Source organism: Balaenoptera musculus, chromosome 6, assembly GCF_009873245.2.
Source record: "Balaenoptera musculus isolate JJ_BM4_2016_0621 chromosome 6, mBalMus1.pri.v3, whole genome shotgun sequence".
NCBI lineage: Eukaryota > Metazoa > Chordata > Mammalia > Artiodactyla > Balaenopteridae > Balaenoptera > Balaenoptera musculus.
In genome coordinates, this window is record NC_045790.1 from 66,182,609 (window position 1) to 66,326,787 (window position 144,179).

A 144,179-nucleotide genomic window follows, 5' to 3' on the forward strand; every position below is an offset into this window, starting at 1 on the left:
CCCATAGACACACACATGCACACACACAGGCGCACACACAAATTTTTATAATTTCTGCTGCACTGTTTGAAAGTTTAAGTTGCAGGCATTATAACACTTCCTACCTCTGTGAATCTCCTAATTCTCCTCTTATACAACCACAATACTATTATCACAGCCAAGAAATTTAACATTGATACAAGAATTTTATTTAGTATATAGTCCTTTATTCAAATTTTCTTCAGTTATCCCAATTATGTCTTTCATAGCTTGTTGCTACTGTTTTTTTTTTAAATTCAGAATGCAACCAAGGAGCATGCAGTACATTTGATTTTTATGTCTTTCTGGTCTCCTGCTTTTTCTAAATTAGTTTGTAACGTGATATTTTGAACAGTCCAAGCCATTTGTCTCATAGGATGTTCCCTGTTGGCCTGGCCTGTTTCCCCTGGTTAGATTTTGGTTAAACAGGTAGTGTGGGTCCTTCCCATTGCCTCTCATTAGGAGACAGCGAATGTCAGCTGTCCCGTCCTTGCTGATGCTAGGTTGGTGTACTTGGTTGTCAGTGGTTTCTGAAATTTTATTCAGTCCCTCCCCCCCACGTTTTTTTTTTTTTTTTTTTTTGCTTTTGCAGAAACAGAACCAAGAGACGCGGGATCTGAGAAATCCAGCGGGGTGGTGCGGTTAAACACCGTGAGGCAAATTATTGAACAGGTGAGGAAATTCACCAGAAGGCCATGCTGTCAGAAAGAATTGGGTCATGGATTGCTGCAGTCTTTTCAAGAATAGAATCTATATATATATATATATTTTTTTTTTTTTTTGGCTGCATTGGGTCTTTGTTGCTGCACGCGGGCTTTTCTCTGGTTGCGGCGAGCGGGGGCTACTCTTCGTTGCGGTGCGTGGGCTTCTCATTGCGGTGGCTTCTCTTGTTGCGGAGCACGGGCTCTAGGCATGCGGGCTCAGTAGGTGTGGCCCACGGGCTCTAGAGCGCAGGCTCAGCAGCTGTGGCTCGCAGGCTTAGTTGCTCTGCGGCATGTGGGATCTTCCCGGACCAGGGATGGAACCCGTGTCCCCTGCACTGGCAGGCGGATTCTTAACCACTGCGCCACCAGGGAAGCCCAGAATCTATATTTTTAATAATTATTAACTGTTAATGATAAGAGCTGAATATAAACATAAGCTGTTTCAGTGCGTGGAAACCAGCTGACATTCTGTGGCACTGATATGTTGGTTCTCTCTGAGTTCTAAGCATTATACCAAATAACCTGTTAATTCATTTTCTCAAAAGTTCTCATAGGTTGGTAATATTAAAGTGGAGGGAAGCATTTTCTGCTTTTTGATTTAAATTGGTACATTTTATCTGATGCAGCCTTTACTTATCAATACAAACTCTTTGATGCTACGTGGCTTTACATATCCATTCACATACCCACTTATGTAACTTTTTCCCATTTCTAACAGGAAAAGCATGCGCTCCTGGATGTGACTCCTAAAGCCGTGGACCTGTTGAATTATACTCAGTGGTTCCCGATTGTGATTTTTTTCAACCCAGACTCTAGACAAGGTGTCAAAACCATGAGACAGAGGTTGAATCCATCATCCAACAAAAGTTCTCGGAAGCTATTCGACCAAGCCAACAAGCTTAAAAAAACTTGTGCACATCTTTTCACAGGTAAGTGAAATGCAGAATGTAGTCTCTTTGCTCAAAAGTGAGAAATAGAGAATTGTAGAATGGAAGGAATAGGAAAATAATCAGAATGGAGAATAGTAATCTGAAATTCTATTCATGACTCCTTGAAAAGTCGCTAATCCTGTAAAGTGAGTATACTAGACTCATGGCGTTTGTACATTTAGCTTTGTAATTTTGACTGTTTGAAAATGATCATAAAGATCCATAATACACAATACCTGGTCATTTTGATGAGGCTCAAATTTTGGGGTGGGACTACAAAGCTAGAGATTAAGCCTGGTGTAGCACCAAGTACCCATATCTGTTATGGATTGTGTCATTGTTCTCTGCTTACCATCCATGCATGCGCTGACTTACAAGGTGATCAGAACGTGGTTTCATTATTTTTAAATGTCCTTGAAATAGAAACTTGAACATTCTGGATATTAGATGATATTAAGGATTTATTACTCCTATTTTTAAGGTGAAAATGATATTGTGATTATGGGTTTTTTTAAGAGTTCTTATTTTTTAGGCATATATGCTAAATAAAATATTTATGGATGACCTAATATCATGTCTGGGATTTGTTTAAATAATCTTAAGTGGGACTATAGGCCAGACTGGCCAAGAGTTGATAGTTGTTGGGTGATGTGTACATGGGAGTTTGTTAAACTGTTCTCTCCACTTTTGTGTATGTCTACAATTTTCCAGAATTTTAAAAAATATTTATTTATTTATTTGGTTGCACTGGGTCTTAGTTGCGGCTCATGGGCTCCTTAGTTGCAGCTCCAAGCCTCCTTAGTTGCGGCACATGGGCTCTTTGGTTACAGCAGGTGGGCTCCTTAGTTGTGGCATGCATGTGGGATCTAGTTCCCTGACCAGGGATCAAAACTGGGCCCCCTGCATTGGCAGTGTGGAGTCTTATCCACTGCGCCACGAGGGAAGTCCCATAGAATATTTTTTAAAGTTCCTGAAATGAAGACCTACTGCCTACTGCTACTGTTATTCATGAAAGTAAAATGATTTAAGAATGTGACCTAGTTTAGTAACTGAATATATGCACTATCTATGAAAATGACTAGTTCTGTGAATGTGGTATAATTAAGGGTCTAACAGGGTGGCATGAAGTTTTTGGTCATGCAGTTTTGTGGGAGCAACGTGAGGAGACTGTGTGGATGTAATTAATATCCTTAGGATAATGATAGCTCTTTTGAGTTCAGTGCCAGTCCTCACCAACCTGTGTCATTTTTAGCTTATCTGACACTGGGAAGGGAAGGGGAGGGGGTGAATGAATGATGAATGTCCACATTAGACCCTATTTTACTCTTACTGGCTTTTCTTGTTAAAGAGTGAGATGCACTACTTACCACTATGGTGAAGTGCTCTAACTGAGAGGTAGGTAATCTAGCCAAATGCAAAGAAGGGAATGGTGTGTCATAAACTGGGTTTTTGTGAATGTAGCGTCTTAAGAGCTTGTGCTTTTGGTATGTTCATATATAATCTTTCCTCTGTTGTCTTTACTACTACTACTATAATTATTATTATCATCATCACTATTTTTATTATAGCAATGGCTAACAGTGATACAGACTTTCATGTGCACTGTCTTATTAGGCCATAGGAAAGGCCAGGTGATTTCCACAAGGTCACGCATCAGTGTATGGCTAAGCCCAGACTAACACTGTGGTGTCTCTGACTGTGGGTCCAATATTCTATATACTTTACAGCACAGACGTATTATCCTAATGCTGAAAGGGGTCATATAGTGCTGTTCCTCCATTTAACAGATAATTTGCCCATTGAACTGAGGTCCGTATGATTGCGATTAAGCTAATCAGGAAGTTGAAGTTTTCGGGATAACTAAAGTTGGAGGCTGTGACACTGTGAGTGTCCAATTTCATGTAGAACTTTGAGGTGATCCACCCTCAGCATAGGTTGGCAGGCTTCAGTATGGAATTATTTGGTCATCAAGATGGATGGAGCAGGGTGCCAGGTAACTTATCAAAAGGCCCCAGTTGTCTATGAGATGGCCTTTCGCAGCAATCTTCCAGACTTCTAAGTTTAACTCTTGAGAGCTGTGTGAATGGCCCCACTGAGCACTTTCTATGCCTCGTGTCTTACTCAGCCTGGCCAGGCTGTGATTTGATTGTGTGCACCATGGCCAAAATCCAAGGTTTTTTTATTATTTTAAATTTATGTCATTTTAATGAATTAATAATTGGGAGAAATAGAGCTACTATGATGAACAGTAATTGAAAATCAAGGCTTATGTTACAGGTGGTCTCACCAGGCTCAATATCCTTCTTTTTTCCTTGTTGCACAGTAACAAGAAAATCTTGTTTCCCGCAGGTGATTATTTAATTATGACGGTATGAAAATGGCTCTCCTTGAAGTTACTGTATAGTAAACGTGATTGAGTAGAAGAACTGAAGATTTGTAAACTGTTAGTGTGTTGGTAAATTGTTAGTATTTCAGATATAGGACAAATCAGGGCTTAGTATGATAATAATAGTGGTTACAGGAAAAGCTAACATTGCTAGTGCTTGTTGATTTACCTTTTTTGTACTGATATACTTATTGTTATGTCTTGGTCATTTTTGAAAGGTATAATTTGTTTTATAAATTATTTGGTCTTTTGTTTTTTTACATATGTCCATTACTATTTTTACAATATAATAAATGCCTTTTACCTAAAAAATAAAAACTAAAAAAATTAAAATAAAATGGCTCTTCTTGCAAACTCAAGCTACTTCTTAGTTAAGTGGAGATGACCAGGGAAACTTCATTCTAAGATTTGCCCAAAAGCAAATTAACTTGTCAATGTAAATTAAAATATTAGGCTGCCCAACCCTCCCCCCTCATTTAAAAAATTTTCTTGTAGAATACATTTGCATGCACATGTTGCAAAAATTATTTTTTAAAACCTGAAGTTTAAGTTACATGCTTTCTTGGTATTTCTGAAGCACTCAGTTCATGGTTTAAATACCACGGAAATGGAATTGTGGATTTAGAGACCCACACAGGGCCACCCTTTGTATGAAATTGTGGGATTTTTAAAGTACCAAAGGATAGCACTTTTATCAGTTTTCTCAGATTTCATTAATGTGAAATTTGTATAATTCAGTCCTGAGACTTTGGAAATGCTAAACAAATGCTATTTATTAGTGATACTATTTTACGCTTTTTAAAAATCTTTAAACGTTACATATTGTAAAAGAAATTTTCTATGCCATAATATAGTGTTTGAGAAAGCCTAGGGAGAGGAGTGAATCATGTACTAGTCAAAAGTACCCAAACCACAGGAGGCAGTTCTTGGTTTCCCAAGGACATGTAGGGACTCTGAGGGCCACAGGAAGCAGACGGAAGTTGCCACACTCCCTGGCCGGGCACTTCAGCTGATGCTTGTCTATTTAGAGAGGGTCCCTGCCACATGAACAGCTTTACTGAAATTTAATTTATATACCCTATAATTCACCCACTTAAACTGTACAATTTAGTAGTTTTTGGTATATTCAGAGATGTATAGCCCTCAGCTCCATCAATTTTAGAACTTTTCCATCACCCAGAAGAGAAACTTCATACCCATTGCAGTCACTCCCGATTTCTCCCCACCCCTCCAGCCTCACGTGTCACCTTTTGCTGTTGCTCTCCGTGCTCCCCAACCTCCTTGTGTGGAGAAGGAGAAGGAGCACCGAGTGCGCTCATGCGGGGGCTGGGAAGGGACGCCTGTAGAATCCCAGGACTCCCAGCCGAGATGGAGGCTGAGTGAAGCTCCTTTCAGTATTTCACTTTCTGGCATTCTATCCAAGGGAACATGGGTCTAGTCCAGCGGTTGGGAATAACAGGGATTAACCAGTATTGCTTGTAGTCAAAGAATCTGAAAAAGTTAAGGAACACAAGCCAACAGTGAACCAAAGGAACTTGATTCCAAGTGAAGGGAAGCATCATAGCTGTGCACCCACCTGTTAAAGAGAGGTCACGTGCATGAGTTGGATGTTACCAACTTAGCTGGAAATTACCTTTTTATGGGGCTTAGGAAATTAGTTACTGTGAAGGTCTTCTTTTTTTTCATATACTTGACTCAATGTGGGTTCAATAAGAGGTTTCTGACTTTTTTCATTTTATCAGGGGGCATGAACATATTTTCTGCATTTCACAAATGCCCCTTTTAACTTTAGGTTTTCCTCATGATAAATACAAACTGTACTCATCTCAGACAGCTCCAACATAAAGCTTTAAAAGGCAGCTGAATGTTCTGTATACACTTAGTGCAAATCACTCATTTTGTCTATAGCGTGCCCGATCTCACTTCTGTTACCAAGAGGACAATAATCTTTTTAAAATACCATGATAAGGATACAAAAGTCCAAGGAATCAAGGTTAATTTTCCTTGAGTTGTCCAAGGTATCAGTTTATTCTAATGCTGTAAATAATTAATAACCAAGGAAACTGTAAGCTCATTCAGGATTTTCCAAGGTCAGTGTTAGGACTCTTTAAATGAAAGAACGCTATACGTTACTAGGAAGAAAACCTGAAGCATAATTGCTTACGAAATTTGCTTACTGGTTCTTTTTGGCTCTTTACAAAGAATTATGCAGACTTCAGGATAGGTGGGACAGGCTGCCGAACAACTTTTATCAACAAGTTCCAATTTTCTTTTGGGTGCCACATAATGCAATACCCCTTAGTAACAGGCCATGGTGGTATAGTTTTTAAAAATCCTAATTTACCTTCAGTTTGTTCATTTTAGGCCCAATTTTGATCATCTGGTTTATCCCCATTAGGTCCATAAATATATATTGCTGAAGAACGAATCACATGTGTTTTACTTGGTTGGTATTTTATACCGGTGCTCTAAATTCATATTTGTCATGCCATGGCTAAGACCATAGACTCTAAAAGCAAACTTCTGAGTTTGCATCCAGGCTTTTCCACTGGCTTGGTGCGAGGCCTTGGGCTAGTTACTTTCACTACTGTGCTTCAGTTTCTCACCTGTAAAACAGGGATGATAGCAATACCCACCTTGTGAGGTTTGTTTAAGCATGAAATGAGCTAATCCGTGTAAGGTATTTGAAAAGCTGCTTGGTCAGTCATAGTAAGTGCCATTACATAAGATATACTTTGTTCTGAATAGAAAATGTATGTTCCGTAAATACATACCTGTACAGTTTGGCTAATCTATGTCTATATTCTAAAATGTTTAATCCTATCAAAATGATATTCATTTAAATGTTATCTTTAGTTTTTTATTGGAGATAACATGTACCTTGGTATATGTTTTTCTCACTTATAATGTTCCTGTCTATGTATTGATCTTTAAAATACAGCACATTTATATTTGGTTCAGATGTGTTATCTTTGCCCCTGAAAACACACTGTTTAAAAACATATTTGGGAGTTTCCTGGTAGTCTAGTGGTTAGTATTTGGCGCTTTCACTGCCGTGGCCTGGCTTCAGTCCCTGGTTGGGGAACTGAGATCCCGCAAGCTGTATGGTGTGGCCAAAATAAAAACAACAAATTTTTTAAAGGTAGCTTTTCTGAAAAATAGACATTCTTTAAAGAAATTAATCCATTTTTAGCTTTATAACATCCACCTGTAATGTAAACTCCAACAGCCAGATGGTAATAGGTTTTTTTTTAATATAAATTTGTTTATTTTATTTATTTTTATTTTTGGCTGTGTTGTATCTTCGTTGCTGTGCACGGGCTTTCTCTAGTTGCGGCGTGCGAGGCCTACTCTTCATTGCGGTACGCGGGCTTCTCATTGCGGTGGCTTCTCTTGTTGTGGAGCACGGGCTCTAGGCGCGTGGGCTTCAGTAGTTGTGGCACACGGGCTTAGTTGCTCCGTGGCATGTGGGATCTTCCTGGACCAGGGCTCGAACCCATGTCCCCCTGCATTGGCAGGAGGATTCTTAACCACTGTGCCACCAGGGAAGCCCCAAGATGGCAATAGTTTTAATTGCATTCGACTAAAGGGATTTAGTGTTCAAATATTTGTAAACACTTTCTCTTTCATCTGCCAAAGTTTTAACTTAAATATGAAAGTTAGGATAAATTATGTCCAATGGGATTTCTAATAAAAATTTCTCTGTAAATTGAGGCACACCTTTTGGTTTGCATTTCTATAGCTACAATCAACCTAAATTCAGCCAACAATAGCTGGTTTGGCAGCCTGAAGGACACGATTCAGCATCAGCAAGGAGAAGCAGTTTGGGTCTCCGAAGGAAAGGTATGTGGCACAGATACTCTGCTATGAGGTGAGAGTCTGCGTTCTGAGTTTTTTCTCCAGAGGGTAGTGAATGTAGTAAAACCATGCCCATTTCAAGTGATCCCAACACATGCATCAGTAGTTCGAAAATTTATAAATTATCTGAAAAAGTAATAAAATGAAGGGACTTTTACAAGAAAAGCAGAATGGGATATATGCAGCCCTACATTCACTTCCCTTTTGCTTTTAACGTAGTAACTAGTGTTTTGTTCCAAGCACACTAATCAGAGCTTACAAGACCTTGTGTTGAGCTCCACAGCTTATTACAAAGGACTTGGGAAACCCAGAGTAGAGAGGTGAGGCTGAGCTATGTGGCGAACATGGTTAAAAATTAATAGAAAGAAGAAAAGCAAATGGAGTTTGAATCATTGGCTTAGAAAGAAGTTTGGCAGAGAATGTGTCCTAGGGATTTGAGTAGGTGATGAGAGAGCATTGGGTACTTGTATAGGCGCCTAACCTTGGCTTGCGTCTCATCTGTGGAGGCAGTTTACACACAGCCCTACTTCAGGGAGGAAGCAAAGAAACTATAGAATTCCCTGTGGTTCTAGGAGCCTTTGGTGCTGGTATTCTGTGGTCCAGATGAATTGAGGTAGTTTGTGAGACGTTAGAGGTACGATTTTTGTTGCGGAAGTGCCTCCATTACCAATTAGATGGTTGAGCCTACTCTTGCCCTTTAGGAACTGCGTGTTTAGTCAGAGTATCTAGTAGCGTCTACTGAGTGCTTATACCCACTATGGCTTTGTGCTAGCCTCTGTGGTGAGAACAAGTTGAACAGGACATAGCTTCTGCCCTCAAGGATTTGAGAATCTCATGGATGAGCGGAGAGGTGTGCAGCTCAAGGCAGCGTGCACTATTGCTAGGAGACAAATACAACAGAGACAGCTGGAGGAGGGCCAAATTCTGGAAGAAAAGTGCAACAATCTGAGGAAGGCCTGGCTCAGTAGTGGTATATAGGATGGATGGTGGCAAGGAGAGATAGGGCGGAGGGTTTCTAATCTGAGTCTCTGCACAAAAATTAACATAGTAATTTAAAGCCAAGTGATTTCAGGAATATGAAGGTGGCTTCCCTTTCTAGAACAAGTCAAGGTTTCAGTCACTTGGCTGTGCCCTTGGGAATTTTCTTGAGTCCTCACTCCCAGGAGCCATGTCAGATCCCACTGACCCTCCAAAACAAATTCCTCTAGATGGAAGGGATGGATGATGACCCCGAAGACCGCATGTCCTACTTAACCGCCATGGGCGCGGACTATCTGAGTTGCGACAGCCGCCTCATCAGTGACTTTGAAGACACCGACGGCGAAGGAGGTGCCTACACTGACAATGAGCTGGATGAGCCGGCTGAGGAGCCGCTGGTGTCTGCCATCACCCGCTCCTCGGAGCCGGTGCAGCACGAGGAGGTGAGGCGAGGAGGCCGTGGGCTGCCCGGCCCTGGGCAGGAAAAGGAGGTTCTGGCGTTTCACTTGAATTCCTCTGGCCAGCTGTTTATTCAGGGTGCTGTGGCAGGTATTCCTAAGGGTTGGAGCGGATGATGTCTAGGGAGCCTCTCGTTCCAAGCCAATGCCTGTATGGTTGCGGACGTGGTCCATGGGGGAGTGGGACAGGAGCTAAGCGCTGGGAGAGCTTGAGTGATCAGCACTCATCACACAGATGCTGTCGGGCATGACATCATGATATCGGGCCAGCTGTCCAAATTACAAGTGGGACATTATTCTTAAATACAGTATTGGTGTATTTACTTGTAACCTTTGATTAGGTCTCTCTCTGTACTCTTAGGTATCCGTGCTTTTTCTTCTCCACCCTACCTTTAACCTTTCTAATCTTGCAAAAACTCCTGTTTCCCCATCAGTTTCCTTCTCTCTTGTATTTCAATTTTTTGATTGAGTTCACTGATTAATTATATGTCTGATCTCATGTACTATGCATCCACTGACCAGCGAATAGACAGCTTCTGTGATCCTAGGAATCACATTGCCAGCACTAAGGACCAGAGCGATTATTAGTTACACCTCAGAGAACATTGGGATAATTACCTTTGTAGACAAGACTCTCCATATATTTGGATAATTAATACTGTGGACTTCTCTTTAGCAGTTTAGCTCATTTCAATGAATGATTTTATTCTTTACGAAGTATAAGTACCAAAAATACAAGTTGAAAGGAGGAACAACTCACCATGACAAATTAGTATATACTGCTGGACAAGTTGTAAAGAATAAATTAACTCATGAATGTCTGCAGATACAGCTGAGCTAATGCTTTAAAATGTTAACAGCTGTTAGTGACAAAAGAGATTTTAGACTTTAGGAAGACCTTTTGTTTTCATACTTTAAAGGGAGAGATGCAGCTAAGTTTTGGAAAAATGTATCTTAAGCACTTGCTAATGGGAGAATATGCCTAGTATCTGCCTTTTCAGTAAAGAAGCACTGGGTCAGTAGCTCAACTTACGCAAGTTATGCACCTTAACGTCTGAATTCCCACAAGTTCGAAGAACTCCAGCAAAGCAGACCAGTGCTCTCTTCTTTCTGCTGGGATGTTCTTGTTATGAATGAATGTTTATGTCTTGTAGAGCATAAGGAAACCTAGCCCAGAGCCACGAGCTCAGATGAGGAGGGCTGCTAGCAGAGATCAACTTAGGGACAATAGCCCGCCCCCGGCATTCAAGCCAGAGCCGCCCAAGGTATGTGGCTGGGAAGCCCAGCATGGGAAGGAGAAGGAAGCACATGCCCCTGGAGCTCCTCGCATAGCCAGGGAGGAGCACGCACAATAATATGGCATTGGATTCTGGTTTTGACTCACCAGGTTCTCTATTAGAGCCTATCTTTTGGCCTTTTGGGTGAAACCAAAAATTAGGAAAAGGTGAAAAAGTAGAATGGAAAGGCAGTTTTAGAAGAGCGTATAATTTTAGGACTATTAGTGTTTGTTTCGTTTTGTTTTGTTTTATTTGTTTATTTATGTAGAAAGAATAAAAGTTTGATAAATACTGCATGCCCAGAATCACCTGTCTTAGAATCTGTTTTTCTTCTTCTGTCCTATTAAATTTTTCTGCCCACAATCTGATTTAGATGCACCTGAAAAATCCTTCCTGGTGACTTGCTAAAGAAAACAATCACCACCATTGTTGACAATGCGTCTCATTATGAGGACCATTTAATTTCTTTTTTAAATAAACCATTGTCCAGAACAGAATCAATGTGAGGACACATGGGCGTATGTCATACGATGCTTTACCCCTCTCTGAATCAAAGCTATGACTATAGGCTTTTCCTTATAACCCAATAAAATTTCTCTCTCTAACTCAATACTTTAGATAAGAAGAAAGTAATAATTGATTGAGCTTTCAGAAGTAATTGGTGACCTCCTAAAATAGATCAGTGAAAATTGACAAGCAGGCCTAGGATGGAAGTATGAAGAAAAAGTGGCCATCAGCGTGATATGCTCCCTCCCCGCTCCCCACCCCAGTCTCCTGCACCTCTGGCTGGACCTCCGGGCCAGGGCACGCACCCTCGGTGTGGTGTGAGCTCAGGAGCCACTATTCCATCCTGAAGCCTGACTTGTTCTGAGGTCTTCTCCAAAATTCTGATCTCCTCTAGTACAAAGTGAGGTCTGATCCACCTCTAGCACTTGCGGGCCTCCTAGCACATCCCCAGCACGCTCTTGCTTTCCTGAGCACTTAATTTTCTTCTGTAGGTAGTGAGGTAGGGCTCCGGATGCCAGATCAGTGGCCGTGTGCCTTGCCGTATTTGATTCCTTGTCGGAATGGAATTTGTTGACCACCTTTGGAAACTGATCAGGAAATGGAGTGTATTAAATCACTAATAGAGATTTGAAAATAAACCGAAAGCTCACGGTTAAAACTATGTCATTGCTCTCTGCAGGTCAAAACCCAAAACAAAGAAGAATCCATTGACTTCTCTAGATCCTATGAATACAAGTCAAACCCCTCAGCTGTTGCCGGTGATGAAATTCCCGGGACATCTACCAAAGGATGTCCACCTCCTATTGCAGCAAAACCCACCTTTGGACGGCCTATACTGAAGCCCTTCACTCCCATCCCTCCCCCAGAGAGTGAGGAGGTGGGAGAGGGCAGTGAGGAGCAGGACAGCGCCCCCAAGTCTGTCCTGGGCAAAGTAAAAATATTTGAGAAGATGGATCACAAGGCGAGATTACAGAGAATGCAAGAGCTCCAAGAAGCGCAGAATGCAAGGGTAATTCTTTTTCAACCACTAGGTCATCTTAGCATGTCATCAGTAAGAATTTTAAAGAAGTTTCATTGCAGTATAATGATTTGCAGTCCTTTTGCCCCTGCCACAAACATGAAAGGATGTTCACATGCGTGATACAAAGGCACATCCTGTATGTGTGTCATTTCCAGATGGCCAGCTATCAGTGCATCCCTTGTTCTTCCAGTCAAGAAAACCTAACATTGTAGGCGAATAGGATTCTGCCCTTCATACTTCAGAACTTTATATCAGGTTCTAGAATGGGGAAGTGTGACAAGAGAATCAGTGGCCTCTTTGAAATGGTTTTTTGTTAAAACAGTTGATAACTAAGTTTAATTTGCTCCCAGATTTGCCATAGAAACTGTGCACACCTTGGGTGCTAAAATTGAAAGGCCCGTAGATTGTCCTTTTTGATACTCTGAATTTTTGTGCCATGTGCACAAAAGCCTTTCAGAAGCCAGAGAAAAATTTAAGCATATTCTACCCAGTGGTTATGGGAGTTTTTTTCATTTATGTTTGTCACAACAGTGGCAGTGCTTCTGAGCCTTTTTCTGGTTTTCTTTTTTGTTTTTTTGGTGGCGGGGGCGGGAGAAGGAAGGATTTATTACTCACTGTAAGTAAGGAGAACACTGGGAATCTTTTCTCACAGTAGCGTCTCCCGAGCTGCAAAACTGGGGAGGTTTTAAACTAAGGGTACGTGCATATTCATCAGGGGGCTTGAGCAGAGAATTCAGCATAGAATTGGGGCAGAGCTTGACAGAGTCCAAGCTTTAGCTGATTGAAGTCAGGAGGGTCAACATCATCATTCCATCCTCCACCTGGCTGGGGGCCTTAGTTCCTGATGTCAAGACTTACTGAAGCTCATTTTTTTTTTTTTTTAACATCTTTATTGGAGTATAATTGCTTTACAATGGTGTGTTAGTTTCTGCTGTACAGCAAAGTGAATCAGCTATACATACACATATATCCCCGTATCTCCTCCCTCTTGAGTCTCCCTCCCACCCTCCCTATCCCACCCCTCGAGGTGGTCACAAAGCACCAAGCGGGAAGCTCAGGTTCTTTATGTCTCATCTCAGAAAGAATTCAGTGAGAGATAAAGTGATAGATAAGAAGTGGATTTGTTTAGAGATACACATTCCATAGACAGGACACTGTTCATCTCAACAGGCAAGAGTGGCCCTGGGAGAAAACACTCCACAGAGAGAGTGTGGGCCATCTCAGAAGGCAAGAGGCCTCTTTTTTCTTTTCTTTCTTCCTTTTTTTTTTGGTGGTAAAATATACATAAAACTTACCATTTTAACCATTTGTAAGTGTTCAGGGCATTCAGTATATTCACATTGCTGTGAACCACCTCCACCATCCATCTCCAGAACTTTGTCATCCTCCCCAGCTGAAGCTCTGTGTATGTCAATATTAATGACCCCCATCACCTCCTGCCCCAGTCCCTTAACCACCATTCTACTGTCTGTCTCCATGAATTTGACAGCTTAGGAGCCTCATATAAGTGGAATCATACAGTATTTGTCTTTATGTGACTGGCTTATTTCACTTAGCATAGTGTCCTGAAGGTTCAACCATATTGTAGCATGCAGCAGAATTTCATTAGTTTTAAACATTTTTCCTGTTTGACATATACCACTAGGCATCACATACAACCCTGGAAACTAGAGATTTGCTTCTATTTTTCCTCTTCTCCTTGAAATGGGATTGGAAAATGGAACCAGCAGGAAATGAGCAAGCTGACTGTCTAGTCATTCATCCCTCCCCTCTTTTTTTTTCTTAATCACCACAGATTGAAATTGCTCAGAAGCATCCTGATATCTATGCAGTTCCAATCAAAACACACAAGCCGGAGCCCGGCCCGCCCCAGTACACAAGGTAAGAGCTGCTCGGAAGGTATAGGTCTAAAAATGGGGCTTGTCTAGGACTTGGATGCCTAAGAAAGAATTTTTTTCACCTACATTTCGAAGTAACAAGAAGGTTTTTCTTTTTTTTCCTGGTCAACTGCTTATTCAGTCAAATTTAATTGTAAAGATCATAGAGTCAAAATTTTATGGTAGTGTTGATTGTGTGCTAAAACTGACACAGTGTAATCATTGACATTCCAAGTCAGTCCCATTAGACCCATTGGAGCACAGATGTGTTAAATTATGTTAGGATAGCACATGAGCAAAATTCCTGCGGCTTAGATGCCAATTGTTTCATTGCTAATATTTTCTAGCTCTTAGCCAAGCTCCTTAATTCCTTTGCGTCGCCTAGCAAAGTCAGGCCACTTGTGCTGAGCTGTGGTCTGAACGGAAGATGACATCAATCGACCGGTGTTGGTAAGATGCTTTATGTTTAAAGTGCTACATGAGCACTAGTAATTATCACAGTGTCTTCCTGTTGAGGTTTTACGCTGGATCATTTCCTGCTTCTGAGAATAGGAAACAAAAGAAAAAAATCACGTCTTCTTGCAGCCATTCTGACTGGAAACTAGAGTCTAGTTTTAACGCAACAGAAAACTAGAGGCAGATTTCTTCTTTACCAGTTGAACTGTGGCACAGCCTACCAGGTGGCCCCTGGCAACAGAGGGGATTTGGTATAATTGACTGAAACTGGCAAAGAACTTGCTCTGCTTGTGAGCTTTTAGCCAGTAAGCTTAGGAAGGCACCCACATCGGGCTGGAGAGCTCTTAGGTCAGGGAGCATGTGGCTGGCTTCCCCACTCGCTGCTCAAGTGGGCATTGGCCTTGACCTGTTATTCCCGTCCTCACTCCTACCACTCTGGGAACCTGGAGCCGGGCCAGGAGTGCCCTGGTTTGACAGCAGAGTGCGACTCAGGTGAGCCAGCCATCCTGGGCAGTTGACCACTGCATGCATCACGGGCGGGGAGGCCTGAGCTTTCGGCTTCATGTAACCCTCTCACTTTGTTAGTTCCAGGCCCCCCGAGCCGCAGAAAGGTCCTGCCAGACTTTATCAGGATCCCAGAGGAAGTTATGGCAGTGACGCCGAGGAGGAAGAATACCGGCAGCAGCTGTCGGAACACTCAAAACGCAGTTATTACAGCCAGCATTCCCAATACCGGGACACGGAATTATAGATGCCCGAGGATTGACCCTGGTGCGCCCCGCTGCCGCCCCCTCAGAGCAGCATTCCCACCAACCGTGGGAGGATGGTTCTTTGCAGTTTTGATGCACTGTGGAGATGTAGGGGCACTTCCTGGGGAGCCCAGGGGACTGAGTCTGGGGAGCTTATGGCTTTTGGCTCAGAATTCAGAGAAACACTACCGTCTGATACTGTTACCTGCTTCAGTGGACCAAAATCTGTATTAATTCTGTTTGCGTATTTTTAACATATATATTAAGAAATGATAACTATTTTTCCTCATTAATAGCTGCCTTCCAGGACCGTTTCAATGAGAGACAGAATGTGAAAAAAATAAATAAAAATACTGTCTGACTCAAACTGAATTCAAAGAAGCATTTTATTACAACTATGTAAGTGCCTTTGATGAGAAGTGTCTTAAATTTTCTTCTTTTGAAGCTTTATGCAAAGCCATAATGGACTAAAACATTTTGACTAAATTTTTATACCAGTTTAAGAGCTATGGTTTTCTCCGCACTGTGTCATCTTTTCAAGACATTTGTCTTTGTAATATTTTCCATAAATTCTGACTGTATATATAATAGCTATACTTGGTAGTTTGGCTACCAGTGCTAAATAGCTTGAAGACCAAGAAGTATTTTGTCTGTCTGTTTAAAACCACGTGTTCCACGAAAGCAGATACTTGAGAAAAACACATTCCCAAAAGTGTGTGTATTGACTGCAGTCAGTTTTATAATTTAATAAAAAGGAGAACATTGTAATCAAGGTGCTTTGTGGTGGATTTCTACACTACTTCCTACTTTGAAGTGCAGCTTTTATTTCAATTACTGATCATAAAAGTGAGGACATTGCTCATCACTGAACATTGGAAAATAGAGACATATGAAAAAGAAAATAAAAATTACTTATAACCCCATCCCTCAGATAATTTTGGTGCATTTCCTCCGATTATATATTTGTGGATGTCCATGTGTGTAATAGCTGGGTGTACACTGTGCAGTTCTCTTTCCTACTTTTTCTGTTTGAGCATTTCAGGTAGGTAAAACTCACGCAACATCATTGCTAATAACTGCAGAATAATAATATATGCTGTGACCGCTGCTGCATAAGTAGATAGTTCTGCTAGTGTTGGCCGTTTGGATTATTTCCTATTTTTTGCTTCTTTTTACATGAGATGCACCTTTTTATATATAATCCATTTTTGTATATCAGTGATCAGCATTCCAGTCCTCTTCTGTAGGTAGGTACTCAGAAATGGAATTACTGAGTAAAAGCAGAGGAACATTTTTAAGACTCTTGATGTTTACTGCCAAATTGCTTCCTAGAAAAGTTACATCAGTTTATACTCCTGCATTCACTCTTAAAGGCTAAAATATGTTTAGAATTTTAAAAAAACAGCCTAGGAATTTAGGTTTGTGTGAATCAAAAGTACCCTGAATTTAGGAAAGGAGAAGAGTCTTGGTTCCATTAAGGGCTTTTTGTAATATGAATTCACACAGAGATGATAAGCGTGTGTTTAGCAGAGTTGGTAATTCAGCTTACTCATAACTGAGTTACATTATACATTTATCCTTGTTTGGATCTGTCAATTTGGTGCTGTAACTTATAAACCGTTCAGTGCAGTACCTTGAATTGAGCAGGCTTCAAGGCACAGACTCAGATCTGCATATTTCATAAATAAAAGCCACCTTTTGCGGATGGAAAAAAAAAAACAGGTTAAATATATGATGGTTTAGTTTGCTTGTGTTCTTTAAATGCAGGAATGAGCCCTTTTGCAAACTCAAGGAAGGGAGGAGAGGAGGATTTTGATCAGGAGCTGGGCTGTCATCTGGCTCCAGCACTGTTTTGTGATGCGTGAGGTGGTGCAGGCAGGAAGGAAGGACCTCTGTTCCCTAGAATGTCCCAGTGGTGCCCAGTGGACCACCAGTGTCTGCCCCACACCTTTTTAGTTCATTTTCAGCTTTGTCCTAGGGAGGATTTAAGGCTGCCTACAATGTATGTGGAGTATAAGGAAGAAAAAATGGTGCTAGGCAAATGAGGAAAGGGAAGAATATCAGAATAGGAAGGACAAACATGAGTGAGCATGGTGTTCACTCTACATGGAGGAAGGGGGGGAGTTGTCCCAGAATCCTCTCATCTCCCGCATTCTTCTTATTCTGTGGTGTCTCATTTTGCCTCATGCAATCATGACCACTTACTTGCAAGGAGGATTTTGGAGGTCCATTTCTTACTGTGTTTTTCTTTGTAGGGCAGTAGCATAATTCTGAGGACCATTCAGTAAATGTTCTGGAGAAAGCACCTAAAACTGCAGTGTAGAAACATCGCTCTGACTTCTGATCTAATGCAGAGAGCAATTCCCTCTCAAATAGCAGCACGACATGCATGAAGCCCCAAGGAAAATGCGGTATCCATCTTTCTGCAGAATCCATTGTACTCAGAGTGGGTGGTGGGTGTTTAAAACACAGGGTAGATCATGCAGCAGAGTGCAAACCTCACACGAATTTGTAGGATAAAACGGGGGACTTATGTAAAGTGTCATACCCTCAGCAGGTCTCTTTGGGGCACCTTCTACCCTCCAACCTGAGACTCCCCAAGGCTGCATGGTAGTCCTGCTTCATGAGCGGCGTGTTCAGCCTCTGCTGGTTAGAGAAGTGCAGCGTAACCTATCCATCCCTGACTTTACTGCTTCTGTCAACCGTGCTTTTTTCTGGTGAAGGAAACAGCAGTAGTTGCGGGGTGGAGGCTGGGGGAGATGGCAATTTGGGTAGCAGACCCCAAGATCAGGTTTTGAGTTCAAGTAGTTGGTTTGGGAAATACAAGGAAACTACAATGGGAGACCAGAACTTAATCCCCCCCAGGAAATGCTGGTGAATGGTATGAAACACGTGCCTCAGAGTTTTCCCACCCAAATTGGGGGCAGGGGCTGGGCTGTTTGTTCACCAGCTGGCTTCAGACTTTGACTGAGGGCTGCTCAGTGCAAGTATGCTTGCTTTTTTTGTTGGTTTTTTTTTTAACATCTTTATTGGAGTATAATTGCTTTACAATGGTGTGTTAGTTTCTGCTTTATAACAGTGAATCAGCTGTATATATACATATATCCCCATATCTCCTCCCTCTTGCGTCTCCCTCCCACCCTCCCTATCCCACCCCTCTAGGTGGTCACAAAGCACCAAGCTGATCTCCCTGTGCTATGCGGCTGCTTCCCACTAGCTATCAATTTTACGTTTGGTAGTGTATATATGTCCATGCCACTCTCTCTTTGTCACAGCTTACCCTTCCCCCTCCCCGTGTCCTCAAGTCCATTCTCTAGTAGGTCTGTGTCTTTATTCCCGTCTTGCCCCTAGGTTCTTCATGACCTTTTTTTTTTTTAGATTCCATATATATGTGTTAGCATACGGTATTTGTTTTTCTCTTTCTGACTTACTACACTCTGTATGACAGACTCTAGGTCCATCCACCTCACTACAAATAACTCAATTTCGTTTCTTTTTATGGCTGAGTAATATTCCATTGTGTATATGTGCCACATCTTCTTTATCCATTCATCTGTCGATGGACACTTAGATTGCTTCCATGTCCTGGCTATTGTAAATATCAGGGTGTCCTGACCCTCCTCCCTCTCCTTACCCCTCCCCCCGCTTCAGGCAAAGGAATGCGGAGAAATGCAGAGGCAGGCGGTTGACAGGCTGGAGTATGCAGCGGTACAAATCCTGAGGAGCCCTGACTGCTTGTAACGTGATGATGGTTGGGCTATGAATCTACTGAGCCCTCCAAAGCGAGGGAGTTTTTCTGTCTAGTGTCTTAGAATGGGCTTGGAGAACATGAGAACAAGGGAACTATCCACTAGGGAGAGTGGAGGGGGAAAGCCTACGTACCTGTATTAGTCAGGGTTCTCCAGAGAAACACAACCAGCAGGATGTGTGTGTACAAATAGAGATTTATTTTAAGGAATTGGCTTATACCACTAGGGAGGCTTGGTAAATCCTAGATCGGCAGACTAGAGGCCCAGGGAAGACTTGTAGTCTGAGTGCAAAGGCGATGGCCTACTGGCAGAATTCCTTCAGGGAAGATCAGTTGTTCTATATTCAGGCCTTTAACTGACTGGATGAGGCCTGCCCACATTATGAAGGACAGGCTGCTTTACTCAAAATCCACTGATTTGAATGTTAATCTCATCCCCCAAACACACTCACAGAAACATCCGGAATAACCTTTGACCAAATAATCTGGCCACCATAGCTCAGCCAAGTAGACACAAAATTAATCATCTCCGTATCCTTACAGGCTACCCCTGCAGCTGTACTTCTTGCCCAGTGTTAAAGCATGAGTGAATGAATGAACAAATGAACGAATGACTGAATGGACCAAAAGAAGGAAAATTACATATATTTACACATCTTTATAGATTTTATATGATATTTATATAATCACATATGCATATATTATATATGTGCGTGTATTTTGTTTTAAATAAGAGTTAATATTTTAATGAGTAGAAAAGCCCTAAAAATTAAGAGATAACAGGGAATTCCCTGGCGGTCCAGTAGTTAGGACTCAGCACTTTCACTGCCATGGCCTGGGAGCAATCCCTGGCTGGGGAACTAAGATCCTGCAAGTTGTGCGGCACGGCCAAAAAAAAAAAAAAAAAAAAAATTATGAGAAACAAAATGAATAAAAAGGATTCAAATAATAGAGTTGAGAAGTCCCAATAAAAAAATAGTTGACATTTAAAAATAATATGTAGTGGGCTTCCCTGGTGGCGCAGTGGTTAAGAATCTGCTTGCCAATGCAGGGGACACGGGTTTTAGCCCTGGTCCGGGAAGATCCCACATGCCGCAGAGCAACTAAGCCCGAGCTCCACAGCTACTGAGCCTGTGCTCCAGAGCCCACGAGCCACAACTACTGAGCCCACATGCCACAACTACTGAGCCCACACACCTAGAGCCCGTGCTCAACAAGAGAAGCCACTGCAATGAGAAGCCTGCGCACCACAACGAAGAGTAGCCCCCGCTCACCGCAACTAGAGAAAGCCTGTGTGCAGCAACGAAGACCTAACTCAGCCAAAAATAAGTAAATAAATAAATTTATTTTAAAAATTAAATAATAAGTAGTGAAATGAGATTTAAAATAAAAGGCTCAATGGCAATTAAAATATATGTGTGTAAATAGGGAGATAAATAACAACCCATCGCCATCCTACCTTGTATTTTACTTTTTTAATTTTTAAATTTTTTTATTGTTTTTTTGGCCATGTCATGTGGCATGTGGGATCTTAGTTCCCCAACCAGGGGTGGAACCCACGCCCCCTGCAGTGGAAGTGCAGAGTCTTAACCACTGGACCGCCAGGGAATGCCCCGTGCCTTTTATTTAAATCATGCCTATATGTACATAGGTATAAAATTGGCACAATCTACATTCCCCAAACTAGTGGTTGCAATGGCAATATAGTATTTTGCTGTTTATTTTGTGCAATAAAAAGTGAGATGTGGTTTCATTGCTTCTACATTGTCCTCAGATGCTATTCCTCCTCAGAGAGGGCCAGAGTCCAGGTTCCTCTGTCCTTCTGAGCTTATGTCTCTCCAGGAAGGATGGTTGGGGAAAAGATATTGACTGATATAAATCATTCTGGGAGAGATGCGTTGAGTTAATGAGAGTAGATCTGTCTCTGAGGACGAGAGAAGAGAGGAGTAGAAAAAATGAGGTGGGGCTGGAGCTGGACTAGAAACTTCCCCAACCCCCTTTCTCCTCCTTCCCAAATCCCCCACTGAATGCTCTCTTTGCTTTCCACAACCCGATCCCCTCCCTTCGCCCCCGCCATTCTAAAATAACTCCATTACGGACTACTGTAAGTATAGATGGACCAAAGAATCTGTGAGAAACAAATGGTGAATACACATAAACCTCATTAGAAGCCCAGGAAGAGGGAATTATAGCAAGATACTTTGGAAGGGTTTGAAAGAGCAGAGGGATGGATTCTGAATCTTTCCAAATGAATGCACCTTTGAGCCAAAATATAAATGACTCAAACTTAAGGCATTTTAAAATATCAAAATGACATTTTATACCAATAAATAAACTGGCATTTTGTTACTCAAAAATAGTATGATGGCCAGGATATAAAGTCAATAATCCAGTCCCTTCCCCAAATCAAATGTTAGTTCCCCCAAGAGCTGGTTCCCTCATTATCCCTATCCTGCTGAGGCAGCCCGTAGAGGTTATGAACTCAGATTCTGGAATCAAAATGGTTTTATGTTTAAACCCCGATTTTGTCAGGTATTAGCTTAGAACCTTGGGCAAGTTACTCAACTATCTTAAGGCTCCGTTTTTGCATTTATAAAATAGGGATAGAAAATTATAACACTGTGTCGTGGGTTTTATGTGGCACTTTAATCAAATGATCTGCATAAAATGTTTGCAATAGTAGCTGGCACAAAATAAATGCTCAATAAAAGTAGCTAGTAATATAATTCTCAGTGGTTTTCCCATATCAGTTTAGAAATCTGAGTGGTGTCTGACTTTCTTACTCTTCATCCAAATGATGACCTACTTTATTCTACGTAAGAACTATTTTTAATTTGTCTCTCTGTCCCTTTTCCCACAGCCACTACCCTAGTTCAGCTGGTTGTAAATTCTCTAATCCTCCACTAGCTAACAGGCACAATCATCTTTCTAACATAGATCTGAGAATGTCTCCCTGCTGCTTAAAAAAACAGTGATGACTTCTCCTTGCCTAGAACGAAGTTTACTTCTTTCATTTTTTTATTGAGATATAGTTGACATACAACTTTGCACAAGTTTATGGTGTATAACCTGTTGATTCGATACACTTACATATTGCAATATAATTACCACCTGGGTGTTAGCTAACACCTCTATCATATTATATAATTATCATTTCTTTTTTGAGGTGAGAACAATTAAGATCTAGTCTCTTAGCAACAAAGTTTAATCGTTAATCTTGGCATTCAGGTTTTCCTACTATTTGTCTCTGTCGAGTCTGTTCTTCACCCTTCTCTGTATCTATGTTCTTTGCCTTGGGACTTTACAATTCCTTCCTCTAAAGACTTAGAATGTATTTCCCCACCCCTTGGCTTTGGATTGACCATATGACTTGCTGTCCTGCACCTCTGCCATCCTATGCCAGGGAACTCTTCAGGCTACCTGCTGTGTCCCAGGCAGGGTGAGAGGGGTGTGGAGCAGAAACATTCTAACTGAGCGCAGCTTAGATCAGCAGATATATGAGAAATATTACACCAGTTTTGTGTTTAGCCACTGAGTTTGGGGTAGTTTGCTTTGTAACAATAGACCCCCAAATCCTTTTTCAGGTAACTTTCTCCTGCAAAGTCATGTATGTTCCAACTTCATAGGGGGACTTCTCCTCACTGCATTTCTTGAATTCTCTGCTGTTTCTTCTGCTGGGAATACCTTTCCCTTTTCTTCACTGTTTTTCAAAATCCTAGGCATTTTTCCAGGATTTTTCCAATCAGCTAATATATCACATTCTCTGGCAGGCCTTCTCTGATGCCCCCAATCCAATTTAACACTGACTCCTTCAATAAGTTTCCATAGCCCTTCATCTATATTCTCTGATATTCTAGTTATCAATCAATGTACAGAACTGCTCACCACTCACTTCTAAACTCCCTTAAAAGGAGTGTGTGTGTGTGTGTGTGTGTGTTATTCGTCTATGTATACTCTTCAGTGTCTTGCATATATTCCAGAAATGTTTGTTGGAAAATGGAATGAATGAATGAAGGGAGAAATAAATTAAATGCAGTGTCTGTGTTTTCTCACAAAAGCATGTCAGTGACATAAGATTTTCTAACATTGTGCCCAGTTTAAACTTCAACACTGATAGCTCTGATATAAACTGGAGAACTTTAGTAAAACAAGTTGAGAAAAACTATTAAGAACTTAGTTTGGCTAGCAAAAGACAGGCTAATATCGAAGTATAGTTTTCAAAAGGATAAAATTATGATTCTCATGCAAATATAAAATGAATCCTTGTCAAAGATTTTTTTCAGCCCATTACTTAATGAGGGAACCAATAAGATATTAAGACTGGTTTAAAGAACATCTGAGGAACTAGTTATAGATAAGCAATTAATTAAGCAATATTAGAATAAGAATTCAGAGTTAAATAAAAACTGGTTAATCCTACAGTATAGGAAATGATAACCTTTGTCTTTGTCTTTTCCACCAGGCAGAAATTATTTGCATCTCTACCAGACAAAAATCTACACATTAGCGTGTAATTTGACTCTGTCTGAGAACTTTGATCAATAGCTTTAGCCCTCATCAGTCACTATGTGAATTATTATGCTTCATAGTCACACAAAAAATATTTTGTAGATCCTTAGAAAGATTAGTTCTCTAAATTTGGATTATAGCAGGAATTTCGGTAAGCTAAGTTAATGAAAAATATTTATTGAGTGTCTCTGTGTGCAGATAAACACAGGCACTATGTACTGAATATGAACTATTCTCTGCCTTTCAGAGGTTTACATTGCAAATTACTTTATTTGCCTGAGAAATGCCTAAATTGATAATCTGATCTGTTCTTTGCAACAACGCTGCATAGTAAGAATGGCAGGTGTGGCTATGCCAGTTCTATAAGTAATCTATAACTTGTATAACTTGTTCAGAATCCTTCAGCTGATAAAACACATGTATAGTTTAGGTTCAAAACAAAGTTTTCTGCTTGTGAATCCAGTCTTCCAGTCTTTCTTTCTAGAGTCCCCTTCTATAGGATCTCTCAAAATAGTTTGTTGATCATGTTGTATTGTCTTCTATTTGCAATTAAAATAAAAAAAGCACTTTGAAGCCGATTCTGCAAATTGCCAGAACCTATGGAACTAATCTAGTTCATAAACATGTTTTGTTTGGCCTGCACAGGGGGATGAAATTTTTTTTTTTTAATTTAAAAATCAGCAGATTTTACGTACAAGTCCAGATTGGGGGCTTTCCTTTTAAAAATAGTAGATGTGGCAGTTCTGGGCGCACATCTTTGCATGGCAACCATAGGCTGGGGCTGGGTATTTGCTGCCCCATATAGAACCCACCCAGGCTCATTTACTAATATGACCTTCATGACAGGTGAGGGCATTGAGTCTGCAACCCTCCCTTACCTCTTCCCTGCATCCCTTCCCCACCCTGGATGCTGAGTGTGCAGCGTCCACGCAACTGCAAGGGATGCCAGTGTTCTTTTTTTTTTTTTTTTTTAATAGCTACTTTATTTATTTATTTATTTATTTTTGGCTGTGTTGGGTCTTTGGTTCGTGCGAGGGCTTTCTCTAGTTGCGGCAAGCGGGGGCCACTCTTCATCACGGTGCGCGGGCCTTTCACTATCGCGGCCCCTCCCGTTGCAGGGCACAGGCTCCAGACGCGCAGGCTCAGTAGTTGTGGCTCACGGGCCCAACTGCTCCGTGGCATGTGGGATCTTCCCAGACCAGGGCTCGAACCCGTGTCCCCTGCATTAGCAGGCAGATTCTCAACCACTGCGCCACCAGGGAAGCCCGATGCCAGTGTTCTGAACGTGCAGAAGGAGCTCTGCTGCTCCCTGCCATGATTTGCAACTTACTCTACAAGACGGGCCAGAAATTTCACCTGGCTCTAGAAAGAACTCATGAGTATAGCTCTTCAGGTCCTGTTCTCTGTGTCTACCACAGTTGAAATGTGTTGGAATAAGAAATAGAGATTTGGGAGAAGGTGACAAATATATTTTTGTTGCTTAGAAAATTAGCTCCCAAAGCTCTGCTGAATAAGGACCAAATGGGATTTCAGAGGGATGGCTGTCCACCTTTGTTAGCAAGATGATTGCAGAGGTCACATTTGTGGAGCCGATCTGGGGAAATGCATTCTGAAAACTTCTCTATAGAAATAGAATGTAGTCCAGGGCATTACAGGAGATTAGATAATGGTTTTAGGCCCAGCTGCTGGACTTGTCCCTGGGCCTGTATTCCTCTTCAGGCCTAGATGAATTAACATTTCCTAAATTAGTCAATACTTATCTATTAATAGACATGGATGTGACAGAGGGGAATGGGAACCAGCTCTCCAGTCTTGTGCATTTGTACTAACTGGACGGAAGGATGGTAACGTTCTTTCTGTGGTTTGGGGAGCCGAGGCAGTGCCTTCTCCCTGTTTGTCACTTTCTTATCTGCTGTACAGATGATTGAGCTGAAAGAGTAAAAGGGTCCTGTGAGAGAGAACCTGAGAGACTGGGGTGGAGCTCGTCCCATCCATCCTCAGTTCAGAGCAAGGGCTTGTGTCTCAGCTGATCTGGCTGCGGTGCCTCACTGGTCCTGGGACCTGGGGTAAGTTGCCTGAGCCTCAGGCTCCTCATGTACAAAATAAGGGTTGAAGTAGTTCCTTCTACAAAGCGTGGTGGTGAGAATTAAATGAGGAGTCTACCTAAGTGACTGGCCCAGGGTAGGCACTACAAGAATATCAGCCCAAACCTACCACCAATGTATGTCAACTTTCTTTCTTTTTTGACAAAGCCTATAGGGAGTAGAATTCCTCTGAAGGCAATGAATTCACAAAGCACTGTGATTGAGGATGTTGGCCCCTGAGCAGACTACCTGTGTTTGAATCCCTCTCTGAAAACTATTGATTAGCTTTATAAGCTCTTTGTTACAGCCTCAGTTTCCTCATCTGTAAACTAAGCATAAAAATTGCACCTATCTCAAGAGGTTGATTGTGAGGGTTACATGCTATAATACAGGTAATTTCTTAGCACAGGGCCTGGCACATGGTAGGTGCTCAACAGACGTAAGCCTTAAAAAACAAAAACAAAGAAACCTAGATGCAAAAGTTCTTCTTTTTAAACTGAGGTAAAATTCACATGATATGAAATTAGCCATTTACTATTTTAAAGTGTACAATTCAGTGGCAATTAGTACATTCACAGTGTTGGGCAAGCATCACTCCTATCTACTTCCAAGGCATTTTCATCACGCCAGAAGGAAACCCTGTACCATTAAGCAGTTACTTCCCATACATCCTGCCTCCAAGCCCCTGGCAAACATGAGTCTGCTTTCTGTCTCTATAGAGTTGGCTATTCTGGATGTTTCATATAAATGGAATCATACAATATGTCACCTTTTGTTTCTGGCTTCTTTCACTTAGCATAATATTTTGGAGGCTCGTATGTGAAAGGAAATTGACTGAGGGGCCATGCCTCTTTATCGTGATTCATGCAAGTCTCTTCCCAAACCTAAAGTTTTTCAGCTTATAGAAATCAAATAAGATTTTTGAAGCCTAGCCATCTACATCACCATGATCCACTAGCCCACGTCAAGATCTCTGCAGATCAGATCGCTGACTACTGATCCACTCTGCTCCCTGTTACCATAGGCATGCCCACCATGTCTTTGAGACTTACCCCGGGATCCCATCATTTCCCTCTCTGAGAAGCTCACCAACAAGGAAAGGACCAGAAATTGCACTTTCTAACCTCAAAAGAATGTCTAAAAGCTCAGATATAGATGTCTGGATATTGATAGAATATAAATGTGTGGGTTAGTGCTCTCAATCTATTTTATTTATTTATTTATTTATGGCTGCGTTGGGTCTTTGTTGCTGTGCACAGGCTTTCTCTAGTTGTGGCGAGCGGGGGCTACTCTTCTTTGCGGTGCACGGGCTTCTCATTGTGGTGGCCTCTCTTATTGTGGAGCACGGGCTTTAAGCACAGTGGCTTCAGTAGTTGCAGCACACGGGCTCAGTAGTTGCGACATGTGGGCCCTAGAGCACACGGGCTTCAGTAGTTGTGGCGTGTGGGCTCAGTAGTTGTGGCACATGGGCTTGGTTGCTCCGCGACATGTGGGATCTTCCCAGACCAGGGATCAACCCCGTGTCTCCTTCATTGGCAGGCGGATTCTTAACCACTGCACCACCTGGGAAGTCCCTATTTTTTTTAAAAACCTTCCTTCAAGTCAGTAAGGAAAGCTGAAAGCCCAATAGAAAAATGGGCAAAAGATAAAGTTTCCTTAAAAAGAGATACATATAGCTAATAAAGACATGAAAAAATATTCAACTCCACTAATAACAGCATGAAAAATAAGACAACAAAGAGTTAATATTTTTCATCTGTGGGGAAGGAAGTGGAGCCTTAGAGTCTCATGTTTTAGAATTGGAGTATAAATTGGTACACATTTTTTTGCAGGTCGACATAGCAATATACATCAAGACCCTTCAACGTGTTTGCCTTTGCTCAGCAGTTCCACTTCAAGAATTTATACTAAGAAAATAATAAATGTACAAAGATAGCTGTTTTTATGAGCAGAAACTTGGAAACAACCTAAATATTCAACATAGGAACTTGCTTTAAATAAATTATGGTATATACATGAAATATTATTCAGGCATTCAGTCATTCATTCAATAAGCACTCGCTGAGCACATACGTTGTGAGAATATCATTGTAAAATCTAGGGATACAGATATCTCTTTTTTTATGGGCCTTACATTTTAAGGGTTGGCGAGCTGGAATAAATAGATAAAAACTTTTTTAAGCTGGGTTGTGTAAGTGCCATAATGAAAATGAAAAGGGTGTTGTGATAAAAAGTGATTAGGGATGGGGCTACTTTAAGTAGGTCAGAGGAAGCCTGACTGAGATGACGTTTAAGTAGAGCTTTACATGGCAAGAAGGACATTAGAAATCACTATTATGTAGGCCTGTATTTCTCGGCCTGAAAAGATATTACAATCCCTGTTTTTTTCATAAAGCCATATGTGTGGGAGTAGGGTTGGTGTGTATGCCAGAAAGAAGTCCAAAGAAACTGACATTGATTAGGATACTTTCCCAGCTGCTAGTAACTGAAAACTCAAAGCTGATTTAATAATGAAGTCAGTTGATTCCTGTAACTGAAAAGGCAGGGTTGCCAGGGGCTCAGTGACATCCCGGAGAGCCTGGTTTCTTTCTGTCTCTCTCTTCTGCATTCTGTGGAGTTGCTTCTTCTCGTATGATCCCAAGATAGCTGCCAATGGTCCCTAGGGCTACGTTTCCTCATTCACTTCCAGTAGAACATAGAGAGAATCTTTGTTTGAGTGTCCCAAGAGAGTGGGACCGAGAGTGAGGCAATCCCTAACCACCAGGCTGAGAACTAGAGAGAACAGGTGCCAAAGGAATTTGGGCGGATTTTGCCCAGAGAAAGAGAGAAAGTTCTGGGTAACAAATACCAGTTGTTTATGTACAACAAAAACAACAGCAAAACTCACCATAAAGTGAATAGTGTTTGTATGTCTGAGCTTTAGATAATGGAATTACTGCTGATTTTTACTTTCCTTTTTATTTTTTATTTATTTATTTTTATTTATTTGCCCAGGTCTTAGTTGCGGCACTTGGGATCTTGGTTGCTGTGTGCGGGATCCCTTAGCTGCGCATGAGGGATCTAGTTCCCTGACCAGGGATTGAACCCTGGCCCTGTGCATTGGGAGCGTGAAGTCTTAACCACTGGACCACCAGGGAAGTCCCTTCTTTCATTTTTATACTTTACTGTATGTCTGTGTTTGTTTTTTTTTTTTTACAGTGAGAATATATTGATTTTATAACTACAAGACAACAAAGTTAATTCCATGTTTTAAATCTGGCAAAATGAAGAAAAGGCGTTAAATGAATGAAGACTTTTTTTTGGCCTTTGTGTACTAGCTCTCTACTTTGAATTTACTTCTTCTCCCCTAAAGCATTGTTTTTGCAACAAAACCGGCTATTCCGGCCTTTTCCCTGAGTGAAAAGAAAGGCCCTTTGACCCGGCTCTCAGTGTCCACAGAATCTCCCTCCTCCCCACCCAGTTTCACTTAACAATGTAGCAGCGTGCCTGCTGGCTCTCTCTTCCCGGCTTCAGATGTGCTATTCTGAGCCACTGGAATTATTCAGCCAGTTGAGAGTTCTCTTCGGTGACCACTGAGATACCTCAAACTAAGAATAGGACTGTGACTGATGAAGAAGGGCGACAGCGATGGGGCCACGAGGAGCTTTGCTTGCTTCCTGCCAGGGATTCCGTAAGACCGAAAACTCAGCTTTGTTCTTTGCTCCTAGGTTTTCCATTGGTCTGTGGTTTTGCTGTCCACATGTTTCTGTGAAATCTTGTCAGCTGCATCATCACAAAAATAACATGGGCTGGAGAGGCTTATCAAAGGTCTCAGAGAATGTTCCTTCTCAGGTCGCCTTGCAGCTGGGAGCCCTGGGTGTAAATGTGCCAGACAATTCCTGTTGTACACTTGGGGACTTTTTCCTCAGAGGCCTTTTGATTTGAGGCCAAAAAAGATAATTTTGCATTTTCTAAGAGCTTCTGAGAGAGACCAATGAAACTCTCTGCCCTCTTTGCACAGTAGAAGCGGTTCTAAAGAGGCAAAAGATTTTAAAGTTAGAGGGTGGGGCTCCACCTTTGCCTAGCTCTGTGGCCTTGGGCAGTTTAAGATTTTTAAGCCTCAGCTTTGTCATCCATAAAATGGGGATTATTAAAACCCACCTCACGGTGTTGTTGTGGTGATTAAACTGTGTTTGGAAATACGTAGCACAATCAATGCCCAGCAAATACTAGCCGATATTATCCTACAGTGGAGAAATTCCATATGCTTCTCAGGAAGTCCCATGGAATCACGCTCCACGATCTAGAGTAGCAACTTCAAAAATGTACCCTTTTATTGGTTTTTCCTCCTTGCAGGTCTATTCTCCCCTCTCCTTCACTCTGGCTCCCTGGGATCTCCTACCACATAGACCACCTGCACATAGGTCCTTGTCTTGGGTTCTGCTTGGGGGACCCAGGGTGAGATAGCTACAGATGAATAAAAAACAGCTGAATATACTCAAGTGGTTTGGAATTATACTTTTCATAAGATTAAGCATTATGTGGTCATAGCAAAGATAATGCTGACAACAATCTTGACAATGATTATGATGATTGGGGATTATTGGGGGGAGGATTGCTGATGGTGCCACCACTATTGGGTATTCAGCTCATTAAATTCCACAAATTCTGTTTTTAGCAAACTAAGCAATAATGAGTAGATGCGTATGAACAGGAGAGAGAGTTTGGAGGAAGCCAAAAAGCTGGAGGTAATAAGGCCCAGGGGAATAAAATGATTCAAAGCCCCACTGCCCATATAGCTTTTCTTCTTTCTTAAAAAAAGTGAGGTAGGGGTGACTATAAAATGCCACTGCCAAAAATAGGGTTCTAGCAGACACAGCATCAGGGTTAGAAATGGTCAGGGTTGGGTAAATTACATTCTATACACTGTACAGTCAATTCCCAATTATTCTTTTTTTAAAAAAATAAATTTATTTATTTATTTATTTATTTTTGGCTATGTTGGGTCTTCGTTGCTGCACACGGGCTTTCTCTAGTTGCAGCGAGCGTGGGCTACTCTTCGTTGTGGTGCGCGGGCTTCTCATTGCAGTGGTTTCTTTTGTTGTTGAGCATGGGCTCTAGGCACGCAGGCTTGCTTCAGTAGTTGTGGCACGCATGCTCAGTAGTTGTGGCTCGCGGGCTCTAGAATGCAGGCTCAGTAGTTGTGGCGCACGGGCTTAGTTGCTCCGCGGCATGTGGGATCTTCCCGGACCAGGGCTCGAACCCGTGTCCCCTGCATTGGCAGGCGGATTCTCAACCACTGAGCCACCAAGGAAGTCCCCCCAATTATTCTTATGCTTCTGCAGGTCTCTTCCCATTTTTCACGTCTTTGCCTCCCTCGTGGCCGAGCTGTCTGTGGCAGCAGAACCCTCCCTGTGGTTACCCCTCCAGTCTCGGTGCATTGCTACTGTGACATAGGATGAGTAGGAGCCTGCAGATGCCAAGGTAAGGACCTTAGAAGGTTTCACATTTTATGCTTGGTTTGCTGTCCTAGTTACTCTGGCTGTCTAATAAATTACCTTAAAAGTAAGTGGTGGAAATAGCCACTTATCATGCTCATGGATTCCGTGGGTTAGGAGTTTGGACAGGGTGCAGCAGGGACAAACTGTCTCTGCTCCACAATGTCTGGGACCTCAGCTGGAGCCCTTGAAGGCTGGAGGCTGGAATCATCTGAGGGCTCATCCACACACACATCTGGCAGTTGATGCCGGCTGTTGGCTGGAGCCTCAGTTCTTCTCCACTTCAAATTTCCCATGTGCTTCCTCTGTGAGAGTTGGCTTGGACTTCCTCACAGCATGGCGGCAGAGTTCTGAAGGCAAGTGCTCCAAGAGAGGGAGCCAGGAGGAAGTTATATCTCCTTTTCTGACCTAGCCTCACAAATCATGAATAATTTCTACCACATCCTCTTCACTGAAGCAGTCACAAATCCCATTCAGGTTCAAGGGGAGACTAAATAGAATCTGCCTCTTCTTGGAGAGAGGCAAGGTTCTGGAAGAATGTGGGACTGGAAATTTTGCTGTGACCTTTTTGGGAAAATAGAGTCTGCCACACTTACATACAGGTCGCTAAGGGAGCTTATACCAAGGTGCTTCCAAGACTGGATAATTACATTTTGAAATATGGAAAGGTGATGATGTTGGGAAGGAGTAATGGCTGGCTCTTCTGTGACAAACAAGGATAGACTTTTTTTTTTAATTTTTTAAAATTAATTTTTATTGGCGTATAGTTGATTTACAATGTTGTGTTAGTTTCTGCTGCACAGCAAAGTGAATCAGTTATACATATACATATAAGGATAAATGTTTGATCTACTTTTCCTGCGAGACCCCTGAGAGCAAGTCCAAGAAAAAGGAGGGCCAAAGCAAAGAGCCTAGGTAAATAGTGGTTACCAGATTGGTTGAAACACACTGCCCCATGACAGGGACCTTAAGTTTAAACAGTTGAACCTTCTGACAAACCTGAAGGACAAAGCTCTGTGAAGGCAGAGACTAAGTCAGCCTTGTTCTAAGATGTGTTCAAAGAGCCTCACACATACAGCTCTGGCAACGTGTGTGGACAAGGGGGCCCTGGGGAGGGCTGGGTGTTGGCCAAGATCTGGGAATAAAAATTGTGTCCCTAGCTTGACCAGTAGGGTTACATTCTGAATGTCCTAAGGGAGGACTCGTGCTGTCAATGTATTGATATTCCAAAGGTGGCAAAAGGATTGCAAACCTCTGAGGTGCTCTACAAAGAGGACCCTCAAGCCTTGTATGTACTTTGGGGCCCGATTCTTCATTCATGCCCATTTCCTCAGGAAGGTACCTGAAAGTTGCAGAGGATTTCATGAGATATTCAGTCCTTGCTGAGAGAGGGCAGGATCAGTTGCCTCTATTTGCATACTCTGAGGGGATTCATTGGGTGACTGTTAGGCACCAGATGTTGGATACAGGTAAGATTGTGTTTTACTGACTCTGTAGCCCGAACAATGCTCTAGAGTTTGATGGGGAAATGCTAAACAAAAGAAGGAAGAACGAGAGACAAGCAGGATGGGGGAGAGGTGGCCCAAAGGAGAGGGAGGAGAGGAGACTGAGGCTGAAGCTTCTGCTCCCTTCCTTTTACTAGCACTTCTGGGCTAGTACCCCTTAGTGAGGAGTCCACATGGAAGTACCCTTCTGGGTTCCCAGCACTGTGCCTCTCAGGTCACTATCTGCTGATACCAGCCAGGACCTAAAAGTAGATGAGAGTGGATGGCTGGGGAAAGGGTGCTTCTCTCCTGGAGACCCAGGCTTTGCAGACTTTTCCTTCCCTTCCTTTAACAAGCATATCCTCCTCTAGAAAGTCAGCTGGCACCTGCCCTTTGCTCCCTCTTCATTCCTTCCTTCATTCCTAGAATATGAACATGATGTCTGGATCTGAAGCTGCTATATTATGCCATGAGGCAAGAGTCATGTACAGAAAATAGCAGAACAGCAAGATCAAACAAACCTACATCCCTGATGACTTTGTGATGCTATCTACCCATCCTGTACAGGCTGCCCCTGGAATTCTTTTATATCTCAGAGAAAAAAACTTACAGTTTGTTGAGCCAATGGTATTTTGGACTTTCTGTCAATCATCAAGAGCACTGAAGATGTAGTACTTCTTAAAGGAGTGCTGAACTATTGTTTACAGGAATTTTTGGCCAAGTTTCTGACACCCATTTTGAGAAGTTTCTTAGTATGTGATGGGCAATTCTTTTGCATGCATTTTAGTCACAAAATATAACACAGTGTCCTCTAGTCCTTTCTTAGGTCTCGTAAAGCACAGACCTGCAAGGGCATATCTATCTAATCAAGGTCATTTCTCCAACAATGAAAATTTGTTTAATATCAATTTTCTATGCATTTATGGCTGTGTTGGGTCTTCGTCTCTGTGCAAGGGCCCTCTCCAGTTGCGGCAAGCGGGGGCCACTCTTCATCGCGGTGCGCGGGCCTCTCACCATTGCGGCCTCTCTTGTTGCGGAGCACAGGCTCCAGACGCGCAGGCTCAGCAATTGTGGCTCACAGGCCCAGTCGCTCCGCGGCATGTGAGATCCCCCCAGACCAGGGCTCGAACCCGCGTCCCCCGCATCGGCAGGCAGACCCTCAACCACCGCGCCACCAGGGAAGCCCAGTTGTTGTTTTAAGTTACAAAATTTTGGGGGTGATTGTTAGGCAACAAAAGCTTAGTGATACAATCATTTATAAGAATAACCAGGAAATGCATCTGTCTCTAAAATTATACAAACTCCTCATTAAATAGAAGTTAGACATGTGTGCAGCTTCAATTCTTGACACACATTTTCTGTGCTTATGATAAAAGGAGAAATAACTTCTTAGCCATTGCCTTTATTTAAATGTCAACTTGTTCTTTCTGTGAATAACCATCTACGTTGGAAAAGTCTGAAAGTCACCCAGATTTAGGCCAAGGAGGAAAGACAAGTGAGCTCAGATAAACCACGTATCACATTGTGGCCGAGAACTCAGGCTGATATTTATGAGCATTTATAGCAAAGATTCAGTCATTTAAAAATATGTGCTTAAGGAATGAGTAATAAACCTTCCGAGAATTAAAAGGGTTCTTCTTGCTGTCAACTCCATTCCGATTCCTGTTCTTTCCTCCAGAGGAATAGTCAGATTATCATTTGAGCAATCTCATGCCTACATTTTTAAAAGGAGTACCATTTTGCTATTGACAGCCAGTGAAGCTGGGTGATGGGCACATAGGGGTGCCTTGTTCAGTTTTCTCCAGTTTGTAGTATGTTTCAAATTTTTTATCGTAAAACATTTCTTTTAAAAGCCTGCCACTTTAAACAAAGTTCCAAACAATGGTTAATATTCAATAAGTATTTACCCATATTGGTATTTGTAGTTAGGTGCTCACAATGTACATTACTCCCTTAAAAATATCTAGATCATTTCTGCTAGAAGTAGACTCTGAAGTATTTATAAATGTAATGACAGGTGTCTGGGGTTTGCTTTAAAATAATTCAGTGGTAAAGGGCATAGAGAGCATGGATGCAACAAGATCGGCCATGGGCCAGTAGTGGTTGGAACTGGGTGATGGCGACATGGGGCTGCTTATAATGTCCTCTCCACTTTTGTGAATGTTAGAAATTTTCCATAATAAAAATACTTTAAAAAGATATGTCTAGGGACTTCCCTGGTGGTCCATTGGGTAAGACTCCGTGCTCCCAATGCAGGGGGCCCGGGTTCAATCCCTGGTCGGGGAATTAGATCCCGCATGCATGCCGCAACTAAGAAGTCCACATGCTGCAACTAAGAATTTGCATGCCGCAACCAAGACCCGGCGCAGCCTAAGTAAATAAATAATATATGTTTATGATCCGGCAATCCTGCTTCTAGGCACATACTCCCAAAGAATTGAAAGCAGAGACTTGAACAGATATTTGTACACCTATGTTTGTAGCAGCATTATTCACAGTAGTCAAAAGGAGGAAGCAACCCAAAAGTCCACTGATGAATGAATGGATAAGCAAAATGAATTATATACATATAATGGAACATTATTCAGCTTTAAAAAGGAAGGAAATTCTGTCATATTGTACAACATGGATGAACCTTGAAGACATTATGCTCAGTGAAATAAGCCAGACACAAAAGGACAAATTGTCTGATTCTACTTATATGAAATATCTAGAGTATTCAAATTCACAGAGACAGAAAGTAGATTTGTGGTTGCCAGGGGCTGGGGGAGGGAAGAATGGGGGTTATTATTTAAAGGGTATAGAGTTCAGTTTGGGAAGATGGGAAAAACTGGGGAGATGGATGGCAGTAATGGTTGTACAACAATGTGAATGTGCTTAGTGCCACTGAACTGTACACTTAAAAATGGTTAAAGTGGTAAATTTTAACCATTTTTCATATATATGAAACATACATATTTCACCACATAAGAAGACATGCCTAGTTTTAAAAAGTGTTACTAGGGAGAGAGAAGTAGAGAGGGAGAAACAGAAAGTATATGTGAACGTCATAAGCATTGCCTGATCTCTAAAAGCAATGGTAGGGACTTCCCTGGTGATCCAGTGGTTGAGACTCCTCGCTTCCTCCACAGGGGCACAGGTTCCATTCCTGGTCGGGGAACTAAGATCCCACGTGCCACTCAGCCAAAATAATAATAGTAATAATAATAATAAAATAAAAGCAATAGTAACCCTTTCCATCCTCATACATACCCATCCATCCGTTCCTTGCACAGATGCTCTGGGTTACTCTACTGCTCTGCCCTTTTCCCCCAAAGTCCCGGTGCTTCAGAATCAGGTGATGAGGTGTCACACAGCATCGGTCACAGACGAAACTGTGCAAGGGCGCTCTCCTCCACCTGCCTCTCATCCGTGCTTTCCCTGTCCTCCCAGAGGGTGTTCCGGCCTCTCCCTGCCTTTCTCTCCTCCTCACCAGACAGAACCACTAGGCAACTCTCCTCATTTCTCTGAGGAGAAACCTGAGGCCGGGAGGAGGAAGGTGGCTCATTCACTGTGGCCAGAGGAAGGAGGCTGTGGGGAGGGACAGACCAGTGTGACCCTGTCCTACTTTTTGCACATCACACACGTGACGTCAGACCTCTGGGTTCTTCCCCTTGGCTGTGCTGACTTTCACCACTGCCCAGGTTTGCTGGTGCTCCCTGGATAGCTAGAAGTCTGTTTTGTCGTGGAAAACACTCCCAGAATGCTCTAGCAGAGCTCAGTAGAAGCTCCTTATGGCACATCGTTTGGAGAAGACCCATCATGGGAATAAATTCTTCAAAAGTTAAAAATATCAAGGTCATTTAAAAACACATGCTACACCTTGGTATGGAAAATGTTGATTTGTAAACAGAGCTGTTGAAAGACAGGCAAGGCAAGATTACCCAAAAAAAGGGAGGTGAACGTATTTTAAAACAAGTTGTTTCTGCCAATTACCAGTCTGATTTGTCTTTTCACTTGTTCATACCTTATCTCTCCCCTACAGGGTGTTTAAAGTGGCTTGCAGAGATGTCACAGTAAAATAGGATTAAAAAAAAAGTTGACACCATCACGCTGAAGAAAGCCTGGTATAGGAAAAAAAAAAGATGTTCCCAGGGATGACTCGGGTATACACATTTCATGCCATGGGATCCTACACTCTCTGCTGGTGGTACAGTACCAACTGGATTCTGAACTACTTGGCAGCCAAAACAAAGTGGGCAGTGCCATCGATAACAAGAATCACACAATTGCTAAAACAAAAATAAATCAGCTATTTGGGAGAGGCAGGACTTCTCCTGGAACTTCCCTTCCTACAACCGCCAGGAAGCCCTGCGTGATATAAGGGGCAGTATCCTCATGATCAGCCCCGCAGCAGAAACAGTAGGCAGTGTCAGTGTGTCGTTGAAACACGTCCTGTGTTTCTGTATGTGTATTCCATGTGAGAAAGGAGTGACACAGAAGTAAAAGTTAAGGAACCTCCAGAAGTGGCCAGAAGGGTGCAGTCCAGGTGTTTAGCTCTCAGATGACCAGACGCAGTTGAAAGTCAAGGTTAACTTGTGGCTATCAAGTGGACTGCAAATAGTGTAACATTCCTATTATCCCCCATAATAATACCCTTGGCAAAATCTGGACCACAGGGAGACCCATCTGACTGACGCAGGGACTTGTCTATGGAACTCGCACTTGCTCCTCGTCTGGACCCTCCCTCTGGGTGTGGAAAACCTTACATACAGCTTCTGTGACCTGGTTCTCTTTCTTGCACGCTGTACTGTCCCAGGCCCCCCCACACCCTGTGGGGTGAACCCTCATGGACCCGAAGTCCTGTCCCTGTAGAGGTCCTGGTGCTGGCAGTTCTTGCATTGCCCTGATCCTCTGTTGACTAGATATTCAAAGACACTTCCCAAAGAATGCTCAGCCTCTATAGCCCTTGATTTGACAAAAAGGTTTGTGCCAAGGTCGAATCTACTTCCTCCGCTAGGCTCTAAATTGCTTTTGTTATCTTCCCGGTGGTGGAAGTGATAAAAGAAAAGTCTTCTGATTGGGAACTAGAGCAGATATGTTTATGGCAGTGATAAACTGTAGAGGTTTTTTTCTCCTACCACCTTCATCAATTTAAACAAAAATGTTTACATGCAAAATCCAGAATAGAAATAATAGTTTGTTTTCAATTTTGGTTTCATTGGTGTTTTATAGATCAGTAGTCGTTATCAAAAGCTCAACACAGGGCCACACTTGGGCATTTTGTTCAGCCCTGCACACTTGCTATTTTTATGGGCCTGATCCTGTGTGTCCCATGTGGGCTCTGAGTGGTGGGGAGAGAATGACCAGATACCACCCATCACCAGGAGGCGCTTGAAGCAATAGGCTCTTTGGGTGCCAGGCACAATGTAGGAGGAACATCTTCCCTAAAGAATCCTGATCCTGGATCCTAAATAGCCCAGACCAGAGAAGCCTCATCAACAGGTGTTGCCTTGTCTTTGGGACTTCCAAGAGTTGAAGGGAAGGTCTCAAAGGGGAGCTTTGCCTCCCCTACAGCAGATATTGGGTCTAATCAAAGAACACACAACTGGCTTCTGGCAAATGCAATGGGCTTACGGAGTCCCTTCACAAGGACTGTGGGAACCACACTATTGGTCCCCTCTCAGCCCCTTCCCGAAGCTCTTGGATATGGGGGCCTGCCCCTCGTTCTTTGGAAGGGAGGGTTGGGGGTGGCCAGGAGGGAGTTGTGCAGATGAGTCTGTACACAATGTTGACTTAAAAAAAAACATGCACAACGTGAGAGTTGCAAGTTAAGTTTTTTTGGGGGCAAAATGAGGACTGCAGCCCGGGAGACAGGGTTTCAGATAACTCTGAGAAACTGCTCCCAGGAGGCGAGGTGAGGAGCCAGGATATATAAGAGTTTTGCAACAAAGAGCAGGTAATTGGGAACATCAAAAGATTATTGTTAAATAAAGAAAACCAGATATCTCAAGTTAAGGAATTGAGCGCTTTTCTATGTATGGAAAGATGCAAGAGTCTGGGCTTACTGAAATCATTCCTTTGATATGCACCTCAGCTATCTGGGGCCTGTATTTTCACAGCCTGAGTGTCCTCAGGGCTCAGCACAGGGAGTGGCTGCAGTCTGATGGCTGCTAGATGGCAGGTATTCTTTTCAGCCCTGAGTTTCCTCAGGGCTCACCAGCTCACGCTGGAGGGCTGCAATCACTGGTGACTGTGACATCCTTTGTTTATTGATATGGCAGGAAGTTTTCCATTTATAAATATTCCATTCCATTTATAAATATTCCATTTATCAACAACTTACCTCAACTCTGTGCATGGATGCATCACTTCAACGTTTCATTGTGGTAACTTCACAAAACCACCAATTTTCAAGAAAAACCATTTATTTGAACACATGAAAATTTTGGTACATTTGCTTTAAAAATCTGTAGTCACAACCTTCAGTATATTTAAACAGGTACAACTCTGATTAACTTGCTTAATAAAAAAAGTTGACTTTTGATATACAACCTTATTATTTTTCCATCTTTATTGAGGTACAATTGACAAATTTTAAATGTACATATTTAGGTGTACAACTTGATGTTTTGATATATGTGTACACTATGAAATAATCACAACCATCCATCACCTCACATACTTACCATTTTCTTTTTTTTTAACTTTTTCCCCTTTTGTGTGTGTGTGTGTGTGTGTGTGTGTGTGTGTGGTGAGAACACTTACGATCTATCCTCTTAGCAAATTTCAAGTATACAATGCAGTGTTATTAACTATAGTCACATTGCTATACATTACATCTCCAGAAGTTAATCATTTTGCACAACTGACTCTTTGTACCTTTTGACCAATTTCCCCATTTCCCCTCTTACCAGCCCCTGGAAACCACTATTCTACTCTCTGCCTCTATGAGTCTGACTATTTTAGATTCCACATATAGGTGAGATCATGCAGTATTTGTCTTTCTGTATCTGGCTTATTTCACTTAGCCTCCAGGCTCATCCATGGTTAATGTCCTCCAGGTTTGTACATGTTGTCTCAAATAGCATAATTTCCTTCTTTTTTAAGGCTGAATAATAGTCCATTGTGTATATATTGATATATATGTGTGTGTGTATATATATATATATATATATATATAAAATCTGCATACTGTGTATCAAAATGCCCATTGTGAATATATATACAAAAATATATACATATATACAATGTATATATAACGTGTGTCCATTCATCGGTCAGTGGACACTTAGATTGTCTCCGTATCTTGGCTATTGTGAGTAATGTTGCAATGAACATGGGAGTGCAGATGCCTCTTCAAGATACTTACTTCATTTTCTTTGGATATATACCTAGAAGTGGGATTGCTGAATCGTAAGATTGTTCTACTTGAATATTTTGAGGAAATTCCATACTGTTTTCCATTATGGCTGTCACTATTTGCATTCCCTTCAACATTATACGAGGGTTCCTTTTTCTCCACATCCTCATCAATATGTGTTATCTTCATACTGTTATCAGTTTCTCCCTTCAGATCTGTCAATATTTGCTTTATATATTTAGGTGCTCTAATGTTCAGTGAGTATATATTTATAATTCTTATATCTTCCTGTTGAATTGACCCTTTTATCATTATATAATAGCCTTTTTTGTCTCTAGAGAGCTTTTGATTTAAAGTCTGTTTTGTTGAAGTGTAGCCACTTCTCCCTTTTTTTGTTTTTTGTTTGGTTACCATTTGCAGAGAATATTTTTTTCATCTCTTCACTTTCAGCCAGTGTGTGTCCTTAAATGTAAAGTGGGTCTCTTGTACACAATGCATCACTGGATCTTTTTTTTTTAGTCCATTCATCCATGCTTTTGATTGGGGTGTGTAATCTATTTATGTTTAAAGTAATTATTAATAGGAGGACTTACTATTATCATCTTGTTAGCTGTTTTCTATCTTTTTTGCAGTTGTTTTGCCCCTCTCTTCTTCTTTTGTTGTCTTCCTTTGTTATTTGTTTTGTTTTGTTCTTCCTAGTGATTTGCTTTGATTCTTTTCTCTTTGTCTTTTGTGTATCTGTTTATAGGTTTTTTCTTTGTAGTTATCCTGAGGCTTGCATTAAAATATCTTGTAGTTATACCCATCTATTTTAAGTTGATAACAACTGAACTTCAATCACATACAAAAACTGTTAAATCTTGGTTTTTCTGGGGGAATGAGGTCTGGGACCTCCTAGTCTACCATCTTGCTGATGTTACCTCTTTGATATGTGACTTTAATTTCCTAAAGTATTTTGGCACTTTCTGTCCAATCCTTCCTCTCCCCTGCTGCAAAACACCTTGTGGTAATTTATATTGTGGTCATTTCGTCTGTCCTTCTCGTGTGTTTATTGGTCATGTATATATCCTCTTCTGTGAAATGTCACCTCATGTCTTCTGCTCATTTTCTAATCGGATTGTTTGTCTTTTCATTGTTGAGTTTTGAGAGTTCTTTATGTATTCTAGTTACCAGTCCTCTGTCAGATACACAATTGCAAATTTTCTTCTCAATTCATAGCTTATCTTCATGTCCTCTTAACCGCTTTTTGCAAAAGTTTTTAATTTTGATGAGGTCCAATTTTCAAATTTTCTTTTCATATATTGTATCATTGTCAGAACTAGCAACTCTTTACCTAGATCTAGATTCCAAAGATTTCATCCTATTTTTTCTGAAAGATTTATAACTCTAATATTACATTTAAACCCGTGATCTATTTTGGATTAATTTTTGTATAAGGTGTGAGGTTTAGGTCAATGCTCTTTCTTTCTTCCTTTCTTCCTTTCTTCCTTCCTTCCTTCCTTTCTTTCTTTCTTTTCTTTCTTTCTTTCTTTCCTAACTCACTCACTCCCTCCCTCCCTCCCTTCCTTCCTTCCTTCCTTCCTTCCTTCCTTCCTTCCTTCCTTCCTTCCTTCCTTCCTTCCTCAGGGATTTCCAACTGATCCAGCACCATTTGTTTAAAGGATCCTTACTTTTATTTATTTCTCATTCACAAACAGGAGAGGAGACCAACAGACAGAGAAACAGATTTTAATGACATAATTGGATCTAGGCTGTGGCAAGTATAGGAACACTGGATAAAGATGATAATTAGGTAAGAGGGAAGGATTGCCCAGGGAGTAATTAGCTTAGTTACACCCTGTTAAAAACTAAGGAAAATAGGGAGACATTTGATCTATGTGTTTTCCATTTTTAAGGGGGGAGGAAGATTGGTGGGAAAGAGAATGGAAAAAATTGATCTGCATCTTTGTCCCTAGGTGAAGTAGCAAAGCTGAGCTGTCGTGTAATTCTATGGAGTGAGGAGGAGGGTGAGGAGTAAAACAGGATAGCATCCAGGTGGGTGTTTGAGGAGATTGTATGCAGCTGATTAGAACCTGGAGAAGACGCTGTTTCCCTCCAGGTAGCCTCCAGGACTGTAGCGGTGGCAACACCTCTTGCAGAGCACCCTAACGTCTCTAGGGCATCACCAAACTTGGTATCTCCCTGGAGAGGACTGCCAGGGCTGCCTCTGACCCTCTCCTCACTGCATTTGTCCTCTTCAGCTTCCTTGTGATGTTGGAATGTAAGTACTTAAGGACTCAAGAGCCTTCCACAAGAGACAGGAAGGTTTTGCATTCCAATGCTTGGTTCCCTGCTATGTAACCGGCTCCAAAATTTTCTGTTATTTTTGGAATGAAGAAACCAAACGCGGTACGGCTTCTTTGGAAAAGCAAGGTGATTGCTCTTCAGCTTGTTTTCAGAAAATAGACACTCTGGAGGGTTCTTTTCAATAGAGATTTAAGATTCAAGAAGAGTGAGGCTGTAAGGAAAAAACTATTTTGAAACAGTTAGTTCTGTGTGTGCACTTTGTTAGTGGTTGTAGTGAAATTTGGAGCAGAACATAACCAAACATTTTGGCATTTATATGGAGGGAGCAAACAATAGGAAGGGTGATATAACTCACTTAAAATTTTTTGTTAAAAAAAAAAAAGAAAGAGCCACCTGGCTAACTGATTAGCTCTGGGATTCTTCCAGCAGGAGCTATTAACATAAAAGAGGGGAGGATAGGACTATCTAAGTGGTAATGGTTTATTTTCTGTCTTCATTATACACCAAACTGGGTTGCACCTGTAACATACATTCATGCCATATGATTCTTTCACAGCTTTTCTTAATGTAATTTCTTCACATTCTCTCTAACACTTGTTATTGCCTGTCTTTTCTGTTCTAGCCATTCTGGTAGGTGTGAAGTGGTATCTCATTATGATTTTTCCCCAATGTTGAGCATCTTTTCATGTGCTTATTGGACATTTGTATATCCTCTTTGGAGTAATGTTTATTCTGATCATTGCCCATTTTAAAATTGAGTTCCTTGTCTTTTTATTATTGAGTTGTAAGAGTTATTATTGAGTTCTTTAGCATACCAGTCAGATGTATAATTTGTGAAAATTTTCTCCCAATCTGCAGATTGTTTTTTCATTTTCTTCATGGTGTCCTTTGAAGCAAAAATTTTAAAAATTTTGATGAAGTCCAATTCATCTATTTTTTTCTTTTGTTGCTTGTCCTTTGTCTAAGAAACCATTGCCTGACTCCAGGTCAGGAAAATTTACTCCTATGTTTTCTTTTAGGGATTTTATGGTTTTAGCTCTTACACTTAGGTTTATGAGGTAATTTTTGTGTATTGTGGAAGTTTAATATTCTGTACACGACAAGCAGCTTAAATACAAGTTTCCTTATTGCAGAATTTCCCAAGGCTCTTCATTAATAACAACTTGGTGATATTGACTATGACACAACTCTCCCTCTGTGAGCTGGGGTTCTCCTGCTATACAGCTCTTACCTGAATTTGTCAAGGTCCCTGGGAATATTGAAATGTTTGTGTTGCCAGAGGGAGAAATCTAAATCAAAGTAGCCAGAAAAGGCGATTTTGTTGGAAAGATATCAAGGTATCTCATGTAACGGAAGGAAGAGTTGAAGACCCTGAATGCAGGACGTCTGAGGTGCACCTGGTCCTGAGGAATGGTTGGAACTAGGACTTGAATGCCACTAGGACAATTCTCTCTCTTGCTCTCTCCCTTCCTCTCTACCCTTCCCCCCTCTTCTTGCTCTCACTCTTGCTCTTTCTCTGGGTCTTACTTACATTTCTCTCTGCCCATTATCTCCACTCTCCATGCAGGCTGGGTTCCTCCATGAAGCCCACGACAAGACTATGGGCAGCTCACAAGACCCTGACTCCAAGCTCACACCAGAGACTCTTTTTTTCCCCAGTTCCAGTTTGAAAAAATTCTAGGTAAGATCTCTGATTGGCCACTTGGGGTCATGTGCCCCTCTGGACAGTCAGTGCAAGCTTTCTGGTAACACTGAGGGTGGGTTTTATCTGTGGAAAAGACTCTTCAGAAGTTTACTTTGGGTTTAAACAAGTTGTTCTCAATGTATTATAGCTCTAGTTCTTACAGAACTTTTAATTCTACTTATCATCTTGCAGTTGTTAACAACCACTTTTTAAGTGCTTTAAATATCGTTTGGTCTGTTTGACAACTCAATTAATGAAACTGTTTCAACATTTCAAACATCCTTTATCAATTTAATATATTTGATTTTCTTTTCAAGTATTTTAATTGCTTGACCAAACAAGCCAATCTTCCTGAAGAGTTAAATAACTCTTATAAATGCAGTAGGGGCTTCCCTGGTGGCGCAGTGGTTGAGAATCTGCCTGCCAATGCAGGGGACACGGGTTCGAGCCCTGGTCTGGGAAGATCCCACATGCCGCGGAGCAACTGGGCCCGTGAGCCACAATTACTGAGCCTGTGCGTCTGGAGCCTGTGCTCCGCAACAAGAGAGGCCGCGACAGTGAAAGGCCCGCGCACCGCGATGAGGAGTGGCCCCCGCTTGCCACAACTAGAGAAAGCCCTCGCACAGAAACGAAGACCAACACAGCCATAAATAAAAATAAATAAATTAATTAAAAAAAAATGCAGTAAATTAGCCTTATAAATAAGGGAAACGTAAAATTCTCATAAGTGTTCCAGTTCTGTGCCTGAACTTGGTAGGATTTCAACATAATATCTTAAGTCTAACTTATTCAATTGAACGTTTTAAACTGGAGTTAACAAGGCTGTCACTCTAACAGAACAAATTCCCTTCAATATTACAAACATATAGGATATCAAATCTATTTAGAGTCTTTCTAAACACCAAAGTATTAATACCATGGTTTTGATCCCCTTAAAAAAAATTTTTTTTAAATAAATTTATTTATTTATTTTTGGCTGCATTGGGTCTTTGTTGCTGCGCACGGGCTTTCTGTAGTTGCTGCGAGCGGGAGCTACTCTTCGATGTGGTGCAAGGGCTTCTCATTGCGGTGGCTTCTCTTGTTGCGGAGCACAGGCTCTAGGTGCGGGCTTCAGTAGTTGTGTCACGTGGGCTTCAGTAGTTGTGGTGCGCAGGCTCTAGAGCGCAGGCTCTAGTAGTTGTGGTGCATGGGCTTAGTTGCTCCATGGCATGTGGGATTTTCCTAGACCAGGGCTCGAACCTGTGTCCCCTGCATTGGCAGGTGGATTCTTAACCACTGCGCCACAGGGAAATCCACCCCTTAAAAATTTTAATGCTTAATTTAAATCTTCCCAGAATTAAAACCTGGTACTCACTAAGGAATACTAATAGAATTCCAGAGAGCTCAGAATATTTAATTCTTAATCTTCCAGTGTTAAAAGATGCTCATTCACTAAGGAAATTTCATCTTATTCTAAGATGCACTTTTTTTTTTCTTCCACATTTTAATGTCTCTGAAATTGGGATGTGTCTTACAATCAATGGCACCTTAATTGGCAGTAGTTAGTGTTTCTCAATGATACTTAAAATAATGGTGTCTTACATTAGGTGAGATATGGTACCATCTCAGTTAATTGGGATTACTTAAGACTAGAAATGAAGGCTGTGTTGAGGCCTGGAGCTGCAGACATCCAGGGCATTTCTTCTCACCCACACCACTGTCATGTTGAGGTCGCCTTTTTTGGTTTTTGTGATATGACTTCCAAACTTAAAAAAGAAATGTGGCTCATGTAGACCACTAGCTGGATTCAGTTTATCCAAATACTTGAGTCTCTGCCTGTTCATAAAATCCAGGAGTTCCACCCCAGATGATTACTTGATTGGATTTGCATTTATCTGATTTTAGCGTACGAAAATGTCTTTTTTCCATCCAGCCTCAAAACTGATGGGAGCCTATGCTATTTAAATAGTTTTTAAAATTTAACTTGAAGGATATTTGAATGTTACAGATTCTTTTATTCTTTCATGTTCCAGATATTTAAGCTTATCCTACTTTGTCCAGGTAAAAATCATGTATTTGAAATCATAATAATTATTATTTTTTCAAATATTTGTCATTGCTTAGCTAGTAAGCTAGAAAGTGGAGAACACGGACATTCTTAATTTTTTCCTAAAGTTAATGAAACTGTTTTGCATGTTCTTGATGATGATTTGAGATAGATATGTTAAGAAATTATGCCATTTATTTTATTAAGAGATTAAAAAATCATGAATGGATTTTTAAACAACTTTATTGAGATATTGTTCACATACGCATAATTCACCCATTTAAAATGTGCCATTCAGTGGTTTTTAGTATATTCACAGATATGTGCAACCATCACCACTGTCAGTTTTAGAACATTTTCATCACCTGAAAGAGAAACCTCATACCTTTTAACGTTATCCCCTTTCCCTCCCAACTCTGGGCAACCACTAGTCTACTTTCTTTCTTTATAAATTTGCCTTTTCTGGACATTTTATGTAAATGGAATCATATAATATATGTTTTTTAAAATTTTTTATTTATTTAATTTATTTATTTTTGGCTGTGTTGGGTCTTCGTTGCTGTGCACGGGCTTTCTCTAACTGCGGCGAGCGGGGGCTATGCTTCATTGCGGTGCATGGGCTTGTCATTGCGGTGGCTTCTCTTGTTGTGGAGCACAGGCTCTAGGCACACAGGCTCAGTAGTTGTGGATCGCGGGCTCTAGAGCGCAGGCTCAGTAGTTGTGGCTCAGAGGCTTAGTTGCTCCGCGGCATGTGGGATCTTCCTGGACCAGGGCTCGAACCCGTGTCCCCTGCATTGGCAGGCGGATTCTCAACCACTACACCACCAGGGAAGCCCTAATATATGGTTTTCTGTGACTGGCTTCTTTCACTTAGAGAAATAGATGCTGAACTTGATCAAACATCTTTTTAGGAAATATTAGAGGGATAGCTTACTTTTTTATTTGGACGTTTCATATGGATTTGTCTGACTTGCAGTCACAATGATGAGGTCGTTCTATTGAAATGGACCAACCAATTGTGGTCCTGAGGGGCGGTGCTGAGAGGGTCCCCTCAGATCAGGTGCCTGCCCCAGACCCAATCTGCAGATGTGGGTTGAGTCAGGCAAGAACATGGCAGCCCTGACTGGAAACGCATGGTTGTGGTTAAGCAAAGAACAGTCAAAGGAGGACAGAGAGAATTGAAGATGGCTTCCTTAATTCAGCTCTTTGTGGGCCCTCTCCCATGTTTTCTGAATCATCAGTAATGTTGTGCACAAAATATTGCTGTGGCATACTGGGAAAGAGACTGAATTAAAAGTCAGAGGCCTAGGTTTTTCCTTTGACTTTGCAGTTTGACTTGAAGGAAATCACTCTATATCTCTGAACCTCAAGTTCTTCATCTATTTAAAGAGTGAAAATTTACTACCCAGCATGGCTGTTGGTGTATTATGAGATGATGTGACTGAAAGATCTGCACAAACATGAGACGTATGAGTGTCCAGTGTCTGTCTTCTCACTCTCTCTGATTCTTGGTATCCTGCAAGGTTGCTCCATAGCCCACTGCTTCCTGGAGCTGTTTCAGGTTTACCTCTGCTTAAGTGCAGCATCTACCCGTCCACTGCACGTTGCCATCGGGGGTCTCTGTTTATAAGGCCCATTATCAGTGGCCTCTGGGGTCCTCAGAGGTTTTCCCCAGGCTGCATCCATCCACACTTCCAAGAACACTGAAAACCAGGCACCGCTGCCTCCCACCCCACTCCCACTTTAGGTCTCCACTCACCCACTCCATCCCAGCAAAGATGGTTTGGTTGTTAGTTACGTTAGTCCCCTCAGAGGTCTATCACAGCCAAGCTCATCCTTAGTCATATTCTAAGCTGCAAAGCCTATGAGTTGAAGAGGGGCACAGCTCCTGCTCTCTGAGCTAAGTTCTGAGGCTGACACATAGCATAGCCACCACAAGTGGGACACCTGATATGTGGGTGGCAGGTAGCCTGACACCAGGGCTGTGGGGCCCTGGCCTGTCTTTCAGCTTCATTTACACACACACACACCTTTCTTTGTAGTTTCCCATTGAGATGATTCATAATCAGGATATTCCTCTTCAAAGGAGACCAAGGCACCTGGAGAAGAGAGAAATTCTACATGCTTGAATTTAGAATTATATGTCAGAGCTGGAAAGAACCGTGTACATGATCCAGTACACTAAATCCCACCCCATCTCTATCCCATCCCCCGTTAATGGAAAAGACTGAAGCTCATTGAGGTGATGTGACTTGTCTAAGATCACACAGCAAGTGAGAGAAAAAGCAAAGATCATTCATTCTTTCAAAAAAGTTTATTGATTCCTATTTACCAGGCACTGCTCTAGGAGATGAGAATATAGGCTTATTCCATACCAAGTCCCTCGTGGAGCTTACATTTGTCACATCTCCATGGAGATAATAAACAATGTAATGTCAGATGATGTTAAGTTCCAGGAAGAAATCCAGAATGTGAAGATAGGGAGTGAAGGAGGAGGGGAAGTGCCACATTTGATAAGAAGGTCAGGGATGGTTTCCCTAAATAGTGAATAAAATAAGGGAACAAGACATATCTGGGAGAAGAGCATTCCAGATAGAACAGCAAGTGCAAAGGCCCTGGTGCAGTAAGGAGGCCAATAAGACCAAGATGTCTAGATTTGCCATCCTGAGCTCCTTCATCAAACCACACTGTCACTGAGTCATCAGGGGTATCCCAAGGGACTTCATGCCACATAATGTGTCCAGGTTTGAGGATGACTATATAAACCCAGAGTCACCATGCTGCCCAGGGTTGGAACAGAACTTGTGTCCCCCATGTGTACAACATTGACCCAGTAACTCAGTGTAACATAATAGAAACAGCTCTGAGCTGGGGATCAGACCTGTTCTATTGAGTGAGTCATCTAGGTCAAGCCTTCTTGGAAGATCAGATTGTTGCTTTTAAAATTTTAATTAAAATTTAATGTTTAGTTTTAAAATGAGTGAGTACCCAATTTTCATGTATCCTGACCTTTTTTTGTTGTGGTTGTTATAACTAAGTACAGAGATATACACAAATCTTAAACGCACAGCTTTATGAATTTTTATATATGTGTATATCTGAGACTATCACCCATATCAAGATGAGCATTTCAGTGTCTCTGAAGCTTCCTTTATTATGTCTTCCCCCATTCCCCTCCACCCCCAATACACCACCCTCCCCTCTGGCAAAGATCACCATCTGACCTCTATCAGCATATATTAAGCTTGTCTGCTCTTGAACTTCGTGTGGGAGGGCTCACACAGGATGCACCTTTTTTTTTTAATGGGCCGTGGTGTGTGGCTTGCGGGATCCTGTTCCCCAACCAGGGATCGAACCTGAGCCCCCTGCAGTGAAAGTGTGGAGTCCCAGACACTGGACCACCAGGGAATTCCCAGGATGTACTTTTTTTGTGCCTGTCTTCTTTCACTCAGCATTGTGTTTTTGAGATTCATTCATGTTATTGAGAGTAGCAATAGCTATTTTTTCATTGCAGTGTAGTGTTCCATTAGATGAATATAACATTTTGTTTCTGCAGTGTCCTGTTAATGGCCATTTGGATTGTTTCCAGTTTGGGGCTCTTATGAAAAACTGCCATGAACATGCTTGTGCACATCTTTTGTTTGGACAATAAGCACTCATTTCTCTTTTACTTAGTGTTTATACTTAGAGTTGAATTGTCTGAGCTTTTTTTTAAAGTTCAAGTATTTCTCAGAAAATCATATGACAATAGCTATTTTTAGTATCTGTTAACCCTAGATCCTGGAGTCATTATGCTTTTAATGACTTTATTTTATTAATTATGAACATACCTGTGTACCTTTGGAAAAATATCCATATGAAACATTATTTATTCAGTCTTCAGATAAGGCATGGTGTCCAAGTGGTTCTTGAGCTACAGGTGGGGAATCATGGCCTTAGAGAATGACTAAAGTGTCCTTGAGACATAATCCTCTATGATTCTAAAAGGCAGTGTTCCTAAAAGTACACATATATTTTGATTCTCAATAGAGCTTTCTCCTCTTGAGCTGTATGCTGGTGCTTAGAAATGGGGCTCCAGGACTTTCTTGGTGGCGCAGTGGTTAAGAATCCACCTGCCAATGCAGGGGACACGGGTTCGAGCCCTGGTCTGGGAAGATCCCACCTACCGCGGAGCAAATAAGCCCTTGCGCCACAACTACTGAGCCTGTGCTATAGAGCCCATGAGCCACAACTACTGAAGCCCGCGCACCTAGAGCCCGTGCTCTGCAACAAGAGAAGCCACCTCAATGAGAAGACTGCACACTGCAACGAAGAGTAGCGCCTGCTTGCCTCAGCTAGAGAAATCCTGTGTGCAGCAACGAGGACCCAACATGGCCAAAAATAAAAAGAAAAAAGAAAAGAAAAGAAATGGGGCTCCATGCTGAAATTGTGTGGTTGTTTGACTCACAACATTATTCTAGCATTGAGTGAAATATATGTAGTATCAAGTATCTTCTTTTCCTTTCATCAGGGACCCACCGTCCCCCAAATTAGAGTCGAGAGTGCCATGGAAAGGTCCAGCGAATACAGTATGCTAGTTTATTCTTGGGGATCAGCAGGGAGTAGGGGCCCCTAAGACATCCTGTGACCAAGGTGACGGTTTGTCAAGGGGTAATGTGAAGGTTTTGCTGCAGGAAGGACGGACGACAAACCAAAATGACAGCCAAATGGGTTGTGGCGAGGTTTGGTATGAAGTATGGGAGCTACTTGTTCTGTCTGTCTAGCGCAGTCCCTCCTCTCTCCATTCCTAGTACAGACCCTACTTCCTAAACTAAAGTAGGAATGTGACCCAAGATGGCCGATTATGGTGCTCTATTTTCCTGGCCTCAGGGATTGCTCAAAGAATGGGCAGAGAAGCTGGGCTGCACCAATCATGATCCTTCTAAGGACTCTTCTCGCTAGAGAGATGGGAGGATTCTTCTTTTCTTGGATGTAAGCTGGAAAGATGAGATGCCAGAGTTCCTGTAGCCATGTCTGCTGTCATGGACACAAGCCTGGTAGAATGACAAGAGGTAGAGAGATGGTCCTGGCAGGTTGCATCCCTGTTTCTTGTCTCTGATGGCCAAAATACACCCCCTTGCTTTTTTTTTTTAATAAATTTAATTAATTAATTAGTTTATTTATTGGCTGTGTTAGGTCTTTGTTGCTGCACGCAGGCTTTGTCTAGTTGGGGCGAGCGGGGGCTACTCTTCGTTGTGGTGCGTGGGCTTCTCATTGCGGTGGCTTCTCTTGTTGTGGAGCACAGGCTCTAGGCGCACGGGCTCAGTAGTTCTGGCTCGTGGGCTCTAGAGTGCAGGTTCAGTAGTTGTGGCACACAGGCTTAGTTGCTCCGCGGCATGTGGGATCTTCCCGCACCAGGGCTCAAACCCGTGTCCCCTGCATTGGCAGGTGGATTCTTAACCACTGCGCCACTAGGGAAGTCCCTACATCCCCTTTCTAGTCAAACTAGTATGGATTAGCCTGTTGAGCTTTGGTGGAAAGAATCTGAACAAATACACAGCCAACTCCTTCATAACCAAACCTACTACTTAGTAGATGGTCTGGGTGGATTTAGTCTTGAGAGCTGGCAAGAAGGGCACACATGGCTGGCTCTTCATTTGGTAATCACTTCCAGGGCTGAGCAGAAACAGAAGTCCTCCCGTGTTTCAAAAATTATCCTGTCTTGACCATGCCACAAAAATATGAGCTACCTTTCTGAAGCGTCTCCCACATGCAGAGTCTAGACAGGAATCTAGACAAGATGTCAGGCAATCACAATATGGTGTGGCAAAGACCATGCTGGGAAGTAGAGAGTGAAACAAAGCACAAAGCAGGCTCACCTTACCTGGCCTCTGGGGAGCCTCATGGGGGTGTCGAGGACAACTTTCTGGAGCAAAGGAGCTCCATTCTGTAACTAGAGATGAGTAGGAGAGTCCTGGGAAAATGTTATGTAGGTTGGGCACCAAGGAGGTAGGCATGCAACAGTATTTTTGGCAGAGGGAACAGCACATTTAAAAGCCCCAAAGTAAAAATGAGCCTGGGATAAAAGACTGATGTATGTCAAGATACCAATTTATAAAATCAGAGCAAGGTGTGCAAGCAAGCATGTGAAAGGCTTTCAAATGCACAGAACTCACATCTGCTATCAAAGGCAGCCTGTTTCTCAAATTAGAAGAGGTGGGAGAGTGATTTAGTATCATACCATTTCATGGAGAGCGACTTTATTCTTGTGCTATGTACTGTTGAGAGACAAACAGTGACTATGAACGCAAGCGGCCCAAAGATGAATAGTTTTCCTTTCGTTTCTTCCTCTTCTTTTTTGGCTCAATTCAGCCAAGGAGCTACCTCATAGAGATGAGTATTACAAATAACGCACGCAAAGCCTGGTCATAGCAGACTGCCAAGACCAGTAGCTAGCGTTACGAGAAGGTTCAGAGAAAGCACAAGGTTGCTCCATTTCCTGCATCTTAAGCTCCACGTTCCTCATTCTCAGTTCCTGTCCCAGGTACATCCTCTCACAGGATGACTGACGGCAGTGGTGCCCTCTCCATGCGGGGGAGACCCCACCTCTTTCTCCCTGGGTGACCAAGTGGTCTTCAGTAGGTCAATGGCTAACGCATTTTAAATCCAGTGAATCTGTACATTTCCCATAGGTAGTCAGCCCTGAAAAACCCAATATATGGGGACATCCACAGCTCCGTCTACATGGGCCGATGCCAAGCCCAGGCCAAATCCCTCTCGTCCTCTCTCCTCTGGTTTGATGGGCAGGAACGCCCATCCTCTGACTCTCTTTGGGGGCCCGAGGTTTTGTCTTCTGTGAATAGTTGCTAGAAAGAAGAAAACATGCACATACACACGCACACAGATGGAAAGGTATACTGGTCTCTGAGACATAGCTTTTGAGGGCATCTCCAACCTCTGGGGAACTTTTACTAAATAGATATGCATGGGCCTCACCCCAATACACACCTCATAAATCAGTATCTCTGCAACTGGGGGCTTAGAAATTATATATATATAATTAATTATTTCTTTTTTGTTTTTATTGAAGTACGATTGACTCATAATATTATATTAGTTTCAAGTGTACAACATAGTGATTCAATATATTTTTTAAATTATTTATTTATTTTTATTTATGTATTTATTTATTTATGGCTGTGTTGGGTCTTCATTTCGGTGCGAGGGCTTTCTCTAGTTGTGGCAAGTGGGGGCCACTCTTCATTGTGGTGCGCGGGCCTCTCATTATCGCGGCTTCTCTTGTTGCGGAGCACAGACTCCAGACACGCAGGCTCAGTAGTTGTGGCTCACGGGCCTAGTTGCTCCGCGGCATGTGGGATCTTCCCAGACCAGGGCTCGAACCCGTGTCCCCTGCATTAGCAGGCAGATTCTTAACCACTGCGCCACCAGGGAAGCCCCCTGATTCAGTATTTTTATTTTTTATTTATTTTTTATTATTATTATTTTTTTAATTAATTTATTTATTTTCAGCTGTGTTGGGTCTTCGTTTCTGTGCGAGGGCTTTCTCTAGTTGCGGTGAGAGGGGGCCACTCTTCATCGCGGTGCGCGGGCCTCTCACTGCCGCGGCCTCTCTTGTTGCGGAGCACAGGCTCCAGACGCGCAGGCTCAGTAGTTGTGACTCACGGGCCCAGTTGCTCCGCGGCATGCGGGATCTTCCCAGCCCAGGGCTTGAACCCGTGTCCCCTGCATTGGCAGGCAGATTCTCAACCACTGCGCCACCAGGGAAGCCCTAGATATATTTTTTAAGCTCCCCTGGTGAGTCTGACAATCACCCCAGACCAAGAGCCCCTTAGTGGAAGATATGAACTCTGCTCACATCTGGCAAACACAGCCTACCTTGTTATCCTACAGCATTTTCCTAAACATCTTTGTTCCTAAAAGGTCTAGGCTTCACATTTGCATAACTAAAAGTCTTGTTCAAGAGATTTCTTTAAAACAAAGGAATGGTCTCGCTCAAAGATGAATTAATTACAGCTTTGACTTCTACAGAAACTTGAACCTGCAGGAAGCTCTGGTATTACAAGGTTTCACACACACACACACACACACACACACACACACACAAATACACAAGTTCTCTCTCACACACACACTTATAAAACACACTTTATTACATATATTTTTGTAGCTTATCTCCCCTAGAAAGTTATAAGCCATAAATAATTTTTACAGAAGTTGACTTGAATTGTACTTTGTGAGATTTGCATTATAAGAAGCTCTTCAGTATTTAATTTCAACAATGTGAAAAGTGTGGCTGCAGCCCTTCCGTTTAACAGATAAGTCTGTCTTGGGGCCGGTGGCGTTAGAAATCCTTAACAACCAGTCTGCACCATTATTTCAGAAAAATGGGGTGCCTGGTTTGCCCAGCTCTGCTCAGGGTTACTTTCTTTTCTTCCATTCTCTCTCTCTCAATTAAAAAAAAAAATTCCACAGCTCTTTCTTTGCGAAGTGAATTGTTATTATGGAAGTTGCCACTCCATTTCCTGGACACAATCCTTGTACAAAATTGTACCTCATGGAAAAACAGGAGACCATGGAACTGGAGGCCTTAAAGTTTAGAATGAAGGACTCTTCATTTTGCCTGGGTATTTTGGGTCTGAAAGTTTACCATTCTGCACCCCAATTCACCTGCTTTTCTTGGTCCCTGCTCTCTTACTGCTGACCTGACAAATCATGGTGATGAGAATGGCTTAATTTCAAAATGCAGGCCTTGGGGATTCATGTGATTACATGGTCCAGCCACAGGCAGATGAAGCCTCACAAATTTGCACTTGACAGATGAAGCAGTTGAGGCTAGAGAAGCTTGGTGCTGCTAAAGATCACAGAGTGGAGGAGGGGCTAGGGCCCTGGATGTCTGGCTCCTAATAGGGTCCCCTTTCCATTAGAACCCAGTGGTCTAAGTCCTTCCTGTGCATTAGAATCACCTGAGCAGCAGTGCCTGCCTGGGGACCAGCCAAACTCCTCCCTCCAACATATTTACACCTCAGTTTGTCTTCAAGCCAAATCCTCTGCCTTTCCCTTCCAACTAGTTTGCTACTTCAGGTCCCCTCCCATATAAAAATCCCCATGTAAAGATTCTCGAGTCTATTACCATCCATTAACATTTTTAAAAATTTGTTAAAATGTAGGCTCCCAGTCCTCTCCAGAGTGTCAGATTCCGAGCAGGAGGAGGAAGCCCGTGAACCTGCATTTTGACCTGCTTCCGGAGTGGTTATTTAGTCCTTGGACCAAACTTTGCGAAGCTGCTCCAGAGTAAGCATATTAAATGAGGACTTCTAGATTCCATTCTGCCTTACTCAGAGAAGCTCTTCTCCTTGTAAAATGCAAGCACTGGAGGCAGGTTGCCAGGGAACATGTTTTGAGGAGTTTCTGCAACAGTTCTCACTCTAACGGGGAATAACCTCCTGTAATTAGCTGACAGGTTGGGGCTTCTGAGAAATGGTGGGAAGAACTGAAGAGTTTGTGTAAAAGTGTCCAGCGTAACCTGAGTGAGAGAGCCTGAATTCCTGGGAGGTAAAGTCTTTGAGTTCAGGGAGTGGAAAATGAGGTACAGGGAAGGGAAGAGTTGATGGAAATTTCTCCTCCTCGGATTTGGCTTTGATATTGAGGAAAGCTGGCAGCTGGGTTCCACCCAACAATACACTACTACCGTTGTTTCCTTGAACTTTTACCTACATAATGAAATGCCTGGTCAAATTTTCCACGTGTTCTTCTTTTATTATTTTTAATATTTTTTGGTAAGGGCTTTATTGAGACATAAAGATAGATTCACATGTAATCTTTATTGAGATACAATTCACCCATTTAAAGTGTTCGATTCAATGGTTTTTAGTATATGCACAAAGTTATGCAATCATCACCATAATAGATTTTAGAAGATTTTTTTCACCTGAAAAAGTAAACTGACCCTTTAGCTATAACCCTCCCCCAATTCAATCGTCTAATACACCCTCTCTGCCCCCGTCCCTAATCAACCATTAATCTACTTTCTTTCTCTATGGATTTGTCTGCTCTGGAGATTTCATATAAACGGAATCATATAATATATGGTCTTTTGTGACTAGCTTCTTTCACTTAGCGTGATGTTTTCAAGGTTCATTCATGTCGTAGCATGTTCCAGTACTTCACCCTTTTTTATTGCTGAAAATACTCCATTGCATGGCTATCCTGCATTTTGTTTATGCAGGATAAACAAATTCATCCATAATACCACATTTTGTTTATTCATTCATCCACATTTGGGTTGCTTCTACCTTTTGGGCTACTGTGAATAATGCTAATTGTGTACAAGCTTTTATGTGGATATGTTTTCACTTCTCTTGGGTATACACCTAGGAGTGGAATTACTGGGTCAAATGATAATTCTATGTTTAACTTTTTGAGGAACTGCCAGACTGTTTTCTAAAATCCTCACTTAATTTTTTAAAGCCAACCTGAAATCAATGGCTCTGAATCATCATATAAGAATTTAGTTACATACAACTCAGCTTGATCATGTATAAGTAAGGACTTATTGTAAGCAACTGCTTGGCGGATACAAAGAGTCAAGCTTGGGTTATAAAAGCCAAAGCTCAAATACTCAAGAGTGCTATTTGGTATAATCTTAAAGGTTGGGGCAATTTTTTATGGATTTGTGTTTATGAAAAAGAATCTTCACAGCTATAAATGTGGCCAATAACAACAACATAAAATAAAATTACTGCATAACAACTCTTAATTAGCAGCTTTGAAAAACGTTTAGTGGCCTGAAAAAATAAGTAAAGCTATTGGATAAAACTATCTATGGATTTTAATTACCCTTGGCTATCATCGTTTCTGTATAGGGAAATAGACAAAAAATTTAAGAATAAAGGACTTAGAAATACTTTAAAGTGTTTAAATATAAAATGCAGAGAACTGCACAAAATGTAGCTCCATAAATTTTCTCAAAATGAGTCTCACTCATGTAACTGGCACCTGCAGCAAGAACCAGATGGTTATCTGCTCCCCTGGAGCTCTCCCTTTCCAGCCATTAACCATCCAAAGGAAAAGAGGATATCTGACTTCTAGCACCAACCTACCCAGACCCAGAGAATACATTTTTGACAGTACATTTCAGGTGTCAGGGACTGACCAGAGGAATAGATTTGTTAAGCTGACAGAATTTCTCAAGACTCAATCAGACTTTTTATATATTTCACAATATAGTAGAATCTTAAAAATTAAATACCTTTAAGCTTGTACATAAAATAAAATGTACAAACTAGCACACAAGAAGCTTTCAGTTTAACATCACCTGCAATTTAAGAATATGTACTGTAAAATGTTTTAAAGTGCATGAAACAACATACTTTAAATGTTTATTTTAAAAGACAGGTCCTTTTTTTTCTCCAGGATTTTAAGTTTACTTTCAAGAGGAGTCTGTAAAAGAAGTCCTTGGGACTATTAATCACAGGTGCTTTATTTATTTTATTTTATTTTTTAACATTTTTATTGGAGTATAATTGCTTTACAATGCTGTGTTGGTTTCTGCTGTATAACAAAGTGAATCAGCTATATGTATACATATATCCCCATATCCCCTCCCTCTTGCATCTCCCTCCCACCCTCCCTATCTCACCCCTCTAGGTGGTCACAAAGCACCGAACTGATCTCCCTATCACAGGTGCTTTAATTATTCAAAAAGTGTACATGTAAACACACATGCACATTGGCAATGCATCACACTGTGGGTTGAAGTAAGTAATGACCAAAATAAATATAGCCTTTGCAAGCAGAGCATAAAAACGGATACACATTTCCTTTGGTTTATTGGACAGGAGGATATAAAATACCCTCACCTTACTGATAAAACGAGAAGCCTAATACAGAGGCTGTCTTACTGCAAAGCGACACTGCTCTGGTTCTTAACCTGGAAAAAAAATCTATTATGATCATTTTATGTATACGAACACTTTCAACACATAAGAATTCTTCCGAGGGAAGGGTAGACTATTAGGAAAAATCATTTTACAAAGGCGAGTCAGTTTTTTAAGCTCTAAATATATCTTATAAATTACCAAAAACAGATTAGGATTTTATTAGGCTGTTTCTTTGGAAGTTTGGGATTCTACGTTCTACCAGGTGATGCCTAATACAGCTCATGAGTCAAGATGAGTCGGCCACAGAGTGTAACCCTTGCCACGCGCTCCGGGCCGCCCCCGCTTCTTTCTTTCTGGAGGCGGGATACTTCCAAGGTAACCTTGGGCTCCTGCTCGCTCCTACTCTGGTGCCGGGAAAGCACTCCCACGCCCCGCCACGCCCCAACTTCCAGGCGGAGGGGCCGCAGCACAATGTCAGCGCCCGGAAGCCCCACGCGAACGGTCACTTAGCTCTAAGTTGTCCTTCGCCGAAGCCCTGAGCCTTAGACTTTTCCCACCAAGTCACCCACAGCTCCTCTTCCTGCCATCCTCCCTCCCCGGGGGAAAAAGTTTAAAGCCAGGCTCCCTTCAGTTAAAGGTTGCCAGAGTCGCTCTCTGGGCTGGACCTGAAGGGGCCGAGGGTCCACAGCGCTTCGGCGGCGCTCCTGTCCCGCCCCAGCTTGGCGGGTGGGAACAGTCTCAGACCGTCGGCTGCCTGTACCTCCGCGCCCAGACCGCCGTTCCCTCCTAGCCCGAGGGACCAATTTTAAATATTGGGGCAGGGCACCTTTCCTGGAGACCCGGGAGCGAGCGCGGGTTCGGCCGGACCCCAAAGGGTGGCGGCGCTGCGCGGCGTGAGCGAAGGGCGCGCGTGGGTGTGCCCGGGTGGGAGTGGGGCGCGCCCGGTCGGCCGGAGGCGGACCCGCCGGCTGGCAGGTGGGTGCGGCCGGCGGGAGTCGGGGCGGCGGCGGCGGCGGCGGCAGCAGCAGCAGCAGCAGCAAGTGGTTGGGCCGTGCGCATTTCCTTCCCTCCCCCTGGGCCTCGGAGCCCGCCCGCTCGCCCAGTGCGCGGCGCCCGCGGCTCCGCTCCGCGTCCTCTTCCCGCCGCCACCGGCCGCTCCTTCCCCGCCCGTCCATGTCCCTGCCCGTGGTGCTCCCGGGCTCCTGCTGCCCTGTGGCTGGGCTCTCGGGCGGGCCGCAGGCCGGGGGCCCGGGCGCCGCGGCCGCCGCCGCCCAGGAGCCGCCGCTGCCCCCGCTACGGCCGCGCTGGTCCCGGGCCGCGCTGCAGCCCCCGGCGCGGCCTCGCTGCGCGGCCACCGCCGCCGCCGCCGGGGTGCTGGCCCCGCCGCCCGCGCTCTCCTACCGCCGGGCCGCCGCCGCCGCCGCCGCGGCCCCGGGCTCGGCGCTGCTGCCCGCTCGCCCGCTGTTGTCGCTCGGTCTGCTGCAGCTGATCCTGGGCTGCTGCATGGTGGCACTCAGCTTCGGGGCGCTGTCGCTGAGCAGCTCCCCGCAGGTGAAGAACTCGTGCCCGTTCTGGGCCGGCTCCTCGGTGAGTGCCGCGCGTGCCCCGCTTGCCTCGGCAGGGCCCACCCGGGGAGCAGGGGGCTCAGGCCGGTCGCCTCCACTGCCCCGTGATTGATCGCTCCAGGGCTGCCTTTCGGGAGCACAGCCCCTCAGGCCAGTTGAAGTTTTTGGAGGCGTTGAGGCGGGGGGAAAAAAGGGGTAAAGAGAGAGAGGAATTCGGGGGTGAATGGGTTGCACCTGGACAGTGTCTATTCCTTGTAGGCTAAAGGGCTTTGTTGTTCCTGTCAAACTAATAGAATAAACCCGATTTCCGGCTCTTTGGGAGATGGAAGTATGGGGGTAGGTGACAAAAAAGCGGGAAGAAAATGAGTCAACTTCTTTCAGCTATTGAGTATTTACTTCGCTGGCAACGTCCGCACGGGGAGGGCAAGGATCTTGATCTGTTTTGTTCACTGATGTATCAACAGTGCCTGGCACATAGTAGGAGTATTTGTGGGATGGATGAAGTGACAGGTTGGCGCACGTCCCTTGTTTTTATTCCGCACTAAGGCACAAGTAAATGTTAAGTGTCTGGTGTAGGGTAGCTCCACTGTATCTGGGGGCGAGTTCAGGAGGTAATAACAGGGTGTGTGGACGCACCCACGTACTTGGTCATTAAAGGAGGGCCCTAAGCCCGCACTAGGTTCGTGGAGCCACGCAGACTGATAGGCAGAATTTAATTCTCCAGAACCCGAACCCATCGTGGATGAGCTTGCCGAAGTCCCAGCTAGCCGGAGATGTCTGCCCCGCTCCGGTACAGGCCCTGCCGGCCCTGCCGCCTCCGACAGGGAAGGCTGTTTTGGGGCAAAAGGCTGCTGCCCTCGAGCGTTTATGGAAACTGGTGGCTACTCATCCCTGCCTCCTAACGATTTCACAGCTTCCAAGGCATCCTGCGTCTTGAGGTTTGCTGAGGATTGAGAGACCTGGAAATAGGTTTTCGTGGAATGATTGTGGAAGATGAATATTTAAAGTAAACGGCCTTTCTCTAAACGAAATCTAAAAGCCTGGCAATGCCTATAGTTTTTACTAAGATCTGTAATGAATGTATATTTTGAATGGCTGAAAATTGTCCTTGCAGGTCCACACAAACCCAGATTCAAGACCAAATTTTAAGAATATAGTGAGAACTAATTGAACCCAAAGTAATTGTTTGAATAAGAACTGTAAGACCATTAGGTACCTAGAGCCTGGCCTGACATTTTATACTTAAACTGATGCCAGTTTGTTCTTCTTTTTGAAATACTTTGATGCTGGATGATCTTACTGTGGTGGGTGGAATTCACAATCTGTGCATCGTGTAAAAGGAATCCCACCCTCCTGGCCCTACCCTTGGGCTCTCCCACTGGCCTCTGGGAGTCCTTTAAAACTTCAGAAAGAGGAGTGTTCCCAACAGGGTAGGGATTAGATCCGTTATGTTCCTTAGTCCACTTGTCAGACCTAATTCAGCCAAATGGTGGCTGCATTTTATTTCTCTAAATACCATGGGCCAGAAGTGACTCTTGCATACATTTTTAGGGATTTGCTCTTTGTAAAATCATAATCTCTTGTCTTCTCAAAGATAGCTAGTTTAGGATTATTGAAAACTATTTTTTTCCCTCCTAAAATTAAACCCCTAAATCAGTGTACTATTGTGAATTATTTCAGAGGTAAATACACTTTAGATGTCAGTCAAGCCATAGTTAGATTTGATGAACTATTAAAAAAAAAAAAAAAAAAAGAGGAATCAGCCAGAAGATAAAGGCTGCCAGCTTGGGCCTGCTGGCTGAGCACATCCTTGTCTCCGGGACCCAGCAAACCGGAGCAGGGAAAGAATGAGTGACTTGGAACTAAGTCTCTTCCACAGGGTCCTTTTCCCACACTGTGCCCCCAACTCTATACGCAAACTTGCAACTGTTTGTTATTCTTATTTGTTGTGGCCTGTTTCTGAGGTTGTCCTCAGAATTTGCAAAGTGACCACAGAACCAACAGACAGTACATGTCCAGAACAACTGAATAGGATTTGAGAATGGCATTAAGCCCCCTGCCTCTCCTGGTGTTGCAGGAAAAAAGTCTCAGCAGTAGCATACCTTTTGAATTTATGTGTATGAGAGAGATGGTTTTTTTTAAACTCTGCTTTATGGAAAATTTTAAATTTATTCAAACACTGTACAATGAATCTTCATATACCCCTCACCCAGCTCTAACCGTTGTTTTATCTCCTGTACCTCTTTCTGGCTCTGCTGCCAGCTCTATGTGTTCTTTTTTTTTGGCTGCACCGGGCAGCTTGTGGGATCTTAGTTCCCCGGGCTCTCGGCAGTGAAAGCGCCGAGTCCTAACCACTGCACCACCAGGGAATTCCCTCTATGTGTTCTGATAACTCCAGAAGGATGGGTGTTCTAAGCAGGGTAGAAATTAGCTTCAGCATGCACTCTAGGCCATTTGTCAGATTCACTTCCCACGTTATTTTGAAACAAATCTCAGACATCACATCATTACACCTGTAAATATTTCAATACATGTATGTTTTTAAAAAGAAAATATAAGTGGACTAGAGAGACAGCAGAGAAGTGACCAGGAAGTCTTAAGAACTCCACTCTACCTTTAAAATTTTATTGTGAAAATTTTAAATCTCAACAAATATAGAAAGAACCCCCATTGACCCGTCATCCAGCTTCAATAGTTATCAACATTTACATGGTCACTGTATACTCACACCCACTCCCCCTTGGTAACACCCACTGGATTATTTTAAGGCAAATCTCCAGTATTGTAGTTTCAGCATTAAATATTTCAGAATGTATTTCTAAAAGAAAGGGGCTTAATAGTTAAAAGGAAGGGGCTTGATAGCACGTTGTAACTAATTTAAAGACAGCTAAACTAAAGTTTTTATGAGAAAAGCTTAAAAATGATGACTTGAGGACTGCAGAATTTTTTTTTTATGACAGCTTGATTGAGAAATAATTCACATTCTATTTAAATCTACTTATATCACCCATTTAAAGTGTGCAGTTCAATGAGTTTTATTAAATTCACAGTTTTGCGACCATATCCACAATCAATTTTAGAAAATTTTCATCACCCTCCAGAAGAAACCCTGTACCCATTAACAGTCATACCCCATTTCTTCCGTACTCCATTATCCCTAAGCAACCGTTGATCCATTTACTTTCTGTCGCTATGGATTTGTTATTCTGGCCATTTCATGTAAATGGGACCATACAACAAATGGTCCTTTGTGACTGGCTTCTTTCACTTGGCATAACATTTTCAAGGTACATCCATGTTGTAACATGTATCACTACTTCATTCCTGTTTATGACCAAATGAGATCCCATTGTGTTGCTGTACCATGTTTTATTTATCGCTCAGAAGTTTGACTGGCATATGAAAGTAGGTAGTTGAGTGGCAGTGCCAGGTTAAGTCTAAGGTTACTTCAAACCCACGTAGGAACACAGTAGAAGGATATCCTCATATTTCAAGCTTTGAATGACCATTATATGCCTGAGTCTGCTGTATCAACTAAGTCAGCAAATCTTTTGGCTGCAGTAAAAATTTTGCTCATTAAGGGACAAATATATTCATTTGAAAGGACTATTTTGTTAAACACACTATAGTTCAAGAATATTTTTCCATATATACCACTGTAAGTGTTATTCTCACCTTGAGCCCGAGATTTGGAGTCTTCCTTCACTTGTCTGAACCTTGAAGGTGTACTTTATCTATTGTAATATATGTTTGAGAATTAACAAGTCCTATAAAGACTCTTTTCCCATACTTTACATACTTACTTTCAACAACTTGAAGGGAGTGTTTTTAATGTGCTCATTGTTTTTGAGCACTCTGTGATCATTTATTTTCTTGCTGGTGTCCTTGGTTAATGACTCAATCTATTATTATTCCCAAAGTTCATGAAACTAAGGGAGGAGACACTTTAAAAACATGCTGAAGTTTGACTCAGGTGAGGGCAGAGGGAGGATCTCCATGTCCGTGTTCAAGCCACGCTATCCTGGCTCCTGATCTGGAGGCTTAGTTAGATTCTACTGGGACTACGGGAGACCAGCCTACCACACTGTTTTAGATTAATTAAAGAGTAGAGAGAGTTGCATTGGTTCGTGTCTCCCTCAAAAAAGAAAATTCCTGACTCTGATGATGTATATGATCCTTGGGAGATATTTCAGGCAAGTGGTAGAGAATTAGTTATTGTTTTTTGCTCTTCTCTGGGGGCCCTAATAGCCTTTATCATCTACATACATTCATGTCTCTCTGTTGAAGTCACTGACCTGAACTCATGGTTCCCCCTCCCTTGAGTCTGTGATTCTTTGGCAAGATTCCAGTTCCTTATAAAGAGACAGACATTGGTGAACCTTAAGGTAAACCTATTTAAAAAAATTTACAATGACAGAATGTAAAAAAAAGAATGAATGGTCCAGAGCGGAAACTAACACAAAAATTCTAAAGTCTCTACCAGTTAAACAACAGTACATACATTTTTTTCTATCATAATCATCAAATACTACTTTAATATTGAAGGAGTATTTTTAAGTATAACTTTTGAGAGGAATTTAATTTTCTTTGGTCCTTTATTTTACACAACAGCAGAGTCACATGATAAGTTCTTTTTTTTATTGGAGTATAATTGCTTTACAATATTGTGTTAGTTTATACTGTACAGCAAAGTGAATCAGCTATACGTATACATATATCCCCTCCTTTTTGGACTTCTTTCTCATTTAGGTCCCCACAGAGCACTGAGTAGAGTTCCCTGTGCTATACAGTAGGTTCTCATTAGTTATCTATTTTATACATAGTATCAATAGTGTATATATGTCAATCCCAATCTCCCAATTCCTCCCACCCCACCCCCTTTCCCCCTTGGTATACATATGTTTGTTCTTCTCTACGTCTGTGTCTCTATTTCTGCTTTGTAAATAAGATCATCTATACCAATTTCTTCAGATTCCACATATATGTGTTAATATATGATATTTGTTTTCCTCTTTCTGACTTATTTCACTCTGTATGACAGTCTCTAGGTCCATCCATGATGATAAGTTCTTGAGCAAGTCATTGAGCCTCTCAGCCTCAGTTACTCATCTGTAAAATGGGTGGGATGACTCTTGCTTCAGAATTGATTTTGTGAGAGTGTAATTAGAGAACATTTAGGAAAATGCTTCGTTGCTGAGCCCTAGCCCCAGGCCTGGCACATACTAGAACTTCTATCAATGTTTTTTAAACATCCAGGCAATATTTAATTAAGGTAAGGTGAACAGGCTAGTTTTGTTTGTTTGTTTGTTTGTTTTTGTTTTTTGGTGGGACATTGTGGTAACCAACAAGCATACATGAGAAATACCCAGTTGTCCACTTTGTCAGATCTTTTACTGAATTACCCTGGGCAGATACAGAATGATACACGCACACATACATTTAAAAAATATATCCAGTGTAAAAGCTATAGGGCAAGATAGGTTATTAAGAAGTGTGAATATTGTAAATATGGGACACCTATAACATGGCTCTTTTTAACTCTATGTTTAGATACGGCAACTTTTGACAAACAGTTCAGAACATTTTTGCCCTAAGGTGTGTTAATGGATTAACACAGAAAAATAAGGTAGTAGAATTATATGCTTTTGACTTTAATGATTTGATTTTTAAGCTGGAAAGTTAAGGCACATTCACCACATATGGTGGGTAACAGTGATTCTTGCCTGGAGTATCTTAGAATCCTTCTTTGCAATATCAGAAAAAAAGAAAGGCCTCTGCTTTTCCCCATAAGCTACAAAGAATGGGTCACAAGTGAGAGAAACCAAAATTGTAATAAACCTCATTATAGTGATTTAGAGATAATTTGGTGTTAGAAAATAGGTTCTCACCTGTTTATTCCGAGCAAGTTGCATCTTGCACTGGGTGGAAAGAATGCTGATGGAGTTGCTTTTTGCTGTTGATGTACTCTTTTAAGAAGCACAGGAGTGAAAAATATGTTTAGGCTTACATAGTCATCTTTGAGCAAGTTCATCTCCTGTTTTTGACCTTCATTCATTCATTTATTCATCATCCATTCAGTTGTTCGTTGACTCTTGCCATAACTAATTGAGTGCCTCTAGGAGCCTTTAGTGGTACTTGAGTGAATATTCAGAGATCCGAGCCCTCATGAGATTGCAAGTGAGTGTAGAACACAATTGAGCAAGTAATAGCATTATGGGGTAATGGAAGGCCAGTGTTAAGGGATCTTGAGTCCCTTCTGATGGAGCTCCAGCTGCTGCTGCCACTGATGGAAGCGGAGGCATTGAATACTCTGCCTCTTCCTCTTTCACTTCCCCATCCTCTCTCCCCAGTCATGAATTGCACACCCCTCCCTGAAATGTGAACCTCCGTTCCCTTCAGTCTTGAGCTCTTAAAGGATTCATCCCTAGCTGCAGCACTTTTATTGCACATTCCAGAGGCTTCCTACTTCCTCTGCTTCCCCTTCTCTATCTCACCACTCACGGGGTTCCCCAAGTGTGTTGGGCTTACTTAATCTTGAAGAATGGGAGAAATTGAGTAGAAGTTGGTGTGTGCCTTTGTTGCAGGGTTCAGGACTGAGGTGGATGTAACTACAACTCCCACCTACAACTAGAATGTAGTTTCTTGAAGCATCCCTATAAAGAAGGGTGGTTTACAAAAATCCTGTTGAAATTTAACATTTTTGTGTGCTGAGTCTACAAAACAATTCAAATGGAAATGATATCTCTAAGTATTTTGTCTTCCAACCCATGAATGTGGTATATGCCTTGATTTATTTGGGTCTTTATTTAATATTGCTCAATAAGCTTTATATTTCTTCCTACTGAGGTCTTAAGTTTCTTTGTCATGTATATTTTGAGATTGTTGATATTTCTTTTTTTTTTTATCTTATTTTTTATTTATTTATTTTTGGCTGTGTTGGGTCTTCGTTGCTGTGCGCAGGCTTTCTCTAGTTGCAGCGAGCAGAGGCTACTCTTCTTTGCGGTGCGTGGGCTACGCATTGCGGTGGCTTCTCTTGTTGCGGAGCATGGGCTCTAGGCACGTGGGCTTCAGTAGCTGTGGCACGCGGGCTCAGTAGTTGTGGCTCACGGGCTCTAGAGCGCAGGCTTAGTAGTTGTGGTGCACAGGCTTAGTTGCTCTGCGGCATGTGGGATCTTCCTGGACCAGGGATCGAACCCGTGTCCCCTGCATTGGCAGGCGGATTCTTAACCAGTGCGCCACCAGGGAAGCCCCTGTTGATATTTCTTATATGTCAAATACATTTTGTACATTTTTAACAATTTTTTTAAAATTAATTTATTTGGCTACGTTGGGTCTTCATTGCTGTGCGCGGGCTTTCTCTAGTTGCGGCGAGCAGGGGCTACTCTTCGTTGCGGTGTGTGGACTTCTCATTGCGGTGTTCTCTTGTTGTGGAGCATGGGCTCTAGGCACGCGGGCTTCAGTAGTTGTGGCTCACGGGCTCTAGAGTGCAGGCTCAGTAGTTGTGGCGCATGGGCTTAGTTGCTCCGCAGCATGTGGGATCTACCCGGACCAGGGCTCGAACCCTTGTCTCCTGCTTTGGCAGGCGGATTCTTAACCACTGCGCCACCAGGGAAGTCCCAACAATTATGTTTTAAATTTAGTTTGCTCATATATGCAAAGTCCTCTCTAAAAAGAAAGGGAGGGAGGGAGGGAGGGAAGGAGGGAGGCAGGAAGGAAGGGAGGAAGAGAGGGAGGGAGGGAGGGAGGAAGAAAACTATCTAGCTTAGGGGACTTCTCTGGTGGTCCAGTGGGTAAGACTTCTCCTTCCAATGCAGGGGGTGCAGGTTCGATCCCTGGTCAGGGAGCTAAGATCCCACATGCCTTGGGGCCAAAAAACCAAAACATAAAGCAGAAGCCATATGGTAACAAATTCAATAAAGACTTTAAAAATGTTCCACATCAAAAAAATCTTTAAAGAAAAAAAAGACTCTGTGCTCCCAGTGCAGAGGGCCCTGCTTTGATCCCTGCTCAGGGAACTAGATCCCGCATGCCACAACTAAAGATTCCGCATGCCACAACTAAAGATTCTGCATGCCACAACTAAAGATAATGCATTCCAGAACTAAAGATTCCGCATGCTGCAACTAAAGATCCCGCATGTGGCAACGAAGATCCTGCATGCTGCAACTAAGACCCGGCGCAGCCAAAGATAAATAAATAAATAAAAAATAATAAATAAAAAAAAATAAAATTCCTGAGTTTAAAAAGAAAGAAAGAAAGCTTAGTTCCTTTGTCCCAGAGACCCTTCATTTGAAATGATAATTGTATCTGTCATGATCTATTAAAAACATTTTATTTATTTATGTACTTATTATACACATGCCCCTTTCAACTTAGCAATGCTACTCCTGGGACTTCATTCAGCAGAAATAAAAAGCACTTGTTTGTAAGGATATATGGCCATGATGTTTACTGCAACATTGTTTGGGGGCAAAAAACTGGAAGAAGAGTGAATACCCATGAATATGGAAATGATTGAATACATTAGGTAGTGGTTGTACAAAGGAATATTATGTAACCATTAAATGGAAATGAATGAGAGCTAGTCCAGTAAACACGAAGTGATTTCCAGTGAAGTATTTGTTGAGAGAGAAAAAGAAGAGGAGGAAGAGTATCTTTTATGATTTGTTTTTTGTTTTTTTGTAAAAATCATACCCCTGTGCATGTGTGTGTATAATCCAAAGCCAAGTAAGGAACCTGGACCCCAAGATCTCATGGATTCCAAGTTCCAATTTGTAAGTAGACGTCACCCATACCCTCTAGACAAGCCCCACCAAGTGTGTTTCCAGGAAGAAATCGTTTAGAGGAAGGAAATATCCTATTGAATTTAAGATGATGAAAGGATATAGTGCCCAGTGAGCAGGCAGCTGATAGTATGTTTAAACATAGACGTGATACAAAGAAATTGTCTCCTGTCTGCCCATATATGTTTTTTGGTCCTTGATATAAATGGGTAGACTTGTCCTCTACTGGTTTGTTGTGAAATGATTACCCTCAGTCAATAAATGGAGAATGGAGAGTATCGCAGGTAGGCCTGTGAGCTTTGGGTTTCAAGTAACACTGTAATCCTTACTGATTTGTAGTTAAATAAGTAGTTATTGTGAAATGGTGCATTTGAGTGATTTTGGTGAAAAGTGCACTTGAAAGAAAATCCTCATAACTGCTTTCAGCAGATGCACTTTATTACGTACACAAAGGTCATCAGAGTGACCCTGGGCTGAGTAATTACTTTGCTTATCCTTTCCTAACTGCTTAGTGAACTGTGTTATTCAAAAGGCTGATGTTGTCTTCCAGATTACGTTTTGGCAAAATGCTGGTTCTTCTTTACTGAGGATTTTAGGTTATTGTTTATTGACGTGTCATTTTGCAACATGAGATATTTCTCACTGTAGTCCCTCCCCCTTTGAGGAATAAAAGTTCAGGAACATTTACTAACTGCCAATCATGTGACAAGCACTTTGCTAGGAGCTGGGGATTCAGAGAGACAGGACAGGCATTCACAGTCAGTGGGCAAGACAAAAATGCAATGAGTATTTTTTGGGGAAAAAGTTATATGTAGAGGGCTTACAGGAGTGTGGGGTGTTAACATTAATAAGACTTATCAGAGGTGATGACTGTGTGTTGGGGCCTTGCAGAATGCATAGGAGTTCTCAGGCAGCTAGGAGGGGAGTTGGGAAGAGAGGACTCTGTGACAAAGAGAAGCACAAAGTCCTGGAATATCTAGAGCCTGGCCAGTCTGAGGAAGGACAAGTATGCCTGGAAGGAGGGTGGGTCAGGAGTACATGGAAACCAGGCTTGAGAAGTAGGCAGGGGAAGATCCTGGAAGGCCTTGTTTACCATTTTGAGGAATTGACTTGTCCCGTGAAGGATGGGTACCCACAAATTAAGGGAGGGTTGCAGCCAGACATTCTTTTTATGAGGCTGACTCTGGTGACAGATTAGGTGCTACTGGGGGCAGGAAACCTGGATAGGAAATACTGATTCCTTAACTCAGAGGATAGGCTAGTTTCTGTTTGTATGTTCTTAACTGACCTTAAGAAAAAACATACGCAGTCAGTGAAAAAGTTTCAGGAGCTTGGACAAGAAAGATAGTCTAAAACCGTATACCAGGGCTCATATAATCAACAGGAATATTAAATGTTTGAGTTAGAAGCCTTTGAAATTTCAGTATTTAAAAAATATATATACTTCAGAGACTGGGGATTAGTTTATTGGAATTGGTCCCTTTTCTAGATTTATGATCCTGTTTATCCTTGTAGGTGATACTCTCTGGAATCATAGGATTAACAACTTGGAAACGGCCTATGATACTCCTGGTATGTACTGATCTTATAAATTTTTACCCTTTGTAAAATGTGCTGTTTATGAAGTCTGTTGAAATAAATTGAGGAAATGCTAAGGCTTCCTTGTTCATTAAAAAAAGAAGTTAACAATGGACAATATTAGAAGCCAGATGTTCTCATGACAGTAAAGTAAGATGATAATTTTGCTGCTTTTCTGTTGCACTTTAAGCTTCTTATATACCCAATTCTATACATGTGTTTCAAGTTCCAGGATTAGATCTATTGTAAAGATATAACAAAAGCAAAGCAAAACAAAACTAAATGGCTGGGACTTCCCTGGTGGTCCAGTGGTTAAGAATCTACCTTCCAGGACTTCCCTGGTGGCGCAGTGGTTAAGAATCCGCCTGCCAGTGCAGGGGACACGGGTTTGAACCCTGGTCCGGGAAGGTCCCACATGCCGTGGAGCAACTAAGACCATGCGCCACTACTGAGTCTACTCTCTAGAGCCCGCAAACCACAACTACTGAGCCCACGTGCCACAACTACTGAGCCCATGCGCTGCAACTACTGAAGCCCGCCCACCTAGAGCCCGTGCTCTGCAGCAAGAGAAGCCACCACAATGAGAAGCCTGCGCACTGCAACGAAGAGCAGCCCCTGCTCACTGCAACTAGAGAAAGCCCGTGTGCAGCAATGAAGACCCAACGCAGCCAAAAATAAATAAATTAAAAAAAAAAAAAAAAAAGAATCCGCCTGCCAATGCAGGGGACGTGGGTTCGATCCCTGGTCAGGGAACTAAGATCCCACATGCCGTGGAGAAACTAAGCCCGTGCGCCGCAACTACTGAGCCTGTACACTCTGAAGCCTGCATGCCACAACTAGAGAGAAGCCTGTGCAGCGCAACGAAGAGCCTGCCTGGGTGCTGCAAGTAATAACCCAAAGCAGCCAAATTAATTAATTAATTTTAAAAAATAGTCTTAAAAAAAAAAACGCTAAACGGCTTACTCTGGGCATTTTGAACATACACAAAAGTGAAGGGAATGATATAATGAACTCCCTGTACCAATCATCCAGCTTCAACAATTATCAATCCTTAGCCAATCTTTTTCAGTTAGACCCTTACCCATTCCTCACCCCTTCCACATTCGTTTTTCCTCCACATTCTTTTAAAGCAAATCTCAGCTTAAATCATGCATACATTATTTTTTATTGTTACAATACTTTGGTTGGGCAATCTCAGAATTTCCTTGCTTAGATTTCCTGTATTCTCTCTTTATCACACCTATATTATATTTTCATCGTAATAGAGACATACATTGTTGACTTTATCCTTTTTTTAGTTATTCAGGTAAAATTCACATAGTATAAAATTAACCATTTTAAAGTGTACAATTCGATGGCATTTAGTAAATTCCCATCCTTTATTTTCATTTGTTATGTCCTTTTGATTCAGGGAATACTATAAAAAAATAGACAAATGCCAATGGAGAGGCCAACTTACAAGGATGAGGTAGAGGATCTAGAAAGTTCAATTTGAAATATGCTTTAAAAAATTAAAAAATTTTTAAAAAATTAAAAAATTGTGCTATAATTCACAAATCAGTCTCTTATAGTTGTACATGTAGGTAATTTACAAATTTGTCTTCTGTGGTTGTATATGTATGGATGTCTACATCTACTTTTTAAAAAATATTTAGAAAATATCATAGAGACTAGTTATGTCTACATTATCCATAAGCAATGACCAATCTGGTACTTTCTGCAGTTTTACGATTTAGATTACAGTACAGTCAATGCAATCAAAAAAAAAAAAATTTATTTTTCTTTATAGCATCTCTTATTTTTCTCCCATCCATTTCGAAATAGGGTTAAATAATTTTCTGAATTCATTCCATTTATATACATAACGCAGCCAGGCTGTCCTTCAGACCACTGTTTGCTAGGTAATGGGTAACAAATATAAAACTAGTTAAGTTCTTAAATACAAGGAGATGAAGCACATTTCAGGATACAGTCAGAATAATGGAGCCCAATACTGTGTTGACGATGTTGAAAAACTGAAGAGTTTTCAGACCCACAAGACAATGCAGGCAACATTTTACAGGTCCATCAATTATTGCATTTGGTGAAACTTTGTTAATATTTCCAGAAGGAGTAAATGATTGATACAGCATTTTAATATATTAGACAGCAGGATAGAAGAAAATGAGGCTTTGGATGAGTCTTATGGCATGTGTTATGCGTGCTTGGGGTTTGTTTTACAACAACTCTCTAGGTTTACAGTCACTGCAGAAAAATTTTTAATGGTGTTCAATGTTTATACTAATATTTGGTTATAGACGTCATCTTTGCACTGTCCTTTTCCATTGGGTCAGTATTGAAATGCTCAGTAATACGAACCTCAGGTATTTAAAATCAGAAAACTATCTATCTAATGCTATTTGTACTTTTAAAATTCCAAATGGTGAAGAGAATATGAGTGCTTGTTCTAGATAGATATTAAGAAAGTCGACCTTTTAAAACATTTCTTTCTTTAACATTGTTTTCTTTTGGAAAGGTGCCCTTGTAAATTTATTATGTGAGCTCAAGCAACTTTAAATGAAAATGACCTTAATAAAAATGTATTTCTCATCCTTGTTAAGTATAGGTACTTTGTCACAAAGTTGTAACCAGTTTGTACATACCATGTTGTGCTCTGCTTTTTCTGTTTAATATGAAATTAAGTTCACATCAGTAGCTATTATGTTTCCCTGTACAAGGAGTCCACATGCCTATCACTTAGAATTGCTATGCAGCATTTTGTCATATTTCTGTATTACCATCAGTCATAAGCCTGTTGGACATCTGAGCTTCGAAGTTTTGACTATTATGAATTATGTATTTAGAAGGTCACTTAGTGATCATTTTGAAATGTTAATTAACATCAGTTTATAAAGAAGATAAATTAATTGGCAGGAATTGTGCAAGGGAAAACTTTCTGAGTATATCAGTAGGTCATTTGAGCCTTAGTCAATATCATAGAGGAAAAAACAGTCCACGGGAATCTTAGTAGATATCATTATAACCTCTGCCAAATGCTTTTGTTATGTTAAAAAGCCAGATGAAAGAAACTGACACACCAGTCAGACCCTCCTAGTTTGAGTCCTCGTTCATTTACGGAAGAGCTATGTCACTCTGTGCAAGCCACCTAGCTTCTCTGAGTCTAGTTTTCTTTTCTGAACAGAGGATAATCTAGTGACCCTCAATGGATACTTTACCTTTTTTTTTGTTGTTGTTCCCCACGCATCCCCCTTTCTGAGTTTAGGGAATCTGCCATCAGATGATTTGAGTGGGAGGCTGTGTTCATTAGAGAAGCCAGAAGTGCCCGTGTGTTTTTGCAGACCCGGGCTGGGCTGGTCAGAGTCACAGCCCTACCGCCATTCACGTCCCACACTCTACCTACAGGGGCGCCTTGTGACTCTGACACAGCCAGGCCGTCCTTCACAAACCTAGGACCTTCTTTCCCTAGCTGTTTGCTTGGCTGCCTTCTTCTCTTCTGGGTCTCAGCTCAGCAGTCATCTCAAGAGAGAGACCTTCCTTGAGCACCCTGATTGCAGTGACCCCTCCTCTGTGCCCCTCACCGGGCCCCAGCACTGAATACTGGCTTCATCTTGGTCTGTAAGTAGCCTGAGTGCGCCTCACCTGTCTCCCCCAGTAGATGGTCCGTCAGTTCTGTGAGGACAGGGACCACTGTGCTCAGGACACACTTACTTTTGAACGGTGGCATTAATTTGGCAACCAGTAAGAAACTCAGATCCTGGGTTAGTTCTCAAATTTTCTGTTTTACATTTGTCTTAAATTTTTCTCACTTGTTTTTGTTCTCTTGAACTTTGTATTTACCACCTTTTAACTTCAGGGTGGTTGGAGAGTATTTTGGTCGTGGAGTTGGGGAGGGGGCTGGTTGGTCTCTTTAGGGGCTTTCAAGAGGCAAGCTGTTCTCATTTTGAGTTGTTGGGTGCACACGGGTCTAGAATATTTGAACACTTCCTTTTGAGAGCGTTTACATTTGTGCTCCCTCTTTGTGTTTGCTTCAGTGATTACATCAGGTTTATACTGGTTTGAACAAAGAAGGTCAGTTTGACCTAGTTCCTTCAAACTCAAGTTTTCATGGAAACTCAGAGTTGGAAGATTTCATTCACTGCGTCCTCTTCTTTCTACTGATAGAATACTCAGGTGTCCAGAACAAAATAATAATTTTGGGAGACACTTTGTGAATGTTTGTAGCTATTTTGGGCTGTGTCTGGGATTAAGGTTGGGGGTGTGTGCGTGTGCCTGCATCTGTGTGTATATGTGCGTGTGTATGGTACTCTATCAAGAATACTTGTGTATTTTCCATCAAGAGCAAACATTTTCCATTTTAAAAGAATGTCCTTTTATTTTCTAGATATCATTCAGTTTTCATTCTAATAAAATGTTTTAGACTTGTTTAGAAATCACAGACTCAGTGCTGGGAATGACCTTAAAGATTGCCTTACTTAAGCACCTCAGTTGGAAAACAGAATTGTCTTGATAAGACAGTTACTGAATTGGTGGCCTGGACCCGGGCTGGTGTCCTAGCCGGGGTGGAGACCCCCTGTCTCTGCCAGGAAGGTTCTTTCTCCTATTGGATTTGCACAGCCAGTAACAAAACTGATGCTGAGACTGGAACAGCACAAGCTTTTTTTTTAACTATAAAGATGTTTTTATTTTTATTTTATTTTTTTTCACATCTTTATTAGAGTATAATTGCTTTACAATGTTGTGTTAGTTTCTGCTGTATCACAAAGTGAATCAGCTATATGTATACATATATCCCCGTATTCCCTCCCTGTTGAGCCTCCCTCCCACCCTGGAACAGCACAAGCTTTATTTGATGGCCAAAGGATGGAGAAGAGGGAACCTAGTTCTCAAATCAACTTCTCAACCCAATCTGGGGGAGAGACACCAAATATATAGGAGGGTCAAGGTAAAAGGAGGGAGGGAATTAGAAAGAGTGGGAAGAACACTCATGAGTTATTCGAGAATCAGAGTGTGGTTTGGACCTGGAACTGATGCAGCTCTCCTTTTCAGTCGTTGTGTGGGCTTTTCCAGTTGTTGTCATGGCAGTCGTCAACTGTCATGGTGCTGGTGGGTGTGTCATAACCTGCTGATGTATTACAATGAACGTGTAATGAGGCTCAAGATCTACTAGAAGTCAAATCTTCCGCCATCTTGGGCCTATTTGGTTCTAACCAGTTCTTTTTTTTTTTTTTTCTTTGCAGCTTCCTCCTGAAGCTTAGATTAAGACTAATTGGTTTCTATTTGAGGGAGGGGCAAGGGTCTGATTGTGGGGCAACAGCCTCGGTAACAAGATGTTTTCCTTTGGTGGTACATTTGGTAAGAATTGCCACTGTGAAAGCCCAGCCAGGCATTCTGCCTACAGTTTTGGTTGCTTATGAAGTGGTAATTTGAGCTATAGTTATTTTTATTTTTCTTGTCAGTTTGCAACAGAGGGGATGAATATGACCTTCAAGCTGATAAAAGACAGCTTTATCCTTTAGCACCAAGAATGAAGGTTCTTCCCTGGTGATGTTCTTGGGTCACATACGTGGTTTATTCTCAACTGCGGGTCCTGTTGATTTGAACCCTAGACTAAGAACAGAAGAGGTAGATGAATTGGCTGTTTTTAGAAAATGATCCATCAGTTTCTCTTCTAACTTCCAGATTATAGTATTTAGGGTAAAGCCTCCCTCATTCCCCAAAGAGACTAAAAAATGGCGTCAGTATGATATACAGATATCTTATTACCCCTCAGCTAACAGTTCAAGTAGGCTAGGCTGGTAAGATGGTCCTGCTCCATGAAGCCATTTGGGGACCCAGGTTCTTTCCATCTTACTGTGCCTCAAAGGGAGGGTCATGAAATGTCCAGACACTTTGTCAAAAGAGATTGAGGAACTAGTCTCACCAGATAGTCAGAAAATACTTATAGGTGGGTTATGCCGTGGGACAGATGGTGGCCCTTTCATTCCTGATGATAAAAGAACAGGAGGGGGCAGAATACCTAAGCACAGTTTAGGAATCTGTACATTTATAGAAGGAACTCTGAAGCTCTGGCCTGTGCAGTCTGGTTCTTTCAGGAATATTTCATGGTTGTCAGTCATTTGGAATGAGCTCCCTGGTTTGAGAGTTCAAGAAACCTGCATTTTAATGCTGACACATTACCACTAATTATTGGATGATCTCAGGGAAATCTCTTGATTTCTGCGGGTATAAAATGAGGGTTTTTTTTTTAACCTGTAGTATTTGTTGCATCCCCTTGTCTTGAATACCACTGTTGATTCCCTGAAATCCTGTTGATCAAACAAAGCTAAGTTTATTGGACCTGCTGAAGTAAGGGAGAACACCTTACCGGTAGTTCTCAGAAGGAGTGAGTCTAAGAGAGGATATTGATAGAGTTTTAGGACCCCAGCTGGGTGATTTTAAGGTGAGTCTTGCAAGATAGGGAATTGACTGGACTTGGGCAGAACCTATGAGATAATAGCTTTGGATTGGTGGGCAAATGGAGGGGAGGGCCTGGAAGCAAGATTTGATGAGTAAGTTGTTAGTTTTGATAACTATTTTAGTTGGTTCACAATCTTACCTTTGAGGAGCAAGTATTTCTTGGAGCAAGTAGCTAAGTTATCTTTGCTTGTTCTCAGTATTGTTTATTATAGGGTCAGAAGGGTATGGCCAGTCCCAGAATTAGCACAGGGACTGGAAATTATGTTGGTTTTAGTTCTCATCGTACATTTCATGGAGGACCCATTCTTTTTTTTCTTTAACATCGTTATTGGAGTATAATTGCTTTACAATGTTGTGTTAGTTTCTGCTGTATAACCAAGTGAATCAGCTATACGTATACATATATCCCCATATCTCCTCCCTCTTGCATCTCCCTCCCACCCTCCCTATCTCACCCCTCTAGGTGTTCACAAAGCACCGAGCTGATAACCCTGTGCGAATCAGCTGCTTCCCACTAGCTATCTATTTTACATTTGGTAGTGTATATATGTCAGTGCTGCTCTCTTACTTCATCCCAGCTTACCATTCCCCCTCCCTGTGTCCTCAAGTCTATTCTCTACGTCTGCATCTTTATTCTTGTCCTGCCCCTAGGTTCATCAGAACCATTTTTTTTTTTTTTTTTTGGATTGGAGGACCCATTCTTAACATCCATTATGCTAATTAAGCAAACAAATAATTTCATCAATCGGACAACTTATTTCCATTGTCATTCTGCTAATTTAGCAAAGCTGCTGGGATGTTGTTGGGAGATAAAGATAAAAGCAGCAGCTTCTGGAGTATGGCTTTTTTCATAAATGCTGAGTATCCTGGAATTTGAATTCTTAATCGTCCTGAGGGTGTAGCTTGGACCAGTCAATATGTACATGATATCACACTGTGCTGAAGTGTTTGGAAGTGTATTTCAGACATACTGTAGTATGTGTGCATCTGGGTTGCTGAAGGGCCTTCTGACCATCCTGCATCCAGGCTTTCTGAGCCCAACAGGCCATAGTGATCAATTACTGAATATGACTCTGAGACAACTACGTGGACTGTGAATGATTTGGGGCAAGGGAGGAGACCATTTTGTATCAGGGAGCATCTTAAAATAGATGTCATGTGAAAAGTTGCGGAATAATGTGTATGGTACCCCTTGTGTTTTTTAAAAACATCTGGGGGATCATACGTGTGTTTGTAGTTACATGAAAAATTCTTGAAAAGATATACAAGAAACTGTTTACAGTCGGCACCTCTGTTGAGTGCAGTGGGAATGGGAAGGAAGGAGCCTGACTTTCCACTTTATGTCTGGAGAGGACATGTGTTGTGTGAAGTGGAGGATGTTTTAGTTTCCCTATTTTGTTTGGGTTCTGGCTGCCAGTACCTACATATCTGAACTCTCTTTCTGGGGGGTTTGTTTATCTGCCCTTGTGTGTCCTGATGAGAGACAGGATCCTGTCTCTGGCTGGAAACTTCTCAGGCTAGATGCTTACACTCCTGAATGCCGGCAGCCAGGGTGTGAGCCGTGACCTCCCCCCACTGAAGCTCCGGCCCAGGACTTGGAAGCTGGAGCCCTTGATGCAGAATAGCCGGGGCAGCTTAGAATTCATTAGGCAAAAGAGGCAACCTGTGTCCAAGGCTGGCATCCAGTGAGCTGGCTTTCCTGTGGCATGACCTTGGTAGAGGTCCCAGCACCCAGCTTCCCTTGGCTCCTTCCCAGATTTCTGAGCCTGGTTCCTGTGGATTCCATGAACTACCTGATAGCCTGCTTGTTTAGTCTGAGTTGGTTTCTGTTGTTCATAACATAATCGGGAACTCCGACTGCTGCGGGACCATGATTTTTTTTCTTCTGTGAATGTAACTTTTACAAGAATTTTTAAAAAACTAGTTCAAAAATAAAGAGATTCATTTTAAACATTTGCTCATTTATGGTAACTCAGTTGAAGAACAAGAAATCCAGTGGGTGCTCAAGTTAGATTGATTTATGGTTTGTGCTTGACTTGGGTGGAAAGTGTTAGGTAGAGGAGCTGGGGGGGGGCAGTTGTCGGGGGTGGTGGTGGTGGAATTGGGTCTGACTAGCTGTCATTTCTCAATGAGGATACAAAGGGTTGCCTTGTAGAGCTCTTTAGTGAACAGAAAAGAATAATTTATAAACGGACGTTGTGTATTAGCAGGTATTCTGCACGTTGATGGAGTGTAGATTTGAGTCAGACCTGGATCTGATCAGGGTCCCATAATTAGATGTATAGTTTAGGACATAATAAATAAATCACCTCTCTGAGACTTTTCCCCATTTATTTCTATATCTATAAGATATATTTATTTATATATGATATACATACATGGCACAGTGTATGTATATGTATCAAACATATGTGTATATATGATATATACACACACATACATAGACACCATATATATATATTTCAAACATACCACTGTGACATTGTGACATTTTATAATTTACTAAGTGCCTTTTAAGAGGAAAAAAATTTTTTTATTTAAAAAAGGGGGAGCTCATTAGCCTTCTTACTCTTATTGAAAGTAATAATTAGACCTCTGTGCATTTTTCCCAGCATCCAAACCTGACCACACTCCCCCAAATTAACCATTTTAATTTCTCTCTGCTTTTAGTGCCCCTGGCAGTTGTCTCCATCTCACTAAAAGGGAGGCATGGGTGACACAGTCTCTCCTATTGAAGTTATTTTTATTTGAAAATAATTTTTATTTCTCTTACTGATGGCTTTATAATTTTAAATAATATTATAAAGTTCTGTTTCTTAATTCATTAACTTTGGACAGTATCTTTTGATTCTCTCTTTTATAAGATGAAGAAGTTAGCAGTTAGCTCTGCTTCTTTCTCCCTTTTACCTCCTGTTGATGGTAACACCATTCATTTCCTTTATATGGTCAGTGATTTAACGTTAACATTTTACTCTTAAACTATATCATACTATTCAGATTTTGTCTGTAAATTGTTTCTAAAAGAGTGAAAACCGATAATAGCATTTACAGTATTTTCATTATATGAATGTGATTGAAATAGGAGGTTAGAATTGGATTCTTGCTTTCCAGATTCACCTGAGGCCAAAATACAACCGATGCCAACAGCTCCCAAGTTCCAGTGTGTGTTAGACTATCTAAGCAGGACTTGCAAAGCTTCTGGGTGAAAACAGCTTTGCAGCCCTTAGCTGATCTCCATCCCCCAGCCTATAAAAGGATTAGGGGTTAAAGAGACAAAAGTTTGGAGAAAGTTACTGAATTGCTGTGGCATTTTAAGTTCCACCTCTGCATGGGGGAGGGGAGCGGTGCTTAAAGATAAGCACTGGAGAGCCTGAGACAGGTCTCACAGTGGTTGACTGGGCTGGTGTCAGACTCCTGCCTGGGGAATTTAAAGGGCTGGCTGGAGTCCTTGTGACCTGAGAATTAAAGACTGCAGTTGGGAAATAATTGTACTTTCACAGACCAAGCCCAAGAAGTGTACTTCCAGCTGACCAGATGGGTGGGCCCTGTAAGAGAGAGTAGGCCTGGGGTGAGCTTATATCCTGCCCCAGGGAGCCCCTTAGAGGAGTGAGGGGACCAGAGCAGAGAGAGGCCAGGCTTGCACTGACAGATGCCCACATTAAGGGAACTGCAGGTTCAAAAATGGGTATCTCAGAGGAGCCAATGGAAGCCTCATTCAGGAGAGTCTCCTGTAAACACTTGCCAAGGCCAGTTGTGAACAATCAAGGGAACTCTTCCTGCCCCCCACCTTGTTTACGCACTTGGCCTGGCCTCCCCCTTGCTCCCTCCTCTCCAGAATGGCAGAGCTGTGGCTGGCAGGCTCAGGAGAAGTGAACACAAAAAGCAAGGAAATAGAGGAGATTGTATCTTTTCACTGCCTTTCCCACTGCAGACGTGTTTGCTCCCTACAAGAAGAAGCCTGATGAGAAGGAAAGAAGCTGAAATTTAAATGCAGTTTCAAGTTTTGACTGGGACACATGTCTGGACATTTTAATTACCAAAATGGGCTGTTTTGTGACTTGAAGTTACTGGAGGACTTTTTGTATCTGATGTTGACCAGAGGAGTCATGGGCCCAGCCTCAGATTTCATCTGAGGGATCAGGAAGACCTAGCCCTACAAAGTGGGCGTGAACAACATAGCCGGGGTGAGGGTGGAAACAAAGTGGTTTTCTGTTGATGCCCATGAGTCTTGCTTGTTCAGAGGATCAGCTGCATTATTTTCTGTAGCACCAGGAAGAGTGATTGATTGGATCTAGAGAGAGAACAGTTTCAAGCAGCCAGGTCAAATCTATTATTCTTTTTTAGTCTCTATCATTTGCTCAGCATCATGTCATATTTTAGTTTGCTTCAGCTTTGGACCATGACTGATGTATAGAGTGACGTTTTTCTTAGAGTTTCTAAATGACTCTTCTTTTTCTTCTTGGCAGAAAAGGTACCTAATCTCAGAGATCATGTAGCTTCTTCTTGTATTTTTAAACAACTTTATGGAGATGTAATTGGCATACCAAAACATTCACACATTTAAACTGTACAGTTCAATGGCATGTTCACAGATATGCACAAACATCACCACCATCAATTGTAGAACATTTTCACATGACCCCAAAAAGAAACCCTGTACCCATTAGAAGTCACTCCTCATTTCCTCTCAATATTCCCACCCTAGGAAACCACTAATGCACTGTCTGTCTCTATAAATGTGTGTATTCTGGGTATTTCAAATAAACAGAATCATATAATATGTGATCCTTTGTAACTGGTTTCTTTCACTTAACATTTTTTTTAGCACAATATTTTTAAGGTTCATCATATTGTAGCATGTATCAGTACTTTTCCCCCTTTTTATAGTTGAATACTATTCCATTGATGGATATACCACAGCTTATCTATTTATCAGTTGATAGACGTTCCCACTTTCTGTCTACTACGAATAATGGTGCTGTGAACGTTAGTTTTTTTGTGGACATGTTTTCATTTCTCTTGGCTATATGACTTGGGGTGGAATTGCTAAGTCATATAGTAACTCCATGTTTAACATTTTGAAGAACAGTTTCCCAAAGCAACTGTGTCATTTTACATTCCCATCAGCAGTGTATGTGGGTTCCAATTTCTCTGAATCTTTGCCAATACTTATTATTGTATTTTTGATTATAGCCATCTTTATGGGTGTGAAGTGGTATCTCATTGTATTTTTGATTTGATGTTGAGAATTTTCATGTGTTTACTGGTCATTTGCATGTCTTCTTTGGAGAAATGTCTATTCAGATCCTTTGCCTCACCATACCTCACCACAGTAACGTTATCACAACTAACAAAATTATCCAATTTCCCTTTTCAAGTCCCTTATCAGATATGTGATGTGCAAATATTTTCTCTCATTCTATGGGTTGTCTTTCAACTTTTTCGATGGCGTCATTTGAAGCAAAAAAGTTCTTAATTTTCATGAATTTAATTTTAATGAAGTTCTTTTGTTGCTGTATTGTCATATCTAAGAAGGCTGGTCTGATCTAAGGTCATGGAGATTTACTCCTATATTTTCTTCTAGGAGTTTGATTGTTTTAGCTTATACTTAGGTCTATAATCTATTTTGAGTTAATTTTTGCATACGGTGTGTCAGTGGTCCGAGTTCATTCTTTTGCAGGTTGTCCCAGCACCACTTGTTGAAGAGCCTGTTTTTTCCTCATTGAATTATCTTGGAACCCTTGTTGAAAATCAGCTGACTCTAAGTGTGAGTTTTACTTATCTAGCTTCTTTTTTTTTTTTTTTAATTTATTTATTTTATTTATGGCTGTGTTGGGTCTTCGTTTCTGTGCAAGGGCTTTCTCTAGTTGTGGCAAGTGGGGGCCACTCTTCATCGCGGTGCGCGGGCCTCTTACTATCGCGGCCTCTCCTGTTGCGGAGCACAGGCTCCAGACGCGCAGGCTCAGCAATTGTGGCTCATGGGCCTAGTTGCTCCGCGGCATGTGGGATCCTCCCAGACCAGGGCTCAAACCCCTGTCCCCTGCATTGGCAGGCAGATTCTCAACCACTGCGCCACCAGGGAAGCCCTTATCTAGCTTCTTAATCATACTTTTTGCTAGTTGTTTCACTTTCTCCTTTGGACATTTCTAAGACTATTAACTTCCTATTCCAGTTTGGACTTAATTGTTTTCTAGGTCTCCTATACAGATGTCATCTAAATATTTCTTTTCTTGATATTCTTGGATTAGAGCCATTGTTTCTTAGATCTCAAGCCTCATGCATTCTTTTTTCTTGAATTCCTTTTTCATTTTGCCAGAGAATATTCTCAAATAAAAGTTTTCATGAAGAATATGAGGGAAACGAGCTCTCTAAGGGTTTGAATGTCTTGATGTGTCTTTGTTTTGCCCTCCCACTTGAATGATAGTTTGGCTACATATAGAATTTTGGGTTCAAAATGATTTTCCTTCCAAAATTTGAGGGCATTGCTTGATGACTTCTGTCACTGATGCTGACCTGATTCTTGTTCCTTAGTGGGCAGCCCCTTTCTTTCTATCTGGAAGCTTTTAGGATCTTTTCTTTATCTTCGTATTGATAAAGTTTAATTTTCAAAAAGATAAAATCATGACTCTTAGGCAAATATGAAATGAACATGTGTCAGTAATGAGGGAAAACTTGTTCAAAGCACATTTGAGGAGCTAAGTATTTATAGGTGATGTTAGGAGGAGATTGCTGGGATAGATACAAAACTGGTTGATGTCCAGCAGAGCCATAAACAGTAACTTTTGAGGTTTTCTGTTCCATTGGACAGAATTTTTACTGAAAAAAAAATCTGCAACTTGAACTCTGCCTCCACAGAGTTATAAAATAGCCAATCAAATAACTAAATAAGTAAATGGAATACCCAATAATCTCTTTTGCCCATTTCCAAGTTTCAGATAATTTTTCTGACAGTCTTCTGAAATTACATGAAGGTATATTTAGGTGTGGGTCTTTTTTCCTTCATACTTTTTGACTATTTTTACTATTGAGTATTTGAGTTTTTAAAAATTTGAAGACATGTGTCTTTCTTCAATACCAAGCAATTTTCTTTGCTGTTTCTTTGATTATTTCCTTCCCTCCATTTGCTCTGCTCTGTTTTTCTAGAACATCTAATAGTCAGATGTTGGACCTCTTGAATTGATCATCTTTGTTTCTTAACTTTTCAAAGTCTTATACTTTTTATTTCATTGTCTTTTTCTTTTCTATTCTCTGAGTAATCAGTGTTTTCTCCATGGGGGTCAGTAGTTCTGGTTGACATCTTGGTCCTTCTTGTTTGGTGCTGTTAGATTTTTGAATGTCTGTTGTTCCTTGATTATTCATAAATTCTAGTTGTGACTGAAGAACTAGGTTGGTAATATTTTTAATGTTTGTAATAATTTGTAATAATAAGAATAGTAATAATAGTAAACACATATGTAAGATGCATGTATTAACCCACTAATCCTTTAAGATGTTATTAGTATCCTCATTCTGAGGAAACCAAGGCACAGAGAGGTTAAGTAATTTGCCCAAGGTCACACAGCCAGAAGTGACAGAGTTGGGTTGCAATTTCAGGTGGTTTCTATCTAGAGTCCATGTTCTTAATCACTACCCTTGCTTTTGTGGGTCTGTTTCCACAGCAGGCTTGTCTGTTAAGGGATGGGAGGGTTGCTGGGAGCTCTGTGCAGCTGAGCGGGCCTTCTTGATGGATAGGCTTTATTTTAAGGTGTGCTTGAGAGAAGTAGATGACTCTGTTATACCAAAAAGAAGACTTGACTTGGAGGGACTATTCCACCAGGACCCCTGTATCCCCAGGCACATTACTCTGCTCTTTTATAAAGAAGTTCATTAGTAATAGCTGGTGGGCACATGCTTCTGCTTCTTATTACTTTTGCACCTACAAAAGCCTCTTCAATATTTTTTTAATGTTTATTATGCAAATTCTCAAACTTACAGAAAAGTTGAGTAAATAATGAATTCTCATATACCTTCCACTTGGATTCAATAGCTTTTAATGTTTTGCCTTACTTGCTATGTTTATTTATAAATATTTTACATTGAAGTATTTCAAAGTTTCAGACTTCATGGTACTTCACCCCTGTATGCTTTAGGAGGCATCTCCTAAAAATAAGACATTCTTCTACCTCACCATAATAACATTATCATAAGTAAGAAAATTATTTGTAATTTCCTAATGTCATCTAATATTCAGCCCATATTTAAACTTTCCCAGTTATTCCAAAATGTTATATAATTTTTTATTCATCAAAAAGCTTTTCATTGGGCGATTGGGATTGACATGTATACACTGATGTGTATAAAATTGATGCCTAATAAGAACCTGCAGTATAAAAAAACAAACAAAACAATTAAAAAAAAAAAAAGCTTTTCAACTGAAGTATGATTTGTGCATATTTGTGTATGTATATGTGTACAGCTTGACGGATCATTCAAAAGTGAATACTTCTATGTGACCCTGTTCTGTTCTTCAAAATCCAGGACCCAGTCAAGGTTCAGTCATTTTATTTGACTATTCTGTCTCTTTAGTCTTCTGTATTCTAGAATACTCTTCCTGCCACTTTTTTTTTCTTTTTCCAGGAATTGACTTTGTGAAGAGATGAGTCCAATTGGTTTCTTTATCTTCTCTCCCTCCCCATCTCCTTCCCTCCTCCTCCTTTTCGTCCTTCTTCCTCTCCTTCTCCTCTTCCAGTTTCTCTTACTCCTCCTCTTCCTTCTTCCTTTGATATGGGAAATTTCAAATATACTCCTAATGTGAGAGAAACACAGCAACCCCCCACCTTGTACTCATTGCCTAGCTACACGTGTTCAAGCTTGTCTCCCCTACACCCCTAACCATCCATTTCTCTTCTCCCTTACCCCTGTGTTGTTTTCACATAAATCCCAACCTTCACATTTCCTCCTTCAATATTTCAGTACATATATATAAAAGACACGGCTGGGAGCCCAGCAAGGGCTGTTGACTAGAGCATGAACATGTGACCTCCTCCTGTAACAGCCACCCGGCATGGAGACTGGGTTCTGAGAGGGACTGTCTGTAATGAGTGTTCCAAGAGGCCCAGGTGGCCCAGGCGTCATCTTACTGTCTAGCCTGGATGTCCCAGAATGTCACTCCTGCTGCATTCTCTTGGTCAAACAAGTTCCCAAGGCCACCTTAGAATCAAGGGGAGGGGAATTGGAAATTGGGCTCTACCTCTTTTCCTCTTTTTTTTTTTCTTTTGTGAGTAAAATCTACATATTTTAAATTTTACAATTTTAACATTTAAAAGTATACAGTTCAATGACATTAAGTACATTCACAACGCTGTGCCACCATCACTACTATCCATTTCCAGAACTTCTTCATCATCCCCAACAGAAACTCTGCACCCATTCAACCATAACTCCCCATTCTCCCCTGGTAATTACCATTCTGTTTTCTGTCTCTATGAATTTGATGACCCTAGGGACCTCATATAATTGCAGTCACACAATATGTGTCCTTTTGTATCGGGCTTATTTCACTTAGCATACTGTTTTCAAGGTTCATTCGTGCTGTAGCGTGTGTCAGTACTTCCTTTTTAAGGCTGGATAATATTCCATCGTATGTATTAGTCTTCACCTCTTGACGTGAGGAACAGCCTGTAAAGTACAGAGGGAAGGACTTGATGGCAGCTGTCTTTGAGGACTCTTGGCTCTGGATAGTTTCGCAAGAGCCTTGATCTTCATTGTTCGGAAGTCATAAGATCTGACTCTCTAATTTGCTGAACCTTGAGAAGCTAAGAGCAGTGGAGAAGGGGCTAGAAGCAGGGAAAGAGCGAAGAGTAGAGATGCACAGATGAAAGAGAAGAATAACTTCGAAGGAAAGTGAAGTCTTAAGAATCATAGATCTGCCATTTTGCTTAAAACTTTCTGCTGCTTTTCTTATCTTCAAATCCAAATTTACTTCTGCCACCTTATTCCCCAGGGGCAGAGCAGACCACGTTCCTGACCCTTTCACCTTGTTCGAAGAGTGCATCCCCTGTGTCATGTCATCCTCTGATTATTTCTCTTGAGACTCTCATTAGGATATTTTCCTCCTGGTCCTGTGCCACATTCCTGATGAGAATATGTTAATTTAGAGCGGCAGAGCTGCCTAAGTTGTACCAGGGAATTATGGACCCAGACACATGATGAGGACACCCCTTTCTCTGCTACGCCTGATTGCTTGGGTCATGAGAAGAGTCACTTTCCTGAGAAATGAGGGGTGCAATGTGCTGCAAGGCAGCCGTGGGGGATGGGGGATCTGCAAGAGAACAGGGCAGGGGAGGACCCCAGGTAAGGCAGAATTTCCTCTCACAAGCTGGAGCCTTGAAAATACCCTGAGATTTGTATATTTTCCTCAGGAATTTGCACCTCTCAGTTATAAGTGCTTTTAGCTCACCTCGAAGCTGTGTCCCAAACTAGTGAAAATTTGTGTCTCACTCTGGTGGGGAGAGGAAGAAGCCCTTCGCTACTGTTGAAAAAGGAATTCAAAATAAATGTTATTACACTTTAAATATTTTATAGAAAGAACATCTGAGATAGCCGTAACATGAGTAAATCTGACACTTAAACATCTCTGAGAGGAAAGAGAGACAGCTGGTTCTGTTCACAACCATGGGCCTGTGTTTGGCTTGTTGGCAGGGAGAACCAGTCTGGACATTGGTAATATATCTGCCAAGCTTCTGGAAGAAGTTTAAAAGATGTCAGGGGAGTGAAGCCCAGGAACAGGTTCTCTTGGGATCTGAGGATGAAAGGCGCCCTGGCAAACCAAGTCAGCGCATGTGTGAGCTCCCGAAACGGCTTTAGAGCAGCAGGAGGCTGGGCTTTGTGAGTCGCTGTGATTTACTATGTTTTGTTGGTTGCCATGGTGCTGAGCTGTCTATCAGAAGATTCATTTTGCTAAACTAGTTCAGAAAGGTTTTAGTCTGGTGTCTTGTCTTCGATTTTTTTTCCTGGTGTCATTGGTGTTGTATTCAGATAACTTTGCTCATGATTCTACACCTTTGTATTAAAATGCTTCTCCAAACTGAATTAAAATTGTAAATGTTAAGAGTCAAATAAGTGGTTATGTTCATTGTCATGGGTCCTATGACATTCGTCTTATTAACCAGTGACTTATCAGTGGTTTGGAGCTTGGACTTCTTGTCTCTGAGAACATAAATGTTAGAATGTTGGTCACATTCCCAGCCAGATCACAGAATGTTCTTGTTTCAGTGGGAAAATGTAACCTGAATTCTAAGGACTGGGTGCTTTGTTCTTCCACCCACTCACCCACCACCCCCACTCCTTCCTACAAAGTGATGGGACAGGAGTCCCAATGCTTCCCATCTTCATTCCCCAGGAAGTGGTGAGTTCCCACCAGGAGCAGTAGTGGTAGCCATTTTCATGCAAGCAGTGATAGTTAGTATGGTGTTTGCCTTTCAGGGCCTGTCTGTATATGTTGCAGAATATTAGTAAGGATGCATGATACCTCCATATAGTGTTTATAATAAGAATCAATTTTCTTTCATTTGTTCATTGATTGATTGATTCATTCATTCATTCAGTAATATTTAAGACCACCTATGTTTTTGTGCCCCACTGGAGAAAAGTGTATTCTGTTTTACGTTTATTTTTGAGCAGTATCAAAAGAGTGCCTGTGGGGGAAAAAAGGCATAGTGACTAAATGGGTAGCAGTGATATTTTCTTGGGAAATTAAAAGAAGAAAGAAAGTGTGAAAGAAAAGGATTCTGAGGCAGTAGTAGTATTTTTTGAATTAAAAGTTTTTGAGAAGTTTCTAAAGGAAAGAATTTGGCGAGCTTTTGATATTTAAATAGAAAAAACACACACACACATACACAAGTTCACTAATCCCATTCATGAGGAATAAATTCTGTTGTTTTGGGTTTCCTCATTGCTATTGTAGGATTCAGTTTTCTCAGGACCACTGAGTCAATTTATGCTTGCCCATTGACTCTGCCCTCATGACCTAATTACCTCCCAAAGGACCCACCTCCTAATGCCATCGCTTTGGGATTAGGATTTCAATTTACGAATTTTGGGGGACACAAACATTCAAACCATAGCAGTGGGTTTTATTTCATTTATGAGTGTACTACAATTTGTTCATCTGTTCTCCTATTCTTAGACGTTTGGATTGTTTCTAGTTTTTGGCTATTATGAACCAGTCGCTATGAATATTCTTGTACATGTCTTTTTCTAGGCATATGCACTAATGTATATACCTAAAAATGAATTGCTGAGTCATAGGGTGGTAGATATTTAACTTTATTAGAAACTGCCAATAGTTTCCCATAGTGGTTGTGCTATTTTCTAATTGTTTCTTAGACTCACAATCAGTCCTTTTCTAGCCTCACTTTCATATCCAGAGTGCTGCCACCCATTTCTGAACGTTTGGAGACTCTGAGGAATAAATTCTGCTGTTTTGGCTTTCCTCATTGCTGTTGTAGGAGATTGAGTTTTCTCAGGACCACTGAGTCAATTTATGCTTGCCCACTGGTTTTCTAACTTCTAAAATTTTACTGCCGTTTTTCTGTTCTCTCTGTCCTTATGGATTTCTACATTTAAAATATTTCCTTTATTGTCATTTTAATGGGTTTTCAGGAATTAGTAGAACTAAATGCTTAAGTTCAATTCACTAAACTCATTCATTTTTAAGCTACTCTACCTTCACACAATTACTGGAACTGTTTATTTATTTAAACATACATAGTTGACTTTTCAGATGCATCTTGAGCTTGGAGCAGTAGGGAAGTAAAAAGCAAAGTGAAAGTCCTTAAGCAGCAGGGAAATGTCAGTCTATTTAGAGAATGAAATCTTGTATCAAAAAAGACACTCCACAATACCAAGCTGTGATAGGCATAATTATTTAATGATGTTATGTGATGGAGATTATGAGGAACTTTCTTAGCAGGTAGGAATGGGCAAACTGAAGGTGATGCTTCTTCTTGGATAGCTTCAGGTTCCCCAGACATTCTTTTATTGGGTCACTTAATTGAGACCTGGAATGAACTGGGGGCACAGTTGCAAGAGATCAGTGTCAAGGTGAATTCCAAATACTCAATTGAAAAACATACCTTTTGTGTCAAGCTACCTGGTATATAAGTATCAGAAGATACTCATGATTCAAGTTAGTAACAATAAAACCAAAAACATAAAAGGCTTTAACTCATGTTGCCTGTCCTTGTGAGAGGACCAGCTCTTTGGATCCTGGATTTTGCATTTTACCCTTAAAAGCCACAGGATGCAGTGAGGCAAGCTCTCTACTTTCTAAGTCCCACTGTCTTTCATGTCTAAAGTACAGGTTCTAGGAAGACATTTCTCCATCAACTCTGGACTTTTCTTTTTCTTGATGGTAAAACCCAGTGATGAATTGGCTTCAGTAGAATTCAGGTACTGTAACCCATGGGGTTCACTTCATTGAACAAGTAATGTTGAATTTGAAGTGAGAACAATAGGAGCTAGGCTTAAAGAGCAGAAAAAAATTAGGTTAAATGTAAGGAAAAATTTTATAGAGAAGTTGTTATTAGTCAAGGTCTTGGTAAAACACAGATGACAAAAAAATTATAACTTGGGCTTCCCTGGTGGCGCAGTGGTTAAGAACCCGCCTGCCAATGCATGGGACACAGGTTCGAGCCCTGGCCCGGGAAGATCCCACATGCCGCGGAGCAATTAAGCCCGTGAGCCACAACTACTGAGCCTGCGCTCTAGAGCCCACGAGCCACAACTACTGAGCCTGCGCTCTAGAGCCCACGAGCCACAACTACTGAAGCCCACGCACCTAGAGCCTGTGCTCCGCAGCAAGAGAAGCCACCACAATGAGAAGCCCGCGCACCGCAACGAAGCGTAGCCCCCGCTCACTGCAACTAGAGAAAGCCCGTGCACAGGAACAAAGACCCAATGCAACCAAAAATAAATAAATTAATTAATTAATTAATTTTTAAAAAAACTATAACTTGACAAGCAGTTAATTAAGGGCCTGTTCACAAAGGTCTGTGCAGGGTATAGGGGACAGTGAAGCTGTTACCATCCCTAGTCCTGACGGGAGAACGGTGGTCAGAATCCAGAAGTCGGGATCATGTACAGAGGACCCCTTGAGACCTTGAAAGGACCTGTGGCTTTTCATGAGGGACACAGCCATCCTGAGGCTGCAGAGAAGGAACCAGGAGAATAACACCCCAGCCTCACTCTCCTCCCTCCCTTGGATATTCTGCCAGACCTCCCCATTGCCTGAACCAAACCAGACACCAGAGGGCAAAGGAGCCCCAATGATACGGTCTGCGGGTCAGTCTCCCTGGGAGGAGGGGATGGAGTGAAGAGTAGAGAGAGGATCTAGAGGGACCAACAGGAGACACCCCGCACACGTGACAATGGTCAGCGTGGTGGAGTGAGTTCCTAAAGCAGGTCACAGAAAGAATTATGGAAAAGTTTTGGAAACAATATACCTACAGATCATTCTTACAGTTTGTATATATCCTTTCCAGCTGCCACAAATTCAGGTGCATCACAAGTGTAAGATACAAGGTGCTGGTATCAGACCGAGTGAAATTCATTTTATAATAAAAAGCTGCTCCCCTAAAGAGGAAATGCCTATTATTAGTAATAGTAAAACTGGTTGCCTAGCATTTTGCAGGATACAGAAGATTTTCATATACATCATTTTGTGTGAGTCTCTCATTAATCTTGGGAGGTACCTAGGATGATAGACCTTTTTTTTTTTTAACCTATTTTGTTGAAGTATAGTTGATTTACAATGTTGTGTTAATTTCTGCTGTACAGCAAAATGATTCAGTTATACATATATATATACATTCTTTTTCATATTCTTTTCCATTATGGTTTATCATAGGATATTGAATATAGTTCCCTGTGCTATACAGTAGGGCCTTGTTGTTTATCCATTCTATGTATAATATTGAGTTTACATCTGCTAATCCCAAATTCCCAATCCATCTCTCCCTCCCCCTCGCTCCCCCTTGGCAACCACAGTTCTGTTCTCTATGTCTGTGAGTCTGTTTCTCTTTCGTAGGTAAGTTCATTTGTGTCATATTTTATTTCACTTTATTTTATTTTATTTTATAAATTTATTTATTTGTCTTTGGCTGCGTTGGGTCTTCGTTGCTGCTGCGGGCTTTCTCTAGTTGCGGGGAGTGGGGGCTACTCTTCATTGCAGTGCGCGGGCTTCTCATTGCGGTGGCTTCTCTTGTTGCGGAGCACATGCTCTAGGCATGCAGGCTTCAGTAATTGTGGCACGTGGGCTCAGTAGTCGTGGCTCATGGGCTCTAGAGCGCAGGCTCAGTAGTTGTGGTGCATGGGCTTAGTTGCTCCGCAGCATGTGGGATCTTCCTGGACCAGGGCTCAAACCTGTGTCCCCTGCATTGGCAGGCGGATTCTTAACCACTGAGCCACCAGGGAAGCCCTGTGTCATATTTTAGATTCTACAGATAAGGGATATCATGTGGTATTTGTCTTTCTCCTTCTGACTTATGGTAATCTCTAGGTTATCCATGTTGCTGCAAATGGCTCTATATCATTCTTCTTTATGGCTGAGTAATATTCCATTGTATATATGTACCACATCTTCTTTATCCACTCATCTGTCCATGGACATTTAGATTGCTTCCACGTCTTGGCTATTGTAAATAGTGATGCTATGAACATAGGGATGCGTGTATCTCTTCGATTTATAGTTTTGTCCAGAATATGCCCAGGAGTGGCATTGCTGGATCATATGGCAACTCTGTTTTTAGTTTTTTGAAGAACCTCCATACTGTTTTCCATAGTGGCTGCACTAATTTACATTCCCACTGACAATGTAGGAGGATTCTCTTTTCTCCACACCCTCTCTAGCATTTATTGTTTGTAGACTTTTTGATGATGGCCATTCTGACCAGTGTGAGGTGGTACCTCATTGTAGTTTTGATTTGCATTTCTCTAATAATTAGCAATGTCGAGCATCTTTTCATGCATATGTTGGCCATCTGTATGTCTTCTTTGGAGAAATGTCAATTTAGGTCTTCTGCCCATTTTTCAACTGGGTTGTTTTGCTGTTGTTGTTAAGTTGTATAAGCTATTTGTTTATTTTGGATATTAAGCCCTTGTCAGTTGCATCATTTGCAAATATTTTCTCCCAGTAGGACAATAGACCTTTTTATCAGATGAGAAAAGTGAGTCTCATAGAGGTTGTCTAAGATATCACAGCAAGCAAGGGGAAAGCCTGATCCCAAATTCAGGTGTCTTCCACAAAGAGAAACTCAAATCACCTGCAATGATTTTTTTAAAGGCAAGAATGATGACAATAGAAGAAAATATAAGAAATTCTTCCCTTTTCCAGGTATAGCTGTGTGGGCTTTGTGACTATGATGTTCTTCACTAGTAGCTGATTTTTCACTGTCTTCTGTTTAAGGGGATGCCATCTGGTGATGGTTTGGATGGATATTTGAGTCCTGGATGTTATACCATTATAACTAGGTGAAAGCCAGAGGGGTCCATTCTGAAGGTCCCTGTATATCCTGAATCCCTTATAACTCCAATATTTTGTATGGTTGAGCCTGATCCAACCTCTGAAAGAGATATGCTTGGTATCCTAATAGCTGCCATGTCTGCTATATACCGCAGTGGTCTACGCTAGAGTACGGTAAGTCCCCTAGAGTACGGTAAGTCCCCTACATACGAACCTTCAAGTTGAGAACTTTCAAAGATGCGAACATGCGTTCAGGCATGAGTGAAATTGTAGCTTGCCCTCCACCTCCTATTGCTGACGATCCTTCAGCTCTACCATCTCCCACCTCCTCTCCCTCCTCCAGTCAGTAACTCTTCTTGCCTGTTCACTTGATGCCAGCCCCTGTATGCCAGCTGTTATACTGTACTTTTCAAGGTACTGTACTGTAAGATTAAAAATGTTTTCTTTATTTTTTGTGTTGGTTGGTTTTTTATGTATTATTTGTGTGAAAAGTATTATAAACCTATTACAGTACAGTACCATACAGCTGATTGTGTTAGTTGGGTACCTAGGCTAACTCTGTTGGACTTATGAACAAATTGGACTTAACAACACGCTCTCCGATGGAACTCATTTGTATGTAGGGGACTTACTGTAATTAGATGACCATTTGGCCAATGTTTGGCCAGAGTTTTAATAATAGTAATAAAAAAACCAAATTTAGGGATAAATTTGGGGAACAGTGCATGGGTATTTTGAACACAGCCTCTGTGCCTTAGCCCAGGTCCTCATTCTGGGGTTTGCAGGGTGGCATTCTGGTGATGTGGCTTTAACTTCTCATTAGCGGCCCCTCCAGTGTAGGAGAGAAGCCAAGCCCACCAGACAGTGAATCCCTGGGGCCTTCTCTCATCTTGTTTTTGTTGTTCTGACATTTTAGAAGTAGATCATATTCACTATATGATCTCACACTCCTGTCTTGGCAGCTGGACTCAGGATTTTCTTCCTTATTTAAAAAATATATATTAAATATAATTTATATAAATCCCAGATCATAAGTGTTCAGTTAGCTAAGTTTTAACAGTTGGATACACCCATGTAGCCAATATCCAAAACAAGATATAGAACTTTTTTATCACTCAAGAAAATTCCCTTATCTCTTCCCAGTCAATCCCCTCACTCCACACCTCCTCCCCAAAACAGGCAACTACCCTTTTTTTTTTTAAAAAAAAAAAGCTTTTATATTTATTTATTTATTTATTTATTTATTTATTTATTTATTTTTGGCTGCGTTGGGTCTTCGCTGCTGCGCGCAGGCTTTCTCTAGTTGCCGTGAGCGGGGGCTGCTCTTGGTTGCGGTGCACGGGCTTCTCATTACGGTGGCTTCTCTTGTTGCGGAGCACAGGCTCTAAGCGCGTGGGCTTCAGTAGTTGTGGCACGTGGGCTCTAGAGCACAGGCTCAGTAGCTGTGGCACACGGGCTTAGTTGCTCTGCGGCATGTAGGATCTTCCCGGACCAGGGCTCGAACTTGTGTCCCCTGCATTGGCAGGCAGATTCTTAACCACTGCACCACCAGGGAAATCCTGTATTGATTTCTTAATGGTGTCCTTTGATGAGCTGGATTTAAGATTTTAATGGAGAGATTTGGGGTCCAGTGTTGGGTAATGGACTCTCACCCATTCTATGTCTGATGCTGCTAATTTTCAGTTATGAAGATTAGTGGTGGGCTGGTAGGCATAAGGATTATAACCGTGTTTTCATTTTAAGGTATCTGATATTGCATTAAAAAAAATTTCTAAAGGCAAGTTCAAGACTTCCCGATAGTAACAATAATTGTGTCGCTGGGTGTGAATATTCCAGATGTATTAGGTCTCTTTGAGTAGCAACTGCCAGGGCATAAAAGAAGCCCATGTTAGAAGACCATGTCCTGTCTTTTGCCAATTATGCATTCTCATTTTCCCAAAAGCTTTGGCAGTGCAAGAGGGGGCTCTTGTAAGGGGGCACAGTGCAAGTCAAGTACTACAGACATGGAAAGATCTAGCCTGGGAAACAGTAACACAGTAGCCGCTTCCAGCTTTTTCCTCAAGATTTGATGACAGGGCACATAGTCCTTTTACCAATTAACAAAAAAGGAGAGAAGCAGAAGCCAGGTTCCTCAGTGAAAAACGAGTCGCCTTGTTCATTGGTCAGGAAAGAGTCTTCAGTCAAGTCCAGCAAGGGTCTGGATTCCTGGAGTCACTTGGTGTTTATAATTCATAAGCTCCTCATGGAGAGGAAGGAGGAATTCCTCTTAAGAAAAGTGGCATCATGTGATACTAAATATTGACTCATAACCTGGGTCTGGGGAGATACTTTCACGCTTCTTGGAATACCAGCAATAAAGGATGAGCTTTCTGTAGTAGAGTTCACGTGTGAACTCATTTGCCAGCCAATTCTGACATATCAGCTACCTGAAATGATGCTTGGTTCTAACACTGATAATCATTAGCTCCAATCTTTTATATTTACATTAAGGTTTGATTTTGACAATAATCAGAGTTCTCAGGTTGAAAAGCCTTTGTAGTGTCTAATTTGCACTAAGTAAATACTAGCTTCTTGGTTGATTTCTGTCAATTCTTAATCATTTAGGGTAATATTTGTAATATTTAACTTTGGATACAAGTACATGGACGATCACTGCACACCGTTTCTTTAGTACCAACACTGTTTGGAACTGAAAAAAGACTCATCTTTATTTTCACACGTACTATGATTTCTGGCTGGTAATGGCTCTGAGCTCCTTGATTTTCCTGGGTTCCACTTATATTCTAGAATTCTCCATTTGTCTAGTTACCATGATCCTGTAAAAGTTGGAAAAAAATAACAGTGGCTCAAGGAGGAAATAGCCATGGCTTAAGGTAGCGTACAGCTAACAGAACTCCCTCATTTGCAAAGAGCAAGAAAAATAGGGACTTGAAATTGAGAAGACTTGAGGGTCAGGGGCATTCCTCAGCACAATTTAAAACATTCTAAAAAATGAAAAAAAAAGTTTGTACATTAAAAACATTGTTCTGACTTCTTTTAATGTTTCCTCTAGGGAAAGAATATGCGTTTTTTTACTCAGACAAAACTATCTCTGAATTTAGCCACGGTCTTTTTTCTAACTGCCTCTTCTCTTGCTGTTTCAGGTGAACCTCTTTGTGCTGCTGTCTGTGGTGTGTGTCCTCCTGAATTTAGCCGGATTTATCCTAGGCTGCCAAGGGGCCCAGTTCGTGTCCAGTGTGCCCAGGTGTGATCTGGTAAGCGGTTCTGAATCATCACTGTGCACCTGGGCCGACCCTGGCCTGCCCGGCTTTCCCGGGTGCCAGCGTGTGTCTGGCAACACCCAGGGCCAGGCAGCATCTTAAAATGAAACCTGAAGTCGGTAAAAGGAAGCGGGAAAACAAAACAAAGAACTTCCTGCTAAGTATTTTACTCAGGTTGTCAATTTTTTTTTTTTCCAAAGCAGGGACCAGCCAGAAGAACCCCAGGACCACAGTAATAAAATGCATCATTAGTTAGTGAATAGATGGATCAGTTGTCCACAGTCAATATCTATCTGCTCTCATCTAAAGAGGAAAAACGGATATTATCAGAATTTAGGTCAACAGTCCTTTATCTGAAACCTTTGGAGGCCAGGTGTGTTTCAGCATTCAGAGTTTTTCCAATTTTTAGAAGATAAATGTGACGCATATACTGTTTATTCTGTAGCATCCCAGTGGAGTCTGAACAACAGAATGTAATCAGAATTTTTGGTTTCCAGAGCTTTTTGGATTTCAGAATTGTGGATAAGAGGTTATGGACCTGTACTATGTCAATTTCTATTTTCCTGATTTTTAATTGTTGTAGTAAAATACCCGTAGCAAAAAATTTACCATCTTAACCATTCAGTAGTGTTAAGTACATTCACATTGTTATGCAACCGATCTCTAGAACTCTTCCCATCCCCTCCTCCCCCTGGCGTCTGGCAACCACTCTTTCTGACGCTGTGGATTTGACTGCTCTTGTTACCAGATATAAGTGGAATCATACAGTATTTGTCTTTTAGTAATTGCTTATTTCACTTAGCATAACATGCTCAATACGTATGCATGTTGTAGTAGGTGTCAGAATTTCCTTCCTTTTTAAAGCTGGATAATATTCCACTGTATATAGAGGACACATTTTGTTTACCCATCATCCATCGGAGGACACTTGGGTTCTTTCCACCTTTTGGCTATTGTGAACAATGCTGCCATGGAAATGGGTCAGTTCTCTGGAATATATGCCTGGAAGGTGGAATTGTTGGCCATCTCTGAACTTTTTAAGAGGACTTTTCTGCAACAAATATCTCCCTGTGGCACAAAGCAAAAGAAGTGGACTCTTTACAGGTCGTAGTAAACCTCATCTATTTGGAACTTGGTTCCATGGCAATCTCGCCCTTTCAAAACCAGCAGGATGCAAGTGAAGAAGGCTGCCACGTTTCTCAAAACACTGTGACCAGGTCCTTGCAGTGAAACTCATGGCCTTCCCAGATAGGAAGGCTCCTCCTGGACTCACTAAAAACCTATTGCTCTTCCTGAACAACCCTTCACAGTTTCTTTGATTTTTGTCATTCCCTCGCTTAATAAGCGTAAGTTTTGGAAGCACAGGCTCACAATGTTTTCTGGTTTTTAAGGCCCCGTATCATTTGCCCTCATCCTGCTCTCCTGCTGAAGCAGCTCACACTCTCTGTAATGGAGCCCAAGCCCGCATGTCATTACTCAGGCTCCTGCCCTACTTTCCTGTTTCTGACAATGCTGTCTCTCCCCCGACCATTCCCTGTCCCTTACTTCCCTGTTCATCCAAATGGTGTCAGCCTTTTAAAGCCTCATTCAACGATGATCTTCTTAAGGAAATAGTCCCTGATCCCCAGGGAAGGTAATCTTCCAGAATTCCTCTCTGTACATCTCTGAAGCATTTCTCTTTCCTTTTTTGGGCTAAAGGTATTCATATACCTGTCTTCTCTCTTCTACTGGTCTGGAATCTTCCTGAGGACAGTGTCTGGCTCTGTATTTTCTTGGGAGTTTTCAACAGCACCTCCCACAGACTTCTTTACATACATAGAGTTCCCAGAAAATAAATTTAAAACAAGGCTTGTTCTTCCTGTTCCTAATCACACAGAAAATTGGAAGGGGCAAAGAGAACAGACACAGGCTAGAAGTGAAAAGTCATAATATTTAAAAAGACAGTTCGATAAAAGAGTAGCATCTATTATATGCAAGACCCCATGCTAGAAACTGCAGATAGTAGAAAGAAAAGTCAGACATCGTTTCTGACCTAGACGTTTATCACGTAGCAAGATGAGTGGGATAACCACGGCAGGTGCTTGATCAGTGTTTGTGGAGGGAAAGAATAAATGCCCAACTGCAAAGCAAGGGAGGCTGTGATCAGCCCTCGGAGTGAGACACAGCGCTCTGGGGGTGCAAAAGGAGAAGGACTTCTACTCTTGGGAAGACGGGAAAAGGATACCTGGAACGTAGGTATTTGAGATGGGCCTTGAACAATAAATAAATAAAGGGAGTGGGTCGAAGCCAGGAGAGGAGAGGATTCCAAGGGCAGTGGTTAGTTAGTAGTTAGTTAGCCTGAGTGGTTAGATCACTACTGGCTCTGGAACAAACAGAAGCCAGATTACAAGGCATAGGGGTCTATATGGTTGACTTTTCTGAGAAATTCTGTGCTTCTCTACCCTGACTCCCTGTTAGAATCACCTGGGGGAACTTTTTAAAGAATACCCAAACTTGGGCCCCATACTCAGAGATTCTCAACTGCCCTGGAGTGGGGGTCTCGGCATCAGTATTTTTTTAAGTTTTAAAGTGTATTTTTAATTAAAAAGTTTTCCCACCACAAAACCAACTCTGGGATTGTTTCTGATTATATAATTGGACAAGCCATAAAAGTGTAGGATGGAACTTAAAAATCTCACTATTTGGGGACATCATAGTTAACCATTTGACAGGTTTTTTGCATGTCTTTATGGATAAAAACACACCTAATTTTTCATCAACAGGACCATATCGTAATTGTTTTTCATTAGGGAACGTATTTGGCAAGTGGAGTCTTTCTGAGGAAGGGATGCTCTCCTTCCCTCTTTGCCTCGCCATCCACACCAGTCACCCTGAATCCACGGTAACAAGCTGGGGGATTTCCTTTCATGTTTCATGCTCATGTAACCTTACGTAGATGTGTATGGGGTGGGGTTATTCACGACTTATTCTTCAGAAATGGGATCTTTTGTATCCACTTCCCTGCATATTGTTTTTCTCACTTAAAGATGTATTAGGTACAGCTCTAACATCCTTTTTTCCTTTGAACAAGTCAGTTCTCTATTTTCTTGTTGTCCGTTGTGGTTTGGGTTTTGACAGACAGAAGCGGTGCTGCTATGAATACTATTCTGCAGATCTCCATCGGGGCTGTGACCTAAGTGGAGTAGGCTCCCAGGACAAGGATTGTTCTTCTGTTTGTCTCATTTTTTTTTTAGAGCACATTCAACCATTTGATGATTCTATCCATTTTTTAAAAAACAGATAAAATCTATAGCTAAATGACCAGATCTCAAGTGTGCAGTTCATTAAGTTTTGACCAAAGTATACATTCATCGTGACAAATACACTCATGTATACACCCCAGACAAAATCTAGAGCATTTTTATCACTTTAGAAAGTTATTTGCTGTCTTCTTTCAGGCAGTCTCAACTCTCTCATAGGCAACCACTGTTCCAGTTTCCTTCACCATAGATGAGTTTTGCCTGTTCTTGAACTGCATGCAGGTGGAGTCATGTGGTACCTTTTTGTGTCTGACTGATTTAGCTCAGCATGATGTCTTTGCGATTCATCCATGTTTTTGGGTCATATCAGTTGTCTGCTCTTCTTCTCTCTCTCTCTTTTTTAAATCAGGGCAATATTTCATTGTATAAAAATAGCACAATTTGTTTTATCGGTTCTCCTGTTGATGGACGTTTGGGTTGTTTCCAGTTTGGAGGTGTTATGAACAAAGCTGTTGTGAACATTTTTGTATAATGTTTTTTGGGGGGCCTGTTTTCATTTCTCTTGAGTAAATACATAAGTATGGAATTGCTGGGTCATGTGGTAAATGTATGTCTAACTTTAAAAGAAACTGCTCAACAGTTTTCCGAAGTGATTGGGAATAAGTATATTTAATTTAAAATGTATGAACAGTTCCTTTATTAAAGAGCTTTAACTTCCATTTCTACCAGTAACCCTCTACCTACAGCAAGTGTTACTCTCTAATTTTTTGCCAGTCTGATGGGGCTAAGTTGAGATCTCATCGTTACTTTAATTTGCAGTTCCCTAGTTGCTAAAGATGGCATCGTCATTTTTGGGAAAACTTCCCAGAAGATTCTAATGTGCAGCTAAGATAGAGAGCCGTAATAGTGATTGATGACGGGAGGAAGGAGAGGATCTGACAGCTTCAGGTAATAGTATCAAGTATGAAAGAGGGATGTTTTTCATTTAAGAATGGGGAGATTCGAACAGGGTTGTTTGCAGATGATTAAAGACATTGAAGAGAAGTTAGAATAAGTTTTCAGAAATATTGGGCAGAGATGGAATTAAGAAGGCAGGTGAAGGATCAGGAACACAAAAGGCATGGTTGCCTAGAATCATCTTGTACGAAGCCTCAGGGCTTTCCTATATCAGCTGGGCACAGTGATAGATATTCATTACTGTTTGCATAATGATTAACTTTCAGACCAGATCCTTTGTTTAAAGGGATTAATTATCACTTATCTGGAAAATTTTGCCATCCAAAGTTTCCAGAGAGAGAGCTGAGGTTTCTGTGTATTTGGATGTCCGGTGTTGTGTGACTAATGCAGCCGTGTATGTGCAGCCCACACAGGATTGGTTTCTGTCTTAAAATAATGCCTTGGATTAAGAGTGGACTCATGTGGGAAGGGAGTAGTTTGTAAGATGACACCTAGTCTTACTTAAGGGAGGTGAAGTCCTCAGGTAAGATCTTGAGGCTTATACAATATAAGAAATGGAAATTGCCCTGTGTCGCGTTGAAAAACATGAGCTTGGTTCCTGCTTGGTGAGAGAGGGCCTTGTGTACATGAACAGAATGGAGACATTAGAAGAATGAATCATCTCTATTAGCTGCTTCTTTGTTATACTAAATAATGCTGTTAGTATTAAAACAGGAAGTTCTCAGCAGGAGACTTTCAAGGAGGAAGCCCATTGGGAGTAATATTTACCTTCTGAATTTAGCCTGGTGTAAGGATATTATTAACTATGGAAGAGCAGCCAAGAGAAAGTCAGTGATCCCTGAGGGGAAAGAATAGTTCCCACCTGCCTAGGGAAGTCCTGTCTGAATGGCCACAGTAGTTTTCCTTTAGAAGCCAAGAATCTAGATATTAGCAGCAGGATGTACCTTCAAAAATGTGAGACAATGAAAGAAAAATTCAGATAGAAACAGCCTTGTGCCTTTGTGTGTGGAGTCGTGGATCTAGGTGTGGGGCCGTTGCTGAGATAACAATCTCTGTGGACAAACCAGGAAAAGACAGAAACCAAAGTGGTTGTGAATTGATAGATTATGGAGACCATCGAGGTAACTCTAGTTGTAATTCTTTGTATCAGAGGCAAAATTTATATAAAATCTGGGCATCAGTGTTTATTTTAGTAATGCATCCCTTTCAACATGATTTAAGGACAAGGAATAAAAAATGTTCTAGGATTCATGGAATTCTGGAAGAGGCAAAACTAATCTATATGGCAAAAATATCCAAACAGTGGTTGTCTCTTTGGAGGGTATGGGCAGGGATCGATAGGAAGGGACATGAAGGAATTTTCTCTGGTGATGGTATGTTCTGTATGTTGTTAAGGGTTTGGGTTACGGAGATGTATGCATGGCTCTAAATTCCTTGAGTGGTATGCTTATGATTTGTGTATGTAAATTGCAGTTCAAAAGAAAAAGAACATGGAAGCAACCTAAGTGTCCATCATCGGATGAATGGATAAAGAAGATGTGGCACATATATACAATGGAATATTACTCAGCCATAAAAAGCAATGAAATGGAGGTATTTGTAGTGAGGTGGATGGAGTTAGAGTCTGTCATACAGAGTGAAGTAAGTCAGAAAGAGAAAAACAAATACAGTATGCTAACACATATATATGGAATCTAAGGAAAAAAAAAAAAGGTCATGAAGAACCTAGTGGCAAGACGGGAATAAAGACAGACCTACTAGAGAATGGAATTGAGGATATGGGGAGGGGGAGGGGTAAGATGTGACAGGGTGAGAGAGTGGATGGACATATATACGCTACCAAATGTAAAATAGATAGCTAGTGGGAAGCAGCCGCATAGCACAGGGAGATCAGCTCGGTGCTTTGTGACCACCTAGAGGGGTGGGATAGGGAGGGTGGGAGGGAGGGAGATGCAAGAGGGAAGAGATATGGGAACATATGTATATGTATAACTGATTCACTTTGTTATAAAGCAGAAACTAACACACCATTGTAAAGCAATTATACTCCAATAAAGATGTTAAAAAAAAAAAAAAAGAAAAAGAAAACCAAACCAAAAATTGTGTAATCCAGTGGTACAAATTTTTCCCTTTGGCTTCCTAGTCAACTTATATTAGAAGGAACTAAGTTTCCTCCTAATATGGAAAATACCATGAAATTTTCCATATGACTAGAGGGTAAGAATCTTAATTCAATGAGAAAAAAGGCTTTTTTTTTTCTGTTAAGCAACAAAAGCATTGTAAATGTTCAGTCATTCTTAAAGATTCCTGAAGAATTTTGCAGCTAGTGAAGTCAAAGCTGCCTATTTAATTTAACAAGTATGAAAGAGGTGTGGCCTTTCTTTTTAGCCAAAACAGAATAGCCAACTTTAACAGCTCAAGCTGCAGAGCAAGTAAGAATGAACCTCTGCTCCCAAATTATGGGTCTTATTAGCCCAAATCAGCTAGTACATATGTTCCCAACCTGACTCAACGGAAACTTGGAAAAGTGACCCAAAGTTTGCAAAGCATCTCACTAAAAATATATGAGATTACTCATCAGTAACGGTATCACTTCAAATAGAGAAAAGAAAACTTCTACTAGAATCTATGAACACACTGAAGATGTGAACTAAGAGATCTGTTTAAGCCTACATGGTTTAGGGCTACTGTTCACCAAATAGACCTTGTGCTTCTTCCAGGCACATGGTAGATTGAACTTCCTTGCCCTCTTGGATTAAGTGGAGCCATGTGATTTACTTTGGAAATGAAATTGAGCTCATGTGATGAGTGTCATTTCCAAGAGGAAGATTTAAGCTAGGGTGACCAGATTTAGCAAGTGAAAACACAGGACACCAAATTAATTTGAATTTCAAATAGAGTAATAGTTTTTTACTATAAACATATCTCATGCAATATTTGGGACATACTGACCCTAAGGAATGACCTGTTTATCTGAATTCAAATTTAACTGAGTGTCCTACCTTTTACCTTGTAAACCTGCTTTAAGTGCCAATGTGCAATTCATCATGTGCTCTCCATGTCTCTAGCATAGTGACTCTCAATCCTCAGATAGTGGATGCTCTATCAACTTCGGTCCCTAAGGAATATGATGAGCAAAGCCCTCTGCTGACCTGCCGTGGACATGTAGCATAGTCAAGAAATAACCTTGGTTGATTAAGCCACTGAAATTTTGGGGCTGGTTGTTACCACAGCATACCCTAGGCTGTCCTGACTCACGTAGACGTTGCCTGACACTGAACCCTGCCATATCTCATTCTGTAGGATTGGTGTTCCATGGTGTGGCCTGTGTATTTTTACTTAATAATTAAATTCTTGTTCTGCCTTTTCCCCTTAAGGTGGACTTAGGTGAAGGCAAGATTTGCTTCTGTTGTGAAGAATTTCAACCAGCCAAATGCACAGACAAAGAAAATGCCTTGAAACTCTTCCCAGTTCAGCCTTGTAGTGCTGTTCACCTTCTACTCAAGGTATCTGGAATAGATTCCACCCCCCACCAGTAACTACACCACAGAGACCCCAAGGAAGGCAAAGCTCCCTGAAATATTCCTCCTCTTTTACCTCCTTCAGATAATCCTGCTGAAAGCAGATATGAGAGACTCCTTATCAGTGACCTAGAGACAGAATTGAGAACCCACAGATTATTGTGTTTCTCTTAAGTTATGAATGGATAGCTTCTTTGTGCTCAAGAATTACAAGCTAGTAAAAAATGTAAAGGAGCCTAAATGCATACACATGTATATGTGTATGTATGTATGTGAATTTACATATACATATACATGCACACATATGCACACATACACACCCATGATGTAGCTACACATATAAGATGTAGTTTTAGCAGAACCTCTAAAGTCCACGCCCATTTGTTACTGTTCTAATGCTCCTTTGTTGGCTTAAATGAATCCTGTAGGCTGTTGAGTGCTGCCGTTCTAAAACACATAGACTAAGGAGATGTATTGGCCAGAAAATACAAGAGAAATTCAAGACACTACCTCTTGTTTAATAGGCCGCAACTATACTAAGCAAGAGATGAAAAACAAATGATACCAGCTGAAGAGAAATACAAAATTAACCTTTATTAGGGAATTGGATAAAAATCATGTCCTGACTTAAGGTCTGTTAGCCCAGTGAGTGACAAGCTCAGTTGGTGAACCCTGAGATATTAGCTTTTGGATGGTCCATCACTGATGGCTTTCTTTAGATCTTTGTTTTGGGTTTATTTTCTTGTGGGGAAGAGGAGTCTCTAAGCAAAGAGAGAGAAGCTGTCAGCTCTCTGAGTTTTGGAGGATGTGAAAATGGCCTTCTTTCTTTGGCTTCTGGATTTTTGGTAGCTGAGTCACTCCCAAACTTTCTGAGCCAGGACTTTGCTTGGGGAAAGCCCCGCTAAGCAGCCAGGACTGTGGCAACAGCAACTTTTGGAATTGGCTTTGCTGCTATTTTGAGACGTGTTTAGAGGAGACAAGCCCTGTTGACACTCGGGCCGGCCTGCCCCCTGTGTTGTCCTCATTGGGTGCCCGGGCCAGCTCTGCCAGTGGCTCCTGAAATAGAATCAGTGGCCACGGAATTAAGCAGTGTGCTGTCCTGGTGGAAGTCTGTGGGGGGGGGGGGAGGTTGGGATTTGCTATCACTGGGGACACCGACTTCAGAAGAGAAATTCAGTACTTTCCTGGAAGGGATATTTCCAGACAGGATTCTGATGCAAAAAGAAATATGGTGATACCAGGTCTGCCCGGGACAGGAAGCTTCTAAGATAAGTTTTTAAAATTAAGAAGTACACACTATTGCATGACAGTGTTAATAATAACCAGCATTTGTTTGGCACCTAGCATGAGCCAAACACCATCTAAGTCGTTTACATGCATTTTCTCATGGGAATTGTCTTCCTTGGGGCAGTATTATTATTATTTTTTAAAGTTTTTATGTTGCATTCTGGTCCTCAGTTTTGAGGTACTCAGGTGCGTCATTGTTTCCTGGTTCCAGAAAGTCCTTTTCGCCCTATGTGCCTTGAATGCCCTGACCACCACCGTCTGCTTGGTGGCAGCTGCCCTTCGCTACCTTCAGATCTTTGCAGCCAGAAGATCCTGCATCGTAAGTCCATGCCAGGTGGCAGGGTGTCTGTGACTCCACCGATCCCACCCTCGGACCTTTTTGTGTCATCCGTTGCTTTTCTCCCCGAGCCTTTGTAGTGAAGGCTGTTGACTAACCGAGGTGCTGTTTAATTAGGATGAATCCCAGATTTCTGTGGAAGAAGTGGAGGAACACAGACGCATCCCAGACCCTGAAGACTTTGTGCCGCCAGTGCCTCCCCCTTCCTATTTCGCCACGTTTTACTCATGCACACCCCGGACGAACCGCAGGTATCCTCCCTACATACCCCCACCCAGGTCTCTGGGCTGCTCTCAGTTTTGAGGCCCAAGGGTCTCCAGAACTCACAGCATGGGCTCTGACTTCTCTCCAAAATCTAGACATTGTATTATTTTCCAGGGTCGTCCGGTTTTTCTCTCTCTTTTTTGGTCTGACAAATTGCATGAAACCAAAGAAAAGTCAAACCTTGACCTAAGGATATAGTTTTTCAATTTCAATTAGCTTCTTAAGAAAACTGACACCCAGTGAGTTAACTGCTGTAATTTGACATGATTGAAAACTGCTGTTGCCCTGGAAACGCTCTCAGTCGGGCCAAATCGATATTCATTGTAAACCATCAGTAGGTCCTCAAATCATGAAATTCTTCCCAGCCATTAAAAAAAGATTAATTATTTATTACATCTCCTTGGTCTAGAAAAAAAATAGATACCGTGTTTATTCTCCTTTTTCAAATTCTAGCTTGAAATTTGATTGTCTGTTTCTTAAATCTCAGAAATCATCATTTGTAGAATGAAGCGCTGCATGCATTCATTCGGTTGTTAGCCACTTCTAGAATTGTACCGTTCTGAAGAATGACTTCATTTATTCATTCAACAAACATTTAGTCCATCCTGTGCTGCTTACTAGGCACTGTGCTGGGTTATTGGAATTCAAAATGAGTCATACCAACTTCCTCCCCCTATCAAGGAGCTCACAGTCTAGGTCATTAAAAATGAGTGTTGAAAGGATCACAGCAGTACTCAAAAGGGAGATTCTGAGTGCAAGAGGAGGACTACCTAACCTAGACTGGTGAGTGGGCTGCAGAGAGCTTGAAGGAAGAGTCAGCTGGTCAGGGTTGGCTTCCAGGATGAAGTGATGATCTTAGTCCGAATTTAAAGGCTAAAGCAACCCTACATTTGAACTTCTAAAAAGCAAATCTCTGAATTCTACAAGAAAGACTAGTGTCTTTCCCTTGCTGTTGAGAGGGCCTGGAATTTCTACTTTTTAACCCTGAGGTACCCGTGGAGAGTTGTCAAACAAATTTGGTGTCAGGCTTGGGGTTTTTGGAAATCCATTTGCTAGTGCTCAGGGCAGCCGCATGTCATTTTGAAAGGGGTCACCAGTGGGAGCTCCCACCCAGACACTGTGAATGTTCTTTTCAATGGGTTATCTTCCTGACTTGTCCCTCAGAATCATATCTAAACCCCACTCTAGCCCCTCCCCTGCCCACCCACCTTGGCGGAAATAAGAGATGACCACAAAGCTGGAAGGGACGTCAGCTGGCTGGACAGAGGGCCTGGGGGACAGCTCAGCCTCCCTGTTGTACAGAGACTGGTGGGCTGGAATTTCGAAGCTTCAGGGGCCAGGATGGCTTCACTAGTCTTTTAGGAAATGAGCCAAGAATTACAGAGGCCAGGGGGACATAGCAACAAAACACATATTCTTTGTGTACCATAGGACACGTTTGCTAAAAATGTAGCCCAGTCTCAGGCTGTCTGCAGAGTGCACATTGAAGGACAGTAAAAGTGCCTGTTACTTCATGGCTGGGGAGAGAAATGCCGTCTTCAAGAAGAGTTCCTTGGCTCTCTGAGGGTGTGGGTGAGCACTTGGTTGACCTAAGAGGAGGCAACAGACATTTAATTTCATGCTGTGGCAGAAAGGGAAAGTAACTCATGTGGGTTTAGAAGCAGTGCTGACCTGTGGGATCCCCCGTCCTTCTTCTCTCTTTCCTTTCTCTTCTCTGCACCTCCATAGTCATGCTTATCACTGTGGGTCTTTGGGGATCTGGGTGCATCCCTGGAGTTGCCCCTCTGAGCTCTGAGCCAGCCCCTGGCCAAATCTGAGTTGGAAGAAGACAGACAAGCTTGTCGTCAAGGGCTCTACCAACCAGAACTTCCCAGAGGAACATGGGGGAGGGGGTTATGCAGAACACCCTTGAGAGAAAAAGAATGCTTGGCCTAAAGTATATACCTGGAGCACTAGCTCATATCTCCAATGGGCAAATAGCCTCATTTTCTAAAATTCTACCAATATCTGAGTGCAGCCCACTTTCTTTTTTAACATTTTATATATATTTTTTAAATTGTAGTTGATTTACAATATTATGTTAGTTTCAGGTGTACAACATAGTGATTCAATATTTTTATAGTTATATTCCATTTAAAGTTATTACAAAACAATGGCTATATTTCCCTGTGCTGTACAATATTTTGTGTTGCTTATCTATTTTATACATAGTGGTTTGTGTCTCTTAATCCCATGCCCCTGTCTCCCCCCCTGCCCCTTGCCCACTCTCCTTTTTTAAATGGCTAAATTTATTCACCTTTAGATACATATTCTATCAGAGATATTTTTAAATTTGACTGACTTTGCTAGATTCTCAGTATAAATCAACATCAGAGACACTAGCTGTTTAACCCCAATTGGTAATTTTCTTTCTTATAAGCAGGCAGGCAAGAATATTAACAGATGTTTTCATTAATATTTCCACAATCAGTTATGTTAAGAGTTTTCATGCAATACAGGCTCCCCTTTTCCTGTAAGGTATTAGGACCTCTCAGAAGAGGTTTATTTATTTAACTTCTATAAATACAACCATTTCATGCATTGGTATCTCCTTGAAAAAGGGCTTCTCAAGTTACTCTCATAAATAGAAGCCTGATTGCAGTCAAGGCTTCTATCCAAAGATGCTTGTCTACTTTGTGAATCAATTTGTAAGTACAGGAGGGGGCTGTGTACCCCATCTCCTCTACTTCAGGGAGTCCCCCAGTCTCAGAAATTGGCTTGAGCCAGGAGTCAAAAAGGAAAGTCTCCCACGTATTTCGTGAATGTGGACCTGGTTATACTGTGGGGATGTTACCTGCTAGAGAAAACTGAAGATGAGCGCATGGGAGCCAGGTTGACCTGGGCATTTCTTAAAGGTGAAAGCAACAAGGCCCACCCAATTCCTTTCCAAACGAACTTCAAAACCCAAGCTCAAGTGGAGCTGGGCTGTGCCTAGGCTTGACTCTGTGCTCAACTGTTGGGCTGGGTGACCCTGCCTCACTCCCCACTCCCACACCCCTACCAACATGTGCCCCGTGGAAGGGCCAAGCTTTCTCAGCACACAGAGGAGGATCGTTCTTTGGTCAAGGTCATATTAGTTGCTCCATCAGCCTCGGATAAGTTCTCAGGGCCTATTTGTAGCATCAAAGCAGAACGTATTTTGCATGATCTGTTTGGGTTTCCTGTTCATCTTCAGATCTCATGAGCATGAACCAGCGAAGGTTTCCTAGAGACTTTGGGATGAATTTGAATAAGCCCAGGCTCTGGAGTCTCTTAAAAGGGTCACCTTGGGTGGATCTCTTACCATTTCTGAGCCTCAGTTTCCTCATTCACTTGCCTTGTCACATGACTCCTGAGAGGATTGCTATGAGATAATGGGCTAAAAAGATCTTTCTAAAAACAAAAGCTTAGACCGTGCTCTACCATTGTTAGTTGCATGGTTTCAGATGTTCTTGGCATGTTTCTTACTCTTAAGAAACATTTAGCCCTTAATCTTACCCCTACCTTATCAGGCAACAGTTTTCTAAAGACACTCATTTTCAGTAAAAGTTTGATCACCTTTCCCAGATATAACAGGGTTTTGATTTCAGCCACCATAATCCATTTCGCTTAGCAGTGGTCTCAGTCCTGGCTGTGCCTTGGAACCGCCTGGGAGCACTGACAGCGTACAGATATGTGGGCCCCACCACAGGCAACTAGGGCAGAGTTTCTAGAGGTAAGGCCTGGGCCATGCCCAGTTTAGGAACCCTCCTGGGTGATTCTCCTCTATAGCTGGGTTGAGTACCATAAGGGATCACGAACAAAACCTGTAGCAAACAGACCTATTTCCCTCCATGGATCCTTATTTACCCAAAAGCGGTACAAATAAGGAAAAGTTGCTTAATAGGAAAGGAACTTTCCTTCTACATCAACTGTAGCAGCATCTTCCATCTAAATGAGGCTTTGCTGGTCATTGTAATAACCACCATAGAAGCCATTCATTTTGCAGCCAATTTAGATAAAGTGTACCCCCTTTCTCCCCCCAGTTTTCCTTCTTGAAGAGATTCTGTAGTAGTTTGGGATCTAAAGTGGAGCCCATTCCTCCCACTTCTTGGCCCTAAGCAAGCCCTCTCTCTTCTACAGGAACACACAGGTAGCCAGTGGGTTGGGAATATGAAATATACAGCACCAGAGCTAACGAGCAAAGCTGGGGGATGAACTTCCCAGGCAAGGGCACTGCAGTGAAGAAACGCATGGGGAGTTGGCTGAGGGGGGACAGGCAAGGGTTTGTAAGTGCCGGAAAGATGCTTACAGGATTATGCTAATTAGGGATTAAAGATTGGCCCTCTGGAGCCGAAGGAAGGAGTGCATAGGTCTCAGTGAGTAAAACAAGTTGCCTTGTTCATTGGTCAGGAAAGTCTTCAAAGTCAGGTCCACGAAGGCTCTGTATTCCTGGAGTCACTTGGTGTTTTATAGTTCTTAAACAGCTTCAGCTGGAATGGAGAGCTGGCGTGAAACCCGTGGGCAAGTCCTCCTCTAAGGGACAAGAATATCCCTTTCTTGATGACTTTACCAGAACCCCTCCCAGCCAGGCTAGGGAGGGACCATTCCTGCAGGTGCCTCTCCTCGGATGTGCTGAGCCTGCACGCATCCCTGCCTGGGGTGTCAGCACATGACCTTCTCCTTCCCTCTCAGGTCAAGCACGAGCTGAGAGTCTTGTTTATGAATAAAGATGCAGGAAAAAAGGGGAGCACTTTCTCACTTTTTCATTCAGGCTATAGGAGTCTCATCCTTCTAAATTCCAGAATTCCAGAAGTTTTATTGTTAGGAAGACAGAATATCACATCTTTTTCAATTTTTTTCTTCCACCAATTGCATTTTTGTAAATGGGCACAAATGAAACAAGCATAAATGCAGAGAGCACCTTTCTAAAACAAAACAAAACAAAACAAAACAAAAGCAGTCCCTTGTAGGCAGCTGGCCCCAGAATTTGTCTTTTCATCAATCTCCTTTAGTTTATGTCCATTTTTGCATTTCAAGAACAAATGTTAAACTTTTGCTATTATCTTTTTTTTCATTCTCCAACACTTCATGGCCTGAGTACAGTTTTTTATGGTCTTCTGTGTATTTTTTAAATTGTGATATAATTGACATATAACATTGTATTAGTTACAGGTAAACAAGTAATGATTTAACACTTGTATATATTGTAAAATGATCACCACAATAAATCTAGTTAACCCATCACTACATATAGTTACAAGTTTTTTCTTTTCTTGTGATGAGAACTTGTACGACCTACTCTCTTAACAACTTTCAAATACACCATGCAGTATTATTAACCATAGTCACCATGCCATGCATTACATTCCCAGGACTTATCTGCATGTATTTTATAACTGGAAGTTTTGTCATAAGGTACAAACTTTCATGTATTTTTAACTGGCATTTTCAAATTTAGGTTCTTTGTTATCTAGATAATTTGTGTGTGTGTGTAACCTTCTGTGAATGCGGGCGGAATATCTTGTGGGTTTTTTGTTTTTGTTTTTTGCTATCAAAGGTCTCTCACCCACAGGCCAACAGCCACAGCTACAGCAAGCGCTCCATCAGTGTTTGTTGAATGACCACCTTTAGGAAGAGGCACTCTGTGATTCCTCCTGCAGCATTGCTGCTTTGTCTCTGAGCTGTGATGTTGTTCACTTTTTTTTTGAAAAATGTATTCATTATTTCAAACATTTATTTAACAAATAGTGAGTTTCTACCATGAATCAGACATGAGGGAAACCCAGGCAAGAAACTTTTGTCATGTACTAATGTAACAAATAATTGAGTTTCCCTGAATCCTTAGTTGGTTTTTTTTTATTGAGGTAAAATTCACATAACATGAAATTAACCTTTTGAAAGTGTACAATTCAGTGGCATTTAGTACATTCACAATATGGTGCAACCATCACTTCCGTCTAGTTCTAAAGCATTTTCCTCACCTCCAAGGAGACCCCGTACCCATTAAGTGGTCACTCCCCGTTCCCCCCTTTCCCCAAGCCCCTGTGCAACCACTAATTCGCTTTCTGTCTCTTATGGATTGTTGTTTGCTTTCTGACTAGCAAATTTAAAAGGAATGATGGTATTGCGTTTTCTATGTTGTCACTTGCCTAAGAATTCTGGGCACTCCATCAGAGAGCAGCTTAGGTTATTCCCCTGCTCCTGGACCAGGAGGTTGTAGCATGGAGTGGCGAGTGATTTTTCCCCATTGTCAGTGGATAACCCTCTAGAGGTAAAGGCCAGTATGCTGGAGCCACTACCATCAGATGGCCAGACATGCTTCCTGATGCCAGGATGCTCTTCCTAGGATGGTTGGTCCTGATGTTATACCACTGCCGCATATCTACGGAGCGCGAATCAAAGGCGTGGAAGTGTTCTGTCCCCTGGAACCCCCGCCTCCCTATGAAGCTGTGGTGAGCCAGACGGACCAGCAGCAGGTACTGTCCATAGAGTTTCTCTTTGGTACATTGACGGCAAGTAGGAAAAGCAGCCACACAGAGAGCGGGGTGGGGAAGGGACCATGCCCTGTAGATCTTTTCAGGCTCACTCCAGTCCAGATGATGGTTGAGTTGAATATCAACAGACAACCCTCTTTTTTCCTTGTTGCAGGGATCTTCATTCCAAATGCCAGAAGGATCAGAAGCTGCCACCAGCCCTTTGGAACCGATCTGCATGCCAGTGACTCAAGGTAATAAATACATTATTGCTGCCCAAACTCATGATTCAATAGACTAAAAATGGTAAAATAATCATCTGTACGATATTTTGTTGGAGGTCAAATAATCTTGGAGCAAATGGTTCAAGCTATATCCTTTCTTCTGAGTATAAAAATATTATCAACTCTTAGGGCTTACAAGTAGGAAATAATATGTGAACAGAAATAAAGATATCTTTAGAATCTTTTATTAATAACCAGACTTTTCAGAAATGGATTACAGAGTTTAATTTGGTTTTCCTGTGTTTTCTGATCTAAGATTTTTTTTTTTCTCCTGTTAAAATAAGATAAGCTCTTGTAAAGGCACAAAAAGAGTTTTACCTATTGCAGAGTGATCTGCTCATTTATAACCAAGGACCCAGGCCATACTGCCTTCACATGTACTGAATGCTGATTTGCAATCCTGCATTAAATACTAGAGTCAGTTTACAGTTATCCTTGTAACGTAAGGGAACATTGTTACCGCTTTCTCTCTTTGGAGAGGTTTTAAATGGCCCAGAGAACTGTCCACCTGACAAAATTGCAAATGGTGATAAATAATGGATCAACTTTCAGCTATTTTAGGTGTAGGTAATTTTTCAGCAGCACCATTTAGAATGGGTTTCTGCTCTGTTCACCTTCCATCTTAAGTAGAATTATGCAGCAGAGTTCTGTTTCCTAAGTATGTTTTTAATTCTTCCATTTCTTAAAAAAGTTTCCCAAACCACGAGTCAGGCTCACAAATGATGGGACTTTATTTTCCTGAACAGCAGTCATCCAGTTCCAGAGTGGCTTGACTGATTCATTTAGTGGCCACTGGCTCTTTAGCTTGGCTTTCCGGGAGTTTCCCAGCCTAGCCCGCAGACACACCCTCTGCCTGCATTTGGCCTCCAGCCCCAGGCCAGCCACCCCACCTGTACCGGTATTACCGTCCACCTGATCAAGGTCAGCCTGAGTTGTCAGAAAGGGTAAAACGGCTAGGACCTTTCCGGTGCTGCACCAGACTGCTCCCCTGGAGAACACGCTAAGCACCTTTAGGCATTTTAGCATGGCTTCTTCTTCTGCTCCTGGATTTAAAGCTTTTTGTTTGTTTGTTTTAGGTGTGGAGGGGTAGTTTGAGGAGGCAGCATTTCCCACGGTGCTGCAAGATAAAAGCTCACTGGGCCCACAGCCTAAGCAAATATTATGAACTGTATTACCCTTGTCCCAGAAGGTTTGGGCTCACAGGTGTTTCCTGCCCAACATTTTGAAGGCGCCAGCTGAACAGAAATGATTTCTGTTTCTCCTCTTTAAAAAAAAAAAAAAATCAGGTGGGGACATTCCTAACACACCTGGAGAAGAAAGCGCATCCATGTCCACTCCCAGCTCCAGCCAGCTACGTCCGGCGAGGAGCTGGAGAGCCCTCCAGCCCCTGAGGACAAGATCCAAGAGTGACCCTGTGCTTCATCATTCTGCAGAGAGAGGTGATGTCATTTCCCAAGTTCTTCGCAGGGCGCTGTGCTTGTTTGCTTATAGGTGCCGAGTGGCTCTGGCCACCCAAGGCCCTGTGGTTCAAGAGAGAGCTTGCAGGGAGCTAACAGGTCTTGGGAAAATCAGGTATTCTGTGTGCACGTTAAGGATAGACATCGACCATGTCTTTTAAGGCTGGTAAGAATTTTTCTTGTCAAGTCACTGTCATCAGAAGCGTTTGGTTGCACGTGATACTGTGCTGGGTACCACACGAAGAAGGTAGTGCAAACCTAGTTCTGATTCCTAGATGCTCACAGTCGTGTGAGAATGAACATTCTCTCTCCAGGAAAAAGTCAAAGGGGTGCATTTTTTACCCCCTCTTCTGTAATTTAACACTAGTTATCTTTTTACTGTGTATGAGTAGATTGGATTATTTAAATCGACCTTGCTTTAAGAACTTTGGATAGAGTGACGCTCTCACACTCCATCTCTCTCCCTTTCTGTTTTGAGTTTGTGTATAGATGTTATTTGAATAATTTTAAATTTTAATAGTTACAATTTTTTTATAAGGTACTATGTACAGTGTCTTTGTTATAGTATTTATAATTCTCACTGCAATTTCTTATTATTTTTTAAAATTAATTAATTTATTTATTTAATTTTGGCTGTGTTGGGTCTTCGTTTCTGTGCAAGGGCTTTCTCTAGTTGCAGCGAGCGGGGGCCACTCTTCATCGCGGTGTGCGGGCCTCTCACTATCGTGGCCTCTCTTGTTGCGGAGCACAGGCTCCAGACGCACAGGCTCAGTAGTTGTGGCTCACGGGCCCAGTTGCTCCGCGGCATGTGAGATCTTCCCAGACCAGGGCTCGAACCCATGTCCCCTGCATTGGCAGGCAGATTCCCAACCACTGTGCCACCAGGGAAGCCCCACAATTTTTTTGATTAAAAAAAATTTTAAACTGAAAATGACATTGAATCTTCTTTTCTGAATATATGACTGCCTGAACATCTTCAAATACCTCTTCCTTGTAGAGAATTGTAAAAAATAGAGGAAATAAAGGAAGAAAATGAAAGTCTGTAATCCCACCAGCACAGGCTTCTTTCGGTGACCTGTTCTAACAAGTTGCCTATGTTGTCTTCAAGCTCTATGCAAACACAGCTTTGCAGACCCTCTGGTCCTGCTCCGTCCCGGGCCCCATGTCACCTCCTAGTTGTATTCTGTCCCCCTGACAGCCTGTGTTGTTTGCTACAGCTCTGGACTGACCGTGTGGGAGCCAGAGGGAACACTCCTCTTGTCTCTCCAGCGGCTTCTGAGCGGGGAGGAGTCCTGCCCGGGACTGACCACCCTCTGGCCGCTCAGCTCCCCGGACCTGTCTTCACCGTGGGGTCCTCTGCCCCACCTGGCAAGCTGAGGACTCGGGATGGCCACCTGCAGCTTCCACAGGAACTTGGCTGTCTACACAGCTTAACGAGATCTTTCCAGAACCCGCTCCCCTTCTGCAGTGCTGTAGGGGCAAGGATGACACGTGTTTACCCGTTGGAGCCCTCTGCTGTGGAAGGGACCAGGTCGCCTTCAAGTGACAGTGGAGTCCCTGACTCTGTCCTCACACATGAGCGTCTGTAGTGAGTGTTCCCCGAAGAGTCAGGTTCTCTGTGATGTGCACGTGGCAGCCGAGGAAGACGGCTGCCAACCCCTGTTTAGAACTCCTCATGCCTGCCTTTCTCCAGAGGAAAAGGAATGCTCCCCTTCCTCCACCTGTTTTCCTACCCCCTGCCTCCCTTCTTCCTTGAATATCTAAATTCCTGCTTGTCAGACCTTCACAGACTGAAATCTCCAGTGTCGTGTACACTGAAGGCTGCTGGCTGGCTTATGAACATGTGGAGACCAGGCCTGATTTCACTTCACCCATCTGCCAGTGCAGTAATGTTCTGCCAGTCCTTATACCCTTGCTGAAGTAGTAGTTGTGGAAATTAGCCTGTGGTGGATTTCCCAGGCCCTCTGTTGACTTCCAGAATGACGTGTACTTTTTCTGCACTAGATTTCTCTTTCTGTAATAGTCAGCCCTAGCGCCACCTCCCAGCCATGGTGTGACATCGATACTATAAGTCAGTACAGTGCCCCTGAGGATGTTTAGGACAAAGGTACAGTCAATGTGAGCAGAGCATTCCATTCATCCCACAAGTCTCGTCTCTCCTCAGTTCCTCTCTTCCAGTGGCTTCTTCATCCTCTCCCCGGAACATTCTTCCATCAGTCAACCGTGTTTTTTCTGCCTGCCCAAACCATCCCTATATATTGGTGATCACCCCATGAAACCATTGCTCCATCATGATTTGCATTCTGGATGCTCTTCTCTGTCATCTGTCTCTACCTTGATGGTTGTGTTTTATGTGGCACAATAAAATATCTGGGGGACGTGTGCTATTGAAATTACACTTCATGGAATAAGCTCGTGTCATAGTTGTTGGGGTTTTTTTTTTTTTTTCCTCCTGCAAGAGGAAAAGCAAGATGTGCATGGCCGTCAGCATTTGTCACATGTTTTCCACATGGAGTTTCGTGGTTTGTGCTGTTTCAGGTACAGATGTGTGTTCACGGGGCTTGGCCAAAAGGTACGTGTTGTTTGTCTCTGCCCACAGCCATCCCTGTGCTCAGCTGTGAAGCCGCGACTCAGACTGAGGGAAGACCAGACCTGGCTGCGGTGACCTTGAGAAGAGGGTTGAGATCTCGAGCTTTGAGATGCAGACCGAGGTCTTTAATAGATTACAGATCTTACATGGACACCAAGCTGCTGGTGGCGAGGTTCCTGGAGCAGTCCTCCTGCAGCATGACCCCGGACATCCATGAACTTGTAGAAAACATTAAATCTGTTTTGAAGTCCGATGAGGAGCACATGGAGGAAGCCATCACAAGTGCCAGTTTTCTAGAACAGGTAGTTTTATTATTAATATCAGGCATGAATCAGATGACTTGTTTCCATAACAGCTGAAGCGGCTTCTCTGGTTTCCTGTCAAAGGCACAGAAAGTTCATGGTCACTGTATCAAGGGGAATGGGGTTAAGAGGTCTGGGGAAGGAGAGGAGGAAGTTGCGTGCTTTCTTTTCACATGTGGTGACTTTGCCACAGCCTTCTTGGCCCAAGAGAAGAGACACCGATTTTTCCGAGATATGGAAGCATGCTTGGAAAAAGAAAAGGGAGCAGCCCAGGGATGAAAGCAAGGGCTATGGGCAGTGTGGAGTACATTTAACATTCCATTTCCTAAGTTGAACGTTTCCCTTGATCTGGCATGTTTTTTCAGCCCTTCGACAATGATGGACATATGTGAATTTTAATACTGGCGAGATTCTGGGAGCCGTTCACATTCCCATGAAATGTTTGGCAAGATTAGCTAAGCTGATAGACTTAAAGGAACAAACATCTTTTCCTTTCCATTTATTAAAAAACACACGGCAATCCCCAAATAAGTAGCCTGTGAAAAGATAAAACTGGGCACGTAAATATTCCATTTGCGTGTCAGGTTTCTCATCTTTAAAGTGAAGTGTTGGACTAAGTGGTCTCTACACCCATATCTCTGAGTGAATGGAATTTCCCTCTGATGAGATGGGTCGCAGCTTTCCTCACCCACCTCTTTCAAAAGCAGCGTTTACCTTTTGGGTGTTTGCTCTGTAGCTCCACGTCTGTGGGGTGGCCTTTGGAGAACTCAGTATACAGTGGCTCATAGGTGTTACTTGGCTGTGCCTGTGGGTATTACGTGCCCATCAAATACTTCTTGCGTTGAGTTGGCCTGATTCTCAGGGTCATTGCCAGATACTGGATCCTAGGTACGTTTTTCAGGCAGATTGAACAAATCCCCATCTCACTTTCCTTTCTGTTCCCCTTCCCACCTGCTGGCCTCTTCTTACAGAAGCCAGAAGCCAGATTCTGTCCCATCCCTCAGGGGACTGTGGGGAGCAGAACAGTCTGATTACTCGTGTGAAGAGGTACATGAACCATGGGCCCTTTTGTTGTTTGCTTTCTAAAAAAGTGGTCAACCAGTAGTCCTAGGTCAGGCTCCAGTTGGTAGCCTGTGTAGGAGAGAGATTTACACGCACATGTCCCTGGTCTCCTCCAGATGTCATTCCCTGCCTCCTTCCCTCTGTTCACCCCAATTGCCTGATAAACAGAAGCAAGTATTTGGAGCTGCCAAGTTCTGGTGAGGTAAGAGCTGGAGCATCTGCAGAGCTGTTGGTCTGGACCTTCTGCGAAGTCTTGCTTGATGGAAAATAGCTTTGGGGAAAAAGAACAAGCACTTATAGTTCAACAGATGCTATCACTATAAATGTTTGCTAGGTCTTTGTGCACAGACTGGATCAAAGTTCAGGTACAGGGATTGTTGCAGTAGACTCTGGGCCATCTGCCGGGGCTTCCAGAACTGGATCCCAGTGGTGAGGTATAATGCCACACCATCCCCCAGACAGAAGGAGGCAGGGACAAGGGCAAGGGAGCTTTTATTTCTGACTCTACCCAGCTTTGCACATTTTCACCTTCTCTAGTATTATTGGGATGTGTTCTTATATCCATTTTAATTTTTTACCAATATCAAAACCGCTTGTCCTAACTTACCATGTAATAACAGTAGACATCTATGAATGTTGGAATTTTCTTCTTACTCAGGAAACAAAGACAGCCTTAAAGACAAATATAATAACAAAGTGTTAGAAAAATTTGATGTCCCATCTTTTGGGGGGATTAACCTTTTAATGACCTTAAATTCTCAGAATGGTGGAAACTAAACAAAAAGACATCCCAGTGATTGTTCTGTGATGTTAGATGGTAATGAAGCACTTGAGTTTTTCCCAACGTGCTAACAGCAATATAGGTCATACAGACATGACTGTTTAATTTTAAAAACTGTATGTACACAGCAGTTCTCCTCTTATCAATCTCAGTTGGATTGGGGATTGCCCATTTTTGCTATTATGTGATATATTTAAAGTTATGTATGTGCTGCATTACAAAATAGATCTAGCAGTAGAAACATTCTTAACAGCTTTTACAAATAAATTAGCCAGTCTTTATGTTGTTTATCATGTTTTTTTTTTTAATTGAAGAGTTATCAGATCAATTAGAAGCATCATTAGTTTTAGCTGACATTTTATAACTTAAGCAGACCGGTGGTTATACAATTTTCAAGTATATCTGGATCACCTGAGTTCTTGTTAAAAATACGGATGCCCAAGCCCCATTCCAGATTCCCATGTCAGAATTGCTAGGGGGGAGCAGGGCATCTACTTTTCTGACAGGCTCCCCTCCCCTCTCGTGATGTGCAGACCCAGTGAGAATCACTGGCTTAGACCACAGGGAAATTGGGAAAAAAGTGATGAGAAGAATGTAAAATATAAAGCAGGAAATTGCAATAGACAAATAGTTAAGCATGGTAGGTCTACAGCTGAAACAATAGAAAATTTGGGGTATTTCTTAGGAACTTCAGAAAAGAGCCAACATGTTAAGAGACTCTCTGGAATTCCAAGTGGGTTCCATCTTGGGAAAACACCCTTTTTTCTTTCCCAAGGCAACTAAACTAAATATTACATGGATAAATGTAGGAGGCAGGTCTGAGGACCACATCTGGTGAAGCTTAACCTCTTTGTCACCCTGTTTATTCTCCCAAAGATCATGGCCCCGATGCAGCCCAGCACTTCCAGGGCCCTCGTGCTGCCCTCGAGGAGACAGCCTGGTCTGCTGCACCTGCGGAGCTGCGGAGATCTGAGCACCTTTGTCCCCGCGGGGAGGCCGAGAGCCGAGAGGAGGCCCCGGCGAGCGGAGGCTGAGAGGCCACACAGCCTCATTGGCGTCATCCGAGAGACTGTCCTGTGAAGCTGCGGGGCCCGGGCTCCTGAGGAGCAGGAAGAAAGATGGGCCCTGGAAGGCACTCAGGGCCTCTGAGGGGATGGATCCCCTTCCTAACCCTGTAGTTTCCTGGCTGGGAGTAGGGGTCCCCCTCTGGGTACTCCTCAGAAAGGGGGGCACTCTGGAGAACATTTATTCCCGCTCTTTGGCTCCCCTTTCTGCCGGCCAAGGGCACTCGAGGGGGAATGACAAGTTATTCCGGACCCATTTGGCTTTTGGATGCCCGAGTTGGAGGCCGTGAATGAAGCCGCATCTCCTTCTCTGCCCGGGTCTGCCCTGCTGTGGGCGGAAACGGCTCAGGATTCTGTGCCCGCCGCACCCTTCGCGGCTCCCTTCCTCACTGAGTTCTTTCCCTGGCTGGAAGGGCAGATCTGCTGGGTGGCTATTTATTTGCTGCCAAGTGAGAGTGGAACTGGCACGGAAGCAGGATGATTAACCCTGATATACTGCGATGGTCAAGCCTCATGTTAGGTCACTTTCAAATCACACTCTCTTTAGGAAAAACAGGAAACTTGTTTGGTGACAAATTTTATTGAAAGACATTTAGGGAGAGAATTCTTGTTGATGCCATTTATTCATGCTTGCAAAACTAGAGACAGCGAAGGCAGAACTGAGAATAAAAGTGTTTACCTTGGACTTCCGGGCTCACTGTGCAACATTTGTTTATGCGTAGGTGGCCAGGCCTTACAATGGGTTTGGAACTTGCAACAGTGGTGGCCAGGGGGTCAGGTCCAGGCAGGCTGCCAAAGCAGCTTAATCTCAGAAGCATCCAAGCCCCACGGATAACAATGCATCCTTCACCCATTCAGTCAGTGCTTGGCTTCACTGAGCTGCCTTCTCGTGGGGTCATGAGCAATAAATCAGTAAAGTGATTACAGATTGAGGATTAGTGCTAAGGAGGATGGGGCCATTAGAGAGGGCTTCTTTGAGGAAATGACATTTGAACTGGACTGGACTTTGAGGGTCAGGGAAGAGTGTTCCAGGCAGAGGGAACGGCCACTGCAAGGACCGCGGTAACTGCAGCCCCGAGCGAGGGGAGAGGTGAGAGGAGCCTCAGGCTGGATTTTTTTGCTAACAATGAGATATGATGGAAGAGTTTGCAACAGAAGAGTGCAGATTTAATTATGTTTCAGATGATCACGATGCCATGTGGGGACTAGTTTAGGTCAGGATATGGGATAAAGTGGCAGTGAGGCACTAAACAAAGAGGCTGGCTGTCCTTGTCAGGTACCGCCTGGGCTCCGGGTACTGTGCTGGGGGCTTGACAGTCTCATGTCACCCTCACAACAGCCTAAGAGGTGGAAGCTGTGATTGTCCGCATTTTAAAGATGAGGAAAATGAGGTTCAGTGACTTGCCCAAGATCACTCGCAAGTTAAGCGCTAGAGATGCCATTCTCACCCAAGCCGCCCATCTCCAGAAAGCACTCCATTCCTCGACCTCCCAAATAGTAGCAGTTGGCCATTTCACGTTTCTGTGAGAAAGTGGTTGCTGAGACTTCTAGCTTGGTTCGTGGAAGCACAGACTTCCCCAGCGCCAAGACAACAAACAAGGCCAGAGTGGGAATTGGGGTGAGGGTCAGGGCACTGAGTAAAGATGAGGGGAAAGACCGGAGGCACGGAGCTGGGGTGCAAAGTGGGCTGTGGAAGTAGAGCTGGAAATGAGGGAGAGATGGGGGGGGGCTGTGAACAGGCTGGGGTCTGGCCCAGTTTCCTGGGGCGGGCTGTGTTTATGAAGGAGGTTTATAGAGGCTTCCCAGAATGACAGTTTCTCCGTTCCCATCGGCTTGTGCCCAGGCACTGAACTCCCCATGCAAGTGAGCAGTCTTTCCTAGAAGCCCTCGCTGTCAGCACCATAGCTGCCCACTGGGGCCTGGCCCACTTCCCTGGGGCAACCCCTGCCCTCTTTGAGGGTCTCCGCTGTGTTGCAAGCCCCACGCCTCCCCAGGCTCACTGTCGCTGTAGACTGCCCAGGTAGCTCTGTCTGGTTGCTCTCCTCCTTTACTGCTGTTTACTTTCCCCAGCCTAGTGTCTCCAGGTGTGGCCCAGGCGTGCTCAGCCACCGATTTGCTGCTCTCCCACGGCCAAGGCCAACGAGAGAAGGACTGCCTTACCCCTCTCAGCGTGGCTGGCCTTTCTCACCTTTCTAGGCTTATGTGTTTTTCCCACTTCGGGAGAACACCCCTTTCTATCTTCCTTCTGAGGTCCTTACCACTCACCTCTGCCTGCCACCATCGACCTCCCCAGATACCTTGAAGGCTCAGGGAAGGTAGGTGAGGGCTGCCCGTATGGACAGTGTCTGCTTATAGCCTTAGGGGAAGAATCACAGGGGTGGTCCCTGCCATCCTGAAGAAAGGGGAATGGCCAGCAACAACCAGAAGAGGAAAGGGGAACACAGAGACTGAGGGCATCACCTGCTGCCTATCAGCAGGAAGTGAAGACCTATCTCAGCTTTGAAGAATTGCCCCTCAGCCTGGGGAGAGTCCCATGTATTTCCATGGTCTGAAGGTATTGGTGAACTCAGATAACTGACTTTTGTCTTCAAGGAATATTAAAGTAAAAAATATATATTATATATTACAATATATATTTGCCCTGGGAGGTAACTTAGAGGCCACGCAATTCATCTCCCTATTAGTTTGCTGGGTGTAATATACTTTAAAAATATTATTTATTTTTATTCTTATTTATTTTTAATTTTTAAAAATTGTTTAATTTTACTTTTTTATTGAAGTATAGTTGATTTACAGTGTTGTGTTAATTTCAGGTGTATAGAAAAACGATTGTTATAGTTTTTTTTTTTTTTTAAGATTTTTTTCTGTTGTGGACCATTTTTAAAGTCTTTGTTGAATCTGTTACAATATTGCTTCTGTTTTATGTTTCGGTTTTTTGGCCACGAGGCATGTGGGATCTTAGCTCCCCAACCAGGGATTGAACCCGCACCCCCTGCATTGGAATGTGAAGTGTTAACCACTGGACCGCCAGGGAAGTCTCCTTTATTTATTTATTTATTTATTTATTCTTTTTTAGATTCTTTTCCCTTTTAGGTTATTATAAAATAGTGTAGTTCCCTGTAATATACTGTAAAATACATAGGCATTAATAATGTGCTATTTATGTGTGTGTATAACTGAATGTACCAGGGAGGGCAGCTCTTTTGCACTTAGAGCACCTTAAGAATCCAGTCCAGATGTGGTAACAAAACATCTCAAAGGTACTTATCAAAATTACACCAGAAGGTTGATTAATTGGCATGAGAGGTGTTTGGAATACGTTTTCACTGGGGAAGTAAGTGATGTTCGAGATCTTGCTAGCTAGAAGCACTGGACAGTCAGTGTTACCTCTGCAGCGGTGCAGAGTGAGAGGCTGGTCCCCACTTCAGGAGACTGTCATGGCATGGAGCAGGACACAGCCTGCTCCTCCCGAATGCTGTTGCCTCTGCCTCAACCTTTCACGCAAGTTGTGTGTCCCAGTGTCCTCAGACAGAGCAAGACTTGTCCAAGCTTACAAGCTGTTCCGTGCAGACTTGCCAGTGAGCGTTTGTGTCTGGCTGGCAGAATTTCCCCAAGACTTGCTTTCTTTGGAATGTCCCAACAAACAGTGAGGGTTAGGGAAGGGGTCCATGACCCCTAACTGCCTGAGGTTGCCCATATTTACCGAAAGAACCAGCATTTGCTGAACAGCCACATTTGCTAGGTCTGGTCACTCTACCCCCCTTCAGTTTGCAGATGGGGCAACTGAGGCAGAGAGCTAAATACAGAGCAGCAGCAGGAGACCAGTGCTTCCGGCTCCTGGACTAGGGCTGTTGGTGCAGGTCAGAGCTTCTCAAACTATTTGGGATGAAGAATCAGTTTTTTCCCCTCCAATCTGTCACAGACCAAAAACTTTTGTAAACTATAACAAACTGACTAAAAGCTATCTTAGCTCAAGCTGCTAAACAGCATACTGTAGACTGGGTGGCTTAAACAACAGAATTATTTATTTCTCACAGTACTGGAAGCTGGGAAGTCCAAGATCAAAGTGCTGGAAGATTCAGCATCTGGTGAGAACAGTCACCTTCCTGGCTTGCAGACAGCCACCTTCTTGCTGTGTCCTCACGTGGTGGAGAGAGAGGGCTCTGGTCTCTTCATCTTCTTAAAGGGCACTAATCCCATCATGGGAGCTTCACCCTCATGACCTCATCTAAACCCAGTCATTTGCCAAAGGTCCCACATTCAAAAACCATCACACTGGGGATTAGGGCTTCAACATATGGATTTTCAGGGGACATAAACATTCAGTCCATAGCACTGATTTGCCAGGAAAAAAAATAACCGTAATATAAAAAAAGACAGGGGCTTCCCTGGTGGCGCAGTGGTTGAGAGTCTGCCTGCCAGTGCAGGGGACACGGGTTCGAGCCCTGGTCTGGGAAGATCCCACATGCCGCAGAGCAGCTAAGCCCGTGAGCCACAACTACCGAGCCTGCGTGTCTGGAGCCCGTGCTCCGCAACAGGAGAGGCCGCGACAGTGAAAGGCCCGCGCACCGCGATGAAGAGTGGCCCCTGCTCGCTGCAACTGGAGAAAGCCCTCACACAGAAACGAAGACCCAACACAGCCATAAATAAATAAATAAATAAATTTATTTAAAAAAGACATACAAAATACAACCCACCCCAACCTTGTATTAAATAAACTTTATTTTTAAGAGCAGTTTTAGGTTCACAGCCAAATTGAGTGTTCTCATAGACCTCCTGCCCCCACACAAGCACAGTCTCCTCCACAGTCAACATCCCTCACCAGAGTGGTACATGCGTCATAATCCAACCTACACTGATGCATCATTATCATCCCAAATCCATAGTTTACACAAGGGTTCACTCTCACTGTTGTATATTCTGTGGGTTTTAACAAATGAATAATGACATGTATCTACCATTATAATATTATACAGAATAGTTTCTCTGCCCTAAACATCCTCAGTGCTCCCCCAATTCATCCCTCCCTCCCTGCAACCCCTGGCAACCACTCGTCCTTTTACTGCCTCCATAGTTTTACCTTTTCCAAAATGTCATATAGTTGGAGCACACAGCAGAGAGCTTCTTCCGATTGGCTTCTTGCACTTAGTCTATATGCATTTGTTTCCTCCATATCTTTCGGTGGCTCAGTGGCTCATTCAACCCCATTATTAAATTATTAGATTCAACAGTCATAATAGAACTCTACCCAGTTAACATTTCAAAACACCCTCACTCTGAACTTGCTCTTGTTAGGGACCAGGAACAAAGAGTTCTTGGCTCATGTGCAGCCCACACTTGAGTGGTTCTGGTTGGGGTTCTCACTCTAGCCTGAGTTTCCCAGTTCTGTGTGATTCTGTGTGGACATTGATGGAGGGGGAGGGATTAATGGACTGGGAAGGGGAGGGCAGGAAGACACCCTTCCCTCTGCACCCATGTGTCTCCAAGGGTGCCTGACAGCTAAGGCTCCCCTCACAGAGAAGCCCACACCGAGAAGGTCTCAGGCTTTGGTGAATCCCTCAGGATTAGGAAGAACTGGCAGAGGAAAGGGGCAGCTGTTGCCTCCACCCCGCAGGAGAGGAATCGGGGAAGCAGAATAAAGGAATGCATCTCCATCTCCCCCCAGGCACGGCTGGATGCAGAAGAGACCAACGAAGGGGGGGCGAGGCTAGGGGCCTGGACAAGGGCATCTTTGTTTACATGGTTTTCATCTCTGGGGTTCTGCAAGGGAAGCCAAGTCTGGGGCCAGAAGGTACCACATTTCTTCCATTTCTCTCTCTCTGCAGGAGCTTTCATCCTGTCATTCATTCAGCTGGTATTTATTGAGCTATGGAGTAGCAGGCAGTGAGCCAGGTGCTGAGGAGAGAATGCTGAGTGGTGAGAGGGGGACAGACCAATAATAATAATAATAAATGCAAAGTTACATTTCTCCTGACTGCTTCTGATAGCTCTGAGGGACTGTTCCAAAGAGGTAAGGGAGGGGCCAGGGTATATACGAGTTTTTGTTGAAAAAAACATGTAGTACAACATCAAAAGATTACTACTGACCGATCACAAAAAAACAGACATCTCAAGGTAATGATTTTAGTGTTTTTCTATGTGTGAGAAGATGCAAAGTTCTGGGCTCGTTGACAGTATTCCTTAGATATGCATCTTAACTATCTAGAGCTAGTATCCTGTTTTCCTCCACCCTGAATTCTCCTCATTGCTCACAATTAGGGGCGGCTGCAGTGACTGATGGCTTGACGGCGGGCAACATTCTTTGTTTACTGAAATGGCAGGCAACATTTTTTTTTTTGTCTGCAGAACTATGGGAAGGTAAAGGAAACACCACTGCAACCCACGGGAATTGAAACATTAACACCAGTGTATCACTGCAAAATAGTAATCATGACTAACATTTATTATGAGCCCTTCCAGAGCTATCTTACTAGCAGGTTATCTTCACAACAACCTTCATAATTCACCAGTGTATGAATTACCAGGCCACCCAAGATGGCTGTTCTCTTGCTCTCTGTATAACCCCTGCTTGCCCAGTGCCTGCTTCACCTATACTCCACTCACCTGACTGACCTTTTTACATACTCGCCCCAGGCCCCAGCTGGGGATTGTTCTTATCCAGGGGGCAGTGAGGGGCGTGCCCTCTGCCGGTTTCCCTGGTAACCAATGAGCGCACCTGCTGGCAGTTCCCCTATAACTAGCGATCTCCCTCCGCATCCGGGAGCGTAGCCTGCTTCCGTCCTGCTCGCTGTTGGCCGCACACGGTGGGGTGTCGCTCCAGGACCTTGCTCCAGACAAGTAAGCTCCCCCGTCGGTTAAACCATTGATGTCTCTGTCGCCGACCCTGGGCTCTTTCTTCGGTCTTGAAGCTGGGCGAGTACAGGCCTTGTAGGCCTGCGGGGTGCAGCCCATTAATTGGAGGAGCAGCCGGGAGACCGAGGAAGCTCCTGTGAGCGCCGAGATGTCGGGAAATACAGGACGGGGAATGGAATGTTGCAAGGGCCGTCCACTAACTCCTGTGGCCCAGAAGTTCCAGGGGTGATCCTGAAAGTTGCGGGGGACGCCCCAGGGTGGCCGTCCACCAGTGTGTGGGGCTTGTGGTGGCTCTCCTTGCGGAATGGGGGCTGCCAAGAGCTCTGGAGAACAATGGCCCCTAATGGCTCTGCTGTTGCATCCAAGTGAGCCTTTTGTAATTGGTTTAAGTAATTGGCTCCTCTCTAGAAGAAACTGGTATTTCTCTTCTCGTGCCTTTGAGATGTAAATGACTTACTGGGCTCTCAGGAACTTTAATCACGTGTGATCTCTAAGAGTGAAGGGGAAAAAAAGAGCTTTTAGGTAAACTCTACAGGAATAATTATGTTTTGGGAATGTCTATCTAAAATAATCTCTCCAGATTTTGGAAACTTGAAACTAAGTTTTTGTTTTTGTTTTTTAATTGACTTATAATTTACAATGTTGTGTTAGTTTCAGGTGTACAGCAAAGTGATTCAGTTATACATATATACATTTTTTTTAGATTCTTATATAGGTTATCACAGAATTTTGAGTAGAGTTCCCTGAGCTATACAGTAGGTCCTTGTTGGTTATCCATCTTATACATAGTAGTGCCTGTGTGTTCATCCCAAGCTCCTGAATTATCCCTCCCCTCCACATTTCAGCTTTGGTAACCATAAGTTTGTTCCCAATATCTGTAAGTCTGTTTCTGTTTTATAAATAAGTTCATTTGTATCTTTTTTTTTTTAAGATTTAATTGTATTTATTTTTGGCTGTGTTGGGTTTTCGTTGCTGTGCGCAGGCTTTCTCTAGTTGTGGCGAGTGGGGGTTACTCTTCTTTGTGGTGCTCTGCCTTCTCCTTACGGTGGCTTCTCTTGTTGCGGAGCACAGGCTCTAGGTGCGCGGGCTTCAGTAGCTGTGTTGCCCCGCAGCATGTGGGATCTTAGTTCCCTGATCAGGGCTCGAACCCATGTCCCCTGCATTGGCAAGCAGATTCTTAACCTCTGCACCGCAGGGAAGCCCTGTATCATTTTTTTTTGATTTCACATATGAGTGTTATCATGTGATATTTGTCTTTCTCTGCCTGACTTACTTCACTTACTGTGATGATCTCTAGGTCCATCCATGTTGCTGCAGATGGTATTATTTCATTTTTTTTATGGCTGAGTAATATTCCATTGTATATATGTACCACTTCTTCTTTATCCATTTCTCTGTTAATGGACATTTAGGTTGCTTCCATATATTGGCTATTGTAAATAGTGCTACAGTGAACATTGGGGTGCATGTATCCTTTTGGATTATGGTTTTCTCTGGATATATGCCCAGGAATGGGATTGCTGGGTCATATGGTAGTTCTATTTTTAGGTTTTTTTTTTTGTTTTTGTTTTTTTTAAACATCTTTATTGAAGTATAATTGCCTTACAATGGTGTGTTAGCTTCTGCTTTATAACAAAGTGAATCAGTTATACATATACAATATGTTCCCATTTCTCTTCCCTCTTGCATCTCCCTCCCTCCCACCCTCCCCATCCCACCCCTCTAGGTGGTCACAAAGCACCGAGCTGATCTCCCTGTGCTATGCGGCTGCTTCCCACTAGTTATCTATTTTACATTTGCTAGTGTATATATGTCCATGACACTCTCTTACCCTGTCACATCTCACCCCACCCCCTCCCCATATCCTCAAGTCCATTCTCTAGTAGGTCTGTGTCTTTATTCCGTCTTGCCACTAGGTTCTTCATGGCCTTTTTTTTTTTTTTTTTCCCCTTAGATTCCGTATATATGTGTTAGCATACTGTATTTGTTTTTCTCTTTCTGACTTACTTCACTCTGTATGACAGACTCTAACTCCATCCACCTCATTACAAATACCTCCATTTCATTTCTTTTTATGGCTGAGTAATATTCCATTGTATATATGTGCCATATCTTCTTTATCCATTCATCTGTCGATGGACATTTAGGTTGCTTCCATGTCCTGGCTATTGTAAATAGAGTTGCAATGAACATTTTGGTACATGACTCTTTTTGACCTATGGTTTTCTCAGGGTATATGCCCAGTATTGGGATTGCTGGGTCGTATGGTAGTTCTATTTGTAGTTTTTTAAGGAACCTCCATACTGTTCTCCATAGTGGCTGTATCAATTTACATTCCCACCAACAGTGCAAGAGTGTTCCCTTTCCTCCACACCCTCTCCAGCATTTATTGTTTCTAGATTTTTTGATGATGGCCATTCTGACCGGTGTGAGATGATATCTCATTGTAGTTTTGATTTGCATTTCTCTAATGATTAATGATGTTGAGCATTCTTTCATGTGTCTGTAGGCCATCTGTATATCTTCTTTGGAGAAATGTCTATTTAGGTCTTCTGCCCATTTTTGGATTGGGTTGTTCGTTTTTTTGTTATTGAGCTGCATGAGCTGCTTGTAAATCTTGGAGATTAATCCTTTGTCAGTTGCTTCATTTGCAAATATTTTCTTCCATTCTGATGGTTGTCTTTTGGTCTTGTTTATGGTTTCCTTTGCTGTGCAAAAGCTTTTAAGTTTCATTAGGTCCCATTTGTTTATTTGTGTTCTTATTTCCATTTCTCTGGGAGCTGGGTCAAAAAGAATCTTGCTGTGATGTATGTCATAGAGTGTTCTGCCTATGTTTTCCTCTAAGAGTTTGATAGTGTCTGCCCTTACACTTAGGTCTTTAATTCATTTTGAGTTTATTTTTGTGCATGGTGTCAGGGAGTGTTCTAATTTCATACTTTTACATGTACCTGTCCAATTTTCCCAGCACCACTTATTGAAGAGGCTGTCTTTTCTCCACTGTATATGCTTGCCTCCTTTATCAAAGATAAGGTGACCATATGTGTGTGGGTTTATCTCTGGGCTTTCTATCCTGTTCCATTGATCTATATTTCTGTTTTTGTGCCAGTACCAAACTGTCTTGATTACTGAAGCTTTGTAATATAGTCTGAAGTCAGGGAGCCTGATTCCCCCAGCTCCATTTTTCGTTCTCAAGATTGCTTTGGCTATTCGGGGTCTTTTGTGTTTCCATACAAATTGTGAAATTTTTTGTTCTAGTTCTGTGAAAAATGCCAGTGGTAGTTTGATAGGGATTGCATTGAATCTGTAGATTGCTTTGGGTAGTATACTCATTTTCACAATGTTGATTCTTCCAATCCAGGAACATGGTATATCTCTCCATCTATTTGTATCATCTTTAATTTCTTTCATCACTGTCTTATAATTTTCTGCATACAGGTGTTTTGTCTCCTTAGGTAGGTTTATTCCTAGATATTTTATTCTTTTTGTTGCAGTGGTAAATGGGAGTGTTTTCTTAATTTCACTTTCAGATTTTTCGTCATTAGTGTATAGAAATGCAAGAGATTTCTGTGCATTAATTTTGTATCCTGCTACTTTACCAAATTCATTGATTAGCTCTAGGAGTTTTCTGGTAGCATCTTTAGGATTCTCTATGTATAGTATCATGTCATCTGCAAATAGTGACAGCTTTACTTCTTCTTTTCCGATTTGGATTCCTTTTATTTCTTTGTCTTCTCTGATTGCTGTGGCTAACACTTCCAAAACTATGTTGAATAATAGTGGTGAGAGTGGGCAACCTTGTCTTGTTCCTGATCTTAGTGGAAATGGTTTCAGTTTTTCACCATTGAGGACAATGTTGGCTGTGGGTTTGTCATATATGGCCTTTATTATGTTGAGGAAAGTTCCCTCTATGCCTACTTTCTGCAGGGCTTTTATCATAAATGGGTGTTGAATTTTGTCGAAAGCTTTCTCTGCATCTATTGAGATGATCATATGGTTTTTCTCCTTCAATTTGTTAATATGGTGTATCACATTGATTGATTTGCGTATATTGAAGAATCCTTGCATTCCTGGGATGAACCCCACTTGATCATGGTGTATGATCCTTTTAATGTGCTGTTGGATTCTGTTTGCTAGTATTTTGTTGAGGATTTTTGCATCTATGTTCATCAGTGATATTGGCCTGTAGTTTTCTTTCTTTGTGACATCTTTGTCTGGTTTTGGTATCAGGGTGATGGTGGCCTCGTAGAATGAGTTTGGGAGTGTTCCTCCCTCTGCAATATTTTGGAAGAGTTTGAGAAGGATAGGTGTTAGCTCTTCTCTAAATGTTTGATAGAATTCACCTGTGAAGCCATCTGGTCCTGGGCTTTTGTTTGTTGGAAGGTTTTTAATCACAGTTTCAATTTCAGTGCTTGTGATTGGTCTGTTCATATTTTCTATTTCTTCCTGGTTCAGTCTCAGCAGTTTGTGCATTTCTAAGAATCTGTCCATTTCTTCCAGGTTGTCCATTTTATTGGCATAGAGTTGCTTGTAGTAATCTCTCATGATCTTTTGTATTTCTGCAGTGTCAGTGGTTACTTCTCCTTTTTCATTTCTAATTCTGTTGATCTGAGTCTTCTCCCTTTTTCTCTTGATGAGTCTGGCTAATGGTTTATCAATTTTGTTTATCTTCTCAAAGAACCAGCTTTTGGTTTCATTGATTTTTGCTATTGTTTCCTTCATTTCTTTTTCATTTATTTCTGACCTGATCTTTATAATTTCTTTCCTTCTGCTGGCTTTGGGGTTTTTTGTTCTTCTTTCTCTAATTGCTTTAGGTGCAAGGTTAGGTTGTTTATTCGAGATGTTTCCTGTTTCTTGAGGTAGGCTTGTATTGCTATAAACTTCCCTCTTAGCACTGCTTTTGCTGCGTCCCATAGGTTTTGGGTCGTCGTATCTCCATTGTCATTTGTTTCTAGGTATTTTTTGATTTCCCCTTTGATTTCTTCAGTAATCACTTCATTATTAAGTAATGTATTGTGTAGCCTCCATGTGTTTGTATTTTTTACAGATCTTTTCCTGTAATTGATATCTAGTCTCATAGCGTTGTGGTCGGAAAAGATACTTGATACGATTTCAATTTTCTTAAATTTACGAAGGCTTGATTTGTGACCCAAGATATGATCTATCCTGGAGAATGTTCCATGAGCACTTGAGAAAAATGTGTATTCTGTTGTTTTTGGGTGGAATGTCCTATAAATATCAATTAAGTCCATATTGTTTAATGTATCATTTAAAGCTTGTGTTTCCTTATTTATTTTCATTTTGGATGATCTGTCCATTGAAAGTGGGGTGTTAAAGTCCCCTACTATGATTGTGTTACTGTCGATTTCCCCTTTTATGGCTGTTAGTATTTGCCTTATGTATTGAGGTGCTCCTATGTTGGGTGCATAAATATTTACAATTGTTATAGCTTCCTCTTGGATCGATCCCTTGATCATTATATAGTGTCCTTCTTTGTCTCTTGTAATAGTCTTTATTTTAAAGTCTATTTTGTCTGATATGAGAATTGCTAGTCCAGCTTTCTTTTGATTTCCATTTGCATGGAATATCTTTTTCCATCCCCTCACTTTCAGTCTGTATGTGTCTCTAGGTCTGAAGTGGGTCTCTTGTAGACAGCATATATATGGGTCTTGTTTTTGTATCCATTCAGCCAGCCTGTGTCTTTTGGTGGGAGCATTTAATCCATTTACATTCAAGGTAATTATCGATATGTATGTTCCTATTCCCATTTTCTTAAATGTTTTGGGTTTGTTATTGTAGGTGTTTTCCTTCTCTTGTGTTTCTTGCCTAGAGAAGTTCCTTTAGCATTTGTTGTAAAGCTGGTTTGGTGGTGCTGAACTCTCTCAGCTTTTGCTTGTCTGTAAAGGTTTTAATTTCTCCATCGAATCTGAATGAGATCCTTGCTGGGTAGAGTAATATTGGTTGTAGGTTTTTCTCCTTCATCACTTTAAGTATATCCTGCCACTCCCTTCTGGCTTGCAGAGTTTCTGCTGAAAGGTCAGCTGTTAACCTTATGGGGATTCCCTTGTGTGTTATTTGTTGTTTTTCCCTTGCTGCCTTTAATATGTTTTCCTTATATTTAATTTTTGACAGTTTGATTAATATGTGTCTTGGCGTGTTTCTCCTTGGGTTTATCCTGTATGGGACTCTCTGTGCTTCCAGGACTTGATTAACTATTTCCTTTCCCATATTAGGGAAGTTTTCAACTATAATCTCTTCAAATATTTTCTCAGTCCCTTTCTTTTTCTCTTCTTCTTCTGGGACCCCTATAATTCGAATGTTGGTGCGTTTAATGTTGTCCCAGAGGTCTCTGAGACTGTCCTCAGTTCTTTTCTTTCTTTTTTCTTTATCCTGCTCTGTAGTAGTTATTTCCACCATTTTATCTTCCAGGTCACTTATCCTTTCTTCTGCCTCAGTTATTCTGCTATTGATCCCATCTAGAGTATTTTTAATTTCATTTATTGTGTTTTTCATCATTGCTTGGTTCCTCTTTAGTTCTTCTACGTCCTTGTTAAATGTTTCTTGCATTTTGTCTATTCTATTTCCAAGATTTTGGATCATCCTTACTATCATTATTCTGAATTCTTTTTCAGGTAGACTACCTATTTCCTCTTCATTTGTTAAGTCTGGTGTATTTTGACCCTGCTCCTTCATCTGCTGTGTGTTTTTCTGTCGTCTCATTTTGCTTATCTTACTGTGTTTGGGGTCTCCTTTTCACAGGCTGCAGGTTTGTAGTTCCCGTTGTTTTTGGTATCTGTCCCCAGTGGCTAAGGTTGGTTCAGTGGGTTGTGTAGGCTTCCTGGTGGAGGGAACTAGTGCCTGAGCTCTGGTGGATGAGGCTGGATCTTGTCTTTCTGGTGGGCACGTCCACGTCTGGTGGTGTATTTTGGGGTGTCTGTGGCCTTATTATGATTTTAGGCAGCCTCTCTGCTAATGGATGGGGCTGTGTTCCTGTCTTGCTAGTTGTTTAGCATAGGGTGTCCAGCACTGTAGCTTGCTGGTCGTTGAGTGAAGCTGGGTCTTGATGTTGAGATGGAGATCTCTGAGAGATTTTTACCGTTTGGTATTACGTGGAGCTGGTATGTCTCTTGTGGACCAGTGTCCTGAAGTTGGCTCTCCCACCTCAGAGGCACGGCCCTGATGCCTGGCTGGAGCACCAAGAGCCTTTCGTCCACACGGCACTTCTTCAGAAGCCAATAATAAAACTTCGTGTGGAGGCTGCACTTTTCCTTGGGCTTGCTCGGCAGTGCTCGGTTTTCACCTGGCCATCTAGACATACCATCTCTCGCTCTTCTTCTCCTTTATTTTATTGTCATGGAAGGAACAGAGATTTTGGAGCCGGACAAATCCAAGTCTGAATCTCACATTCATCACTGTATGTAGTTGTACGGCATCAAGCAGTTTACTCAGCCTCTCTGAGTCACAGTTTCTTCGTTTATGCCAATGGAGACACTACTGCTCCCCCAGCCCGGTTGTTGGGTAGATAAGTGCTATTGAAGGATGGAGCCTCAGTTCAGTGAGTTAATGCACGACATTAAACGGCTGCCTAAATCCAGCTCCAGAGCTCAAGCCTCCAAGCTCCCAGGACACCCGCGCGTCTATTTTTAGTTTTTTAAGGACCCTCCATACTGTTCTCCATAGTGGCTGCACCAGTTTACATTCCCACCAACTGTGTAGGAGGGTTTCCTTTTCTCCACACCCTCTCCAGCATTTATTATTTGTAGATTTTTTGATGATGGCCATTCTGACTGGTGTGAGGTGATACCTCATTGTAGTTTTGATTTGCATTTCTCTGATAATTAGTGATGTTGAGGATCTTTTTATGTGCTTTTTAACCATCTGTATGTCTTCTTTGGAGAAATGTCTATTTAGATCTGCCCATTTTTGATTGGGTTGCTTTTTTTTCTTTTTTGACATAGAGCTACATGAGCTGTTTGTACATTTTGGAGATTAATCCCTTGTTGGTCGCATCATTTGCAAATATTTTCTCCCATTCTGTGGGTTGTCTTTTCATTTTGTTGATGGTTTCCTTTGCTGTGCAGAGGCTTTTAAGTTTAATTAGGTCCCATTTGTTTATTTTTGTTTTTATTTTCATTACTCTAGGAGGTGGATCCAAAAAGATATTGCTGCAATTTATATCAAAGAGTGTTCTGCCTATGTTTTCCTCTAAGAGTTTTATCGTGTCCGACCTTATATTTAGGTCTTTGATCCATTTTGAGTTTATTTTTTGTGTGATGTTAGAGAATGTTATAATTTCATTCTTTTACATGTAGCTGTCCAGTTTTCCCAGCACCACTTATTGAAGAGGCTGTCTTTTCGCCATTGTATATTCTTGCCTCCTTTATCAAAGATAAGGTGACCATATGTGTGTGGGTTTATCTCTGGGCTTTCTATCCTGTTCCATTAATCTATATTTCTGTTTTTGTGCCAGTACCATACTGTCTTGATTACTGTAGCTTTGTAGTATAGTGTCAAGTTCAGGGAGCCTGATTCCTCCAGCTCCGTTTATCTTTCGCAGGGTTGCTTTGGCTATTCGGGGTCTTTTGTACATACAAATTTAAAAAATTTTTGTTCTAGTTCTGTGAAAAATGCCATTGGTAATTTGATAGGAATTGTATTGAATCTGTAGATTGCCTTGGGTAGTATAGTCATTTTCAGAATATTGCTTCTTCCAATCCAAGAACATGGTATATCTCTCCATCTGTGTCATCTTCAATTTCTTTCATCTGTGTATTATAGTTTTCAGAGTACAGGTCTTTTGCCTCCTTAGATAGGTTTATTCCTTGGTATTTTATTCTTTTTGATGAGATGGTAAATGGGATTGTTTCCTTAATTTCTCTTTCAGATCTTTTGTTGTTAGCATATAGAAATGCAACAGATTTCTGTGTATTAATTTTGTATCCTGCAACTTTACCAAATTCATTGATGAGCTCTAGTAGTTTTCTGGTAGCATCTTTAGGATTTTCTATGTATAGTATCATGTCATCTGCAAACAGTGACAGTTTTACTTCTTCTTTTCCAATTTAGATTCCTTTTATTTCTTCTTCTTCTCTGATTGCCATGACTAGGCCTTCCAAAACTATGTTGAATAAAAGTGGTGAGAGTGTACATCCTTGCCTTGTTCCTGATCTTAGAGGGAATGCTTTCAATTTTTCACTGTTGAGAATGATGTTAGCTGTGGGTTTGTCATCTGTGGCCTTTATTATGTTGAGGTAAGTTCCCTCTATTCCCACTTTCTAGAGACCCATCATAAATGGGTCTTGAATTTTGTCAAAAGCTTTTTCTGCATCTATTGAGATGATCATACAGTTTTTATTCTTCAGGTTGTTAATGTGGTGTAACACATTGATTGATTTGCAGATATTGAAGAATCCTTGCATCACTGGGATAAATCCCACTTGATCATGGTGTATGATCCTTTTAATATATTGTTGGATTTGGTTTGCTAGTATTTTGTTGAGGATTTGAGGATTTTTGCATCTATGTTCATCAGTGATATTGGCCTGTAATTTTCTTTTTTGTGGTATCTTTGTCTGGTTTTGTTTCAGGGTGATGTTGGCCTCATAGAATGAACTTGGGAATGTTCCTTCCTCAGCAATTTTTTGGGACAGTTTCAGAAGGATAGGTGTTAAGTCTTCTCTAAATGTTTGATAGAATTCACCTGTGAGGTCATGTGGTCCTGGACTTTTGTTTGTTGGAAGATTTTTAATCACTGTTTCAATTTCAGTACTTGTGATTCACCTGTTCATATTTTCTGTTTTTTCCTGGTTCAGTCTTAGATGCTTGTACCTTCCTAAGAATTTGTCTATTTCTTCTAGGTTGTCCAGTTTATTGTCATATAGTTGTTTGTAGTAATCTCTTATGATCCTTTGTATTTCTGTGGTGTCAGTTGTAACTACTTTTTAATTTCTAATTTTATTGATTTGAGTCCTCTCTTTTTTTTTCTTGGTGAGTCTGGCTAATGGTTTATCAATTTTGTTTATCTTCTCAAAGAACCAGCTTTTAGTTTCATTGATCTTTGCTATTGTTTTCTTCCTCTCTATTTATTCCTGCTCTGATCTTTATGATATCTTTCCTTCTACTAACTTTGGGTTTTGTTTGTCTTTCTTTCTCTGGTTGCTTTAGGTGTCATGTTATGTTGTTTATTTGAGATTTTTCTTGTTTCGTGAGGTAAGATTGTATTGCTATAAACTTCCCTCTTAGGACTGCTTTTGCTGCAACCCAAAGGTTTTGGACTGTTGTGTTTTCATTGTCATTTATCTCTAGGTATTTTTTGATTTCCTCAGTGATCCATTGGTTGTTTGGTAACATATTGCTTAGCCTCCATGTGTTTGTGCTTTTTACAGGTTTTTTTTTTCCTGTAATTGATTTCTAATCTCATAGCATTGTGGTCAGAAAAGATGCTTGATATGACTTCAGTTTTCTTAAATTTACTGAGGCTTGATTTGTGGCCCAAGATGTGATCTATCCTGTAGAATCTTCCATGTGCACTTGATAAGAAAGTGTATTCTGCTGCTTTTGGATGGAATGTACTACAAATAGCAGTTAAGGCCATCTGGTCTAATGTGTCATTTAAGGCCTGTGTTTCCTTATTGATTTTTCTGTTTGGATGATCTGTCCATTGATGAGAATATGGTATTACTATTATTGTGTTACTGTCAATTTATCCTTTTATGGCTGTTAGCATTTTTCTTATATATTGAGGTGCTTCTATGTTGGGTACATATATATTTACAATTGTTATATCTTCTTCTTGGATTGATCCTTGATCATTATGTGGTGTTCATTTTTGTCTCTTGTAACAGTCTTTATTTTAAAGTCTATTTTGTCTGATATGAGTATTGTTACTCCAGCTTTCTTTTGATTTCCATTTGCATGGAATACCTTTTTCCATCCCCTCACCTGCAGTCTGTATATGTCCCTAGATCTGAAGTGGGTCTCTTGTAGACAGCACATATAGAGGTTTTGTTTTTGTATTCATTCAGCCAGTCTGTGTCTTTTGGTTGGAACATTTAATCCATTTAGGTTTAAGTTAATTATAGATATGAATGTTCTTATTGCCATTCTGTTAATTGTTTTGTATTTGTTTTTGAAGGTCTTTTTTCTTCCCTTCTTTTGTTCTCTTCTCTTGTGATTTGATATCTATTTTTAGTGATGTGTTTGGATTGCTTGTGTGTGTGTGTGTGTATCTATTGTAGATTTTTGGTTTGTGGTTCCCATGAGGGTTTTTTTTTTTTTTTTTAAGATTTTACTTCTTTTTTTAAAAAATTTATTTATTTATATATTTTTGGCTGTGTTGGGTCTTCGTTTCTGTGCGAGGGCTTTCTCTAGTTGTGGCACGCGGGGGCCACTCTTCATCGCGGTGTACGGGCCTCTCACTATCGCGGCCTCTCTTGTTGCGGAGCACAGGCTCCAGACGCGCAGGCTCAGTAGCTGTGGCTCACGGGCCTAGTTGCTCCGCGGCATGTGGGATCTTCCCAGACCAGGGCTTGAACCCGTGTCCCCTGCATTAGCAGGCAGATTCTCAACCACTGCGCCACCAGGGAAGCCCTCCCATGAGGTTTTGATATAGCAGTCTATATGTGTACAAGATTGCTTTAAGTTGGTGATCTCTTAATTTCAAATGAATTTCCAATATCCTGCTTTTGTACTCTCCCCTTGATTGCTGGTTTTGATATCGTATTTGTGAGTGGATGATTTCCTACCTTTACTTTATGCTTGTCTTTACTGGTGAGCCTCCTCATTCGAAATTTTCTTGATTCTACTTGTGGCCTTTTCTAGTCCACCTAGAGAAATTCCTTTAGGATTTGTTGGAATGCTGGTTTGGTGGTGCTGAATTCTCTTAGCTTGTCTGGAAAACTTTTGATTTCTCCTTTGAAGCTGAACGAGAGCCTTGCTGGGTAGTGTACACTTGGTTGTAGGTTTTTCCCTTTCATCACTTTAAATATATCATGCCACTCCCTTCTGGCCTGCAGAGTTTCTGCTGAAAAATCAGCTGATAACCTTATGGGGATTCCCTTGTATATTATTTGTTGCTTTTAATATTTTTTCTTTGTCTTTAATTTGGTCAGTTTGATTAATATGTGTCTCAGCGTGTTCCTCCTTGGTTTTATCTTGTATGGGACTCTCTGCATTTCCTGGGGTTGAGTGAGTATTTCCTTTCTCATGTTAGGGAAGTTTTCAACTGTAATCTCTTCAAATTTTTCTCAGGCCCTTTCTCTCTCTCTCCTTCTGGGACCCCTATATTGTGAATATTGCTGCATTTAATGTTTCCCAGAGATCTCTGAGACTGTCCTCATTTCTTTTTTTTTTTTTTTCTTTATTCTATTCCGAGGCAGTGATTTTCACCATTCTGTCTTCCAGCTCACTTATTCGTTCTTCTGCCTCAGTTATTCTGCTATTGATTCTTTCTAGTATATTTTTCATTCCAGTTATTGTATTGTTCATCTCCGTTTGTTCTGTAAATATTCTAGCTCTTTGATAAACATCTCTTGTAACTTCTCGGTCTGTGCCTCTCTTTCCGAGATCTTTTTCCGAGATCTTGGATCATCTTTACTATCATTACTCTAAATTCTTTTTCAGGTAGGTGGCCTATCTCCTTTTCATTTAGCTGTTCTTATGGGTTTTTATCTTGTTCCTTCATCTAAAACATATTTCTCTGCCACCTCATTTTGTCTAACTTTCTGTGTTTGTGGTCTCCTTTCCACTGGCTGGAAGACTGTAGCTCTTCTTTCTTCTGGTGTCTGCCCTCTGGTGGGTGTAATTGGTCCTGAGGCTTGTGCAGGCTTCTTGGTGGGAGGGACTGGTGCTTGCCTACTGGTGGGTGGAGCTGGGTCTTGTCCCTCTGGTGGGCAGAGCTGTGTCAAGAGGTGTGTTTATAGGTGGCTGTGAGCTCAGTATGGCTTTAGGCACCCTGTCTGCTGATGGGTGGGTCTGTGTTTCTATCCTGCTGGTTGTTTGGCCTGAGGCATTACAGCGCTGGAGCCTGTAGGCTGTTGGGTAGGGCCAGGTCTTGATGCCAAAATGGCAACCTCTGGGAGAGCTCACACCAATCAATATTTTCTGTGACCTCTGCCACCAGTGTCCTTGCCCCCCACAGTAAGGCATAGCCGACCCCCCCTCCCCAGGAGACCCTCCAAGACTCATAGGTAGTTCCAGCCCGGACTCCTATGGAGCTACTGCTTTATGCTGGGTCCCAGTGTATGTGAAACCTTGTGTGCACCCCCCAAGAGTGGAGTCTCTGTTTCCCCTAGTTTTGTGGTGCTCCTGCACTCAAGAACGTGGCTGTTCTTTTACTCTCTGTACATCCCCTACTCAACCAGTGCTTGCTTCACCTATACACTACTCACATGTCTGACCTTCCTATATACTAACCTCAGGCCCCAGCTAGTGACTGTTGTTATCAAGGAGGCAGTGAAGGATGTGACTCTCTGCTAGTTTTCCTGGTAACCAACAAGTCAACCTGAGGTCAGCTTCCTCTACAAATGGCAATCTACCCTTCTCCCCAGTAGGGAAGCCTGCCCCCATGCCCTGCTTGCCATCCACCACCCATGGTGAAGTGTCACTCCAGGACCTTGCTTCAGGCCTGTAAGCTCCCCCTATCCATTAAACCTTTGATGTCTGTTGCTGACTCTTTCTTTGGTCTTGAAGCTGGCTGAGTACAGGCCTTGTAGGCCTACAACCAGTTCTTATAGCTTGGTGCAGCCCAACAACCAGTTCTTATAACTTGACTTGATTTCTCTTGTCTAATTGCATTGGCTTATATCTCTAGTACAGTGTTGGAGAGTAGTAGAGATCATTGACATCCTTGCTTTGTTCCTGATCTTAGAGGAAATGCCTCTGATGCTTCCTCATGAAATAAGAGATTTAGGATGAAAGTATATACATTCTGTCATGTTGAGGTACACTTATGCCTCAGTTCCTAAGTTCTTGTGTATTTTTCTTGTTTGTTTTTTTGTTTTTGTTTTTTTCATGAAGGGGTGTTAAATTTTTCTTGGCCTTGATAGGGATAATCGTGATTTTTCCCTTTAGATTTTTTTTTAATGTGGACTATGATGTTAATGGATTTCTAATAGTGAGTCACTTTGCATTATTGAATAAATCCCTCTTATTCATGGTGTACTATTTTCTGAATGTGGTTTTAGATTCATTGTGTTTGCTAATATTTTATTTAGAAAGTTAACAACGATATTTATGAACAATACTTGTCTGTATACTTCTGTATATTGGTTTAGGTATCAGTGTTATATTTGCTTCCTAAAACAAATTATAATTGAGTGAAAGGAGCCAGATTAAAAAAAATTAAAATAACAGCAATGATAGTAAGGACTATTAAGAAAAATAAAGCATGATAAAGGATAGGAGCTGATGAGCATTGCTGCTTCAGACAGAGTTACCAGGTTAGGCCCTGCTGCACTAGAGGAAGTGCTCAGGGAAATCCTCTTTGTTGAGGTGACGTTTCAGCAGGAATCTGGATGAAATGAGAATGAGCCACTTGGGAGCAGGGAGAGGAAGGGCAAAGGCCCTGAGGTAGGAGTGCTCTTGGTGTGTGTTCAAGGAGTATTGTGAATGGAATGGAGTCAGCAAAAAAAAAAAAAAAAAAGATTGATAGGAAATGAGATCAGAGAGGTAGCCAGGGACCAGGTCACATCGGCTGTTGTAAGGCTCTTGGGTTTATTTTATTTATTTTCTATTGAAGTATAGTTGATGTACAGTATTATATAAATTACTAGTGTACAATATAGTGATTCACAATTTCTAAAGGTTATACTCCATTTATAATTATTATAAAATATTGGCTATATTCCCTATGTTGTACAATGTATGTTTGTAGTTTATACATAATAGTTTGTACCTCTTAATCCTCTACCCCTATTTTGCCCCTCCCCCCTTCCCTCTCCCCTCTGGTAACCACTAGTTTGTTCTCTATATCTATGAGTGAGCTTCTTTTTTGTTATATTCACTAGTTTGTTTTATTTTTTAGATTCCACATGTAAGTGATACCACATATTATTTGTCTTTCTCTTTCTTATTTCACTTAGCATAATGCCTTCCAAGTCCATCCATATTGCTGCAAATGCAAAATTTCGTTCTTTTTTTATGGCTGAGTAGCATTCCATTTTGTGTGTGTGTGTGTGTGTGTATACAGATAGATACGTATTCATTAACAGATGAATGAATAAAGAAGATATGGTATGTATATATGGTGTATATATATAAAGAAGGTATATATATAAAGAAGATATGGTATATATATATATACACACACACACACACCATATCTTCTTCATTCATCTGTTAATGGATACTTAGGTTGCCTTCTTATCTTGGCTATTGTAAATAATGCTACTATGAACATTAGGGGTACATGTATCTTTTTGAATTAGTGTTTTTTTTTTTTCAGCTATATACTCAGAAGTGGACTTGCTGGGTCATATGGTAGTTCTATTTTTAGTTTTTTGAGAAGCCTCCATACTGTTTTCCACAGTGGCTGCACCAGTTTACATTCGTACCAACAGTGTAGGAGGGATCTATGGCCCTTGGTTTTAGCCTACATGTGATGAGACCCAGTTGGAAGGATTTGAGCAGGGGGTTAATATGCTTTCGCCATGTTAACGGGTTCATTCTGCCTACTGTTGGAAGGGGAGGTGGAGAGAAGAGAGTAAATGGGAGATCAGTTAGGAGGCTGCTGCATTAATCCAGGTAATGATGGCAGTGGCTTGTTCTAAGGAGGGCACAGTGGAGGTCCTGAGTAACATGGTCGAATTCAGATGTGGCTCCTGCCACAACCATTTACGTCCAGGAGGTGGTGCTACTAACGTAAGACAATGAAGTTTCGGCCACCTTGGTAAACTCCTAGCCAATTGGTGACCATTCTTTGAACAAATACCTGTGTTCTATACCACGTGCGAGGCACTCTGCTAGGTGTAATGGGTAAAGGAGTGAGCAAGACAGACGCAGTCCCCACCCACAAGGCACTCATAGAGGAGCAGGGAAGAGCGGCGGATTGAAGATACATTACAGCACAGTGTAATAAATGCTGTAAAAAGTACTCAAGGCATCACACAACAGCAAGCAAGTTGTCCTGGAAGGGGCCACAGAGGATTGAAGAGGGTTTCCACAGGCAGCAAGGGCGTTACAGGCAGAGAATGAAGTGGCAATGGGAAAAGCTGTATGTGGAGAAAAGATAGTATCCAGAAGCAGTGAGGAGTTGCAGAAGAGGCAGGATGAAGTGTTAGAACCAGCCTTGTAAAGGCCCTGGAATGCCTTGCTAAGGCGATTAGGCTTTATCCTGGAGGCATATGGGAGCCCCTAACAGAGCCCAGAGGCAGCAGGGAGCACAGGTTAGAGTAGAAAAAACTGAAAATATGAACCCCTGTTGAAATGTTATTGCTAATACCGTTAGGAAAGGTTTAGGATTTCAGAACAAAGAGAATGATTGCAGCACAGTTTGAAATACCAAGAAAAAAAATTGAAATAGGAAATTGAAATAGGCCTACTGTCCAGCAAGAAAACTAGTTAAAATATTCTGCATTACAATTTTAAAAAATTATATATGTGATAGAACGGTATATTGCCATTAAATATGGTTTCAAAGAACTCTTACTGGCCTGGGGAAGAGTTTATGATAGAATGTTAAACGAAAGAAGTAGGATCTAGGAACACAGCACAATACACACTCTGAAAGGAAACATACCAAAAAGTTCCTAATGATTTTCTCTGGGTACTGAGACTACACGTGATTGCCATTTTCTTCTCAGTTTTCTAAATTTTTGAAAAATTTTAGATGAATATGCATGTTTTGTAATCAGAAAAATTGGTCATAAATAAAAATTAAAAAATAAAATAAGGACTTAATATAATTGAAAAGCCTGGCCGTAGGAACCTGATTTAGAGGACTACATACTTTGGAAGCAGAATTGGAAGAACTTGCTAGCAGATAGGGTGTGAGAGGAAGAGTATAAAAGGACTAAAGCATCACCTCTTTCGATCCCTTCTCCACGAAGGAGCCAGAGCAGTCCTGTTAAAACATTCCTCTGGTCAGAACCCTCCAATGGCTCCCACCTGGCTCAGAATAAAAGCCAGAACCCTGGAGTCACTTACAAGGCCCCACGTAAAGCTCCCACCCCACCCTGGGATTATCTCTGGCTTGGTCTTCTCTTACCCTCTCCCTCTGCTCAGGCTGCTCCGACTTCCTCCCTATTTCTAAACATGTCCACGTGTTCCTACCTCAGGGCCTTTGTACTTGCCCTCTCCCTGCCTGGAATGCTTTCTGATCACTTGCCCCGTCACCTCCATCAGCCTTAACTCAAAAGTCCCCTTATCAGTGAAGCCTTTTCTGCCTCCTCCCACCCCCCAGCCTCCAAAACTGGAGCCCTCTGGCACTCCTATGGTTTCCCTGCTTAATTTTACTCCCTAGCCCATATCACGACTTCAAATAACTATATATTTTACTCACTTTTTATTTTTTGTCTCTTCCACTAGAACACAAATTGCAGGAGAGCAGGGATTTTGTCTGTATTGTTCGGTGTGGTGTCCCCAGTTTCTGGCACAGAATTAACCCTAAATAAATGCTAATTGGCTGAATGAATGACCATAATCTGAATAAAGAACCCAAACGTTTCATTCACCACCAAAAGACCATCAGATTTACCATTGTTTAGTAAATGCCATTAGATGGCTAGACTTCTTGGTGCATTTAGAATCCACTTTTTTTTTTTGTTTTAATTAATTAATTTATTTATTCTTGGCTGTGTTAAGTCTTCGTTTCTGTGCGAGGGCTTTCTCTAGTTG

General features: G+C 42.0%; 2 protein-coding genes across 13 annotated transcripts in view; both read left to right on the forward strand.

Moving 5' to 3' along the window:
* Window positions 1–15,990, forward strand: part of TJP2 (tight junction protein 2) — a 132,653-nt gene extending 116,663 nt beyond the window's left edge. For 7 of the 10 annotated variants that reach the window (XM_036856082.1, XM_036856081.1, XM_036856077.1 and 4 more), the window contains 8 exons: window positions 611–690; window positions 1,441–1,651; window positions 7,780–7,880; window positions 9,104–9,316; window positions 10,486–10,596; window positions 11,795–12,124; window positions 13,932–14,017; window positions 15,055–15,990. In XM_036856082.1, coding sequence (XP_036711977.1) covers window positions 611–690; window positions 1,441–1,651; window positions 7,780–7,880; window positions 9,104–9,316; window positions 10,486–10,596; window positions 11,795–12,124; window positions 13,932–14,017; window positions 15,055–15,220 — 1,298 coding nt within the window. In that variant the 3' untranslated portion in view covers window positions 15,221–15,990. The remainder of the gene's footprint in view (window positions 1–610; window positions 691–1,440; window positions 1,652–7,779; window positions 7,881–9,103; window positions 9,317–10,485; window positions 10,597–11,794; window positions 12,125–13,931; window positions 14,018–15,054) is intronic. The other 3 variants (XM_036856080.1, XM_036856079.1, XM_036856078.1) reach the window with 1 other exon arrangement.
* A 42,724-nt stretch (window positions 15,991–58,714) lies between these two features.
* Window positions 58,715–120,187, forward strand: FAM189A2 (family with sequence similarity 189 member A2). Of its 3 annotated transcripts, none has more exons than XM_036856105.1 (11): window positions 58,715–59,324; window positions 69,601–69,657; window positions 95,764–95,874; window positions 103,454–103,582; window positions 105,096–105,203; window positions 105,339–105,472; window positions 111,832–111,961; window positions 112,134–112,212; window positions 113,529–113,681; window positions 116,299–116,591; window positions 119,311–120,187. In XM_036856105.1, exons 1-11 carry the CDS (start codon window positions 58,911–58,913, stop codon window positions 119,512–119,514), a joined length of 1,812 nt encoding a protein of 603 aa, XP_036712000.1. In that variant the 5' UTR covers window positions 58,715–58,910; the 3' UTR covers window positions 119,515–120,187. The 3 variants fall into 3 exon arrangements, with proteins under 3 accessions (XP_036712000.1, XP_036712001.1, XP_036712002.1); XM_036856107.1 differs by lacking the exon at window positions 58,715–59,324 and adding an exon at window positions 68,021–68,076; XM_036856106.1 differs by lacking the exon at window positions 69,601–69,657 and having other exon boundaries at window positions 59,154–59,324.
* The last annotated feature ends 23,992 nt before the right edge of the window (window positions 120,188–144,179 follow it).

Excerpts from the sequence above, each read along its gene's own strand:
- FAM189A2 (XM_036856105.1), top strand. The coding sequence starts at position 58,911 with ATGTCCCTGCCCGTGGTGCTCCCGGGCTCCTGCTGCCCTGTGGCTGGG. Across the intron at positions 105,473-111,831 it reads ACACCCCGGACGAACCGCAG|GATGGTTGGTCCTGATGTTA; the intron begins GTATCCTCCCTA and ends TGCTCTTCCTAG. Across the intron at positions 112,213-113,528 it reads CTGCATGCCAGTGACTCAAG|GTGGGGACATTCCTAACACA; the intron begins GTAATAAATACA and ends AAAAAAAATCAG.